The sequence below is a fragment of the Gouania willdenowi genome, chromosome 19, assembly GCF_900634775.1.
Source record: "Gouania willdenowi chromosome 19, fGouWil2.1, whole genome shotgun sequence".
Lineage (NCBI taxonomy): Eukaryota > Metazoa > Chordata > Actinopteri > Blenniiformes > Gobiesocidae > Gouania > Gouania willdenowi.
Genome location: NC_041062.1, coordinates 3267945 through 3370228, shown reverse-complemented (window position 1 = coordinate 3370228; position 102284 = coordinate 3267945). Strand labels below are relative to the sequence as shown.

The window sequence follows — 102284 nt, the reverse complement described above, 5'->3', positions numbered from 1 at the left end:
ACTAATTATTTAAATAGCATGTTAGGGGAAGCCAGATAAAGAAAAACATGTACATAACAGCAAATAATTCATATTGGGGACATTATGTTGAGTTTATATGAGACAAACTCCCATTTAATGGAATTATGCATTTGAAAAAGGTTAAAGAAGATGGCTCATATTATTCCTAAAAAGGGAAAAGTTGGATAGCAATGCATTTTAAAAAAAAATATTTGACAATATATAAACTAGGGGTGGGAATCCTTAGGGATATAACAATTTATTTATGATTAGGGACAGCGATTTGATTATGAATCGATGCATAAATGAATTGCTGTAATTAAAATTTACTTTTTTTTTTAAACCAGTAAAGTGCCAAAGTAGCAGCATCCTCGCTTATAAAACAAAACAATAAAAGCTGTTCTAAATTATAGATTATATAGCGTTTATTATATATACCTGTAAACTAACTAAGCAGCTTCAGTACTACAGTGCTTTTAAAACAACAGTTAATCTATTAAAATATCCTACAGTATTTCTTGTAACACCATTTAAATAGATGATAATTAGAAATGTGTGAACTGATTATCGATTGCTTTGTCTGAATTATTTCTCCCACCTCTATTATAAACACTACACGATACACTGAGTTCACGATACGATATGATGACGATAATGGGCTCGCAATAATAATACAATGTGATAATTATTTTTAAAAAAAAAAAAAAAACAATAAAAAACTTGCAGTTGTAAAGATAACCATGCTTTTATTTGACTATGGACACAGCAAAAACAACAACAATGAAAAGTAAAATAATAATAATTAATCTAAGTTATAATTATGAGATACTACGTCATAATTATTATATATTATTTTAGAATCTCATAATTATGACAAATATTTTTTCTTACTATTTTAGGAGAAAGTGCTCAAAAGGAGTAGGCAGAAGATCAAGGATATTATAGCTGCCTATACCAGTCCTTCACAAAATAACATTTTAAACTTCACATTTGGTTTTCAATTATGTACAAATATATACATTGCATATACATACATATTTTTATCGTTTAAATATCGCAACAATTTTTAGGGTTAGGTTCAGTTTAGGTCACGTGACTGATACTAAACCTAATCGTAAACCTAACCCCTAACCCTAAAAATTGTTGCAATATTGGGTTATAACCTAAACCTAAGCCTAACCCTCAGACACTACGTACTACGTACTTGTACTTCGGTAACCCTAAACCAAACTGTACCAGTAGCACCGGTGTCACGTACTGAGTTTGTAATCGTACTGAGATTATAACCCTAACCCTAACCTAATCCAATAAACAAATAAAACACGTCCGTTCACTTTGAAAACAAAAATAAATAAAAATGAATTATTATTATTTATTTATTTTTTAGCAATAATTAATTTTCCGGTAGTGTGCTTGCGCGCATATACAATCTCAGTATGATGCGCACTCAATACATGACACCGGGGGGTAACGGTGGCAACCGTATAAATAGACACTTTCTTTTTCAAATGTAAGGAGTAGAAAGTACGAATATTTGTTTTTTTTTTTTTTAAAAAGGAGTAAAAGTAAAAAGTCACCAAAAACATGAATATTCAAGTAAAGTACAGATACCAGAAGAAAAAAAAGTACGGTACTTCGTTACTTGTCACATTTGGATATTGGCCCAAAAAAAAAAACAATATCGTGCACCGCTAGTGTAAACCTGTCGAGTTGTAATCCCAACGGTTGTGAGATGTCCTGCGGTCCATGAAGGCAGCATCGGTTCATCTCTACGAGGCGAGCATCAGTAACATTGAGGCCGACCGTCAGCGCACAGCAGCGCCGCTGAAGTTTCTCTGCTCCCGCTCCTGTTATCACCTGCTCCATTGACCAACCAACCATAGGTATGTGGCCGCACTTTAATTAAAGTGTTTATTATGCGTCTGGGAAGTCACAGACAGAAATATGTCCGCTGTAGCCTTATATCGAGCTGTTTGCGTGTCGGCAGCCACATAATGGGCAGGGCAGCTCGGCTACAGAGGCTAGCAGCAGCGGCTACAATCAAACTCCTCCATAGCTGTTTAAATCGTTAGCTAAATTTGTTGCTAGCAACCAAGTTTTGGTGGTTTACGTTAATTATATCAACGCCGATAACATTAAATTACAATGTTCAACAAAGAAAAAAACATAAAATATGTTTAATTGTTCCTATGTTACTCATGTAAAATCAATAACTAGCTTATTTTATGAGCAGCGTATTTTTGTTGGGAACATTTTCCTTGTTGTGTTGACAGGGTTCTACATGTTTTACTTGTTCTTCGTCATGTTATGGAGTTTACACATTAGCTGCTTCCTGTCACAGGTTTTTCCTTCTTCTTCCTCTTACTGTTTAAACAGAAACAAGCTTATTATCACGTCCATATAAAACCCAAAATACAAAATATTAACGGGAAAAAGTGAAAAAGCTGAGTGCATCTATGTTAGTGCTGCTAAATTCTGTGTGAGATTTATGCAGGTTCAGACTTGCAGACACTTTAGTTCCTAAACTAAAGGGAAATCCACAGCTTCCAAAAGAACAAAACATTGCTTTAAAATAGTTTAAGACACTCAATCATACTGAACATTTGACACTATAAATTGTGTATTTAGTCTACAGTAGGGTTGCTTTATCAGCCCATTTTTCAATTTTGATCCTGATTATTAAAGTCTCGAAGATTAGTCAGCTGCTCAATTATTCTTTTAATGACACTTCGAGTGTCAATAAAATATCCAATTTATGACTCGCCTGGTTTTTATTTACAATTGTAAAAATGCACATAATCGATCTTTGGAATTTTTAGAATCTAATAATAAAGGTGACATTTATTCGATTAAAGATTTTCTCTACTTCCTCTATTAAGCGGTTGTTGAACTCCTTTTAAATAAGGCCTAGCTAAGGATACGTTAAACGTATTCATAGACTGCCACTATATGCATACGTAGCGCCCCTTATTGGCCAGTGATAGGTGCACCACGTGACTTAACGTTCGTCAGTTTTATTTTCCGCTATCCCTTTTATTTTAGCCCTAACCAGGAAATACCCTAAAATGTTTATTTTTTGCGTATATGTATTTTTAAAGGTGGAATTTGCTGTGTTAAATATGTTAAAGTGAAAAAATGTATGTCAAAAGTGGGATTTGAACCCACGGCAGCGTAAGAAAGAATCCTTGAGTCGCCTTAGACCACTTGGCTATCCTTACAGGGTGAAAACACACTCATGTAGAAAAGGTCCGTAAAACGCACCCATATTCCCGGGGGCTATGGCTACGTTTAACGTATCTATAGACACTTTCTTTAAGTAAAGATTTGCAAGATCTGCTGTAATTGAAGCTGCACCCACAACAAATTAGAGGAGGACATGCGTTTAAACTGTGAGTCATATTTTTAATTATGTGGAAAAACCATATTTGGAGTCAAATAAAAAAAGGAGATAATTGAAAACTTAGTTGTAATGTTCAATGAGGTGTTTTTTTAAATTATTTGATTCAATATAATTTAATGTTTTGTTCTTGCATTGAAACAAACTAGATATTGCCATTGTACATATTCATGTTTTTATGTACTGGTTTATCCTGTTCAGTCACAGGGTGCTTCAGGGCTTGCTGACGTTGTCCATTGCTGATAGCATCAACAATGGGCATGTGAGCATTGGAAACGCACAATGAATGTTGCCTTTTTTCTGGTTGAATGATCACTCAGTCTCTGGGAAGTGAACACTAACAATATTCAGGCGTTGATTTGGCTTAAATTCAAGCCAAATCAACACCATTAATAGAATTATAATGTGTTGGACTATTTTTCGCCGACGATTCTACAATTTCATTTAGCGGGAACTTTTAGGGTTAAGGGACTTGTTCAGCATCCAGCAATGATGGACCTGGTTGGATTCGAACCAGTGACCTTCAGAGTACCGTTATGTCATCATTGACTTTACTTTGAGTTCATATCATGTGTATATAAGTCTTGTCTTTAATCATTCACCTTTTTATGTGCCTTTTTAACTCGCTGCTGCTTCTACTGTAGATTATTAATCTGTGTGCATTGCAGAACAAGCAAATAATGGCAGTTCTTTTGAAAATAGGTCAGCAATGATTTATGAAAGTGTCTACTCATATGGTTGCCGTACAGACATCCCCCGGTGTTATTGGTATGTTTGCCGAAGTACACGTACTGTACGTAGCATCTTAGGGTTAGGTTTAGGTTATAACCCTATATTGCAACAATTTTTAGGGTTAGGTTTACGGTTAGGTTTAGTCTTAGCCATGTGACCTAAACTGACCAATGACTGACCTATCACGTGACCTAAACTAGCCAGTGAGGGGCGCTGCGTACAGATAGAATGTCGGTATATTGATACGGCAACCGTACAGACAGCCATTGCCACGATTTATTGTCATATGAGGCTGATGTTTCTATGTATTTAAGTAAGGACCACATACACATAAAGGTGATTTATATAGGTCATTTTAATAATAAAAATAATGATAATGCATCAATTTTATATAGATTTATAATTAAAAAGAAAAGTAAAAGAAAGGTTAAGGACAAGCAAGTTTGAACAGATGGGTTTTGAGGAGTGTTTTGTAATTTTATAATTAACAACAAAAATACAGATCATTGAGTTTAATGGAGAAAATACGATTATTGCAAGTGGCCTTTAACATGGTGATTATGCAGGGAAGTCACACCTTTTGATTTTAGGAATTTGGGAAGATCTTTTTCATTCAGACTTGTGTTATTTGGGATTTAGATGTTCAAAAAAGCAATTTCCTTCAATAACTGTGTGATACACTCTCAAATCCTTTGAAAGTGGCTAAATATGCATAAAATATGATTTTGAGATTTTTTTTATTTTTAATTAACATAATAAAATTGACTGTAGTGGACTCAAACATCAGGTTCTTAGTCGACCTGGGAACAACAAGGTAAGGTAATGGTGTTTCATAACAGTCACAGTGGCAGATGTCGCCTCCACAGGGTGCTCAGTGTGTCAGTGTGTAGCCCTCAGGGCTTTATCCCATTCCAAAGGAAAATCAATTCCCTTTGGAAATAAAATGAGTAACAAGTAACTACTATAAATCTAAATACCTAATCAAACCAGCAAACTCTTCGTTCTGTCTGTAGAAATTCCATCACTTGTTTTGAAGACTTTGCTTTTAATGGAGTCTGTTAATTAATTAGAGTTCTGGGTGTTTTTTTTTTTTCATTTTTTCCCTCTCATTTTTGTGACTCATGATCTGTACATTTGCTGTTTTGTTGGCAAAAGCAAATAGGTTGATTTATCTAGCAACTGTTTATTTCGGTCCTAATAAAGCAGAGTGAAAAGAACATGTTCGTTACTTCAAAATGAAAGGGTTGGTTGCTGTAATAAAACAGTTTTCAATAATGTTTAATTCCCAGGGAAATAAAAGCTATGTATCATCATCGTAAAATCATGTGTTTCACTTTGGTAGTTGGTGATAATGAGATGCCTTTGGCTTCTTGTTGTATTTTAATGTAATTTAACCCCATTTGCAACTTCACCATATGACCTTTTCTTTATTGTTCTCTGTCATGCATTGTCTGCATTAACAGCACAAGTTTTTGAAAGTTCTCCACAGATCATCTGCATTTTCTAGTTTAAAAGCCCTTCACCACGTTTACATAAGCAAAGCTCCTTTGCAAATATAATAGAGGTTTGTTTGTCTTTTGTGTGGGCTGTTTGCAAACGTTAGCAACACCCTTTTAAATGCTGCAATATTTGTGCATCATTTCTATTTCTTCTTGAAGTCAGTTATTGTGTAATGTTGTATCTCATGTACCTGCAGCAGGGCTTTAATGCTGAACATTTATTGACTTCTTTGTTTCCTGGACTCTTCAAACTATTGGCCTCACAGAATACTTTCTATTTCTTATCCCTGCATCACAGGTCGTCTGGTTGTGTAAAGGAATCATGGCAGAAGCCCACCAGGCGGTGGCCTTCCAGTTCACGGTCACTCCAGAGGGCATTGATCTGCGGCTGTCCCACCAGGCCCTCAGTGAGATCTACCTCTCTGGTGTGCGATCCTGGAAGAAGCGTCTAACACGACTTAAGGTACTTTTTTTGGAGAATGCATGGAGAACCATAAGGATGCATCAGTTATATCGCCACTAGGGACCAGAATATTTAAAGTATTAGAAGCTATCATGAACCTACGATGTTTAAGACGCTACAATCTCTGGCATCGATGGTCTTGTCCACAGCAATAGACAACTTTATCCACGGATCTTCTGTAGCACTGATGAGATGTTGTTAAAACACTGAGCAGGTTAAACTGATCATGTTTTCACTGAGCGTGGCAGCGCTTCACGAGAAACAGATGTAGTTTCAAATGCACAATAAAGTTAAGCGGGCACTGATAAGTTCTCTGTATTTAGGAGTCAGTGATGAGTTGTGTAGTTTTTTTGGCAGTTTAGAAGGTGGTTTGGGTGGATTAGACCAGGGCTGCGTCCGAATAGTCCCCCCTATTTCCTTTCCTATCCACTTTTCCTTAACCCCCGGAAGTGTTTAAGAGGTGGCCATGATAAAGAGCATTCCAATTTTCTTTGAGCTGGGGAAAGGAGTCTCAATGCTTCCTTTATAACCTCCTTTAGCCTCGGAAACACTGATGCATCCTTTACGGAAGGAGACCACATAATGCCAACCCACAATTCCTTGCGGCGACAACATTTAAATGGACATGCACATCCGAGCGCTTACGGAAACTCACGATGACCGACAAGGGGCGGAGATCATGTAAGTTACCAATGCAACAACTTTAAATAATCTAAAACCCACATGTTATTATATGTAAGACATATTATCAGATTATAACTGACATTGAGATTATATCAGTGGAAAGTCTTATAAATGTGCTTTCAGGAAATTTGGAAATTTGTAGTTTTTTCATCACGGCAGACGTCATTCGGATTATTACGTCACCTAGTTGAAGTGTGTCTGATTATCAAAACAAACTTGATCTCCTTTTCTTAACTCCTTTCCTAACAACTTTACTTAACCCCGTGACATCATCCACTGAGTTATGGAGGAGATAGGAGGGAATATTTGGATGCAGCTCTTGTTTGAAGCAGCCTGGATGGGAGGGGGGTGAGAGGTGCATCTAATGAGCGATCCCCGGAAACATTTTCCCATAAAAATACGTTCTGTGCCACGTTCAGCAGTGGATTTCGTTTTCATTGGTCCACTCCGCGATTCCGTTAACGTTGATTTTATAGGGCCCTACATAAACATTGAAAACAGACGGGATTTACTTCCTGAAACGGAACTGGTCTTTATTTTCTCTCTTAAATTTAATTAAACATCAGGCTCAAATGGTAATATTATAGGAATATACCCTTGCATGCATGTGTTGGGAAAATATCACACAATTCTCCCTATAAAGCTGTGGGTGAATGCGTAGCAAAAAGACAGGCTTATGTGTCTGAAAGTGTTATTTCCTTAAATATAGGAATTGTTTACCAATGAGATTTACAGTTGTCCATAATCGTCACAATGTGTTGTTCTCCTCCCACATTAACAGAACAGTGTGATAACCGGGGTTTATCCCGCAAGTCCTTCCTCTTGGCTGTTCGTGGTCATCGCAATCCTGGCAACCATGTACACTCGCTCCGACCCTTCCATGGGACTGATAGCTAAGATACAGGAGCATCTGCCAGTCAGGTAACACATGTTATAATGCTAATATTTATTATTCTTTCAAATCCTGAACAGTTGTTTTGATGCAGTCAACTGCTGTTTTTAATCATTCATGTTAAACTCCTTGGTTTTGAAACATTTAAATGTCGGTTGTATAAGAAATATGCGACAATAATATCACTTTTATGTTGAAAATATGAACTTTTAATACCATTTACCATATTGAGGTCTTTCAGCGATGGCAAACTGTTTTAATTATATTTGAATATTGCTTTTTAATTGCTAATGCTTGTTTATGTGGATTTGTTTTTTTTTTTTTCCTTTACGAATTCTATTTTTTGATAGCGCTTTGAGATGGCTTTTGTTGTAATTAGCGCTATATAAATAAAGTTGAATTGAACTGAATTACACAAACACATAAATGTTAGGTAGAAATCTCAAGCTTTTATTTGTCTAATAAATTTAATCATCTAAGACTTTAGATAACAGGGCATGGATTTTAAAATCATGTATTTACTGTAGCTATTAGCATGTAGCAGTATTTAGTGTGTCCATGCTAGCTGTCCATGCTAGCTGCTACATTGAGGTGGTAGTGAAGACTGCAAAGCTCCAGTGATGAGGCAAAGCCTTTCTCGCACAATTTGCACACAACTACGCTTTAGTTTTCCATCCTGTGTTTTTTTTTTAAAAGCCAAAATTATCGCAAACAAAGCTGAGCAGCTGTGTCTTGTATTGTAGTCTGTGCATCAGTATTATGGGTATACCAGGAACTCTTGAAATAAGAAAGGTTCAACGCTGTTTGGAGTTATTTTTTAGCATGTTATTTTTTAAAGTGACAGCCCTAGTTTTTTTTATTCCTCACTTTTTTTAGTTGTTGTCATTTCACTGTCTTTTTCTTTCTATTCCCCTCTGCAGTGAGTCGATGAGCACACAGTGTCAGGCAGTGGTGTCGGCCGTGCTCTTCAGTACGATGCTGTGGCTCCTGCTCATTTTCACCATGCGCCTGTGCCTCAAACAGCTGCTGTCCTATCACCGCTGGATGTTTGAGCAGCACGCAAAGATGTCCACCACCACCAAAATCTGGGTGGTCAGTGTTTATCCTAAGTTTATAAACACTCCTTTAAGTCATCCTAGCATTTAACACTAACACAGTGATTGCAGTTGGGCTTGTAGGTGGTTTTTCAGCCTTTGTGTTGCAGATTTTTGAGATTTCAAAAGAAAAAGACATTTTGCTTGCAGATTTTTTTTGTGTGTGTGATTTTGGCCTTGTCTATTATATTAGGCACTGGTGCGTATCTTCTCTGGCAGAAAGCCTCTGCTCTACAGCTACCAGGGGTCTCTGCCAAACCTCCCTGTGCCCACCATTAAGGACACAGTGAAAAGGGTGAGATGACAGATTCAGCAGAGATAATGAGAAAATGCTGACCAGTGTAAATAGATGGAACCAATTTCAAATCTGGTTTATCTGTTTTGTGGCAAGATTATCTGATAGCTTTAATTTAATATAATTTCTAAACATAGATATATTTAATATAGAAGAAAAAGTTGAAAGGAAAGATGATTGAATCCAGTGCGATATGTACGTCAGGGTTGGGGTCAAATATAATTGTAAACACATAATTGTTCATTACAATTAGACATAATTATAAAACATCTGTTGCTGTTGTAATCTTAGTTAAATATGTAATTGAGTTCAGAAAATTAACTCTGTAATTGTAATTCGCATGGAAATTCTATAAAAACTGTAATTTGCACTTTATTTAACACAAAACCCGGGGAACCATATTACAGTTCTATGGCTCACACATACATAAAGTTAACAATTATTAAAATATGTTTCATATCAGTCAAGTTTTCTGACTACTTGTTAGTTATCGGGGATTGCTATACCATTAAAAATAAATGAAATCGAGGGGTATACTGACGACCACACCAAAAATATTAATACCAATATTTCCATTGATTAGTAAGCCTAACAAGGTAACCAAGAGATAAAAAAAACAAAAATGCATTTTTTAGTGTACTTTACAGCTGTTTTAAGACATGGATCAAAACCCATCTGTTATCATAACAGATGCTTACAGAAAGCTAACACAAGAGCAAGGTTATATTTTATTATAGGTTATATTTATTATTTATTATTATTTTATAGTAATTGAGAACATTATTATATTTGAGTTTTAGGGGGAAAATAATAGTTGCAAATTTAATTGTAGTTGGAAAAAATGCCAGCCACCAGAATTGTAATTCAGTTGTAATTGAACATGGATAATTGAAAATTGTAATTGAGCCCAATCTTGAGTACATTATTATATTAAATCATCTCTTTTGTGCAGTACCTGGAATCCGTTCGTCCATTAATGGACGACACAGGCTACGAACGCATGACCAAGCTGGCCGCAGAGTTTGAGAGCAGCGTCGGTAATCGCTTGCAGTGGTACCTCAAGCTCAAATCTCTCTGGGCCGCAAACTATGTAAGTCAGCGTCCTCACTGAATGTCCAAAGCAAGGAAACCTGAAGAGAAATCTGTAATTCCATTAAAAATGCATGTCTTTGTGAGGCTCTGGTGCTTTTAAATAATGTATCTTTTTTAAATTGGCAGGAACAAGAACTGCCGTCTGTGCTATTAACAATCTCACCAGGCTTTTATGTGCGTTTCAGGTCAGCGATTGGTGGGAGGAGTATGTTTACCTGAGAGGCCGGGGCCCAATCATGGTCAACAGTAATTATTATGGCATGGTGAGAAAATAAGTCATTAATAATCATAATTATTTATTTAATGCTTAGAATTACAGTTTGTTCCAAAACGTGCATGAGTAAAAGCCGAACTCCAAGTTTTTGTCTGGTTTTATAATGATTGTATGTTATCTGTATTTTTTATAGCAAGATTAATATTTTTTAACTGCGTAAAGGTACACATTTTTACATATTCACCACATTACAGCCAGTCAATGCTTTTTATTTGATTTATTTATTTTTTAACATGTAAAAACAAAAACAATATAAACAAGTCAAAAACACAAAGTAAGAGGATTTTGTAGGAAGAAATTTGACTTATTTAATGCTACCCCCTCTTATAACCAGTATAAGCAATTTATCTGTAAACTACTTACTGAATATATACACATATCATATTTATGTACCTACACACCTATACATACATCTATTTCTATATACTTAAACAATGTACTGTACATACAGTAATATTATATACTACCCATTAGATCAAGACAATTTAATACCACTCCTAACTAAGCCTGGGCAACATATCGAGATTTCTATAATTAATATAATGATATATTTTTATTTCATAGCTTATTTTGTATTAAAATACTCATTTTAGGAGTCATTGCTTTTTCAAATTCTCCAATCGCACTGAAAAGAACAGTTGCTAATGCAGACCTTCCCTTAACCAAGCCAAGCTACAGAACTCACTCACACGTCCCTGGACAGCAGTTAAAACTCACTCTTAAAACAAAATTTACAATAAAAAAATGTTGCATTCTAAAATGGAACAAAAACATTCATAAAACTTCATAATTCACCTTCCTAAAAATCTACAAGTCAGTTTCATTCAGTTGTTCAATACATATTTTAAATATAAATTGAAAATAAAATGCAAGAGAACACCTGACAATCAGGGCTGATGATTGCAGATCTGATTAATCAAAAGCCATTTTCTACTTAGCTGGGTTTTAAATGAATTATATCAGCAAATTTAACCCAGAATTGTATTTAGATTTCAATCGTATATTGCCATTTTGAAAAAAAAAAAAAACGAGTTTTGGTCCATATTACTTGTTTTGCTTGCTCTGGCATCCACTCTCTTCTATGTTTGTGCTCTGATTGATCTGATTGTATCTCTTTCTTTTTTCTTGAGGATTTTCTATACGTGACTCCGACGCCCATCCAGTCAGCGAGGGCCGGTAACAGCATCCACGCCTTCTTTCTCTACCGCCGCAAACTCAATAGAGAGGAGATCAAACCTGTAAGTCCATCTCTTTGTGTCAGCAGCGGCTGATCCGCATCAGAAGTGTCTGCTTTAGTGACAAAAACAGACGTTTCTTATCATTTTCTCAGTATTGATTGATAAACAGTGTTTATGTAGACATTAGGATGGTTCAGCAAAGTGGAATACATTCATTTATTCATCTTGTCTCTGTTTATAGCAGCAGGCATATAAATGTGTGTCATGTTTGTGTAAAGACATTTCGGTAACACTTTACTTGAAGTTTTATACATAAATGCTGATATTGCGCTGTCATTATTATGACATGACACCTGTCATTAGCATCAATAGACAACTGGTGGCTCGGGGGCCTCATTCGTTGAATGTACAAAATGACTGAAAAATACAAAAAACAAGGGCAAGAATACATTAAATAATGCAAAGAATTACAAGGAAAAGACTACAGAAAAACACAGAAAAATCCAAAAACACACAAATATACACAGAATGACAGAAAAACACACAAAATTACTATAAAAACTCTTGTTCTTTCCTGTATTAATGCTTAGATCTCTCATTATTCTAAATGTTGACATGAATGTTTATCATGTGGCCCTCCGATCAAGCGAACACATTTGTTTTTGCCCCGCTGTGATGAAACTTGCCTACCTCTACCCTAACTTCTAATCCCACTAGATCCCTTCACCTAACCTAAAAAATGCCAACATAGCTCCAAAAGTGTCATAATTTAGCGAACGTCACTTAATGACATCCTTCATGACACCTTATTAATGCTAATGACAGCTTAATATCAGCCTTATGTGTGAAACTTCAAGCAAAGTGTGACAGACATTTCCTTTGTGTTCTCATGCCATGATCATCTGCCCTTTGACCTCATTTCTTCCTCTCCTTTCCTTTGCTTGCTTGTCTTTTCTTCATTCTTTCAAATTCTCCACTTTGTTTTTACTCTACATCTCCTCCACTGGTGTCCTCTGTTTTGTTTTGTGTTTCTTCTCCCCATGCTTTGGCTTCTCTGTTTCCCAGAGTCGTATACCCGGCACTGTCATTCCTCTGTGTGCAGCTCAGTGTGAGAGGATATTCAACACCACACGCACTCCTGGAGAGGAGACGGGTAAAGCTCAAATGTGAATGTTTCTGAACATTAGGAGTTAAATTAAGATGTTACAACTGGGTAACACGCTTGAGGCATGCTCGGATGGAGAATAGCAGGGGAAATCAGGGGAACGTATGCGTGCTTCCAGCAGGGGGTCTGAATCATTGTGTCACCATGTGTTTGTTTCAACGCTCAGACTGTCGACTTTCTTCTGTCTCCTCGTTGCCGTCTGGTCTTGTTTCAGATCTGGATATGGTCCTGGAATGGTCGTGTCTTACACTAATTAACCCTGTTTTCTTCTTCCCACTCATCCTTTGTCACATCTTTACTTTGTCCTTCTGCTTTCACGTTCCCACTTTTCTACATCATCTGGGTTTTTCCCCCCTTTTCTTTCTGCTCTTTTCTTTGTTGTCATTTTCCTGCTCAGTGGTTGTTGAGGTCTGCGGTTCCTTGCTGCTCCTATCAGTTTGAGCGGATGTTTGACACTTGTCGAATCCCTGGGACACTAACAGGTATTATTTGTACTCTGGCTTGATTGTAGTTTAGAATTATTAACAAATTGTTGTTCTGATTTTTCCATTTACGTCGGATGCATGATTTTGTTTTAAAGCATGAAAAATCCTGATCAAGTCATTGGAGTCAGATTAAACTACAAAGATCTTTTTCCCTAGCAGCCTAATCTTTAACTATTATGTAGTTGGATGCCATAGGCAGGATTTCCACTCCCTGTTCCTATTTTCCATTTTTATATCACAAATATCTGGCAACTCCAGACAATGATTAGACAGATCATTTTAATCAGTAATTTATTTTATTTTATAATTACTAGATGTTTTAAGCGACCCCATTTAATGTCCAGGCAACCCCAAGGTTGAAAACCCCTGTTCTAAGAGCAGGTTAAAAGTAATGAAACATTTCAGGCTACCAGTTGTTTACTTCTGTGCTGTTGTTTGCAACAAATGTTGGGTTAGTTGCTTGTAACTGGTCCATCAGGTTATAGTTAATATTATGTAATGAAATCTTACACACAGTCTCTCATCATTATGCCTGACTCAGCTGTAGTTTAGATTTTATTCCTTGCTACTTTCTCAGCTCTTTATTACTTTTTAAAGAGTAACTAAACCCCAAACCCACTTTTTTCTGCTGAATACATATATATTTGGGTATTAAGTAGTGCTGTTTATTAATCCTAGTCCCACTCTTCACATTTTAGTAAAAGTATTTTAATATTACGTATTTAATTGTAAAATATCCGTTATATTGGCCTGTAAGTGTTGAACACCGGCAATTATAACTGAATTTTGCTATTGGCCGAAACTGATTCTTTAAGATTCCTCTGAAATCTGAGAGGAGGGAGAGGGTTTCCTCCAATCACAGCCCTCAGTGAGCATTGATTGACAGCTTCATTAAGGAAGTCCACTGCGTTCCGTGTGCGGTGATGTTTTTGACTGTGGTTCTGTAAAGAGCAGATTCTGCTCTAATCTGAAGGTTCATCAAGCTATGTGTGTATTTACAGACACATCATACTATGAGTGTATTCCCGTCTGTCTTGCGTGGACGTTGTCCGTCTTATTGCTATGTGTGCGAGAGCAGGGTTATTTGCCCCTGAGTGGTGTCTATAAGGCTGTGTGTGAGCTTTAGGTCGTGATTGTGTGTGCCTGTAGTTGTAGTGACACATTTTAGCCTATGAACTCGCTATGTCTGTGTGTCTACAGATGCATCATTGTATGTATTACCGTCTGTCTCTACACACAACGGTGTGGGCTGATAGAGTGGGCGTGTCTTACTGCTACAGCAGTAACGCCTATAATCAAGGCATTTTTTTTTTATTTCCCTCTTAGTGGCAGGTCAGCAGAAAACATGGGTTTAGTTACTCTTTATCCTTTGCTTAATTTTCTGCACTTTTGTTCTTTTCTTGCATCTTTTAACGTGTGTAGATACTGTGCAGCATTGGCAAGACAGCGACTACATCGTGGTGTACCACAGAGGTCGATACTTCCGTCTCAAGGTGTACCAGGCTGCCAGACTCCTGTCTCCACGAGAGATTGAGTTCCAGATTCAGAGGATACTTGATGACCCGTCGCCCCCTTCTAAAGGAGAAGCCAATCTTGGAGCCCTGACAGCCGGAGACAGGTCGGTGTGAATTTAAGCAGAAAAATCAAACTGAAGCACATTGAGTATTTCATTTATCTGTTTTTCCCCAGAATTCCCTGGGCTAAAGCACGAACAAAGTATTTCAGCAGTGGGGTTAATAAACGCTCCCTGGACTGCATTGAAAAAGCCGCCTTCTTTGTGAGCCTGGATGATGATGAGCAGGGCATGATGGGAGATGACCCAGCAGCTAGTCTGGACCGCTATGCCAAGTCACTGTTGCATGGGAAATGTTATGACAGGTAATGCTCAGTTTTTGACTGAATCCATCTCAATATTAGATATATTTTCTCTGATTGCATCAAAAACTGCACACACAGGTGGTTTGACAAATCCTTCACAGTCATTTACTACAAGAATGGCAAGAATGGCATAAACGCAGAGCACTCATGGGCTGATGCACCGGTGTTGGCACATTTATGGGAGGTAAGGAGCTTAGAATCAATGTTGACTGATGTCTTACATTCAGAAGTAAAGCTAATAAATCAATTTCCAGTACACACTGGCCACCGACAGCTTCCAGCTTGGCTATAATGCAGAGGGTCACTGCAAAGGCAACGTGGACTCATCCCTGCCACGACCACAGAAACTCAACTGGGAAATCCCTCCAGAGGTCAGTTAACCAACATTTCTCGACTCCATATATTTTATTGTTTAGCAACATAGGAAGTTGTCATGAGCTGCAGGTTTTCATCATCAGAGAAATGAAGAATAAAGTGGGGAAAAAACGTATTTTCTATTTAGGTGAGTTGTAGCTTGTTGTATTTGGCAGTTGAAAATTGCCAAATACAACAGTACATTGTTCTCGTTGGAGTTTGCTCAAGGTCATATTTAAGGTCAAAATCAGTCTTCTGTTTTTCCTGCATTATATAACTTGTCAACAAATCCAGGTTATCATTTTTGCCAATTTCAATTGCCAAATACGTATTTGCAAGGCCTTGCCTAGTTTTGATTTGATCTTTATTCATCTCGAACTTTGAAATAAAATAAACAACAAAATTAGAACCCATCAGGGTTAAACATATTATATATATAAGATCAGTGGTTCATTAATAATCAACCAAATGCACATACACACATATGTCAACTATTGCTGGGCAATATATTAATATATCGAGATTTATATTTTGGCTATATCTAAAATTATCACCTATTTTCTATAGCTTATTTTGGGGGAATATAGGGAATCGCTTCTTTTGCTACTTCTCAGAACAACAATGAAAAGCCCAGTTAGATGCTAAGTGTGTCCTAACGCAGATCTTCCCCTGCTTTATACAACACATGTGCTGTATGTAACTTAATTATATCAACACATTTGAGCAATTTGGAATGTATAAATAAAGGGTTGGTATGGTCTCACCTAAATAGAAAAGATGGTTTTTAAAGATGGAAGAAGAGAGAGGAAGACCAGAAAGATTCTCATATAAAGACTGAATAAGTGCACATAATGGAGCTTTTGATCTTGTAAGATTCTCAATTAACAAAGAAACTAAGTGCAGTGAAGCTTTTCTGCAGACAACCTTGTACCCACCACGTCTCAACATGTGTTGGTGATAAAAGTGAAAAACAAGAGCCTAGTCTACTGTGTCTTTGTGCATGTAACATCAAATGCTTTCTCTATTCTAAAGATTATTCATAAAAGGCCAGGTTTAATCCATTTCCATCTCCTTTCCTAGTGTGAGGTGCAGATCTCCCAGTCTCTGGCAGTGGCCCAGGCCATCGCTGACGACATCGACTTCCATGTGTTCTCTTTCCGAGATTTTGGCAAAGGGAAGGTGAAGAAATGCAGAGTGAGTCCAGATGCCTTCATTCAGATGGCGCTTCAGATGGCGTACTTCAGGGTGAGCTGCTCACATACGTGGATGGTACAGGAAGTGTCTGAGCAAGTTAATGGTTGACCTTTGGTCAGTGAGTTTCAAATGGTGTTAAAGAAACTTGATACACATTAGCTAACGGACCTTTTTCTGTTTGTCACAGAGCCGTAAGACTTTCTGCCTCACGTATGAAGCCTCCATGACTCGCCTGTTCAGGGAGGGCCGGACGGAGACGGTCCGCTCCTGCTCCAATGAGAGCAGCGCCTTCGTCAGAGCGCTGGAAGGTGGAGAGGTGAGAACATGGAGCAGCACTTACTTAATTACACAGATGGACAACCACCATCACAGCGTTTGCAGTTGCAATCTGAGCATCAGTTTTGTGTGTTTTTGTGGTTGTTCTGTTGGTGTTTTTGTTGTTCATCATTTTTTTGTTTGGTTAGGGTTTTGTTGTATTGGTTTTGGAGACATTTTGTATATATTATATATTATTATGTATATTTTTTTCTGTATTTGGAATAATTTTGTGTATTTTTGCATTTGTTTTGTATATGTTTGGCTTTATTTTGTGTGTTTTTGGAGTCATTTTGTAGATTTTTTTTTGGATTAATTTTGTTTATATTGTCATTTTATGTGTTTTTTGATTCATTTTGGTATTTTTTGTTGTTGCATTTTATGTGTTTTTGGAAATGTTGTGTGTGTTTCCTTCATATCCGGTCTATTAGATAATTGTTCTTAAAACATACATTCACTGCTTTTTTTGTGTAATTGTCCAATTTCTTTCCCACAGGCAGCTGACGTGTGCAGGCGATTGTTCCACTCAGCATCAGAGAAACATCAGCTACTGTATCGCTGTGCAATGACCGGAGCCGGCATCGACAGACACTTGTTTTGTCTCTACGTGGTGTCAAAGTACCTTGGACTAGAGTCTCCTTTCCTGAAAGAGGTGTGTGTGTTTGTTTCTGCATTTTTTTTCCTGTGGAACTGTTTTTGTCACTCGGTTCAACACAAATCAATGGTGCGACCACAGTTAACGTGTGTGTGTGTTTCAGGTGTTGTCTGAGCCTTGGCGCCTCTCCACAAGTCAGACTCCAATCCAGCAGGTGGAGCTGTTTGACATGGTCAACTATCCTGAGTACATCTCCTGTGGAGGAGGCTTTGGCCCAGTCAGTGTTCCCACTTTCTTTTAAAAAGAATCAAACTTACTGAACAGTTTCCATTTCTTTTCTTTTTTTTTTAATTTAACGTGTGATTTACGTGTGAACGTGTGTGTGACCTGTATTGATCCTTCGCCTTGTGTCTCAGGTGGCTGATGACGGCTACGGAGTGTCCTACAGCATCGTGGGTGAGAACATGATCAACTTTCACATCTCCTGCAAACACTCGTGTCCAGAAACGGTGAGTGAAGGGAAAACATGCTCTCAATTCTTCTAGATAACTTTTCTTTTTCTTTCACATCATCACAATCTTCATCCTTTTAACTTCACTTTCTGGCTGTTTTGTATAATTTTCCTTCTATTGTCATGGGAAATGATAGTAAAACATCACAAATTAACGTGTTTGAAATGCCATCACAGTGTTATTAAATGTGACCTAATCTTCCTGAGGTTTTCCTTTGAAATGAAAACGAATGGGATACTTACTTTAATTTACACAAGATTTACGTACCTCGGTACAAAAGGCAAGGCAAATATATTTGTATAGTGCAATTCAATGTGCTTTACATGATGAAAAAGTGCAACAGAAAACATTCAACAGGTTAAAAATCAATAAAAACATTAAAATCAGCAAAAAGGAGAGCTTTTAACTTGGATTTAAAAATGTTCACATTGGACATTTTGAATATTTGCTGTTTTGTTTATATTTGGAATCATTTTATGTATAATTATTATATATTATTTTTGGAGTCATTTTGTAGATTTGTTTGTTCATTTTGTGTAAATTTTGATTTTGTTTATGTCATTTTGTGTGTTCTGTAATTTTTTTCTGACATTTTACGTGTTTTTGGAATCATTTTGTGTGTTTACTTCATATCTAGTTTATTATGAGATAATTGTTCTTAAATCATATGATAACCGACTGTTGCGTCTGTTCTATGACAAAAGTCATGGTACAGTAATGAAAAATGATTAGAAAAAATTTATATCTTTATTGCTTATATTCAAATGTAGCACCACAGTAGGTCACTCTTTTTCCCCCACATTGTTTGAATGAAAAAAATAAATGCATATTTAGATATGTCAAATTAAAAAAAAAAAAAAATTCCTCCTTTTCTTTTTCATTTATTTTTTTACATTTTTGAATGAAAAATAGAAGTATAAACTCTGCTTTTAAACAGTTTTTAAGCAAATAACATAAAGTGCAGTAAACAAAAGTAAAAGGAGACAATCTGAGTTTGAAAAACAGCATTAATGAATATTTTAAATGGTCTGGCTCGCAAAAAAAGCTCACATTCTAGGAGGCGTGTATCATGTCCATGGTAGGAGGAGAGAGGATTGTCAGGAGGAGGAGTTTCCGGCAGGTGACGTCACACACCGGGCGAAATCTAACTAGCCCATTTGGAGCTGACTTTTTACGAAATGTGAAATAACAAGAGAGGAAACAGAACTTTTTCAACTCTGTCCCTCTGAATGAGGCTAAAGGAATGTATATCACTGTAGCAGAACCATTCTAAAGTGATTTTTCTCATCATACCTCCCCTTTAACACTAATATTCCCAGAGAGATGTTTATGTGAGTCTTGTGTGTTTGTCTTCTTTCTCAGGACGCTCATAAGTTCGGAGCTGAAATCAGAAAAGCCATGAATGATCTGATCCAGCTGCTGAGCCCCAATCAGCATGAGTCCAGCAAACCAGAGCCCAGTTCAACAGAGGCTAAAAAAGACCAGTAGTAGACACTCGACAAGAAGAAATGATTGGAGAAAAAGAGGGAAGATGTTACGGTTTAATTATGAGGATTACGGACCTGATAATTATATTTGTGTATGTTTGTATTAGCAGCGTGAAGATGAAACATGGAGTTGGCGGATCAAGCCGTGGGTTTAGTTTAGTTAATGACGATATATATATATACACACTCCAGAGCCGTGATATGAAAACGCGCTGTTTATTTTTAATAAAGACCACTCTTTACACCGATGTGAAGAAGCATAGAAAATCGTAAGAAAAAAAGGGACTTTTTATATACCACCACCAACTTTTATTTGTTGAATTTATTGGAAAAGGTAAAATGTGTTTCGAGTTGTTCTGTGGAGTGCTGAGGTGTTTATTTCTATTTTTTTAATGGTCCAATCAATGCATAAGTGCCGTAACAGTGCCCCCCCCACCACACCAGGACATTATTTACAATCTTAGAGGAAGTCTGTGACTTTTATAAGTGTTCATGTATGCGTCTGCTTTTTACATACATGATGATTGTAAGGTCGTGCTTTTTATACATGCAGGTGATTAATCGATTCCTTCACAATGGATCAGTGTGAACGGGTGTTTTATCACACCACTCCACTCTGTACTCCTTTATCTCTGTATTTTTGTGTTTTCTCTTCAACACCAATATTTTTTAAACGAGTGCCATCGATACAAGTTGTAATTTATGAACTGGGTCATTGTTCCGAGCAGCTTGGAAGTGGGATGCCGGTAATTTATGTTCCAATATGTTAAATTTCTTACACTTGAAATATGTTCAGTTTTGTTCATTTATTGCTCTTGTGAACCTTTTTAAGCAATATTATTATTATTATTATTATTATTATTATTATTATTATTAATAAAAACAGTCTTGAAAGAAAATGTCTTTATTCCATATTTTATGCCAGTGTTTTTCAACCTTGGGGTCGTCTGAAATTTAAATGGGATCATCTGAAATGTCGAGTAATTGATAAAAAATAAAAACAGTTACTGACTAAAAATGCACACATTTTCAAATTAAAACACAATCTAAACTACAATATTTGCAATTCCTAAAGAAAATGCTTGTGAGGATGGGACACATGTCGCACTGCATTAGCTTAGCATAGCGTTAACCTAGTCTTAGCATTGACACTAACCTAGCAATATCATTAATCTAGCATTAACACCAACTTGGCATTCTCCTAGCATTAGCATTAACCTAGCTACTATAGGATTAACCTAGCAGTACCATTAGCTTAGCGTTAATATTGGTTTAGCACTAAAATTAACCAAGCATTAGTATTCACCTATAAATAGCCTATAAATAGCATTAACATTAGCCTAGCATTAGTATTAATCTAGCATTAGCATTAACACTAACTTAGTTTTAGCATTTGTCTAGCATTAGCTCTAACTTAGAATTAGCATTCACCTAGCTATAACATTAACCTAGCATTAACATTAATTTAGCTTTAGCATTCGTATAGCATTAGCAGTCACCTAGCTATAACATTACCTTGGCATTAGCATTAACCTAGCAATAGCATTAACTTATTAGCCTAGCATTAACATTAATTTAGCATTAAGACAAATTTAGTTTTAGCATTCATCTAGCATTAGCATTCACCTAGCTATAGCATTACCCTAGCAATAGCATTACCTTAGTATTAACCTAGCATTAACTTTAATCTAGCATTAGCATTAACATTAATTTAGGTTTAGCATTTGTCTAGCATTAGCGCTAACCTAGCATTAGCATTAACCTAGCAATAACATTACCTTAGCATTAGCCTAACATTAACATTAGCCAAACATTAATCTAGCATTAGCATTAACCTAGCATTAGCCTAACATTAACCTAGCATTAGCATTAACCTAGCTATAGCATTACCCTAGCATTAGTCTTAACCTAGCAATAACATTACCTTAGCATTAGCCTAGCATTAACTTTCATCTAGCATTTACACCAACTTGGGTTTAGCATTTGTCTAGCATTATCATTCACCTAGCTTTAGCATTATCCTAACATTAGCCAAACAAATCGGACTAACAGTGTAGGAGGAGTTAACACAGAAAGAAGAAAAAAGGATAACAATAGTCAGAATGCATCGTCATTATTTAACTATATTTTCAGTTTCTCAAATATAAATGTAGTTCAATATCAGGCAGTATAAAGTAAAAAAGGAATTAAATAAATAAAATACATTATAAAAAATATATGAATCTTGTGACTTGGAAAAAAAGAGCAAAAAAATTAAATATAGAAAAAAAAGTCTTTGGGGTCGCCAGAAATCTGTGATATCAAAAAGGGGTCACGATCCAAAAAAGGATGGAAACCACTGTCTTATGCTGACAGGTCCAGATGTTACAGCACAACATCTGCAGTCTTTGTGTCATAAAGAAAAACCCTCAGTGATGGTCCACATTCAGACTAAAACTCTGCCGTTTCCCTCTGTTATTCTTTCTGATCTCTCACCACCTGTCATTCTGCGTCCCATTCCACCCATGAGGTCACCAACAAAGCCTTCATCCATCATCCTGCTCGCCACACTCCACTTCACGCCTCTAAAAGCTGCCAATAATCCACACCAAGGCCCTTTTGTTTACTCTGAGCTAATATTGTGTGAATAGTTACGCCATTTCTAAGACCATTATTCCTTGAAAAATACAAGCCCCACATTCATGGTAACATGGCAGAGAGACGGCTCACTCACTAACTTACACATGATCTCAGTTCTGACAGTTGGAATGCTGGGGTTGGACTTTATTAATCCTCCTCAAATATTACTAATACATTTTACCATTGGGGTCAATCTGACCCCTGGGATATTTGCTTCCAGATAGAAAATGATTTTCAGAAAATTGTTGACTAAGTGTTTGTGTCAAGCACTTTGTTTATTTGTTGAATACATAAATTATTCATTGATAATAAAACCTTAAACTGTTCTCTAGCGCCACCAGCAGGACAAAATTTTAAATTGGAATGTATTTATGTTAAATAGTTTTCATCCAAATTTACTGATAGTATGAACCCCATTGGTTGTGGTGGTAATGTGACCGTTTTACACAGCTTAAACAGCCTGGGGTCAAATTGACCCCTGAGGAACACCAATGCATGCAATATGTGTTCAGCACATTAAAAAAATATCAGGGTTCCCGCGGATCCTTGAAAAGTCTTAAGTGTCATTAAAATGTCTTAAATCAATGTTTCAAAAGTCTTTATTTTTAACACACAAGTATGAGTTTAATGTTGTAATTAGTCTCACATTTCAAAATAAAAGGTAACATTCGCTTTTAAAAAGAATGTATAAACAACAAAAATGTACAATGAAAATTGCCTGTCCAACAAAGATTTTTCTTCATGGCTTTTCTTAATGGTTTTTATATTTTGTATTTTTGTTGTTGTTTCATAGATTTCTGGCTATTTTTGTAGTCATCTGGTGATTTAGAGTTATGTGTGTATTTTACTGTCATTTTGTGTATTTTTGTGTGTTTATTGTGTTGCACGTCTGCACTAGACACAAAAAAATTGCCCTAACTATATGTAATTGATGCGCAGTCGACCTTTTTTTGAAGCCAAAATGTCAAGGTCATGGTCAAGGTCGCGTTAAGTGTCAAAAAACAAAATGTTCTGTATCTCTACGCATATTTATCGTACAAGTTCAATGCTTACATTTATGAAAAGCTCATCTCAAGTGGAGTATTTTAATTAACTGGACCAAAGCTGTACGACCTACCAGTAAAAAGATGGGTAGGGGTCAAAGTTCATGATGTCATGATGCCATAGCTTGGCCACTGATACCACTGAATAACATTTCCTTTCAATGTGTGACCTTGACCTTCACTCAAGGTCATATTTAAGGTCAAGGTCAGTCTTCTGTTCTTTCTGCATTATTACTTTCAATTTAATTAGTAAAAAGAACAAACTTGTCAACAAATCCAGATACAGGTTTTCATTTTTGCCATTTTTTTCAATTTCAATTGCCAAATACGTATTTGTCTTGCGATCACAGGTCTTGCCTAGTTTTTTGTTTGTTAATTTTTTTGCGTTTAAACTAAATCTTCTTGGATTTAATGCTCGACTCTGGGAGGACTCGATCATTGTTTTAGGAATGGCACATCTGACATGTGACACACACACACACACACACACACACACACCCATATATAAGACGGTAACCCTCTGACCATCTTCATTATCACAGCGTTTCTGTCCAACCTGCTGTAAAGGTAAGAGCTCTTATTCTAATAAACTTCTGAACACATTTAATCACAACTTATTTAATATCACATAAAATAAAATACTACCTCTAATGTCAATTGTGCAATTGCCACTAAATAGAATTATGGACTATACTTGTATTATGTCATTTTCATGCATATTTATACACATTTTTAATTGTTATGTTAATATAGTTTGTTGTTTTTTACTTTAGCATTTTGATTATTGTTCATATCATTTTTTTCATGTTTTTTGTTTCACCTTCACTATAATTTCTTCCCGTTGGCAGGCACTGTAACAAAGTAATCAGATTCTTGATTCTGATTAGAGCAATGATCATACAACAAGTCGAAAAGCCTTTATTGTCATATTCATTTTGCAAAACATGTTGATAACGACTCCTTTTGGCAGCAGGAAATAAAAAAATAAAAAAAACAGTGTGAGAAGCAACAAATAAAAAGACACAATGAATATAAAATAAGAGTCACCTTTTAAAATAAACGGTACAAATAAACACTGATTTATGTGTAAATCATAAATATATGAAAAGTTCTAGAAGATTGATTGAATATTTATGGGAATGTTGATATTACAGCCGGTAAAATAATTATATAATGGGGATGTTGGGAACTTTCAACTTGATGCATGCAAATAAAAGATGATTTACTGGATTTATGATCAAAAGAATAAATAAAAACAAGGCAAAAAATGTTTAATTTAACTTCAAATAATCCTTAATTTTCTCTAATTTGTTGCTGATTTTGAGGTGATGCAAGTTAGGTGTAAAAGCCAATCAGAAGTCGACTCAGGAGGAATTATGTTACACAACTGTATGAGTGTAAGAACAAGTGATAAAGTTAATAACACTAATTTTAGACTGAGTTAATAATTAAAACAAAAACAAAAAAAATATTTGGTATATTTGGTGAACTAAAAGAAAATTTTACATCTTTAAAAACTGTTTTTTTTTTTTTTCCTTTACACATATAAAAGTTATTTAACAGAGCATCAGCCATCACTGAGTTATTGAGTGCTGGTTTAGAGGTTAAATACGATATAAATCTGGTTCTCTACCCTTGGATTGTGTGTCCGTCTGTCCTGCTGTGACTCCAGTTTGTTCAGCAGTGAAGTGACATCCCCCTAATTCCTCCTAAACCCTTCATCTGTCTCTGTTCATCCCCTGATTATTCAGATCCATGTGCTCATACTCTGAGATCTTCTCTGAAAACCCACCGTGACGATGATAATAACTCACTCAGTCTGTTCAGTTGAACCCAATCTTTGTTGATAACTCGTCAATATCTGCTCAGTTTAAAGATCTAACAGTCATAGCTGAAGCCTTTATAAAACACGTGTTAAACTCAAGGCCCGGGGGCCAAATCCAGCCCTTCAGAGCATCTGATTCGGCCCACTGGAGAAAGTGAAAATAATAGACAACAATCATTGTGTAAATAACCAAATAATTAGTTGTAAATTGTTGTTGAAATAATGATTTCACAAAATCTCCCCAAATTGAATAAAAATTGGTCAAAAAATAAATTAAATAAAGGATATTTAAGTATCTGTCACTTATTGCCTTTATCCGACGACAACATTTTGCTCAGAAAATTATTTTAAAAACAATTATAGAGCAAAAAGATGGAATAAGTGATAACACGTATTTTAAAGAATCACATTTTTGTAAATAAGAGGAAAGAAATGTTATTTAGTGCAGTGGGTCACAACCTTCTTTTGGATCGTGACCCCGTTTTAATATCAAGAATTTCTGGCGACTTTTTATTTTTTCGAGAATTACTGCTAGTTTTTGATCATGTTTGAACTCGGTTTTTTTTCTTCTGCATTTTAGTTTAAAGTGAAAATATAGAAATATAGTTGTTTAACATTGTGTTTTAACTTTAACTTAAAAATCCATCAATCCATCCATTTTCTTCGGCTTATCCATTGCCCGGTCGTTTGGGTAGCATCCTTAGCAGGAAGGCCCAGACTTCATCCAGCTTTTCCGGGGGATCCCGAGGCGTTCCCAGGCCAGCCGAGAAACATAGTCTCTCCAGCGTGTCCTGGGTCTTCCTCGGGGTCTCCTTCCGGAGGGACGTACACTGAACGTCTCACAAGGAAGGCGTCCAGGGGGGCATCCCAATTAGTTGCCCGAGCCCCCTCATCTGGCTCTCCTCAATGCGGAGGAGCAGCAGCTCTACTCCGAGCCCCTCCCGGATGACTGAGCTTCTCACCCTCTTTTTAAAAAAGAATAATTAAAAAAATCCATTTTAATTTTTCCCAAATTTTTGACAACCCCACATAGGGTCCCGACCCCAAGGTTAAAAATCACTGATTTAGTGTAATTTATTTCGATAGTTTTTATACTTTATTTGTTAATTTTCCACTCATTTTCTTTCAAGTACCCCCTGTACTCCCATCGCTTACCCCTAGGGGTACACGTACCCCCATTTGAGAAACACTGGTTTATAATATATTGTTGATGTCTTCTCTATTTTATGTCTAATTCATAACTGGAAATGCAAACTTTAATGTTGAATTGTTTGTTTAAAAGCTGTGGCCCACTATTTGTCCCATGTTTTATAATATTTAAAACATTCTTCACTATCGACACTCTTTAGCTTTACCAACATCGTGCACAGAACCATCTCTAATTGAGGACTTGGCTGGCGTTAATAGCAGCGTAGACGACCAGATACTATAATCTCTCCATCACACATCGTCTCCTGTAAATCAAATTAAACAAGACGGACTGGACAGCTGCTTCCACAGGAAGCTTTCATACTCTATTGTTCCTCCAGCCAAAACCATATTCCTTCAAACAAAACCATATTTCACACTGAACGTTGTCACTTGGACAATAAATCCCTTTTAAAGACTTAATAAAAACACCCAAACAGGCAAAAACACTGCTAATATGGTTGTCTATCATAAAAGTCGATCAATTATTTGACAGTAATTCCCTATCATGAGTTGTAAATATGATGATAATGATGAAGGTTTGGGTATTAATTAAATACATTATTTAGGAGGGTCACACAACACACAAAAAATACATTTATTTACACCTTAACTGGTGTAATCAATGTTAGTAACTTGTGATAAAGCAGGTAGATCAATGAATAAATGAGTGAAAGAATGGATAATGCTGGTGGAGGTTAGCTATATACGTAGCCACAGTGACATGGCTGCTAATTTTATTCCAAAAATTTGTGTCATCAAGGAAAAATATATATCACTCAAGACCTAATTAATAAATCTGTGGACCTATTTTAGTTTTTTTAATCTATTCCTTATAGAAGTACAAGTACAGTATAAAGATAACTTTGTATATATTTTGGTTTGTGCGTGTAGCTATTTTAGGCTGGTGTACACATTAAGGCTGTTAAATAAAGCATTGTTTTCTTGTTCTTTTTTACCACAGAGCCAACATGTCTTTTTCAGAAGAGCACGGGTAAGAAAGTTCTGTCCTATTAATAAATATAGTCAAAAGTCTATTCCATGAGTCTGAAAAACTAATTTGGTTCTTTTTTTTTTATTCTAGAGGCCATTTGGATGGTAGGCACAGTTGAACTGGTGTGTCCAAAGTGTCCATTTAAAGACTTCCAATGAATGCTTTGGACCTTCTCGTAGAAAAACTCATCCAGAAAAGCCATTTGTTTCTCAGAATAATATGAAACTTTAAGTGAAATAGGCAAAAATCTCGTTCTTTAGCTTAATTTAGTTTTTAAACTCCCTTTTTCCTGTTTGTAGCAAAACAATGTATTTAGACAAAAATGTAGGCGAGGAAGAAGAACGTTTTTCTTTGTGTTGCAGCTTTTATACCTTTATACCAAGGGTCATGAATAGAATTAAAACCATCAGACTGTTGCCTCTACAGCAGGGGTGTCAAACTCATTTTAGTTCCGGGGCCAAATACGGAGCAGTTTTATGCAGGAAAACGAGTAATTTCTACTTTATTGTGTAATAGTTTACACTTCTACATATACATAAAATACAAAATATGTAAAAAAAAAAAACCCGACAATATCCAAGCAGAAAGTGACAGATATCAGTGCCAACAGAAAATTTTCTACATTTTTTGACCAATTTCTATTAATTTTGTAAGAATTTTGAGCACCTGCAAATATTGTTGAGTTTTATTTAAACAATGATTCATGTTTTCTCTGTCATCTTTACTTTCTCCTGCGGGCCAAAATGTATGCTCCAAAGGGCTGGATTTGGCCCCCGAGCCATAATTTTGACACATGTGACCTACAGGCATATGAAGCTTTTGCTTAAACTCCAAATGGGTCAAGAACATAAACCAAATGAATTTGGATTTGTTCCTTCTTTGGTGTTTTTAGTGTTTTTGTGAATTACTTTATATGTTTATATCTTTACTTATTTCCTGTATTCATCATTCTCTCTGCAGAAGAAGATGAGGAGCATGGAGAAGGAGGTGAGAATGATGAATACTGTATATGATTATAAAACAGGGGCATGTGATCCAACTGGAGTAGTTTTTTTTTTTAAAAAAAGCCAAATTTGCATGAAACAACATCTTTTCTTAACTATTTTGCTTTTTTTGCATTTATTTTTGTTGTTGTTTGACGGCCACATTGAAGAAGAACGACCCAAATACAAGTAAGAAGATGCATAAATAAGTTAACATTTTAACATTTGATTAAAACAAATGATGCATCTCTGTGTATTCACAGGCCACCAGTTACACAACTCGCTCCTCCAAAAATCCCAGAGGGGGAGAGGGTGGACTTTGATGTAAGCTCATCAGAAATCACACAGCAGAACCATAATTAATTAGATACAAAAAAAAAACCCACATTGTTTCTTTATCTGTGTGAATGCGCTGCTTCTTGTTAGGACATCCACAGGAAGCGGATGGAGAAGGATCTTCTGGAGCTGCAGACTCTCATCGATGTGCATTTTGAGCAGAGGAAGAAAGAAGAAGAGGAGCTGATTGGACTCAAAGCTCGAATTGTGAGGACTTTCCTGTTAGCGTTGCCTCCTTTGTTACACTTTCAGACCGATGGGGATGGAAGAAAATGAAAGTGTGTGTGTTACAGGAGAGCCGGAGAGCAGAGAGAGCTGAGCAGCAGCGTGTGAGGGCTGAGAAAGAACGGGACAGACAAACACGGATTGCAGTAATCAATCACTTTATTGAAATATGTCTAAAAAAACCACAGTGGTTCTCAACCTTTTCACCAAAATAAAGGTGCCAGAGAACATTGAAGAACAGTCATGTGGAGACAGGACCATCTATAAGGGGGAAGAAAGGGGAGAGATTTTTGGGGTACATCCATAAAGTCAGTAAAATGATGGTCCATTGTTCTATAAATCTGTGATAACCACATTTATTTATTCATCTGAATAATATCCACTGTTATCCAGGAAGTTTAGTATTATTATAATCATCTTAAAGATGAAAATCGTTGTTTTGATCAGAAATAAAATGGGTTCAAAGTGACCAAAAATGGTGAAATAGTATTCTAAAAACCACAAAAATGGACAGAAAAATAATGTAATTTAAAAAGTAGAAATTATTGATTTAAACTGGCAAATAATGGGCATGACAAATCATGAATGTGGTTAAATTGGCAAAAAATAACATGAAATATGATAAAAAAAGTTTAAAAATGACAATAATGGGGCAACATTAGGGTTTACAATTGCTGTATATGTCTTGAAAGTGGAAAAAATGTGCAGAAACGCCATTGAAATTTGATGGAGAAGTGGCAGAAATGGGAGTAATGTAGCAGAAATGCATTAAAAGGAACAAAAATATGGCAAGAAAAAGTGATAAATATAGGTTAAAATATGGCAGGTTTGGTGTAGTAGCAGAAAAAGGGTTAAAATAACCAAAAATGGGCTCAAATTGTTAAAAAAAAAAATCCTAGTTTCTTAAAGGCATCTGGCGACTCCCTCCCAGTGTCTTGCGACCACAAGAGAAAGTGTTTTTATCAAGTATAGATTTCAAAATAAAAGGATTTTGTTTTGGTGGGTTGGTGTAAAAAGGAGGAGAGACAGAGGAAAGAGGACGAAGAGGCGAAGAAGAGGGCAGAAGACGAGGCCAAGAAGAAGAAGGTGCTCTCCAACATGGGGGCGCACTTTGGAGGGTTTCTTGCAAAGGTCAGAGTCATGCAGATAAAGGAAGTGCGTGGGCAGCATTTCCTGCTCCACCTTTAATAACAAGTGTTTGACGCAGGTGGAGCAGCGGCGAGGCAAAAGGCAGACTGCGAGAGAAATCAAGAAGAAAACCCTCGCTGAGAGACGTAAACCACTGGTGATTGAGGACCTGAAAGAGGACAGTCTGAGGTGGGTCGTTACTGGTGATTATTATCATATATTATCAGCTGGGTAAGTATGGTGGTAGATTTACGTCTTTATTATTCAATCCAAAACTTTTCAATAAAAAAAAAAACATTTTCAATAGAATTTTTTTTTAATTTAAATCAAAAATAAATCAGAATCAGAATCAATTGAAATGTTCAGAACAAATGTTCAAATGCAATTATTTGGGTCAAAAATATTTTTTTTTGCATTTTAACACTTTTTTTAATTGAAAATATTTATTTTTGATTGGAGTAAACTTTTAAGTGGAAGTTTTATACATAAGACTGACATTAGCATGAATAAGGGGTCATGAAGGCTATCATTTGGTGTTGTTTGCAAAATTATGACACCTTTGGAGCTATGTTGGCATTTTTTGGGTATTTTTTGGTTAGGTGGAGGGATCTAGTGGGGTTAAGGGTTAGAGGTTAGGGTAAGGAACGACACTTAATGACAGCCTTCGTGACACCTTATTTATGCTAATGACGGGTGTTCATGTCATGATAATGACAGAGTAATGTCAGCCTTTATGTAGAAAACTTCAAGTGTTACCAACTTTTTTTTTGGATTGAATAATAAATAATAAAAACACAAATCTACCTCCATGTGTTAATGCTATTGTGCTTTAGAGAACAAGCAAAGGAGATGTGGGAGTGGATCTACCAGCTGGAGTCGGAGAAGTTTGACCTGAGTGAGAAGATGCGGAGGCAGAAGTACGAGGTGAGCGCTTTTACGGTGCACTTTTAAGAAAAACAGAACACTTGCAGCTACTTGTGACAAAAAAACCCCCTGTTTTTCTTTCTCAGATCAACGTTCTCTTGAACCGAATTCAACACGCGCAGAAATTGTGAGTGAGTTTCTTTTATTTTTATTTTATCATTTTTAGAGCCACATGTTCCCACGCACCAGTCAGGGTTAGCGCTTCTCAGCTCCTTCTCACTCTTTCAGTCTTTTTAGTTTGGTGTAAAAGTTTCTGACCAACTTTTAATTGTAATCTGCTTCAATTCTTCTTTTGCCCCATTGAAGCAAAAAAGTTCACGGGAAGGGGATGGTCGGCGGACGCTGGAAGTGAAACACAAAACGCACAAACGACGACTGCTTTCTGGACAAAAATGTGGCAAATTTGCACAGTTTCGTTGTCGAGCTAAAATAATTAGATCCACTTAAACGAGCTTTTGTCTCTATTTTGCATGTGTGGATGACGAAACTTGACCTTTTCTACGAGTGTTGCTTGTGAAGCAGTAATAAAGAAGTGAAAGAATAAAAGGATGGAAAACACATTTGCATACTAATGAAATGTTTGGACAGTGATGTATTGTTTAGAATCAACAGCCCTAATGAAATGTATCTACTTTCCTTTCGTTTGTTGCGTAAAAACAACGTGGGCGTCGCCCCCTGTCCCCTCGTTCCAAGGTTCAAATCCGGCCTCGAGAGCCATGCTCGTCACTTTGTGTGAAAAACCTTCCTCTTGCTCTTTGTTCAAATCCAGAATGTACCTGTGACACACAAACACCACTCAGTTAAACATATTAATATCCTCAAAATATTATTAACACATTTTAGCCTTGGGTCAAGGAATATTTGCCTCGAGAAAATGATTTTTTAGAAAATTGTTGATCAACTCTTTGTGTCAGACACTTTGTTTATTTGTTGAATACAAAAATAACCCCTTGATAATGAAACCATAACCTGTTCTCTAGCGCCACCATCAGTTTGTGTATCTTGTGTATCATCCAAATCTTTCCGTTCATAAACACATGTATTTACTTGTTTTTATCTCTTTTTTTGAAACATATTTGGGGTTATTCACTATAAAGTGTTCTGTGTCAGACACATTCACTTTCACTGTGAAAGAGCTGTTCCAAAACCTCACTGACTGTAAACCTTTTCCTAGAAGACATTTTAGAGAGAAAGAGAGAGAGAGAGAGAGAGAGAGAGAGTCCAGGTTGCAATACACACAGGATTAAGGTCACACATGGGTCACACACAGATTTGCACAGCTAAAACTGCTTTGGGTCAAAATGACACCATAGGATCACCAATACGTGCAATATGCGTTCAGCAACATTGAAAAAATATCATCATGATAATTTTATGACTAATCAATTGTACCCATCAAATTAGGAAAAGCCATGAAATATGAAGCAAAAAAAAAAAGAAAGTCAACTATTATTTTTTGAATGGGGTCAAATTGACCCCAAGGATAGTAGGAGGGTTAAAAAACAATTAACAGTCAATAGGTCAACGATAGCGCTATCAATCAACCTAAACCAAAACACCTCTGCAGTTCTGCAGCATAGGGTGGTTACTGTACTCTTCGTGGTTGCACAGTTACCATGGCAACAAGTCCCTTTACTCTAATTAAAAAAAAAAAAAAAACTCACTTGGCCAACTCCACGACGAGCACGGCGTCTGGTGCTGCAATCTGTCTCAGCGTTGGCTCCAACCGGTGTGCACAGCTTTAAAGCAGACACAGACACAAACCGTTGTCAGTGGTCCAGATCACTGGATCCTATCTAAGAGGAAAGAGAATGAAACGTCTCACCTGGCTGAGAAATAAATGGTGTTAAAGCTGCGGGAGTATTTCTGTTTTTCATGCAATTTCTGCAGCGAGTCCAAAGGAAGAAAAATCACAGAAATCCCTCTGAGATCCATCAAGTCTGGGGAAGATTGACCAAAAATGCAATAATTAATGTCACTGCCATGTCACTGCGTTCTCATTCTAGCATTAGCTAAAAAACAGCAATTCTCAACTGGTGGGTCAGGACCCAAAAGTGGGCCGCAGACAGTTGGTCAAAAATAAATACACACTTAATGTCTCTCATGTTGGACTTGTCTTTTATTTTGAAACAAGCTTTTATTTTGACAGGCATGCTGTGAAATGCATGTTGCACAGGAAAATATATAGATTTATGTTTTAAAAAAAGATTATATACGAAGGGTTGGGGGTTCGAATCCCACTCCATCCAAGTCATTGTGGCTGTGTTCTTGGGCAAGGCACTTTACAAGTATGAATGTGGTGTGTGAGTGAGGGACTGATGGTGGTGTACTATGGCAGCCTCACTTCTGTCGGTCTGCTCCAGGGCAGCTGTGGCTACAATGGTAGCTTACCACCACTGTGTGTGGAGTGAAAGAATAATGCACAAAAATGTGAAGCACTTTGAGTGTCTATTAAAAGCGCCCAATGAAATCCAATGCATTATTATTATTATTATAAAACCTATTCCGTGTCCTTGACTTCTGCGTAGTCAAGGACACATAAAAGCGATGAGCAGACTCCTCTGAAGAAGACTGTCAGTTAACAGTTGAGATCAATGTAAATATCCTGAAAAAAGGTTGTCTGAATAATTGAAACTTTAACATATTATTCAAAAAGAAGATCCAAATGAACTTGGTGGAATTACAGTTCTAATAATAACCAATAATGTAAATAAAATCCAAGGTGTTTACCTTTAATGGGGACAGATTTGGTGTCTACCAGTGTTGTCTCTGAGTCTGTGTGTGGTAGAGTAGTGGTGGGGCAGCCCCGTCTACTGGACAATGACTGGAACAATCTCTGCACGTTTGCAAAAGAGACATCCTGGGCTGTCTGTGTGGTAGAAGAGGTAGGGGAAAGATCATTAACATCATCCCATTTGTCCAATCAGAGGTTATTGATCTATACCTTAGTGTGTATCCCATTCTGCGTCTTCAGCAGACCCTTGTCGTCACTTTCGATGCCAAACGAGAGGTAGGGACTGGAAACAATGTCTCCCCAGTAACCCCTCACAGACACTTTGTTTCCTCTCTGCACAAATGCACAAAATCAACTTCTTCCCATTATTGTAATGTACATCTACACTGATAGATCTGTTATTTACCTGAATGAACTCTCTGGAGGAGAGCAAGCTTGGGTTTGTTGTTTGGTACACACCCTCTCTCATTTCAAAGGCTAAACCACGCTCCCTCCATTGATGGTACTGTTGTTTTTCAATAAGACGACCCTGCAGGTGTTTAATATATATACATTAATTAATCCTATATTGACACTATTGCTAAAATTAGTAACACCATCACTATCGCCGGGTGATTTTTACCCAATGTTATACCCAATAAAAAGTAATTACAATCAAAATATGTTAAAATATGACAATACATGAGAAATTAGAGTTGTGTTCTTTTATTTTCAACTATGCCATGCCTAACAAACTGAAAAGAAAAAAACTGGAGTAGGGGACACATCCACACCTTCTAAAACAGGGGTGCCAAACTCATTTTAGTTCAGGGGCCAAATACGGAGCAGTTTGATCTCAAGAAGGCCACAAATTTTATGCTGGAAAACGAGTAATTTCTACAATATTGTGCCTTGGTTTGCACGTTTAAGCATACATAAAATACAAAATATGTAAGAAACCAACCATATCCAAGCAATAAGTGATAGATATCAGTCCAAACAGGGTCTTCACTTGAAATTTCCTTGATTTGTTAACCAATTTTGTAAAAATTAAGTAATTTTTTGAGAATTTTTAGGGTTTTTTCTACAGTTTATCATTAAAAATGACTGCAATCATGCGATATAAGCACCTAGAAAACTGTGAGCCCCGTGCAAATATTGTTGAGTTTTATTCACACAATGATTCATGTTTCCTCTGTCATTTTTACTTTATTCTGCGGGCCGATGTGGATGCTCCAAAGGGCCTGATTTGGCCCCCGGACCTTGAGTTTGATATTTGTGTTCTAAAATGTTGAAGATATCTCGGAACTCAAGAAAATCTGATAAACACAACTTCATGAATAATGTACCGTAAATACGTTTGCTCAGGTGAAAATTACCCGCCGATAGTGTTCTAGGGTGAAGAAGATCCACAGAATGTTTACATACGCCTTTCTCGTGCATCTTCATGGTAAGATCCCAGTCAAAGCAGCCGTGTTTAGAGTCATAGCGCATTCCCAAATGCTGCCTGAGACGATAATCCCAGGCTTTGGACATGGAGATCGGAGATAGAGAGGATGGAGTTAAGTTTCGAGTCCACAGCTTGAATATCCGGTCCAGTTCATCACGTTCTCTGAACTGTAGAAATGCATAATAACTGACATTAGAGAGGCTGGTGAGCCGAGATATATATAGAAAATGATATATCTATTATTGTTTTTACTTGTTTTTATTAATACAATCACTCAATACAAATCACATCATACAAGTATTTAATATTATGAAAAAAGTAGAGTGAAATAGTGTCCTTTACAATGTTTCCATATTTGTTAGATATATATTTCAATATCTTATTTTTGTATTAAAATACTCGTTTTAGGAGTCGCTGCTTTTGCTACTCATGAAAAGCACAGTTAAGTGGATTGCTGATTGTGTCCTAACCTAGACTTTTGCTACACTACAGAACTCACTCACATGTGCTGTCCCTTATGGGAGAAAAAGTCAAAAGTGGGAAATATTGTGCAGATGTTTGTTAATAATAAATGTACCTGTGTGGCATTTTTTCATCAGCAAATTTAACCCAGATTTGTCATTCTGGTTAGACTTTATTGAGTTCAAATTGCCATTTTAAGAAAAAAAATTTGAGATATGAGCTTTAGCCCATATCGCCCAGCCCTGTTAGAGCATATATGTATTATATCACATTGAATAAAGTTCTTTTTGAGCGTTTTTGGGTTTTTTTGCACCTTGAGGAGAGTTGTGTTCAGACATGCATGCGATGCTTCTTCAAGTGATTCAGTAACGGACAGAGAGAGTTGGGATGCAGCAAGTCGGATGGTCTCTCCAGTCTTACTGCGGATTTCACTGTTCCCAAAAACCTCCAGGAAAACTTCTGTCTTCTCTTAAAAAACAAACAGACTAAAGTCACTTTAGGAACTTTTCAGTGTTAGACAATATATTCAATTTATTTAAAAAAAAATAAAAGAAACCCAACCCACCATTGAGTCCCATGTTCTTCTGAGGAATCAGAGCGAGGTAGAGAAGCAGCAGCTGTCTGGCCACCACCTCCATACTGTTCTCTATCACCCATATCTAAAAAATAAATAAAAGGATGCTTAGCTCACAGGAGGGTGATGTGAGGCATCAGCTCTCACTGGTTGTTTCTGGAAGGTTGAACAGACTCACATAGACTGATTGTTTCTCCTGAAGTCCAGCAATGGTCTTTAAAATATGTCTTGGATCTCCACTGCCAACAATCAAAATATTCGCATCTCCTTCATACTTTACGGGTCCTAAATTTAAAGACAAATAATTCACAGGTCACAATATACAATGAGTGTGATGGTTAGGGGTGTGAAAAAAGAAAAAAAAAACATTTTAAATTAATTTTTTTCATTTCAAAAATCAATTTCAAAAAGAATTACATTTATTTATTTATTTTTTCTTCTTATATTTAATCAATATTTTTGTGTATTTGTACAATATTTTAGTGGTGGTTACAATGCTTTCAATGTGTTGCTATGGTTACTTGATGCACTTGATTTTATGATGGCAGTGTGTAATGTCTGCAATATTTATGTATGCACAAACATTTTATTATCATATAATCTGCTCAGATCAGTGTTTAAACTACAATAGGAGAAATTATTTTTGTCTCATTTTTGTGCATTATCAGTAATTCAGGGTGATTTATCCTTAATGTTCTCACTTACAGTTGTTACAATGCCGTCATTATGTTGTCATGGTTACTTTGAGACTTCTACACAGTAGTTTCAGTGAAAAGAAACTTGTTGCACTTTATTTCATGATGGCAGTGTGCAACACTGCATTTTCTTTTTTTCAGTGAAAATGTGCAAAAACACAAATAATAAATAATAAATAGGATGTTTTGAAGCAAATAGTTTTGACTCAATTTGTTGAATGATCAACATCCTCTGATGAACATATACAGCAACTTGATTTTTCACCGCTACGTCTAATTTTGGTATTAACTGGGTAGAATATCGCGAAATATCACGATAATATCGTATCGTGACCCAAGTATCGTGATACTTCCTTGCCAATACTCACCTCTAGTGCTGGTTGTTACATTTTAAAAGTGTTTTATAGAAGATTTTTTTTACTGCGAGCTTGACAAATGTGATTTGGATGGATCACTGAGAATGTTCAGATTAAAATCTATCTCTATCAGTTTTTTTGTGCTGGTAGTGATAGTTTTGTTGTTGCTTTGCTTTTTTGAAGTTGAGGCAATAAAATTAAGCGGGTGAAATCAAGCGTTCACACATTTTACTATAAAAAAAATAAAATAAAAGAAATAATAATAAATCTGACACAAAAAAAGGCTCAGACGCCCGTACCACAAATATTAAAACCTATGTTATCATTGATTAGGAAGTCTAACAAGGTAATAAATAGATATGAAATAAAATAGATGATACATATATTTGTTATTAATGTATTTTACAGCTGAGGAAGCTTCGCTTTTAGTAGGTTATTTATTTCAGGCTCAGTAATTGTGATTAATTGTAATTGAACTTTATTAAGTGAGACCATAATTGTAAATTAATTTCTGAAGATAAAAAAAAAATTAAAAAAAAAACTATTAATTGAATTGTAATTGGAAAAATGCTGGTCACTGTAATAGTAATTGAATTGTGATTTAACATGGATAATGGAAAACGTAATTGTAACTGAAAATGTAATTGATCTTAACCCTGTTGTCCATTCTCACCTGTGCTGAGGAGGTCACGTGCCGGACTGAAGCCCCACCAGGTGACGCAGCCCGCGCCCTCTGACGCACGTCCGGCGCTCATTGTTGACAGACGAATAAAAAGTGATAATATACCACACACAGCTGGAAGGCTAATAGTACAAAGATACATCAACACTTGGTGCGTGAATGCAGCACTATTATAACTCAACAGGCCGAGTCGGATGATAACAATACACGAGTTACACAAGCTTATTGTTTACTATCAAATGTAAAGGTTATGTCTAAAACTCCTACATAAGTGGGAAAAATACAAAACAACATGTCTCAAGAGTTTGTATAAAACTCACCGACTGCTGAGTGAAGTTGACGTGTTCACCCTGCTGCTGAAAGTTTGCTGTTGCTAAGCAACACCCAGACAGTGTCGTTGCAGGATTTTGCGCCATCTGTCTGTGAAAATGTAGAACTACAGTTTTCCATCGCACAATCCCCTCTTTTTCATTTTATTTTGTACATTGTTGGTTCAAACACAAAGATCTACAAATTCCTGGAACTGAATTAGGTATTTTAATTTCAGATCAATTATTTTAATTAACTATGACATTTCAAAGGGTTCTGGTCGTTTTAAGCAACATTATAGAAGGTGCTGCAATAACTTCACAGCTGTGCAGATCATACACAAAATATGGAAATTAGACTTAGTAAATTATATAGTTATTTATTTAGTAAAGAAGATTTTTCATCAACATAACGGATAGAAAGAAAGTGTCTAAATATTTCAAGTTTGACGTTACTGGAAATGTTAATGTATTTACGAATATTATTCCATCTTTGTAGGAAGATCTCGTTTTTCAATGCTTGAAATATTTACAAAATTTTTCGACAGGTTAATGAGTCATATGATGATTTCTTAACGTTTTTTTTTTTTTTTTTTTTCATTATTATTTCTTTTCAGTTTTTGTTAGGGTAGTTTGAATGGATTGGTTACATCGGATTACACGCATGCGCAAATGCGATTTATGATTACAAAAACAAAACAAAAAAACTGCTAAAGCAAAACTCGTTTTTTCCCCCTTTAATCCGTTTACATTTGTTATGTGGCTGTAATAAATAAGTTTTCTTATTAGTATTCTAAATATAATGACCAGCGTGGAAAAATACGTATTTGAAAAAATCCGTAGAGCGGAAGTAAACGTTCCTGATTTTTAATCGTGCCCCTGAACGCACCGCTCGCATGCCAGTCTGTGGATGTTTGTTCACGTGCGGCATTCACGTCCATGAGTTGTTGCCGGAGGTACTTCGGAGCTTTCGTTCTCCCGTGAGTCTCCCCGCCTGCGGAATGGCAGCGGCAGCGGAAGAGCCGGAGGAGGACTACGGTCCCGGTCCCGGGGCGCTCACAGGTGACGGAGACCAGGCGGAGGCCGAGGACTTCACCTGCGCAGCCCACTGCTCGGAGCTCTCCAGGCGGCAGAACGAGCAGAGGAAGGCGGGGCAGTTCTGCGACGTGACCCTGGAGTTCAGCTTCGGGACGAGGGTCCGGACATGGGGTGCTCACCGCTGCGTGCTGTCCGCGGCTTCCCCCTACTTCGAGCTGCTGCTGGGCGGACAGTTCTCAGAGTCCGAGGCAGGTCGGGTGGAGCTGAAGGAGTGGAGCAGCGCTACGGGACCAGACCCAGAAACCGTGGAGGAACTGGTCCAGTTCATGTACACCGGTGCAGTCAGGGTGACCACGGCCAACGTGCACGACGTGTTGGAGCTATCAGACAGGTAAACAAACACCACGGTTCTCATTCACCTGACCCCATAGGAAGCTCCTGAGACATGGTGATCTACCACAATAATGAATCCATATGTATGCACGTGACGTCCTCCCCCAGGATCCAATGCAAACCAATGGGAACCATTGGAATATGCTATTTGAAGGGCACATGTACCGATAAACAACATAGTTTTAAACATAAAGCTTGATAGTGGTGTGATAAGAACAATCAGAGAGAAAAGTGAAGGAAGACTTTGTAGTGGATCAGTAGTTGGATGTTGGAAAACTAAAGGTAAGACCCTAGTGCAGTGCTTCCCCCTTTTTCTTATTTCTGAATCCAAGTACCCCCTTTGTCCGACCGATTTTGCTTAGAAAACTATTTAAAAACAACTATAGAGCATAATGATGGAATGAATGAGTGATTAAAAGCACTTTTTTTTAAAAATCTAATTTTGTAAATAAGTGGAAATAAACAGTATTTAGTGCAGTGGTTCCCAACCTGTTTTTGGATCATAACCGCATTTTGACAGACATTTTTTCTATAATTTGTTTTTGAACATGTTTGAGCTCATATGTGTATATATTAGTTTAACTAGATTTATATTTCACAAAGTGAAAGTATAGAATTACAGTTTTTTAAGATTGTGTTGTTTTTGATTGAAAAAAATAATAATAATAATTCCCCAAATTTAAAAAATCTATTAGTTTTTCAGAAATTTCAGACGACCCCATATGGGGTCCTGACCCCAAGACTTATTTTGTTCATTTTCCCATTCTCTCTCTTTCGCGTACCCCCTGTCGTGCCATTGCGTACAGTCATTTGAGAAACACTGCTCTAGTGGAACACCTGTTCTCATTTAATGAACCTGTTTGAGACCAGGACATAGTTTAAACCTCTATATAGTTGTCTATTTTATTATTATAGAAATACATGTTTATTTGTATCTATATCAAAACCACAATTTAAAAAATAGTTTTTAATAAGTAGATATTTGTACAGTACTTGTTGTTCTGCCCACTTGAGATCAAATTAGGTTGTGTGAGTTCTCCGATTAAAATGAATGTGACACTTCTCCTCAAAAATAGAAAAAGTAGGGATGCGTATTTGTGTGTTGTTGCACAACAAAGTGACTGATTATTAATTAAACAATTTCCATTGGTATAGAATGAGCAAACGAACAGGAATAATAGCCCACCTTTTAGCTAGGGGTGGGACAAATAACCGATGCATCATTTAGACTAAGTGATTGATAACAGCAATTAATCAATGGTCTAAAATCAAATCGAATCGTGAGTTGCCTAATGATTCTCACCCCTACTTTTAACCAGTATTTGTTATTGAGCTAGATTTGTTGCTCATGGTTATGTAACTGTGTTTTACAATGAGGAGTTAATCAAGAATATACTATGATTACCGTATATTTCAGAGGCCCTGGATGTCAGCCTGACAATATATAAGGACATCAAGCATCATTGTACTAACGGAAAATACAATTTTTAAACTTGTTTTACTGAATTAACCAGAAGCCGTCGTTCCTCTTTGAAAACTAGCGATGAGCGATATTATCGGCCGGTATTTGCCATAAAATGTAAAATTCGTTGACTTTGGTATTGATATTTTTGTTACCGTTATTGAGACATGTCAAAAAGAAACCAATGTGACACTTTTTTTAAAAAAATACTATAGTAAACAAGTATTCCCGTTTAGCACAGATGATGTTTCTTTGTGGAATGCATCTCGTTGGACATCACATTAAAAGTAGCCTCAACCTGTTATTTCCATGGAGATATATACATCATATGATCTAAAATTAGGTTGGGGTAGGGGTTATAAATCGGAAATTTAGTATTGGACAATATCTATTTGTTAGATATTGGCAAAAGGCAAATCTGAACATCCCAATCAACAACATTTGACAGGAAATAAAAATACTCAATCTCGTTCCGCTACTGTATTCTTGTTAAAATGAATTGGATTCTTATGATTTAGATGATGGGCGTAATAATTCAACTTTGCGGTACAGGCAGCTTATGACTGTGCAGTTGTTGAAACAGAACAGTTGGGACTTGTTAGTTGGACATTACCATGTTGCTTCAGTAACCTGTATGGCATGTTTCATGGATTTGAAGTAATGCATCATAAAGTGGCACTTGTAAGAAATGTGGTCATTTTCAAACCAAGAAACACGTACTCCTCAGTAAAAGGCTACTCAAGCTGCTTTCTAGAGAACTGGAGACTATTACCACCTTCTCTTTGCAGAAGGCAGGAGGATACACACCCTACACAGGTACACCAATCAAAAATCATCTACAATTTTTTTTAATCCTGAATGATTTGTTTTTTAAGTGAAATTCAAGTTAGTCATATTCTCATTTAATAATTCAAAGACTTTCCACGCGATGATACATATTCTGTCTTCAAAGCCCTGGCAAATCATGTATTGTGTGTGATGAGGAAGAGACTGTGACGTGTGTGTGTGTGTGTGTGTATGGTGAATACACACACTGAGCGGTACTATTGTTGTAGGTGCTGAGGGTGTGCAGAATGTGCCTGATCTGCAATTCTCAAGTTGCAAAACCTGTAAGGGTGTGACACCCTGATGTCACTATTATTGTAGTCCATGTCTGAACATCAGAGCTAAGTATTAGGCAGAGGTTTATTCAGAACAAAGGGTTGTATCTTAGCTGAAACAAGTAAGATAGGTTTGGGTTTTGTTGTGTAATCAAAAAAAGGTGTTGGTTTTTTGGCAAATTTACACAAATCATGGACGCGACTCGCAGAGTCTTCCATTTATTGCATATCCTGATAAGGTCAACTACAGGTTGACTAATGGTTTTAACCCTAACCCAATCTGGGTCATCCTTTAGATAAAGGTCAGACCTTTGACCTAGAATACAATGAGAAATACAGCTCTACATTTTAGCTCTACATTTTAACAACTGTGTTGCTACTGTAGCAGGCTATTAAATGTGATTTGTTTGGCTTTGTCTTTTGAAGCCGACTTTTCTGTCCAACTCAAGTTTTAATTTTTGAGGACAAGTCAAGATCTACTAATGACTTGTTTAGAAGTGCACGTTGTCAGGCTCAAAGTGGCAATACATTTAAGTTTAAATTCACAAAAACAAGGATGGCAGACAAGCAAGGATTCGAGGCAGAACATTGCCCAAAGCATCCCACTGGTGATTTCTTGAATCCTAATCTCGGTAGGAACATCTAATCCATGAGCTACTTCAAAGTTACTGAATAATCTGAAGGACTACGAGTTTGATACACACAAAAATACAATTTCCCGGTTTCACTTTAATTAGAGGGAAGGATAGTGATGAAAGACTTTGCATCTACTTAAAAAGTTAGGAAATACGTAAGTTTCAACAAATAACACTTTATTTCTCTTTAATTTATGCCATTGTTTCATTTTCCAATTCCCAACAGTGAGAATCATCATGTTCCTATTTTTCAAGGCACTAACTTCTCTTTTACTAACCGAAGCATGTTCTTACAATTTCACAATTATGTAAGACCGAATAAAACGTGATTCATTAATTAATTTTTTAAGAAGAAAAAAAATCTAAATCCAAACACCAAATCTGTAGCATCTTTAATGAAATCCTATTTACGATACTTGAACACTCAATGTTTCAGTGAAAATAAACATTTAAGGATAGTTAATTTGATACAAAAAACATATCAAGTGCAGCAGTATTTAACTCTACTAAGACTCTGACTACTACATTTGTCATCTGAATTTATCTTTGTGAGCTTGAAGCCTGGTAAATCATGTTTTTTTTCTGATCTAATCACTGCTGGTGAGTTGAGAAAAACTGACGATATCTAATGAAGTTTGATGTTTTTCCTCTGCCAGGTTCCTGCTGGGTACACTGAAGAGCTTCTGTGGAGATTTCCTGATGAGGAAGTTAAACTTGTCCACCTGTGTAGCCATCCACAGCCTATCACACATGTACACTCTAGACCAGCTGGCTCAGGAAGCGGCAAAGATGATCCGGAGGAACTTCCATAAAGTCATATTTACTGAGGAGTTCTGCACACTGCCGTTTCACCTGGTTCGAGACTGGCTGTGTGACTCCGACATCACAGTGAACTCTGAGGAGGAGCTGTTCGAGGCCATCGTGAAATGGGTCTACCACAACAGAGAACAGCGGGAGAAATACTTTGAGGATCTGTTCAAGCTTTTAAGGCTGCTGCAGATAACGCCCTCCTACCTGACCCGGGTGGTGCGAAAGGAGAATTTGGTGGAAAACAGTGCAGCATGTCAGCAGCTGGTGTCTGAAATTCTGGAGATCCACGCTGTTCGCTTCGAGAGCCTCAAGTCCACCGATTCCGAGCTTTGTTCGTTTCAAGTTGAGCCGCGTAATGGCCAGAATATGGACGTGGTCCTGGTGGTGGGCGGTGTTTCAGAAGGAGGAGATTATCTGAGCGAGTGTGTGGGCTACTTTGTTGCCGAGGACCGTTGGGTTTACCTGCCGCACGTTCACAACCACCTCGACGGACACGCCATTGCAGTCACTGAGGGTTACGCTTATGTGGCTGGATCCATGGAGCCCAGTTTTGCCAAGATGGTGGAGCGCTATAACACCAACCTGAACGTCTGGGAACCAGTCAGCAGCTTGAGTACTCGAAAGCACTCCTTCGGTCTCACAAGTGTGAAGGACGTACTATACGGCATCGGTGGTCATGGCAACTTCAGTCCAGGCTTTAAGGACGTCTCCGTCTATAACCCTGAGCAGGACGAGTGGCTCAACCTAGAGCCGTCACCAAAGATCCTACGAGATGTAAAAACGGTTTGCGTGGAGGATCGGTACGTGTATGTGATGGCCAGAACCCCAGTGGATCAAGATAACGACGATGGATTAAGCGCAGTGATCACTCGATATGACACAGAGAGCAGGAAGTGGCAAGAAGTGGAGTCGTTACCAATCCTCGACAATTATAGTCGCTTTCAAATGGCCGTTGCACCTACCAACTTTTACCACACGGCTTCCTGTTGCCCCAAGAACTATAAGGAAACTCTCGATGCCGCTGAGCAGAAAATAAGCGGGACCATCTCAGACGACATTCTTGACAGTCTCCCGTCAGAGGTCCTCAGCGTTGAGGGTGCTGCTATCTGCTACTTGGGCGAGGACATCTTCATCATCGGAGGCTGGAGGAACAGCACCAACGTGGACAAGCAGTACCGGAAAGAGGCGTACTGCTACAGCGCAGAGAGGAAGCGTTGGATGCTGTTGCCACCATTGCCTCAGCCTCGTTGCCGTGCAGCAGCTTGCCACGTACGGATCCCTTACCACTACTTGCAAGGCTGCCAGCGATACCCAATGCCACAGAACCTGGCCCACCAGCGAGACCGAGCACAACAGATGCAGCAACTGCATCGTCGCAACCTTCGCACTTTACGGAGACATCTGCAGTGCCAGATTGAATGCTGACACGTGCAAGACAACTGCTGTGGTCTTAAATCTTACCTTTAGCACCTCAGTTTTTAATGGATTGTATAGATTTTTCTCTTATTTTGCTGTCAGCTAAAGAAAGATATGGCATTTAAAATAATTTATTTTCAGAAAATTATTTAAATAGAAGAGAATCATTAGAACTTCAGTGGTACCAAATTGTATTATTGGTTGAATTTAACTAGTCAAATTTAAAGCATCCTGTGGGTATTTCATTGCAACTAATTACAAAAAGAAATTATAATGCAGTATGTACAGTAAATTAGTCATGAGTCATTCTCAATGTAAAAGATCACAAATAGTGATTGCCCAAAAACACTAATGTATCTTCATAAACTGAGCTGGAACTAGTATATGCATATATAATAGCAGCCAGCATTTTAACTTATTTTTGACCAAATCTGTGTGACCGTATTTGGTTTGCTGATGCCTTACTTTAATGCTGCTTTTAAATGAGTAATCGTAACTTGATTTTTATTTCCTTTGGTTCACTTTTTTAATAGTGTCCTGTTTCATGAAAGACATAATGTCAATTATATGTTAGCTTAGAGGTACTGAAGTTAATTTAAAGGACCAATCAAACTTCTTTAACACCTCCACTTGCATCCATTATTTTTACCTATTTTCTTGGTTGCATTCGACTTAATAATTATTTTTTCTTCTTGCATGCTGTGCACTAGAATTAGAACCTTTACAAACATGCACCACATAAATAGATACCCATACCTACATTTTTTTCCCAAATTTAAAATGTTGTTTTTGTTGTTTACTACCCATACTATTACATTAAACGGTTGTTCACGTTTGCCATCCTGTGCCCAAAATGCACAACGAAATTGTCTAATTTCCTAAGAAGTTTTGAGGTAATCTGTGCCTGTTGTTGGTCTTACTGAGTGTAAATTCACCCCAAAATTATCCAGTTGCACTTAATATACTGTTAAATATAACTATGCTCTTAGATTTAAATAGTTCTTCATATATTGTGAATAAGAAGCTCATTTCAGGATAGAATGGTAGACTAGTACAGATTTACATTATTCCCAGAAGAAGAAAAAGTAGGATTTCAGAGATACAGAAATTAAAAATCAAGAAATGTCGAGGTTATTTTTGCTTGTATAAGTTGAACCTTTCGTTGATCACAAAGACCAATTGAATGTTTACTTTAATGTGTACAGATTATTTCATGAACATGATGGGTGACTTGAACAGTGACCATCAGATCCTCTCAAATAATAAGCTTTGTCAATTCAATTTACAACTTGTTTGTTGACAAAGGGTTATTTTAAAGAGAAGGAAGAAGTAGCACACAATCTTAGATGACATGAAGACACTTTAAATCCAAATTCTTCTCAAATTGAAGCAAGAATAAAATAAGCTGTTTTCACCTGATCATACTGTGATTATTATTAGGTTACAAACTTTGATTATTTGAAAATGCTAATATTTAAGAGAAACTCCAGAAGTGGTTTGTTCTGCATTTGCACTTTCAGTACATTTATTAATATTCATTAATTAATTAAGATAAATTGTATATATATATACATATATTTCTATAAATATGTTTTCTGGATGAATAATCATTTGAATTATGTACTTTTTTTCCAATGCCAAACCTTAACTCGGTTTTGTGTATTATCTACAAAACTGTTGTAAAGATTTCCTTCTAACTTAATGTCATGAGAAATCTTCCAACTATTGTATGTATATGTATGGACTACTTTCCTGTACTGTACTAATTATTACTCAAAGATGGAGATTTGTTTCGTCTTTGGCCTGACTGTGCTCAACACTATAGTTGATTTTAATTTAAATGTTTTAAATGGGGCCTTTTTTTTATTGTGTTTTTCTGTAGTCCATTGACCAAACTGTTGACATTACTGTTGTCCTGCTTGTGTTGATGCATTTTTTCATTCATAATCATTGATCACTTGTTCATCTCTGAATGTTTGTTGACTTGAAACATTTGCAATGCATTGTGCAATGTTTATTGTTGTATGTTCACTGCTTGCACATATTCTGTCTATACATTAAAGCCTGATAAACAGAGTTTTTGGTGTAGTTTTTTTTTTATAAATAATTGGGGGGGTGGGGGGATGAATTATAGAATTTATTTTCATAATTAAGTTACATTTATACTATATATTCAGATATTCAAGCTAAGTGCATTATTTTCCCCTTGTATTTTCTTACGTGAATATGTTGAGTTCTCTTGGAGCATTGTTGTAGTTGGTGTTCAGGCTCAAAAATTAAGAAAATTACATCTTTCTGGTTTTATAACTATCTTGTCAGTGCTCAATAACACAATTACATGCATTAGTGGGAAACTTCCAGACTAAAATCACATTTTTTCCCACAATAATTTTTCTAAATGACAGTATATGAATTGTTAGTCAAATGTTTTGCGTATTAAATCAGAGTTTGAACCTCTCGTTTGCCGTAGTTGACTTTGACGTCAGCATAACATCAATCCTAACATGACAGCTCGTTTAAAGGGAAATGCTAGATTGAGATTTTATGTGTAATAATATTGAGTTAGTTTCTGCTGGATGTAAAGATTACAATCTAAGGTAAGAGTTGCGGACAATGTGATTTGAATACAAGCCCTAACGTTCCCCAAATAACGTGAGTGGAGCTTGCTACCTGAGTTAGCATTAGCTGCTAACCTATGCTCCTCAACGGAGCTGTGATAGAAGTGTGTTAGGCATTAGTCCAAGCGTGGTTGACTTCCTTGTACTCTAAAAACCTAAATTATCCCATACTAACTACTTGACACGTTAAATTGAGGATTACGGACACTGAATTAGTTTCAGTGGGTTTGTCGTCACTAGCCGTCTGCTATCCACTGATGTTAGCCTCTGAATTGATAGTTGAGGGCAAAGTTAAGGGGAATTTAAGCATCACCAAAATTATTATTTTACCATTTCAGGACAATTATCAAGACTACCAACATACAGACTTGTAAAACATTATAGTATTTAATACATTAGTAAGTTGTTGCGCTTAAGCATTAACTAAAATATAATGCAGAATGTGGCTCTTGTTTTGACAGCTTCTGTCGTACAGATAATTGTGACTTTAATATCATTAGTAGCACCACCAGGCATAAGGTGAATGATATGCGTGTGTATTTTTCTTCAAAAAATGTCCCTACTAGTATTAACTAATTAAATACACGTGTCAAAATCGACCGGTTCAGCCTTTTTTTTGGTAGCATTATGTTTGACAATCCTCTAAATATGTGACTTGATAATATCTGACCTTAAAATTCATTTTAACAAAAGTTCTGCTTCAATAATTGTAGTAATAATTATTGCAAGACTGGTATTCTATGCTGAGTTTTCTTCTTAACGCTTGTAGCGGTGAATTTGTCGAATAAGAGGCTAACTTCAGCTAACTTAACCTAGCATCAGGCTAAGCTAACAGCTATGCAGCTTCATCATCTACACGGGGTTGTCGTTGTAGTAAGCGTTGTGTTTGGTGTTAATGTCAGCTTGTTAGATGTTGACAGTTATTGTTAGCGTATTTTTTTGTGTTTTTTGGTGCAACAGTGAAAGCACAGAGACGTGTGTTTAAACAGCTGGCTCTCGGTGCTCGTGACCCCCGGCCCTGGTGCCCGTTATATGAATAATTAATCCGCCGGTTCAGTCAGCCAAGCAGCACCCATGGGTAGCCCAGCCCTGACTCTGAGTCTGTCCTCTCTCATGCATCGTGTCTCTGGTCCAGCTGTGCGCCTGCCGGGACGGACGCGGCTTTCTGGAACCTGTCGCTGATCCAGCCGGAGAGACGGGGAACAGGATTGGGAAGCAGGCCGAGGCGGGCCCCGCGGAGCCGGTGGAGAAGATGGCCGGAAGCCCGGAGAAGAGCTCCACCGCCCAGGAGCTGAAGGAGCAGGGTAACCGGCTGTTCCTCTGCCGCAAGTACCAGGAGGCTGCCACCTGCTACAGCAAAGCCATAGTGAGTCACTGCCTCCGTGTAGTAGATCACTGACCTGCACAGTGGACGTGTCAAAGTCCTTCTATTCGGGGGATTACCCATGGCTCCATTTTAGTTACCAAGTGGGCCAGAAAAAAAAAATCTCATCACAACCAGAATGTAGCAGATATATTTACAGTGAACCTCGGTGCAATACATTCAGTAATCAATGCTTATCCTGTGAATGTTACTCTTTGCAAGATATTCTGCAGGTGTGATTATGATTTATGTCTGCATTTTCTGTTTCCAAAGAACCGCAATCCATCTGTGGCAGTTTACTACACCAACAGGGCTCTGTGCCACGTAAAGCTCCAGCAGCATGACAAGGCTCTGGCCGACTGTAAGCACGCTCTAGAGCTGGACAGCCAGTCGGTGAAAGCCCACTTCTTCTTGGGTCAGTGTCACCTGGAGCTGGAAAACTACGATGAGGCCATTGGCAACCTGCAGAAAGGTCAGAGAACGTTTTGATGAAAGGATGTGGGAGTAGCAGAAGTAAGACATTGGGCTTTTTAAATATATGCTTAATGAAGGTGTTTTTTTTCCCCAAACTAAAATTTTTTTTTATAGTAACTGCAGAATTGGGCATTTGGGACAGTTATCTAGCTATTCATTCATCCTTTCATTCAACTTTTATTTAACTTGGAGAGTCTAATTGAGATCAAGAATCTATTCGGTGGATTTGAACCAGCAACCCTCAGGCTACAGGCCTTCTTTCTTATTTATTAAGCATCTTCCTACAACTTGTTTTGTTTCACCTAATTTTCCTGGCTCTTTAAATATTTAGTTCAGTTATTTATGTTAAAAATCTCTCCCATCCAATAAAACATTTTCCAGTAAGCGAACAATTCCTATCTTTAGGAATCTCTGAAAGCAAGAAATGCGTACAGTATGTTATATAAAGTCTATAAAACATTCTAGGTGGAATGCCGAAAACTTTGTATGCATCTATGCATTTAAAACAAACTGTCTAATGTACAGATTACATTGATTATGCATAAATTGTGCATAAGCATCAAAATTCAAAAAATGCTTAATGAAATTATGAGAGGTAATAGTGCTTGTGTCAGTGTAGACATTTTCAAGTAACAGAACAATTCTACAGGGTCCTCATTTATAAACAATGTTTGGGACTGATAAAAAAAACAACCTGGCGAGATAATGTGCGCACCTCCACGGCAGCGCTGACCCTGCCTTACGCACAAAATCACGAGAAACGGGAAACTCCGCCCCCAACAGGAGAAGGATGAAATTAAAGACAGCTCTGTGAAATTAATATTTTTGTATGAAATAATAGAACATTGCACATTTCACAACACACATCATAAATGAAGGCTATATTTGCAAAAAGGAAGGAGGAAAAAGTCATACTAATGCCCGAGGGAGTGAGTGAGTGATGTGCGCGTTCCTACAAATACAGTTTTACATTAATAATAATAATTGTAATTAAAATCACATGATCAATTGGCTGCAACAGCTGTAGCTGTTATAAAAAGGAACGCACTCACAATGCATAAAGACACACAGTGGCTTGTCTGGCACTGTTGGAGGACGAGGTGCACGGGAGACTGTACAGAGACCAGCGAGATCTATAGGCAGGATCTCCCCGTGAGGATGCGGTGCTGTGGGAGGGAGGACGAGGCTGCGGTGGGAAGAAGGATGATGTGGTGCAGAGTCCCCGGCCTCACTCACCAGTAAACACCCGGGGACTGATGAAAAATATGGTTTTAGTTGATATTAAATATTGTAATTTATGTAACGGAAACAGGCATGGGACAAGCGTGCAGGATTTATTTTGCTCTGCAGTGGGATCTATTTCCAATGTAGTGAAGTGCTGTTACTTTAAACAAAATTTCCTTAAGTAAAAGTAAAATTACAGATTTTAGAAAGTACTCAAAAAAGTAGAAGCACACAAAAAGCTACTTAATTACAGTAACGAGAGTAATGTAATTCATTACTTTCCACCCCTGCATATATATATATATATATATATATATATATATATACATAGTAATACATCAGTTAAAAATGTTAAACATTATGCTTTCTTGAATGTAAGCGTGCAAACCCACTTTTTCTGTTGCAGAGTGAAAGTAGAAATGGTTCTGCTCGAGTCAGCATGGTCATTTCACTAACGGCCTTTGTATTATATACATTTGTAAAATTTGAGCACATAGAGACCCTCTGAGACTTGAGTCAAAGCATCTATTTGCATAAATATTTTACATCAGAATTGCTTACGGGTGGATTTTAGCTGAAGATGTCAGAGAAAAATAAATTGGATGAATGCTGAATCAAAATAGAAGGGAAATATTTTGCTGACGATGGTTTAAACTGGGCAGATTCCGCTGTGCACGGTAGGCAGAAATTGTGCAGAATCTGGAGATAAACCGCTACAGAGCTCCAAACTTTGTGTGGTAGTCATAATAGTTCAGTAGCATTGTATAGAGAGTTTTTTGGAACGGTTTTCTATGGCTAAATAACATTTTTATGACCAAGTACATTGGAAATATTCAAATCCCTACAAATGATTGGAAGAAAAGTTTAGCTTGTTGCCCGTTTCCTACCTTAAATGTTAGCTAAAACTAAATTTTTATAATTTGTACGGGAAAAAAATAAAATAATGAAAAACACCTGCATTATTTAGCCAATCAGCAAAATTTATTGCACCCACAAAAGTTTTAGGAAATCTAAATCAATATCACAATAACTAAGGAAATCCGTTGAGTCAGACCAATAGGGGATTTAAACTCTGAAAAAAATAGTGTTTTTTTCCTTCTCATGTTTTATAAAAGTTGGCTGGTTTTGCTTTTGTTGCAGCTTATAACCTGGCAAAGGAGCAGAGGCTGAATTTTGGTGACGACATCCCCAGCGCTCTGCGCATCGCTAAGAAGAAACGCTGGAACAACATCGAAGAGAAGCGCATCAACCAGGAGAACGAGTTGCATGCTTACTTAAGCAAACTCATCCTGGCGGAGAAGGAAAGGTGAGACAGAAGAGACAAACACACTCATCTGCATGCTAATGTTTATTAGCTAAACACATGGTATGTGTATCAGTATCAATCTGATAACTTTGCTTCATTGTAGAGAGCTTGAAGAATACAAAGAAAAGCAGGATGACAATCAAAATGGAGGCGATGCTGCAAAAATGGCATCCAAACATGTAGGTTTTAGTCTGTTTTTATCATCTTAACGATCCGTGACACTTCAATACTATACAAGACTTTTTTACTAACATGGAAATATGACTTCTCTAAGGACAAGTATCTGATGGACATGGACGAACTGTTCTCCCAAGTGGACGAAAAAAGAAAAGTGAGTTTTGAAATATGTCGTTATTTTTTGGCAGTGGCTATCCGTATGGTTGCCATATCAATATACTGACATTCTATCTGTCCGCAGCGCCCGTATTTGGCCAGTTTAGGTCACGTGATTGGTCAGTCATTGGTCAGTTTACCGTACAAATAGACACTTTCTTATTTTTTTGTATATTTTAGATAGTTTGAGAAGGAATCCCTGATCGAGGATCAATCTGAGCAGCACTCACAGATCACTTTCACAGCAGTGTGTGTCAGAAACCTCGTTGCAATTGTTGTTAAAACACTCGCACATTTTCAGACTTGTGGGCAGACATTTTTCAGAGGTGTGTTTGTACTCTGGTTCGCTCACTCACTGAAATATTGTCACGTAAATCTGTCCTCACGCGCTTGAAAACAGATGAAAAAAAATGAAATTCACGTTCTGAAACGGATAAAATAACTTGACTTGTTTCTTTTCTCTGTCTTTATTTAAAATCAGACTCCAACATGACACAGAAATCCCTCACATCCATGTTTTGGGACAGTATCACATATTTACATGCTCATTTTCACCAAAAACAGAAAGATATACAGTATCTAATGCCGCAAATAATCCAGTTCAAAATCTCTCGCTACATGTTAAGGTGATGCTATCGTATCATCTATGTGCTCTATCTGAAGTGTGTTTTTAATGTGTTGTGATGAACAAGCGCTTCAGGTATTTATGACCCCATTAAAATCTGAAAAGACTCGGGAACAAAAACAGGTTTTGCTGTTGGTGTATTAGTTGAACTGGTGATCATTTTACCTGGTGACACACAGTCACGCTGTGCAAAACATGAGGGCGAATTAATAATTAAAGGTTGATTTGACGATGAATGATTGATTCATTTTTTAAACAAGCGTGTCCTGAGTGACTCGTGCTCTTTGCTTCGTTTGGTTCCAATAGAAGCGAGAGATTCCAGATTACCTGTGTGGGAAAATCAGTTTTGAGCTGATGAGGGAACCATGCATCACTCCCAGTGGAATCACATATGATCGCAAGGACATTGAAGAGCATCTCCAGGTAAAGTGTTGTTCGCTGCATTTTAATCATCCACTTTAATTATTCAACCTGTGTGAGTGAAATAGATCTCTGGATACTGGACAGTGCAGGTGTGGTTTCATAGATTCCTAATGTTTCTTTTAAGGGAATCATACATTTATTATGGACTTAAACAAACATTTAATGGCAAATGTATTCATACTCCCGTATTTTACCCATATTTTAATGCAATAATATTTCTCTGCCTCTTCAAACTGAACACTGTCACTAGCCTCTTGAGAACTGCCACTTGAAGTGGCCTGGGTGGCAGTTCTCGCGAGATTAGTGGCAACAGCAGGAACAAACTCAGAAACAACTAAGAAGCGAGATGGATGAATGTAAGAAGACATTTCTGAGAAAAAATCAAATAAGAAACGACGCAAGTCACCATGAAAAATCAGCCAATCACAAGCCCCACAAATACATACTTTTTACGTTTTAGGAGTCGCTGCTTTTACTTCTCAGAACAGCATGCAAAGCTCAGTTAGAAGATCAATGAGTTCATTCTAACCCAGACCTTCCCCATAACGAGCCACACTACAGAACTCACTCACACATGCTGTCCCTTACAGGTGAAAAAGCCAAAAGTGGCACATGTTGTGCAGCTGTTTGTTAATAAATGAGCCTGTGTGACATTTTGCATCAGCAAATTTAACCCAGAATTCTCTTTCTGGCCAGACTTAATTTGAAATAAAATTATCAAGATTTAAATTGTATGTCTCCATTTTGAGAAAATATACTGAGATAAGAGTTATGGTCCATATCGCCCAGCCCCAGTAGGAATGTTCACAGCATTTCAATGTCAACAAAGGTCGGCCTACCACATTCTAATCACCTAATTGTGTTTAGTAAGTGGTTGACAAGTGTCTATTTTAGATTTCCTGTACACTTGTCTTAAAATATAAGGGAAACTGGAGCTTGGTTGGGTGGTGGGATGGCTCGTAGTGGGCGCCAGAAAAATTCCCATATTTTCAAGTCCGAAACTTGACAGGTATGGCTAAGAACAGATTGATGTAGTTAGATCGTAGGAATATAAATTCATTAATTGATCTAATGGATGAATTGTTTCAATCTTAATAGTTTCTCACACTAATATTTGACTTGATCTCTCTGCAGCGAGTTGGTCATTTTGACCCGGTCACCAGGAGCCCCCTGACACAGGATCAGCTGATCCCCAACTTGGCCATGAAGGAGGTTATTGATGCTTTTATCCAGGAGAATGGCTGGGTGGAGGACTACTAAGGTGACACCGCATCTCCTTCTAATCCTGATACACGACTTAAAGCCTGGATAGAACAGGACTGTAGAAAACTGATCACTCCTCCCTTGGAAGTAATAAAAAAAAAAAAAACTCTTCACAAGCAGGAAAAGCCACTTTATGGACGACCAACAACGGGAGCCGTGTATCCGGGTTTTTCCTGCTCTTCTTCACAGTTTATCATCACTGTCGGACGTTCTGAGGCTTTGTATTCAAGGCCTGCTGCTCCCTTTACGATCCCCCAACGATCTGATCATTTCACCTTTTCTCCATCTGCTTAATCTCGTTCTCAGGTTTCACATTCACCCTCTTGTCTTTTTCTGAGTGCCACAGTTCTCGTGAGGCGTCATCATTGCACATCAGTGTTTCACTTAAACCTCAAACAAAAAAAAGAGAAAAAAATACTTAATTCATAGCCTTTTATTCAACATTTATTCCAGTATTTGTGCTGTTATTTAAAGGATTCCTATTCTCATAAAAAACGTCTTCATTGAAAAGGAGAAAAACACTTCTCTTTTCCACCATTTGGTGGCGCTGCATACTTACAAATTCAGTTTGAGGTGTTTGCTCCTTTCCTTCCTTTGCATCTCAATCAAATTCTAGTACTGACAAATCAGATTAAGTGAATGTACGCATTAAGTATTCTTTGGTTTTCCTCGAGTAATTCAACACAATGACGACAATGAGAGGATTTTTTTTTTTAAGAAAAGGAAAAGCCTCGTTTGGACTGAAACAAGCAATGAACGCCTGCTACAAACACGTTTTTCACTTTGCTGGATACAAAATGTTGGAGTGGTAAAATATGTGCTGTTTGGCTTCTTTCTGCTTTCGAGAAGTTTTCTGCGCTGTCAAAAAGTCGAGCGTCAAACACTCAGACGAGCTCAGATCATTTGCCTGAAATGAGCGCGGACGCTCGCATCAAGCATGAAAAACAACTATTTTGTCTTCGTCACACTTTGGACACACCCTACTCTCACCATACCACCGTCACAAAGAGAAACGGTTAGAGTGGGTCATCAATCATTATCAGCAGTTCGTTTACAAGTCTTTAAACTGAATGTCTGTGCTGAGTGCGGCCTGCCTAATGGGGGGGCGGGGGGAGTCTGCTGAGCAGTGTAAATAACGTGCTGGTGTATCAGATTTTATTCCTTTGACAAAATAGAGTTCTGTTTTGCCTTTTGGGAAATCCTAAAGCTTATGACGTTGTATTAAATGTAGATATGTTGATAACGGGAACGCCTGATGTAGTTTTCATTCATCTTCAATTAAACTGTTGACTTTGAGTGTGTGTTTTAGTGTTTCTGACATGGCGGTGTATTCCAGCTGTAATTAATATATTTTAAAGTTTTTTTTAACATGTAAAATCTTCTGTTTGAGCCCATTTTACTGCCTCATTCAATTTTTTTTTTTGTTGAGGTTGAAGCATCTTTAACCGTATCTGACACACTGAAAACATATCTTATGCGAAGGAAATATTAGGGAACTCGTTTTATCATTTCACATTTCACAGAAACTTCAATTATTTTTTATGTTAAACAAAATGTAAGGGTGCCCCAATCTAATGTTAATTTTAGAAATATGTTCTGTAAGCATAAAAAAAAAGAGTATCTCATATCTCATTATAACAGCCTGCATCTAAAATCTCAGATAGAAGCACTTCACGACATAAATAGTTTTGAATGGATTTTTAAGGTTATTTTTTTAAGGTTTTTTTGTATTTAATTTTGTTTTTCCTTTTCAATTGTAGAATATGTTTAGGTTAAATTTGTGACTATTTAGCATTTTAAAATGTGTGTTTTTTTTCTTCAAGTTTTACTTTTAATCTTTTATAATTTATTTGATTCAATTGTAGAATATTCTTATGTTTAAGGTTAAAATGTATGTAACACATTGGTTAATAATAAATGGGTATTTTTTCCTATTCTAACATTCCACACTACAAAATAAGTACTAAAAGTAGGTATGATCCTGCTAATACTGCATCATATATTGGAAGTGAAAGCGTTGTATCGGGACACCCCTGGTAAAAGTGTGATGGTTTATAATGACATGTTCACTCAGCCACACACAAACCAGGCCTATTGTCTAAAGCTCAGTCAAACGGATGATGTCATGCCCCGTGCTAGGAGGGAAGCAGATCGACCACGGGACAGCCAGCATCAACACATCAAAATGGTAAATGATGCAGTTTTATCCTTTATTTTCTATTTATCAATACTGATCATTCTGTGATTGATGAATTGGCTTTATTGATGTTCAAAAGCACCAATGTCAGCGTTTTATTGTGTTTGCAGAGTGTGAGCACTGTGAGGTTTGCTGCAGTCCTGCTTTGTGTCATAACTGGCTTCAATGTTTGCCTGGCAACACAAGGTATGAAAAATCAATTTATTTTTGTGTTAAAAACAACTGCTTTGGAGTTCTATAGCTACTCCAGCAACAGCGTAAGTTTAACACAAGACTCTTTCTAGCTGAAATAGATTTTAAACCTTCCAGATGATCAGTGTTGATATTAGTCCAGCTGACGTCATTAATTATGAAAAATAATGGCCGAGCATCCATAATAGTGTGCAAACAAAATGAGTTAATGATATTAATGATTTTAACAAACATTAGGTGCAGTCCATAACGCATTTTTCAGTGGTTTCTGTGTTTGTCTGATGCATTAAATCCCAGCCAAATATCAACAGAAATCAGCTTATTTTACTTAGCATAGCATCAGCATTTCTTTTGTAGTGTTACGTGAATTTATCTTAACAGTTAATAGCTGGACTTTTCATTAAATTCCTCCCAAACCAAAGCAGTGGACCACTTCAAAGCAAAATAAAAAATACAAATACAAATAAGATCAGGTGCAAAATTAAGCTTTAAATAATAGTTATACCAAGAAAAAAAAAAGAAATTAACCCTAGAATTGAAAATGTACCAAAGGGTTAACTGAATAAATCCACTATTACAGAGTGCTTTCATGAAATGCAACTCATTGGAAACAATTACAGCTCTTGTCAATCCACCATATAGTCTTCCGTTTTTTTGCGTATCCTGATATGGTCAACTACCTGGTTTTAACCCTAACCCAATCTGGGTCATCCTTTAGATAAAGGTCAGACCTTTGACCTGGAATACAAGCTCTACATTTTAGCTCTACATTTTAACAACTGTGTTGCTACTGTAGCAGGCACATGCATTAGTTTGATATGAATTATATTATTGTCATGACACAAGAAAATTAGTTCAGAACTGCTGCTATCAACAATTCACTAACCTGACAAGAAATGGGCCGAACAAATTCAGATGTTGTCCAGATGTTTGCCTCGTAGATCCTGGTTTAGCTTCGCTAACCACAAACACCTCCTTTCCTCTGATAACTTTTGATATTGTTCTCCCTGATTTGTTCTAACTTATGGCAGTCTATACAACTCCAAATGTTGTTCACGCTCTGACCGATTGGTACAGCCAAAAACACGACAATAATTCACCATTTCATTTCGTTCAACGTTCGAGATCTGCTTTGTTAACCTGCTGAGTACCTCCAATATGGCCACTTTTGGTTTGATGACGCGCCGTGAAAACCCTATATGGAATGGTTCCTTTCACTAAATTGAGATATCATGTTTGTGTTGTTGACTCCAGTAGGTCTCAGCGGCAAAGTCCTGATTTTTCCTTATGAGACGGACTTCAGCTTCGTGGCTTTGATCCCTCAGAAGGAGATGGGGCTGAGGGCCTTCACCCTCTGCATGCGTGTGGCCACCGAGCTGCCCGAGGAGAGACAAATCATCCTCTTCGCCTACCGCACCACCGACTACGATGAACTCAACGTTTGGCGTGAGATTGATGGAAGAGTTTCCTTTTACCTGAGCGGAGATGGGGCCTTCTACCACCTGCCCCCCCTCACCACGTTCCGCACAAGCCTCTGCCTCACCTGGGAGTCTCGAAGCGGACTCGCCGCATTCTGGGTGGATGGGAAACGTAGCACGTACCAGGTGTACAAACGCGGCCATGCCATCCGTCCAAAGGGCACCATCATCCTGGGGCAGGACCCAGACAAACACCTGGGGGGGCTGGAGGCCGTGCAGAGCTTCGTTGGCGAGGTGACCGATCTCAACATGTGGGACTTTGTTCTGTCCAGGAGCATGATCCAGGCCTGGTACTACGGACACAAAGTCCCCAAGGGAAACATCTTCGACTGGGCATCCATCGAGTACGAGCTGAACGGGAACGTGATGGTGGTGGACGACGACTGACTGGATGAGGGGTTGGATGAGAGGTTGGATGCAGAGGATCATGTTACAGAGGTGAACCGTAGACTTTTGCTGATGGGGCATCTTCTTCTTTGCGCTTTGATCCTTTAACTCAGAGTTTTTCAACCTTGGGTTCGTGACTTTGTGGGGTCGCCTGGAATCAAAATTGGGTCTCTTGAAATCTGTAGAAATTGGTAAAAAAAATAATAAAAATCTGTGTTGGGGTCAATTACATTTTCCAGTTACAATTACATTTTCAATTATGATCAATTACAATTAAATTATGATTACTGTAACTGGCATTTTTTCTCAATTAAATTACAATTGTCTTTTATCCTCAAAGTCAATCTCAATTACGTTCCCAATTACTAAAGTTCAATTACAATTAATCACAGTTACTGAGCCTGAGATAAATAACCTAATAAAAGTTAAGACCCGAAAAAGGTTGGGAACCACTGCTTTAATTCAATGTGTTAAACATACGGCCTGCAGGCCCAAAACCGGCCTGTAAGTTGATCCTATCTGGGACTCAAGTTAATAGAAAAATGTCAGAAAACACAAGTCTAACTACTTGATTGCTTTTTCTTAGATGTGCACTTACAGTCTTCCTGTTTTTTAGTAGAAGTAAGAGACAAAACAGCAGCTGGCAGCAAAAACATGACTTTCCTACAGATGTGGAAATGTTTTTCAATAATAAAAATAATTTCTAGATCTGGACAAGTTGTTTAAAGCAATAAAATACTATATTTTTCAGTTCCAGATACCTGTGATTAAATGTTTGTGCCTTTATAGTTACACTGTGTTAATGACGTTGTAATGCACAAGGATATTTAATTTCACAATGTTAAACTTAATATTTATTAATTGTGTGAATTTTCTGGATATGAATTCACTAATTTGTACTTAAGCAAAGGGATTGTTAGGATTGGTAGGTTATTATGTCATGGCTATAACCGGTCCTACTGTTTGTCGCCCTAGAACTAAAATAAGTTTAGACACCGCTGCTTTAACTGCCTGATGCATCAGTTCTCCATCAGGTGGCGCTCTGCACTAGTTACCATCATATATGCACTACATAGTTTACATTATTAGACTTATCTACTCTGATTCACATCATACACTCAATCCATTCACAGGATTTATCTCAACAAAACACTAAAAAATGAACCAATTATTACACAGAAGTCAAGGAAACATCAAAGCCATCAGGTAGATGACATTCGAAACATGTCGGGAGATCAAAGGAAATTTTGTGAAGAACAGTTGTCTGAATGAAATAAATCAACCTGAGGTTTGTGCTACTATTTAATGCCTGTGGTTTTTCATTATTGCAAAAATAATAATAGCTATGTATTAAATAGAAATACCAGAGTAAAGTCTCAAGCAGTAACGGTCTCAAGCAACAACTCAGGCTAAATCTTTTGATTCTTTGAAAATGAAAAAGCAAAAAAAATGGCAAAAAAAGACTGATAAAGAAAATATTAATAGCTTTTAAAAAAGAAGTGCTCTGATCTGCAGCTACAGACAAATGGCAATTATCATGTTTAAAATCCATGGTCGCACTATTGCCTTTGGTTAGAGGACTCACTCATGAATTTTCCATGTTTTTAACTGATGTAAGAGTGCTTCTGGGTCTGAAATAAAATAAATTTAAAAAAAAAACCTTGCCATGTGCATAACTAATTATGTTTGCAAATTTCTCATCTTTTAACTCGTCCAGCTTTGTCCTTGGGGGCTTTTTTTTTTTTTTTTTTTAAATCATCTTTTAAAGAAATCTGAATGTGTGTCTAGTTTCAAATTGAAATTGAGTTGTTTTAAGTTTATTTTTTTGTGTGTGTATCTTTTAAACTAATTATTGATCATAAAACGACTCCTTTAGTTAAATGAAAAAAAACAAGGTGGACAAATCAGTAGAAAAAAAAAACCTAGAACATGAGAATTTTTTCATAAATAATTTTGTTTTTTTATTTTATTTCTGATGTAATGTTACTGGTGGGAAAAACTAATAACCAATAAATGATTATAAGACACAGAGGCAAGTTACATTGGCCTAATTTAAAGGATTTTCAATATTTGTGAGTGGCGAAATAACCCAAAGTTGGGGTCCAAAAAACAAAATGAAGAAGTTGCATAAGGAATATTTTTTGGGATTTTGAGAGACTGGGAGATTAAGGAACAATTGCTAAAAAAAAAAAAATCAAATTTTTTTCTTTTTAGACCAAAGTGTGAAATTACTTGGAATTACTTGTAATTCAACTAATAATTAGGGATTCAAAGGAATGCATGTTCGAAGAAACCAATGACTCAGTTGCTGATATCGTATTCCAGGGGTTCTCAAATGGATGTATGTGTACCTCTAGGGGTACGCGATGGCACTGCAGGGGGTACTTGAGAGAGTGAGTGGAAAATTAACAGTGTGATCCAGAGATCACCGGAAATGATAAAAACTACAGAAATAGGAGGTACTAAATCAGTGTTTTTCAACCTTGGGGTCGGGACTCCGTGTTAGGTCACCTGAAATTTCAGAAAAATTTAAATAGATTTTTTCAATGTTTTAATTATTCTGTTAAAGCACACAATCTTCAATAACTGTATTTCTATATTTTCACTTTGTGAAATATAAATCTAGTTCAACTAGAATGTAGTAAAACATGTATCTGAGCTCAAATATGATCAAAAACTAATTCTAGAACGGGGTCTTGATATCAAAATAGGGTCACGATCTAAAAAAAAAAGGTTGGGAACCATTGCACCAAATACTGTTTCTTTCCACCCTCCACTATGCTCTATAATTGTTTTTAAATAGTAAATATTTCTAAATCTAAGTCAGACAAAAGAGGGTACTTGGATTCAGAAATCAAAAGAAAGGGGGTCCGTTTGAGAACCACTGTCATATTTTCTAACAGAAGAAAGTCATCAACATCCCCCGCCAGATTAGTTGTCATTATAACTCGCAACCTTTTCCTAAATGTCCTAAATCTAAGAACTTAGATGTATACATAAAATATGATCACATTATTAAACGATTTGTAAGAAAAGCTGTCCCCTTTAAAAAAAAAAAAAAAAAAACCGCACAAGGGCAATAATTCTGGAAAAAATATTTAAACACTTCTCATTTTCGAACTCCATCAAGGTATTGATACCCTGAAGCCACACACCGAATTTGGTTATTTTATCTTAAACGGTTTCTAAGAAAAGCTGTCCCCTTTAACTCGGACGGAGCTCAAACCTACAGTATATCCCCCTTCCACACTTTGTGGCGGGGGATCATAATGTAGTTTTCTCTGGTGTTCTTTGACAGACGTGTGTTAGACTGACACAGCAGTCACATGTAGCTGCTTCACTAACAAAGGCCTCTCAGAATAAGCTCAAGGTCAGATCTTCTCCATCCAAGTGTAACAGTGAGTCTCAGTGCGTTCATCCACCCATCCTGCTCCAACATCTCTGACCTCCTTGCAGAGGGGATGGAGAAGTTTCCAGTGCACAGGCTTCCTTCAGGGAGGGAAAGTGCTATTTTGTGTGTGTGTGTGTGTGTGTGTGTGTGTTCCCACCAAATCAGCCGTCGGCTCTCTCGCAGCAGCTAAATAAGGGGAAGGCAGGGCCAATGAGTTCTGACTGCGGGTCAGCAGCCAAATGTTCCACCTTCTTGGATGTTGCACTGCATCAATCGCGGTGCCCACTCACTGTGTGTTAACACCTTTGTGGACCATCTGCCCAGGCCTTGCTCCTATGCACGCGCACACACACACACACACACACACACTCACTCAAGACTTTTATTTCTCCATATCTGCCCAAAAGGAATGCTAACCCTCCAAACACAGTCCTAAAAATCTTGAACAATAACTAAATAATGCCGATATATATCTACTGCACAATATACTCCTCTATTGCAGTGGTTCCTAAACTTTTCACAGCCCTGTACCCCTTCAGACATTTAACCTGAAGCCATGTACCCCGTACTGCTACACACTTAAAAAACATAATAATGTAATCCAGAGTTTTTCAACATTGGGGTAATGACCCCTTGTGGGGTCGTCTGGAATTCAAATGGGGTCCCCTGAGATGTCTAATAATTTATAATAATACTGATTAAAACATTAAAACACAAAACAATCTTAAACAACTATATTCTATACTTTCAATTTCTCAAAGAAAATGAAAGAATTAGAAAGGGAAAAAAAAAGTCTCTGGAGACGCCAAACGTGTGATATTAAAAAAAATATGGGGTCATGACCCAAAAAAGTTGGGAACCACTGATGTAATGTAGCCCTACAGTGAAATTTGTCTCAGAATTTTGCCTATCCTGTTGAGGAATAATATATATATAATAATAATAATAATAATAAAGAATAATAATCTGTTACCATGGGTAGTATTACAACAGCTCATGTGTGATTTATGCCAATGCATGGAGGCTCCTGACTGCTGGTGGATTTATATTGTAGTTTCCAATTTTGATTTTTTTGTCCATGTACCCCCTATAATTTGCGTACTCTCCTCACTTTGGGAACCTAGGCTTTATTGTTATATGTATATATATACATATATATATACAGTATATACACATTGTTATATCCCAAATTTAATGTGTGAGGTCTTGGTCCCACTTTGTTGCTTAACTATCATGAAGCAGGCTAATCTACTCACAGCAACGCTGCTACTTTGCAGCAGCATGTTTACATAACCCGGAGATACTAGTTTACTGCATCGTAATGCTGCGTTCATAGCAGCAGCACGCTGGTTTAATGCGACAAAGATGCAGAAAATAGATACTATGGTATGCAGAGGTGAAACGTTGCTTATTTAACCCAGATTGACTCCCCGGAGCGACCGGAATTTTCAATTAGTCTGTTTACAAACTGTGTTACTACAGCCAATATGACTCTTTCAAACCAAATTGCTGCAAACGTGTATCATGTTAATTTATCTCCTGCTGCTCTAGAAGCAGGGTCCCCACAGTCATGAAATTCCTAAAAAAAAAGTTATGGAATTTAAAAAATCGCTTTTCCAGTCTTGAAAAGTCATGGAATATTTTAACTGTTTTGGAAAAGTTTTGGAAATATAGCTTGTTTTAATTCAACGTTTAAAATATGTTAAACCCCAAAGATGTCAAACATTATCTCGAAGTAAAAGTGCTGCACACCGGCAGCATAATTGTGCGGGAATCACAAGATCTCAAAAATTGTGCGTATGTAAGATCACTTCAGCTGGCGTTTACACGATTAAAAACCAAGAAATGCAAACACGACAAAAGATCTTAGCGTTTCAGAACAAAGTCATGAAAATTTGGTAAAATATTTTGGAAAAAAGTGTGGGACCCCTGTAGAAGGACAAAACCTCTACTATCATATATGATCTTTGATGGAGTTTGCAACTAAAATTCACTACAGGTACAGTTTAAAATCATATTGCCATTATTGTTGGTTTTTGCATCCCCTGGTGGAATTTTGACATACAAATTTACAAACCAGAACATGTGACAACTAGTACACGGCAATATGGACCAAAACTCATATCTTGATATTTTTTCTTAAATGGTGATATACGATGAATAGTTTTAATTTGAATAAAGTCTTACGAGAAAGACATTTCATTTGCTGATGAAAAATGCCACAGCTACACAATATGTGTCGCTTTTGTCTTTTTCTACTATAAGGGACAGAACGTGTGAGTGAGTTCTGTAGTGTGGCTTGTTTAGGGCAATGTCGTAGTTAAGAAGCACTCAGTAATTCTAACTGCGCTTTTCATGCTTTTCTAGAGAAGTAGCAAAAGGAGCCCCCTGTAAACGAGCATTTTGATACAAAATAAGCTATAAAAAATACATACAGTATATTGATATAGGCAATATTGTATTTCAGAAAAATCAATATATCTTGAATCTCGAAAGGAGAAGTACCATTGATTTTGATATATATATATATATATATATATATATATATATATATATATATATATATATATATATATATATATATATATATTTTATAGTTCATCTTAAAATATAATGATGATATATCTTTTATTTGTCCCACAAAGGAGAAATTTGCATTTTAGTTTCATCCCGTCCCGGAAACATGAAAAAAACAATCACATATAACATGGGCGGACAGGAGCGGGAGAACTGTGGGTCGCCACAAGGGCGGCGCCCCGTATCCTTAAATGGAAAAACAGGAGGAAAGGAGAGGGGAAAAAAGGCAGATCCTAAATGATGTTCCCTTCCCTCCCTAATGAATAGCAATTTTCCATTCATTTTATGGATTTTTAAGGAAGAAATAGTATATTTGGATGTATATCGTTATCAGGTTATAAATCTACCTATATCATGATATAACATTTTCTCCATATCGCACAGCACTATAACTAAATATGTTAAATATTCCTATCATCTTCACACATGTTATTAGTTCTACCCATATGGGAGCCTACAACTCTTATCCCTGCTTCAAAGGAGGCCATGAGAGGCTTAACATAAGGACAAAATCAGTGGCCTCTTCAGAATGAATAATTATTCCCTCTGTCCTCGTCTTGCATGCATCATATTATCCGGCCGAGCAAACGGTTGCAGGGCTGCTCGTTCCTGCTCCACAGCAAACAACACTGTGAACCCATGAGATCTGCATATTGGCCCGTGGTGGTGTGAGCCGCCCTGAGACCATGGCGGTGCCACTGACTGCACGTCCATGCGTGCGGAGCTGGTGAGAATGATTTTCACGCGAGAGGAGATGGACGGCGAGAGGGAGCCCGGCGAGGGCAGACAGAAGGAGGGCCGTTCTGGATTCCTTCGAGCAACTCCAAATAGATTTCCAGGCAAAACATATTTGCATATGCGTAACAGTGCTACAAGCTATCTGAGTGAGACGTGGCATGTGTGCATTGAACAGATGGGTAATTTCTATTTTTTTTTTTGGAGCTTTCTTGCAGAAATTTCAGCCCATTAAATTAAGATCTTGGGCATAATTCAGTCTGCTTTTATTCATTTATCTTACAAAGAGCGATCAGGGTTAAACAACTGCTATTCATCAGTTTACGCTCACGATAGATGAAGAAAAACATTGCAAGAAAATGTACATAAGAGATGCATTTAACAATAAATGTTGTTTTTCTCAGTCAATGTGCTCTAAAAGACTGAGAATTGGGGTATGCTGAAATATTTCTTCTTTCAGTTACGTTACACATCATATTTCACAACTTCTCATACATTTAATTTCCTCTCGTAGTCTGCTGTTTCTTCTTTCTGTCTGTCTCTTCCTGCAGGTTTCTCTTCAGAGGACGCTCCCTGATCTTTGGTTTCCAGTCTGACCAGTTTGTGATGATGTTACAAAAGGTGGGACGACATTACCTATAAATGGCAAGATGTCGCGATATTAAAACGTCACAAGGTACAGTATATCATCGATTGTAAAAGCCAGTGGTTCTCAAACTTGCTTTGCATAAATACCCCCCTTTCTCTTATTTCTGAATCCAAGTACCCCCTAATATTTATCAGAATACTACAAAAAACATCTATAGAGTACAATTATGGAATTAATGAGTGATAAAACACATTTTAAAGGATCTAACTTTGTAAATAAGTGGAAAGAAACAGTATTTACTGATTTATAAATAGATTTGTATCATGTCCTGTCATCTCCCACCTGGTGTGTGGCCAAGACTGACCTTACAATGATCCGTTATCATAAGAGATGCTAACAGAAAGCTAGCACAAAAGGAAGGTTCACTTTTATTAGATTATTTATTTCAGGCTCAGTAATTGTCATTTAATGAAATTGAACTATTGTAATTAAGAAGATAATTCTAGGCCTAATTGACTTCCCTAGAATAAAAATAATTGTACTTTAATTGTAATTGGGGAAAAATGCTGGTCACTGTAATCATAATTGAACATGGATAATTGAAAACGTAATTGTAACTAAAAAATGTAATTGACCCCAACCCTGGTAGTAGTATTAACATGACAGAAACATAAAAGTTACAAGATATGATATTCTTTTTTTTTTTTTTTTTTAAATTAAATTCAGTCAAATTACAGTGAATAAAATGCACTCCCTCTCTTTCAGGTCTTAGTTTGCTCACTCGTCCGACCCCTCTGGGCTGTATGAAAAATTCACCAAGCCTTCCCATTAGAGTCAGTCTGAATCAGGCAGAAGGCGTTACAATGACCACACGTGGACATTTTTTATCAGTCGACGTTTAGCAGCAACACTAATGTTTATAAAACACACAAATCACTGCAGATGCATTGGGTTTTTTTGGCGACGGTGAGGAAATGCCTCGAAGCAGAAAGTATAGACGTGTTTTTTTGTGAGTTTTTCACACTGATGGTGAGAGACCACCTGACCTTTAATGGTGTGAATGTGGCTTACTGGTGCTGTGGGTTTTGGTCCAGTCTGGTACCTTCGGGCAGATGGGCCAACGACACTCTGAGCATGTGTGTCAGAAGCAGTAAAGATTAGGAAAACAACAACATACTGTATAGAAAAGTAATATTAACAAGACAAAAGACTGCAGTACTACATTGTTCAAAAGTATCATTCATTTCATTTAAAAACACTCAGTTTTAACCTGAACATTTTAGTGTTTGAAATGGTTGTGAATGTAATTAATGGATAATGAAGTACTTCTATTTTATATATATATATTAATCTAAAGCACATGTGTCAAACTCATGGCCGGGGGGCCATATCTGGCCCTTTGGAGCATTGAATTTGGCCTACAGGAGAAAGCAAAAAAACGACAGAGAAAACATGAATTATTGTGTAAACTAAACTCAATATTTGCAGGTGCTGTTATTTAAAAAAAAAAAAAAAAACTCAAAATTCTTACAAAATCCTTCAGTTTTCCTCAAATTATTACATAATATTTCCCTTGAAATAGAAATCTGTCACAAAATGGAAATTTAAAGTGAAGGTCCTGATATCTATCACTTATTGTTTGAATAGGGTCAGTTTCTCACATATTTTATATTTTATGTATACTTAAAAGTGCAAACTGGAGCACAATAATGTTGAAATTATTAATTTTCCTCATGAGATCAAGCTGCTCTGTGTTTGGCCCCTGAACTAAAATAAGTTTGACATCCCTGATCTAAAGTGATATGTCTGTATTTTGTAAGCAAGGGATTTTAAGATCTCATTTTTAGTTCTGATATTTGGGAAAAAAATCTTTGTAGTTTTTTTGTACAATTTTTTAAATTATTTAGATCGTAATAATAATGTATTTTATTCAACGTTGCATTTCTAGCATTTAAGGTCAACACACATGCTGGAATTCTTAAAAAAAAAAAAGGAAATTTTCACAGTAGTTTCTTTCATTTCAGGCTCTGCTCTGTTTTGATTTATTTTTTTATTTAAAGTACGATGCTCTGTGGTTAAATGGGTAAATGCACTGTGGCTTTTAGTGGTGAACATCCTTCTGTGGCCTCTGGCTGACGTCTCCTGTGAACATATGCGCCGTGCCACAGTGCTCTGTGGTCTGCTAATTAAATATTACAGCCCTCTAAATGGGTGGAGATTAGCCTCTGTGGGAATGTTAGGACTTCATTTACCCCCCGGCCAGATGTGTGTGTGTGTGTGTGTGTGAATGAAAAGAGGTTGCTATTGTGCCTGACTGTAAGTGGATCACTTTAAAAAAAAAGAAATAAAAATAGGAGGTCTTGCTATCTAGCACAGTGTTTTGGTATCATTTGGTCAGTTTTATTATAATTTCTTGGTTATATTTGATTTGTCTTGGTAATTAATGAACTCTAACTGAACATTATACAAATGATGAACAACGAGCGTTGATGTTTTTTGGTTTCATCTACTATTTTTTCTTGCCGAGGCTTCCTTATGTCCATTAGCTTACGTCCGACATAGAAAACTGGAGGCCCCGGGACCACATGTGGCCCTTGGTCTAATTTTGTGCGGCCCCCAAAACAAATCCCCAAAAATTGTATTTCAAGAAGTTGGAAGGAATATAGAGTTATAACATAATACAAAAAACAACTCCCATAGCACACAAATCGAGATCAAAATGCACAAAAACACCTTCCACTTACCCATAACTCCAACATTTGATCTATTTTTGATGAGCATTAAAGATGTATTTAGCAAGAATTTGCACGTTTACATTATCATTAATAGTCAAACATTTTGATGCACTGTAGGCTCAGTTTTTGATAAATCAAAATTTTGTGTCAATTGGAGATTGGTTTGATAAGAAGTAATGGACTTCAGAATTTATAATTGGTTTGTACTTATCAAAGTTTTTTTCAGTTTTGTGGCTACATTTTGCAAAATGTTTTAAATCTGTAGCACATATTGTTGATCTGTTGTGAATTTTTAAATTGTAAACATTTAGAGTCTTCCTGTAGCACCACCTTTAGTACAACTGTCCTATTTTTGCTGCTGAGGTCATCTGGGATTGGACTAAACCTCAGTGCTAAATTTGGTGATTGTTCACTCATGGGAAGTAGAATTTCCTTGGAAGTAAAAGAAAACAGGATAAAAATAATTTTCTGAACTTAATTAAGCCTCGTTTCTCTAGATCTTGTGATCACGTTTCAGTAAAGTTTGGCTAAGATACAATTCCTATGATTGTAAATGTCCACGGTGTCTTTACCTGATCTCACAGGATGAAGGATTTGATTTGAAGTTTCTTCTGCGGCTGAGTGTAGATGTTTTATTTCACACATATATGGCATGAAAGGAAATGTTTTCTGTGCTCTGTTATGCCATCTCCACATCTCACACTGAATTATTGATCAGTTGGTTTTGTAGCTCGCCGCGTTCAAAAATGCTTTTAAGGATTTGAGTGTTTCGAGGTCTTTGCATGAAAACTCTTTATTATTTATAAACATGCGTTAGCTTTAAGGAGGAAACCGTGAATCTGTCTCACCAGTGTGTGTGTGTGTGTGTGTGTGTATGCGCGCTCAGTCGCTCACCTTTGTCAGGCACGCTCTGTAACAGTCTGGTAAACATGTTTCTTCATCTGCAGATGTATGACTGCAAGGCCTCCATTCTCCTAATTTTCCTCATAATGGACAAACACATTCATCAAACACACACTCCCATATGTGTGCACGAATCACAATAATCCACAATAACTGCTCAAAATCAACACACACACACACACACACACACACACACACACACACACACACACACACACACACACACACACACAGAGTTTCATGCATGCACAAACACAAAAAGACACACATACACGAGCAGCAGCACCCTGTGCCACCGGGCACGGACTAGCCTGAAAGATTGAAAGCAATTAAAACTATCATCTGCAGTGGCTCAGGGCAGGCCTGTGGCTGCGAGGGGGAGCTGCCACTGTGCATCAGCCTCTGAGTCTCAGCAACGCACGGCGACGTGCGTCCAGCCCTCTGTCTCCTTCTCAAGCTCACAACCATAGAGGGTTTTCGCAGCACTTCATCAAACCAGAAGTGGCCATATTGGAGGTACTGAGCAGGTAAACAAAGCAGATCCCGAACATAAAACTAAAGGAAATGGTGAATTATTGCTGTGTTTTTAGCTGTACCAATTGGTCAAACCGTGAAAAACATTTGGAGTTTTATAGACTGACACAAGTTAGAACAAGTCAGGCAGAACAATGTGAAAAGGTATCAGAGAAAAGGAGGCGCTAGTGGTTAGCGAAGCTAAACCAGGATCTACGAGGCAAACATCTGGACAACATCTGAATTTGTTCAGCCCATTTCTTGTCAGGTAACTGAATTGTTGATAGCAGCAGTTCTGAACTCATTTACTAGTGTGATGATGATAATATAATTCATATCAAGCTACTGCATGTGACGTTATTGACTTAATATAATCACATTTAATAGCCTGTTACAGTAGCAACACAGTTGCTAAAATGTAGAGCTGTATTTCTCATTCTATTCCAGGTAAAAGGTCTGACCTTTATCTAAATGATGACCCAGATTGGGTTAGGGTTAAAACCAGGTAGTTGACCATATCAGGATACGCAATAGACGGAAGACTGATATTCAAAATAATACTGTGTAACAGCTGATCAGCTGTTACACATGGGAAGTTAAATAGAACCTTTTTTTTGTCAACGCTCCCATGATGACGTGTGTGTGTGTGTGTGTGTGTGTGTGTGTGTGTGTGTGTGTGTGTGTGTGTGTGTGTGTGTGTGTGTGTGTGTGTGTGTGTGTGTGTGTGTGTGCGTGTGTGTGCGTGTGTGTGCGTGTGTGTGCGTGTGCGTGCGTGTGCGTGCGTGTGCGTGCGTGTGCGTGCGTGTGCGTGCGTGTGCGTGCGTGTGCGTGTGTGCGTGTGTGCGTGTGTGCGTGTGTGCGTGCGTGCGTGCGTGCGGGCGTTAAAAGACAAAGAAACCATACACCTGTAACACTTTACTTAAAGTTTTATCCATAAGGTTGACATTGCTCTGTCAATAGCATGACTAAGGTGTTTTGAAGGATGTTATTAAGTGTCGTTCGCTAAATTATGACACCTTTGGAGCTATGTTGACATTTTTTTGGGTTAGGTGGAGGGGTCTATGGGGTTAGGTATGGATTAGGGTAACGAACAACACTTAATAACCGCCTTCATGACACCTTATTCATGCTAATGACAGGTTTCATGTCATAATAATGACATGTCAATCTTTATGTATAAAACTTCAAGTAAAGCATAACCGAATTATCTTCTATCATCTCTAAAACACCATAGACTTCATAATGCACAATTGAAACTCCAATTGCTTCCTGGGTTTTGACCTTTGTGGCGTTTTTTTGTAAAATTAAGCTCCAATAGTGGAAACAAATACATTTTTCATGCTGACTTACTTTGTTCCTTCCCCCTGTGGGAGACGCTAAAATTACAGTTACATATCATACAGAATGCGTATCTGTGCCCCATCCTGCTTCTCTTTAGGAAAGTAAATTTTTGCCGGAATGTCTTCTTCACATCCATCCATCTCCCTTCTTAGTGGTTTCTGGGTTTGTCGACTCGGCACAAATCTCACAAGAACTGCCACCCAGGCCACTTCAGGTGGCAGTGCTTGCGAAGCTAGTGACAGCTTTCAGTTTGGAGAGGCAGAAGAATGTTTTTATTTATTCATCTTTTCATTATTATTACGTTATAATACAGGATATTTACGTGAGAATGCTAATATGGGAGGATGACGGGAAAGAGGGATAAAATACAATAGTTTCTCGGCCCAAACGGGAGTCTTGACAGATTTGGATGCACATGCACCTGCTCTCAGGTCTCATTAGGTCCATCTCATTACGTGGAAGTTCTGTAACTCCGAGCTGTTTCAGACCAAACTTGGAGCAGTTTACCTGTGCTCAGATCTTTGAGAAACGGTGACTGTCGGTTCCTGTCTGGACCGGCCCTTAACAAGTCTCCTCAGGACAACCACACTAAGCATGATCAACTACGGGGACTCTTTCTCTCCCTTTTTCCTTCTTTCTCTCCGTTCCTCTTCCTCCGATCAGCTCTCAACCTGTCACTCTCACTTAGTGTCGACATTAGCACCGGTGCTTTCCTCATCCTGGTTAACTTCAGCCCTCCCTGCCACCAACTCCCCTCGGTGCGTTTGAATACATATCTCCGATATTCAGCCCCGTCTTAATTTGACAGGCCCCTGTTTTGTCAGTCTGACAGGCCTATAGCAAGACACTAATAGGCCACAGAGACCACCAGCAAAGGCACCAGCCAGAGAGAGCCCTGCGGTGCCAGTCCCCATAACCCTCCACGTCTCTCTAGGCCATGTAGGCAGGAGGGGAGGGGGGCGGTGTGGACACTGCAGACTGGACCAGGCCTCTGCACTGACTAGATCCCCCCCCCCCAACACACACACACACACACACACACACACACACACACACACACACACACACACACACACACACACACACACACACACACACACACACACAGGCTAAAAAGAGCAGCCACTGGGGTTTCCAGGGATCTAATGACTGCTCCTGATGGGCTGAGTAAACTCTGTTCTATTTGTTTGGTGATATGTTAGTGTGTGTGTGCAGTGTGCACGTGTTTCTGTGTGTGGTGATTTCTAGTACTGGGGTTGTAACAGATACTTCACTACTGATACAAGTGTGGAAAGGACTGAAGAAAGCGACGTAGCAGCTTTGGTGAGTGTTTAAAACAGCTGATAGACTCCGCAGCTGCTGCTGCTGTGATAAACACACACCGTGAAGAAGCTTTTGTCGCTCTCACAATCACAATAACCGCTTAAATAGCCGTGTGTTTTACTGTAATATGCAGTTATTTGGCTGAAAACAAGAACAAGAGTGTGTGCATAGCAAAAGAAAATTGCTATGGTAATAAACCTGTTGTGTGGAGTCTGTGTCTATAGACACGCCCACTCATGCATATGCATGAAGGCCTCAAAACAGCCTGTTTTTAGAAGCGTCATTAAACTGACATTTCAGAGGCTAAAACTCTGGAAAACAGGCGAGTTTGGGAAAATAAACCTCTATGTTGTTGGGGTTCTTAGAACAAATAGAGACGAGTGAAAAATAGCATCATGCTGGACCTTTAAGGCCAAAGGGAAAAAATGTAGAAATCTTCAGGATCTTTTCTGTCTTTGGATCAGTTTCTCCTGTTACAGAGACACTGATCCAGATGCTGTGAGGTCCAGGAGCAGAGCCAGCGACAGCGACAGGGGGTGCATGGGGGGGGAGGCTCCCGAGGTCTTTCGTTTAGTGAATTATTAAGGTTTACTAATACTTCATAAATCCCCTCTTTGTCCTGTCCATTACCGGCCTGTCACATCCTCTCGCCACTGCAAGACTGACTCACTTGCTTCATCTAAATGACAGAAGTTAAACTGTGTTCCAGAGGAGATGTGGGGGGGAGGTGGAGGGGGTGATCTAGCACTCTGCAAAGAGGCCTCAGGGCTGGATGGGTGTGTGTCACTTCAGATTGTGTGTGCGTGTGTGTGTTTGTGTGTGTGTCTTTGAGTGTGTATCTTTCAAATACAAAGTATGAACATGTGATGGACGCAATCCGTTGACGATTGAGCGTCCTGATTAGGAATCAATGCTCTTCTCCATCATTCCTTTGATCCAGTTCTTCTTAATAGCTCTACTCAGATCTTTACCACCAGCTAGCTCCCAGTCCCCCCCCCCCCCCCACTTTCTGAAACAGCAAACCTTGCCTCAGTGCGTGCCTGGCGGACTCTCTCCGTGGTCTCGACAGCCGAGCTGGTCGTTGCCCAGGGCGCTGAGGAGCTGTCGCCTCTTGTTAGTGTCGCTGTTTCAACCCAGAGTCCCGCCTGCCTGCTCCTTGATTAGAGAGTGAGGTGGATAGAGTGACTTTGTGTGTGTGTGTGTGTGTGTGTTTGGTGCATCCCACCCCCTCATGCCCACAGAGCTGCTTTTAAAGATCAGTGATTTGGTCAATTGGCCTGGCAAGTCCAATCCGATAGAAGGTCAGTGATGACTCAATGGACCAGTCAGTGAGGCAGGATGTCATGTTGCTACCAGTGTGTCCGTGTGTGTGTTTGCAGGGGTAGTAGTCATGTCCTCGCACAAAATCAATGAAAACAAAAAAATCTAAGACGTGATCACATCGTTGCACATTCCACTGCTGCGTTTTCTGTCTACGTATGTACCTAAATTAGCAGTAGTATTCATTTTAAAACCAGCAAACACAGGAGCCCAGTGTGGAATCAGGAGTAATCAGGATCATGAAAAACCAACAAAAAACAAAACACAAAAGCTTTTCTACCAGTGTTAATTTTATCAGCAAATTTTGAAATAGTTTTACTTTTAGTCTTTTAAATAAAATAAAATAAAACATAACTATTTATGCAGCGCAAATGACAACAATAGACATATTGAGGCGCTGAATGAAATTCAAGACTATTTTAGTTATAGTGTAGATTTAGTCAACTATAAATGACATTAAGAATTTAGTCAAATATATCTGTAACAGATCTAAAAACGTAATATCATTTAGTTGACTAAAATATACAGGATAACAGTTTGTGTGTTTTAAAAAAGATTAATTTACTATTGATCAATCTGATATGTGATTGTATTAACGTTTTGACAGATTTGATGTAATCAATATGTGAGACCAGATGATCAACATGAGTTCTATTTAGATTTTTATTAAATGACTAAAAATATCGATATATTTTAATATACAGGTAGTTTTTTCTTTTTTAAATAAGTCATAGTCTCATGATTGTGACTTAAAAACTATGATTTTATCTTCTTTGACTTTTATGAACCGTTTCATGCAGTTGCTGAAATTTACGTCATGAAAATAAAACTTAAAATATGGTTCCATCCTGCAGGCCCAGTTGGAAACAGTTTACATCTCCTCTCTGTTCTTTTATTTGGTTGGAAATAAAAAAGTTTTTAAATTGAAAACAGATACTAAAAATAAAGGCAAATGCATTCATTCCTGAGTGATAAATTTTCTGACTGTTATGGTCATAGTTTCGCGTCAACTTTGACCCAGACATCAGAGTTTACAGAGATATATGGAAAATAAGTTACTTATGTGTAATGTGTGAGATTGTAATTGGTCAGCTGACCATGGGAAACGCTTTGGACGAAGGTCAGTGAGTGTTTGACCCTGAGGGGCCCTAAACTCTGTGTTTCCCCGCCTGTACGCCCGGCCCTGGGCACAGCTGTCCACCTCTGGATGATTTCTCTGCCCACAGGGAGGACGGTCCGGCCCTCTGCATCATGTCCATCTGTTTAGGGTCGACTCGTATTTTCCATCTCCTGAAAAACCAGAGATCAAAAATGCAATGTTTTAGTTATAGTGGACCTTTATATTTATTAAAAATCAGGTTGATAGATATTAGATTTGATTAGTTTTATTTTAAAGTTTGGAAAGAGTTTGACGTGGACGTGAGATAGACCATTTATTTATAGGTCAAGCTTACATTTGGTCAAATGTCACAGAATGGTTCTTTAATGAGACGGATCTAATAGTGAGTACGATGACGTAGTGAGGATGCAGGAGGCACTATTGTATTCATTAAACTTTATTATTATTATTATTATTATTATTATTATTATTGTGGGAATGCAAAGCATTTTTCAGTTTTCGTCCAACCCTTTTTTGCCCTGCTACTACTCTGCCAATTCTTAACCTATCTACACCATTCAAATGTCAAAATACTTCACTGCTTAGTGACAATCCTGCTACTGTATGTAATTTGTGAGATGCTAATATGGGGCCATTAAGACACACAGATTGAAACACGCACACACAGATCAAGGTACAGACACACAGATTACATTACGTGCACACAAATCATTTTGTTACAATAATGGCCCCATTTGCTAACATCTATACTTTTAATGGAATATTAGGTTTTATGCTTTTACTGTAAACTGCTATATCTCTGTCAATTTTTAACTCAGAGAAACAATTTTAGCACCAAAATGTTGTCCACTGTCTAATTTTTAGAGGATGCACTCTGACAAAATACATTTATGTGAATTTCGCAAATATTCTAGTTGTGTTTCTATTTAGCTCCACGTGAACAGATTTTCACTTTCACTAAAAAAGATGAAAAATGAAAATATTTGCCGAGATTTTCATTTTCCTTGTATTAATTTTGAACATTTTTCTCTTTCTTTCTTTAAATTCTATTATCTCTTTTGAATAACCTTTGTTTCTTTTTTTGTTTCTTTCACCTTGTCCTTAGTTTCCATATTTTCTCATCAAATCATTTCAGTTTTGCCTTCTCTTATTGCTTTTCTCCTCTGTTTACTGTACTTTTGCATTTCTCTGCAGATTTCTCATCATTCCAAAACCCATTTTAGTTGTTGCAACTTACAGGTATGACTCATGGGTAGGAATCAAGTCAAAAAAGAAGATTTAATTCCTACTTTGGCCTCCCAACAGTTGGTGGAAGCAAGTATCAGATCCACATGTTACGTCTAAAACAAACAAAATGAACGTTTGTAATCAGAGTTGATGACATTTAAACGTGTGAGGAGGAAGTCTAAAGGCACTGATGAGAATACCATGAGTTGAAAGTCAGTGAAAGGGAAACAAGCCCTGCACCCTCTAGCTATGGCTTCCCGACTTGTTTATTTGCTAACTGGGTGGGGGTTGGGTGGGGGTGATGGAGGGGAAAGAGGGTGAACATATGGTTTGCTAAAACATGGACTTGTAGTTGGGAGGCCAAGGCACCCTAAGGGATGGAGCTGATGGGGATTTGGTTCCTGTCTCCCTCAATTCCTCCCGCTTGGGCAGCCAGAGCCGAACAGCCGTCCTGGAGTAATAATCCTCTGCTGTAGAGCACACCTCAGCTCTCAGCTCCAGTCTAAACTGAGAATGGTGGGGTGGGATACAACTGGGACCAACACCTTATTCTAGTCCCCAGAGAGTCGAGATGCTCCGAGGACCGTTTGGAAGGGAGCAAAATGGAAGTAAGCCATTGTGATGTTGCGAGTTCCAAACTCAGACATATTTTTACCTGTTTCAATGGCAATAATTCAGATTCCTAGTACCTCCTATCTCCTTTCCTATCCACTTTTCCTGAACCCTTGAAAGTGTTTAAGTGGCGGCCATGATAAGGAGCGTTCCAATTCTCTAAAAGCTAAGGAAAGGAGGCTCAGTGCTTCCTTTTTTACCTCCTTTAGCTGAGGAAACCCTGATGAGGTCCTTTACCAAAGGAGACCACATAATGCTGACCCACAATTCCTTGCAGGGACAACATTTAAAGGGACCAGCTCATCATAGCGTTCACAGAAACTGAAAAGGGACTCCGATTATGTAAATTACTAATGCAATAATATGCCTCGAACAACTGTAAATAATCTAAAACCCATATCTTATGATATGCAGCCATATTATTAGATTATAACTTTGTTGTTAAAAAAAAAAAAGGGATTAGAGACATTTTTAGCCACATTATGTTTTATTCAACATCATTCACCGAGGAATCTTTTGTGCGGTTGTACGTTTGTATGCCTACAAAGTTATGTAGGCCTATATCTTGCATAAATGTAACAATTTCATAAAATCCTACTTTTTTTGGATTAATGTTGATTTGTGAGTTATTAGTGAAAACAACTATCCTCAATGGGAAGTTGTTTTAGTTTTACTTTTGTTCCTTGTAGCCTGGTAGCCTCTTTTCCTTTGATTTACATTCAAGCCTTGTGATTTTTGAGGTTATATCAGTGGAAAGTGTTATAAATGTGCTTTTGGTTGTCGGAAAATGTGTATTTTTTTCACCACGGCAAACGTCACTAACGTCACCTAGTGGAAGTGCGTCTGATTGTCAAAACAACGTGATGGCCTTTCCCTAACTCCTTTCGGAAGTCTCCTAAGTATTTTCTTAACCCTGTGACGTCATTGTTGCGGTTAAGGAAAAGTGCATAGGAAAGGAGATAGGAGGAACTATTTGGACACAGCCTCACCGTGAGGATCCAGAAGGTCAGGAGCTCCATCTTTGGGAGTTGAGTGTTGAGTGAGCGACCAGCTACTATAGCTATCTTCTACAGATCACTGCACTGATACAGGCAGTTACACACACCCTCAAGGTCTGTGCGTTTGTGAACACACACACACACTTCCTCGCTGGGATGGAGGCGCTAATATACACACATGGTCTCACACACCCTGCATTGATAAACAAACATATGCACACACGCACACACACACTCCCTGTGGGTCAGTGACTTAATATTCACATACTTGCACACAGTCATACACACAGGGTGGGTGGTTGATAGCACATCCCCTGAAGGTCAGCGTGGTGATGGACAGGCGTCCTGATGCGCTCTGACAGAGTCGGCTGCTTCCTTTCATTTCCACTTGCTTTTTCCCCATCAGGTGACACCCACAGGTGCCTCGCAGGGCGACCCCTTTATCCTTAGGGGGCGTTTGGGGGCAGTTGAGTAAAAAAAGCAGGCTCAGGCACCAGCTGCTTCCTGTCAGTGACCGCACATGAGTGTGAACTCCACCTCTCACAGATACATCAACAGTGAATATTCAGCATCAGACACATCCCTTTCCAAATGGATACCTCTGACAACAATCCTAAGTGACTTCAGATTTATTGCAAAGTTTCACTCCAGCCATCCGGCACTGGGGCTCAATGAAGGGCACGGATCACTGCAGAGGAAAAGACAAGAGTCATGTCTGAACCTTGACATCTGCACTTTTCAGATTTAAAACCCAGCTCTCATTGAAAGCTCCATTTTTTTACCTTGGAAATCAGCCAGGATTCATCCAACCCTCTTCTGTATATATGCTCATCTGAGTATGAAGCTAAAAATGTCTCATTGTGAGCTCCCAACGTTGTTCGTTGACGTACTGTGAGCGTACTTCACCTGAGGAAATGACACTTATCAGTCTTTCTGTCAAGGTTTTTGGTTGATGTTTGCCAAACTAATGACCTTACGTCTGATTATCTCCTTGAATGTGTTTATACCAGGGCTGTCTATACACTGGAGCAAGAGAGGGTAACCAACTACATTAAGGCACGAAAAATGAGAGTCCGACAAAGTCCAAGAGTCAGAGATAAGGTATATATATATATATATATATATACATATTAGCTTTTTCTCACATTAAGGCTACCGTAGGGGCCTAAAAATTATTTGATGCCTAAGAAATGAAACGAAAGTTAGGCAGCAAAAAACGGGGCTAAAGTAAGACATAAACGGATCCTAAACCCACAGAAGACAGAAAACACGATATGTCTTCTTCACTACCGATATATTGATCTGATATGATATCAGCATGAATCGTACATATTTTTATTATTTATTTTGTCGTTTGGAATGTTAGAAAAGGCTCGATTAAGTGACGTTACTCAAACGGTGAACAATGATCAGTAGTCATGCACCAAAAATTCGGCCACCAAAAGTGCATTCTCGGCCGAAACACTTTCATCACAGAAACAGGATGTTGTGATGGCGCGAGCAAAGAGACGGACCATGGAGTGAAACTGATGAAAAGTACACTGTCAAGTGCGATTTGTGTTCATGCTGCACCACGCGTCGACGCCGATCCCTACGCAGCCTGACACGTGCCTCCAAAAAAAGGAGCATAAATTTGAGTCTATTCAGATCCTCTGCATTTCATTGTGACTGTACCTGATGCACGTTAAAGATAACTGGTTGTGGGAATAAAGCAGTGCGCTTAAGAAATTATCCGCAATGGATGCGAGGAAACCGCTTGGAGACGCGCACAGGTATAGTAATTATTTCAGTGTTTTCGGTTTCGGCCTTTGTCTCCTCGTTTTCGGTTTGGGCTAAGAATTTTCATTTCGGTGCATCGTAATAGGCTCTGACTCGACTCGTGTATCTGCTGTACAACAATGGAACAGTTTGGTAAGAACTCCATTAGCTTGTTAAAAGGTAAAACTGAGCTCAAACCTGATGAGGGTTGAACTCACTGAAGGCGTGAGGTTGTTTAGTGACTACGGTTGGTGGTTCTACGAGAAGGTTTTTCCTCCTTTGAAAAGAAGGGAAAAGGAGGGGACGGGTGTGGTGAATAATTGATAGTGGCTGAGAGCGATATGAGTTTAGTTAATGTGCCCAGCAGCGGCGGCTAAGAGAGGAGCTGTTAGCTATTCTACCTCAGGCCTAAAACTCAGGAGCTGGAGTCTGCATGGTTCCTGGGTTAGTCATTCGTTTCATTTGTACTTTTCTTTCAGAACTCAGTCCATCTTTTTGAATGGTGGGTGGAAATATTCTCTCATTCTGTATATGTGTGTGTCTACGTGTGTAGTGGAAGGCATGTGCACAGCTGGATCTGGCTGGTGGCGGTGTTGTAGCTGCCCTGGGCTTCCTTTCTCAGAGTGGTAATAGAGTGCTCCTGTCAGCCTCCCCAGATGCTGCTCCATAAGGACCCTCAGCTCACCGGGAGAGTTTCTTCGTCCAAACTTACACTCTCTGCTTCTTCCATAGCTTCTACTTTTCTCTGAGGAGGTGAAACGATGCGGATTACAGTCAGGCTTGAAGAAGCGCTCAAAACTTTTAGGGAAAGCTGCAAAAAAACTGGCTTCTTCAACACTTTTCACATTAGCAGAAATAAGATAAACTTCAACATATTGGTTTGTCAATTTGGACAAAGCTGCACCAGATTCTCTGCATTTTACATCTAAACAAAAGATTATTTTGGACAAAAAAAATACATAAAAATGAAATTAAAACATCAACATTTTTTGTAAATGTTTAGCAAACTGGGGGTTAGACAAATACTCATTTGGTAAATGTAGACAAATCCATTTTTTTTGCTATTCACACATCAGAAATTAATTCACTTCTTTGTTCAAACACTGAGAAAAAAGTAATTTGCGACCATTTCCACAATCCTGAAGTAAATTCCAAGCTTTTCAGTACAACTGGAGTGTGATGCACATGGTAAAAATATCATTATACTTCTTTATTATTATGTCTTCTTTTGGAATAATATGTTAAGGTTTCATTTATTCTAACAACTTTTTTTCTAGGGAAATTTATGTACTTCGATCTCCAGGAAATTATTTTGATCAGGTAAAGTACATTTTGTGAGAAAAAACTTTTCTGAATAAATGAATCCTTAACATACAAACAAATACAGCAAAAAAAAAAAAAAAACCCTATTAAATCCAAAGTGTATCTGTTTGTGATACCACAATAACACAAGCATTTGTTATTGAATGCCTGACACTAGAAAAAAAAAAAAAAAAAAAAATTACTGATGGCATAGTGCAGCAGCATCGCGTTGTAATCGATTGTCTGCTCCATCGCTGCAGATTTTACTGAACTCAGATTCAACCTTTTATGAGGCGAGAATGACTGTAATTTTAATTATTTACTATATGTGACTTAATTGTGAGCCTATGCTACATTATGTAGAATCTAAAACTGCTGCCAACTGTCCTCTTCTCTGTGTGATGGACCGGTGCTCAGTCCATGGTGTTCCCCGCCTGCATGCATTAAAAACAAATTTTGAGCCATATTGATCTCTCTCCTGGAAATGCCATGTCAAACACTAAACAAACTCCCACTTAGCAGGAGGAACTGACACCTTCTCCCAAGTGAAAGATGACTTCATGCTATAAAAAACAAAACAAAATAAACCCTGACATCCGTTCCCATATTCCCTGAGCTTTAGGATGAGGAGGATCTTTTTCTCCAGTTGCACTCCTGTCGTTCCTCCTGATTTACCAGACATCCTCTTTCCCAGCTGTCACATTTGGTACAGATGGTTAAGCTCCATGGAACGGCCTGTCAGTCTCCATTTGGCCCCTTTTGTGTGACAGCGGGCCTGATGGCTCGTGAAGGACCCCCAACTTTCCACAGCACACACGGACACTGACATTTCTCAAAGGGGCTCATAAGCATGCACTGGCCAACCAGTCAGGAGAGAGAAGGGAAGAACCTAGAGTTGACCCAAAGCAAGCCACAGGCTAAGAGAGGAGGAGGAGGAGGAGGAGGAGGAGGAGGAGGAATGAAAAATGGAGAGAAAGTGGAGACTGAGAGCTTTGGGATAAATTTGGAAGTATGAGACGCAGCCACTGCTGCTGAAAGAGAAAAAAGGTAAAAGTTGGGGTTCAGTAAGAGACTTCCAGCTGGTGGGTCGGACTCCACAGCTCCCATCATTACTTCTGTATCAGTGCACTCCTCTCTGACTGTCTGCAGGTTGATTCAGGTGAAACACGGCTTTAGTACCGTGTTTCTCAAATAAGGGTATCCGATGGCACTACAGGGGGTACTTAAGAGTGAGTAATAAATAAAAAAATCTGTTTACATATGTATTTATAGTTTTTAATATTTATATTTTAATATATTTTTTTATATTTTTAATGTATGCATAAGCATTTTGCACTCTCATGGCCGTCGTTGCACCTTATTATTCAGTTTACCTTACAACCTCTTTGCGTAGTGTTGCTCCTTGTTTTCTGCGTGTGTATACTATTATTATTATTATTGTTATTAGTGTTGTTTTTTATTATGCCTTTCTAATTACCCCATGGAGATTAATACAGTTTTTGTCTGGTTCTGATTCTGAGAGAGGAAAATTAACAAATCAAAGCATGAAAAATATGGGTATTTTAAAATGTGTATGAAAATAATGATTATGAAAATGATCTTGATTAGAATATGAACTGAAAATACAAGCGTGAGTCCTGGTTCAGGTGGGAAAAGACCAAAAATCATTAAAAAAAACTGTAGAAATGAATCTATTCAGGAAGCATTAAATACTGTTTCTTTCCACTTATTTACAAAGTTAGATTCTTTAAAATGTGTCTCATTCATTCCATCATTATGCTGTATAGTTGTTTTTTTTAAATAATATTCTGAGCAAAATAGTGCAGCTGGACAAAGGATTCATATATAAGAGAAAGGGGGAACTTGAGCCAAACAAGATTGAAGACAAGTCTCTCATACTTACATAACATTTATTATCTGTCTCTGCAAATGTGATGAACTCATGGCGACTTGTGCAGGATGTAAAGGCAAGTCACTGTGCTTTTCATTATTAAGGTTTGGTTATGGGTTTTTGGGTCCATGTTGTAGTGCTTGTTTCCAAAAAGTAGCATTAAATAACTTCACATTAGGGAAAAAGTACATGTATATTTTCTGGTCTGACCAATGCTTTTTTTTTTTTTTTTTTTTTTTTTTTAACTCCTTTTCCCCTAAATAAAGGAAAGTGAGTGTTAAATCCATACCTGATGAACCCAGAACCCAGAACCCTAACCTTTGCCAGGGATGTTCAAGTATAGTTAAACTGCAGGCAGCACACTTGACAATCCAGAGGGGCTGTATAGGGAGGGGGGCTGCTGCTGCAGTATTGTAGTGCCTTAGGGCAATGCTCCCAGTCAATATATATCTCCACGCGCTCTCCTGCGCCTCCCATTTGAGCGGGACGCACTGCCCTGCTGCAGAGGAGTGACAGACAGCCACACCGGGGATGCTCTGTAGGTAGGAATCAACTCATTTGCTCTCAGCTTGGCATGCATGCACACTAATGAAGGAAAAATGGGTGAAAATCTGAAAAAGAAGAGCCTGTCAGTCACATTGTACTTTTGTAAAAATGCTCCGTGGGTCAAGAAGAAGCTGCTTTTAATAACTAATAGTATTCATGATTGAAATGACATTGTGCTTTCTTTGTTTTTAAAATCTAATAATTGCATGGTTTTAAATTTTTAAACTATTATTTGGGAGAATTATACAAACATGCATTTGTGATAAAATGTTTTATTGTATATGAGAAGCAACTTTTTATAGCTTATTTTTATGGCGACATTTTAAAATATTGGAAAATAACAAAATCGGACACTGATGAATAGTTTTAACGACACTGAATTTTTGAAAGGCATGTTTTTAATATTTTTACTATTTGTGCAAAAAACAGTTCTGCACACATGAATCAATGCAGCTAAAATACAGTTTATATATTTTATAAAAAGCCATGAGACTAAGTTCCATAGGACAACAAGAAGCTAATATTTGTTTTATTTTTCTCTTCAGACAATTCTACACCTCAGAGAAAAACGTACAAATTCGTCTGATGATGCACATCTAAGGTAAAGGATTAAACCTTGTATTAAAAATGCTAAATATGTTTGATATTGATTGTATTTTCCTTGGTGCTGCACAGCGAGCGGCTCCTGTTGGCTGCCGGCACATGTGGTTGCTCTACTCATGTTCACTTGTCAAAGCTTTTATTGTAGCCAGCCTCCTTAATTGCAACAATAGATGTTGAAGCGATCAAGCTTGTTTGATCCTCATCCCTAAAAGCTTAAAACAAAACCGCAGGGTTTGGATATGGGACAGCAGCGGGAGAGGGGGGGTGGGTAAAAGTGCAGCCAAATCAGTGGAGAGGGGAACGGATAGAGTTGAAAATCCACAGTAAAAATGATTTTTATTGATTGGTCGAAGCAGCAGCTGTTAGACTCCATTATGAGCTCAAAGCCCAGGTCAGAGCCCTGAGGCAGACAAGTGAGCCAATCAAAGGGCCAATCAGGGACCAGTTCTGAGGGTCCAGTCAGGAGAGCAGTGGGGAAACAACCTGCCAGCCTCAGTTAGACTCACTCTGTCTTTCTTCATGTGGTTTTATAGACGAGGTTGTCCTCTGTCGCTCAATATAAGCACCCATCCATCACCTGTCTCTGCTTCACCGGCCTTCACCACAAAACCAAACTCTGGGACGGAGAAAGATGAGCTGCAGAAGTTTGGACTCTGAACTTCCTCAGACTTGAATCTGGAAACAACCCAAGGAAATAGCAAAGAAAAAAATCCCTAAAGCAGAGTGTTTCAAATCAAATGAAGCTTCTTTTCTCTGCAGGCTTCAGCCAGCAGCTTCGCTACCACTATTCAAAGATTGTTTCAAAGTTTTTGTTGTTATAGAGAATTAATTTATATTTTTGTGGTTATCTTTTGACAGTAGATTGAAAGAGATATTGTTAAGAAGTTTAACTGAAAATTAATCAGTTGCTTTTAAAAGAATAAAAAGAAGAATTGAAGAATTTTGTCTAATTTAAGTCAATAATCATACACAAAGATATCTATTTCTAATTTGATTATCAAATTAGAATAGAAAAGAATAGAATCATTTTGTCATTGCACAAGTACAATGAAATTACACATGCCCTCCAAACAACATTCAGCTATATTTCAAAGATTCAAGCTAAATAGACACAATCATCATAAAAACAACATAAGGTACGCTAAAAGTCTGTCAGGATAAAAAGCTAATCAGGATAAAAGTGCATGGGTATAAAATATTAAAAAACAGATTTTTTTAACATTTTTCATTTTATTGTAGTGATGCTGGTGTGTGTTTGTTATTTAGAGAGTATATGGATAATAAATAGGAAAAACAAAGTCAAACTTTTACTAAAAAAACATGTAAAACCAGTGTCTCCGTGCACAGTGGAGCAGTTAAACTTATGCACCGTGTTCTGACCCAGATCCCAGTCCTGCACTAATGACGCCCTTTAGGCATGGAGCCAGGCACTCATTAGGAATCAGGCCTCAAACCCCCAACTTCGCTTCCTTCGCTCGCTACCAGTTATACCCGGCTAGCCTCTGCCTGGCTGTGCCGCGCCTGTGGCCGCCCTCCGAGGGGTCACTTAAGCCCAAGCAAGTGTCGAGGACCCTTTTGCACAGGTGCAGTTTCCTGTAAGGGGTCCATTTGTCCCCCGCCTCCCACCACCCAGCCTAAGCCTTGGGCCCTGCTAGCGCCTGGTGCTGCACTGGAACTAATGAGGAGTGGCAGGTACAGCGCACAGAGCAGCATGGGCCTCCCTGCAGTTAGGTTAGTGGCAGCCCTCCCGCTTAGGCAGACAACAAATATGCTCTCATAACACACACGTGTGTGCATAATGATATCTACCACCCTTCAGTGCACATGCAACCTGACTCATTTACGGTTAATTCTCAGACAGAAATCCAAAAAGCTTCACATTGGTGATAAATATGTGATAAAGTCCTTAATGACTGCATTGTGTGTTTTGCAGGTACGGCTTCAGTCTCTAAAGAAATATGCTCTGATACAAAGCACAGAAAAGTTTAAACTCTAGCTTGAACTCCCCTCAGCTAAATATTCAATATTCCAAGACTCAATCATGTCCAAAGATGATGCTTGTAAAGTGACATCTGCCACCAAACACAAGGAGCGCAAGCCAAAGAAGCCACATTACATTCCCCGGCCATGGGGAAAACCCTATAACTACAAATGCTTCCAGTGCCCGTTCACCTGCATGGAGAAATCCCACCTGTACAACCACATGAAGTACAGCCTGTGCAAAAACTCCCTGTCCTTGCTGATAGAGTCAGATTGGCCGTATAAGAAGGGAAACATCCTCCACCCTGAACAGCTACGACCCTTTCAACAGGCGCACGGCCTGTACGCCAATGGGAAAGGGGAGCTAGAGCAGGTATCAAGCGCTGAAGACAGGCAGGGTCAACAAAAAGCAGAAAAGGAGGAAGAAGGAAGGGAAAGCCAAGGGGCCGACGATGAAGAAGAGGGAACGCGAGGAGAAGGAGTGGAAATATCTGGGATGATGAAAGAACACTCAAACACCAACAGTAGACGAGACGGGACGGAGTTTGCTTTCAAGAAATCCAAACAAGAGTCAGATCTTCTAATGGCTGACATGCTCTCACTCGAGGATCAGCTTTTACAAGCCCGTTCTGTGGAGGTGGAGGCCCAGCTGAGACACTACAAGCTGTCAAAGACATGTTTGACGGCTCCTGGGCTTCTGTCAGAGCAGTGGCGCCTGCTGGCCTCCAGCCACACAAAGGCCAAAGCAGAGAGTTCTCAGCCTCGTCAGAGCGGTTCCATCCCCTGTTACCCTCCTCCACCCAACCTGGTAGATTACCAGGATCCCACTGGACTCAGCTTGTCCGTGCTCGGGGTCGGATACCCCATCAGTCCCAGCCTCTTCTCCTACATGAACTCAGCTATTGCAACGTCCGCCTCTGGAATCCCCGCACAGACCCAGGCACAGATTGCACAGCTTCCTTTCCTTGCATCGGCAGCTCAGCTGATGCATCCAGCCCCCAGCACACCCACAGAGCGGACTCTCATCCCGCCCCGCTTCTACTACCCCTTCCTCTGTGAACACGCGTTCGGACTGGCCTCTGGTCAAAACGAGGCAAGTAGAACTTCAAAGGTTTCCACAAACGATGTGGAGTCAAGTTCGCCGTCAGGCTACCAACCCAAAGTCAATCTGTGGAAAGTGCCTGCTTTGAGGCCTGGACCTCCGACTTCTCCAACTGGCTGGAAGTTCACTCAGAGAGACTCGGCTGAAAGTCAGGGCTGCAGGACGGGGGATAAATCACAGATTGTGGCCAAGGACGGCAAAGTAAACTGGGGGCTGAAGAGAACAGGAGCTGTTTTGAGAAATGATGAAGAACCTGCGGAGAAGAAGCCGAGCGCGGGCTTTAGTATTGACCTGCTGAAAAACATCCAATCAGCATCCACTATTAGTTTGGCAGCTGACAGACTTCTACAGAGCAGGTAAGAAATGCATTTATCATTTCACAAAAGAACATCACAGCAGGATTTAATGTAATCTTCAGGTTCTGCTTTGAAGATCAAAGCTTTGCAAAATCCAAACTAAAAAAAGTGATCACTTCCTCTTTCTCTCAGTTTACAGGATGCTCAACTTCAGTCCCATCCCAGTGAACCTTGGAGAATTGACCCCATGACCAGTCTCACCAAAGAAACGTCCTCAACCAGTGGAAGACCAACCAGCCGAAGCTCAACGACACCCAGGACGATGTCCGAGGGGGTGTCCGAGTCTGTTGCGGCCCTCCTGGGTGACCTCTCCAAGGCGCTGCAGGAGTACCAGGAGGCGGAGTGTAGAATCTCCCACCTGGAGAAGGAGGACCTTCCTGCCCAGCTACACCTCTGGGAACACCTGGGCAAAATCCGAAGCGAGCTCTCGCACATTCACCAGGCACTCGAGCAGACGAGGCGTCAGAGCGAAGGACCTCTTGACCTGTCGTTTAAAAGGGACACAACGGACTCAGCAGGGGACCACGGCAAGAGGGACGACTGTAGTCCTAAAGATAACATGACCGAGACAGAAGACGAGGACGAGGACGTGGAGGAGAAAAAGGAGGAAGCTGATGATGAGAGAGAGAGGAAGGTGATGAAGGCTTCGCTGGAGAGTCGGAAACACTCACTGGACATGCTGATAAAGATGAGTCAGGGGACAACAGGACACCCACAGGTTCTCTCTGCTGGTGGTCCAGGCCTGAGGCCCGGTCCGTCCGAGGCCTTATGGCAGAGCAGAACCACAAAGTGCGAGGCCGACTCCAGTGTCCTGCTCTGCCCCGACGGACGATCGGTCGTTTTCACAGAAATCCCCTCCTCCGCCAAAACCCCAAAGAGACCCTCGTCCATACAACGGCTGGAGGCTGCGTGTCCTCCGAGCCCTTTAACAGCAACGGACAATTAAAGCTCCATCGTAAATGCCACACTTTTTATTTTATCGGGCTGATAAAAAGATGTACACCTTCACTTTAAAACAAAATACATAAATAAAAAAAAAAACACTGCACCTTAGAAGACAAAGAGAGAATGAATGAATGGTTGGAGCGATTGTTTCTTTAAATGGATGAACAATCAATGCATTTAAACTCGCACTGAGAGACAATCCTATGGTAGGATCTGTGAATCTACTGTTAATAAACATGTACTTGATGTGAAATGTTTTTTAAAAAAACAATGTTTTTTATATTCAAGTAGTTGTCGGGGATGTATTAATGTATCTGCTGAGGTTGAAATGTATTATACACATTGTATTTATTGAGTAAACTGAGAGAAAAATCAAAGTGTTTGGTTTTATTTTTATTTTTTTTTTCATCTGAATAATGTGAGATACAAACACGTGAGAACTAAAAAACAAATAATCTTAAAGATGGGAGGGCCTGTTTCAGTCAGGATTAATCACAGATTGTGATCTACTATTTGCTGCACAGTGAACAACAATATATTCCATAAATAAAAGAGGAAACGACTCAAAGCGACAGTTCCTTTTTTAATAATCCTCTGCGTTAAAGGTGAAGACCTTAAACCAAATCACCATCAGGGTTACCTGTGAGTGCTGCGCTCCATTTGCAAAGGTCAGGAGCTCCATGTTGGATAAAGTTGACTCGTCTGCCCCGAGGACCCTTTCACCACCATCACACTCAAGACGACACAGCAAAGGTCAGCTGACAGAACCAGCAGAACCAGAGCAGATCATCACAGTGACCACCCAGAATCCATTTAATCTAGAAGAAACAATGGGAGAAATAATCATTTCAACAGCGCTTTTGCAGGGTTTTAAAACTCAAACTGGTTGGAAATAAATTACACTATAGTTAAGTAAAGTTATTATTATTATTATTATTGAACTCATGGTAAAGGACAGTTTAAAGTAAAAAATATTTAGTTTTTTCCAAATTCAATTTTATGATATAGAAAATTATAGTTTCTATTCAAATAAGACTTGCTATTTCTTGCCATTTGAATTTTGTGTTTGACATTGTGTTTTTAGGAATATTTATTCATATTAATATTTATTATAAGTTTTATTGACCAAAACACACACAAACAATGAATTTAGCTGTTTTGTTAACACTTTTTCAACTTTCTAGAGCTGGTAATGAAAAACAAAATTTTGAAGATGACAGAAATTCTGCACCATCGTAGTTAAATAATCTACACCCAACAGTGCCCTCAAGTGGACAAAATATGTAATAAGCGCTAAATTAGATTCCAAAACTTTGTGTCTCATAATTGTGGGAATGCAAATTCAAAATTGTTTGTTGTAGGAATGCTTCAAAAAGTGCGAAATAATTTCAAATGCCAAAAAATGGAGGAAAGGCTTTAGTAAGGCCAAAAAAGAGCAAAACAGAGGTAAGGCTATAGTAAGGCATAAAAAAGGGTGAACATTTTTCAGACGCCAAAAAATGGAGATATGGCTAAAGTAAGGCATGAAAAAAAATTGAGACAAAAAAATGGAGGTAAGGTTACAATAAAGCATATAAAAGGGCAACAAACTTTCAGACGAAAAAAAAATGGAAATAAGGCTGTAGTAAGAAATAAAAAAGGACCTAAAATTTTCAAATGCCAAAAAATGGAGGTAAGGCTATAAAAAGGCATGAAAAAGTGCGATAAGTTTAGACGCCAAAAAATTTGAAGTAAGGCATTAAAAAGGGCGAAAAACTTTTATATGAAAAAAAAAATGGAGGTAAGGCTATAGTAAGGCATGAAAAAGGGCGAAAAAATTCAAATGGCAAAAAATGGAGATGAGGTTAAAGTAAGGCATAAAAAAGGGAAGAAAAAAAATTATACGAAGTCAAATGGAGATAAGGCTATAGTAAAGCATAAAAAAAGGATTAAAATTTTGAAACGCCAAAAAATTAAAGTAAAGTTATAGTAAGGCATAAAAAGGCCAAAACTTTTTAGACGAAAAAAATGGAGGTACAGCTATAGTAAGGTATAAAAAAGGGAGAAAAGATTTTGGACGCCAAAAAATTGAGGTAAGTCTAAAATAAGGCATTAAGAAGGGCAAAAATGTTTTAGACAAAAAAAAAATGGCGGTAAGGCTAAAGTAAGGCATAAAAAAGGATTAAAATTTTGAGGCGACAAAAAATAGAGGTAATAGTAAGGCATAAAAAGGGCTAAAAAATTTCAGATGCCAAAAAATGGAAGTAAATTTATAGTAAAGCATGAAAAAGGATGAACATTTTTTAGACAAAAAAAATGTAGGTAAGGCTATAGTAAGCAATAAAAAGGGGCTAAAAATTTTCAGAATCCAAAAAATGGAAGTAAGGGATAGTAAGGCATAAAAAAGGGTGAAAAACTTTAAGACGCCAAAAAATGGAGGTAAGATTATAGTAAGGCATAAATAAGGGCGAACATTTTTTAGATGTAAAAAAATGAAGGTAAAGCTATAGTAAAACATAAATGAGGGCGAAAACCTTTTAGACGATAAAAATGGAGGTAAGTTATGCCTTACTATAGCCTTACCTCTGAATGTTGGGTGTTGTTCACATTTTTCTAATTTTTCATGCCGAACTGAATTTTCAGCCCAGTATAAGTGTGCTCATCATATTTGAACTAGTTTTTAGGGTCCTATAATAAGCTTATCTCAGAAAATTTTTATGCCTTACTATAGCCTTGAATGTTGGGTGTTTTTCACATTTTTTTCAACTTTCATGCCGAACTGCATTTTCAGCCCAGTATAAGTGTGCTTATCTTATTTGAACTAGTTTTTAGATTCCTATGATAGCCTTATCTGAAAAAAAAAAAAAATCCAAAATTTTTCTATTTTCATGCCTTACTATAGCCTTAACACCGAAAATGAGGTGTTTTCACATTTTTCATGCCAAGCTGCATTTTTAGCCCAGTTTAAGTGTGCTGATCATATTTGAACTAGTTTTTAGGGTCCTATCATAGCCTTATCTCAGTAAAAAAAATCTAATTTTTTTCCATTTTTATGCCTTACTATGGCATTACCTCTGAAATTTGGGTGTTTTTCACATGTGTCTCAACGTTCATGCCGAACTGCACTTTCAGGCCAGTATAAGTGTGCTCATCATATTTGAACGTGATTTTAGGGTCCTCTGATAAACTTATCTCAGAATAAAAAAAAAACAAAATTTTTTTCCATTTTTATGCCTGACCTCCGAAAATGAGGTGTTTTCACATTTTTCATGACTAAAAGCATTTTCAGCCCAGTATAAGTGTGCTCATCATATTTGAACTAGTTTTTAGGGTCCTGTGATAACTTTATCTCAGAAAAAACAATCTGAATTTTTTCCATTTTTATGCCTTACTATAGCCTTACCTCCGAAAATGTGGTGTTTTCACATTTTTCTCATTTTTCATGCCGAACTGCAATTTCAGCCCAGTATAAGTGTGCTTATCATATTTGAACTAGTTTTTAGGGTCCTATGATATGTTTATCTCAGAAAAAAAAAATCTGAATTTTTTCCATTTTTATGCCTTACTATAGCCTTACCTCCGAAATTTGGGTTTCACATTTTTGACATTTTTCATGCCAAACTGCATTTTCAACCCAGTATAAGTGTGCTCATCATATTTGAACTAGTTTTTAGGGTCCTATGATAACTTTATCTCAGAAAAAAAAAATTTAAATTTTTTCCATTTTTATGCCTTACTTTAGCCTTACCTCCGAAATTTGGGTGTTTTCACATTTTTGACATTTTTCATGCCAAACTGCACTTTCAGCCCAGTATAAGTGTGCTCATCATATTTGAACTAGTTTTTAGGGTCCTATGATAACTTTATCTCAGAAAAAAAAAATCTGAATTTTTTCCATTTTTATGCCTTACAATAGCCTTACCTCCGACATTTGGGTGTTTTCACATTTTTGACATTTTTCATGCCAAACTGCACTTTCAGCCCAGTATAAGTGTGCTCATCATATTTGAACTAGTTTTTAGGGTCCTATGATAACTTTATCTCAGAAAAAAAAATCTGAATTTTTTCCATTTTTATGCCTTACTATAGCCTTACCTCCGAAAATGAGGTGTTTTCACATTTTTGACATTTTTCATGCTAAACTGCACTTTCAGCCCAGTATAAGTGTGCTTATAATATTTGAACTAGTTTTTAGGGTCCTATGATAACTTTATCTCAGAAAAAAAAAAATCAAAATTTTTTTCGATTTTTATGCCTTAATATAGCCTTACCTCCGAAATTTGGGTGTTTTCACATTTTTGACATTTTTCATGCCAAACTGCATTTTCAGCCCAGTATAAGTGTGCTCATCATATTTGAACTAGTTTTTAGGGTCCTATGATAACTTTATCTCAGAAAAAAAAATCTGAATTTTTTCCATTTATATGCCTTACCATAGCCTTACCTCCGAAAATGAGGTGTTTTCACATTTTTCTCATTTTTCATGCCGAACTGCATTTTCAGCCCAGTATAAGTGTGCTTATCATATTTGAACTAGTTTTTAGGGTCCTATGATAACTTTATCTCAGAAAAAAAAAAATCTGAATTTTTTCCATTTTTATGCCTTACCTCCGAAATTTGGGTGTTTTCACATTTTTGACATTTTTCATGCCGAACTGCATTTTCAGCCCAGTATAAGTGTGCTCATCATATTTGAACTAGTTTTTAGGGTCCTATGATAACTTTATCTCAGAAAAAAAAATCGAAATTTTTTCCATTTTTATGCCTTACCTCCGAAATTTGGGTGTTTTCACATTTTTGACATTTTTCATGCCAAAGTGCACTTTCAGCACAGTATAAGTGTGCTCATCATATTTGAACTAGTTTTTAGGGTCCTATGATAACTTTATCTCAGAAAAAAAAAAATCTGAATTTTTTCCATTTTTATGCCTTACTATAGCCTTCTCCGAAATTTGGGTGTTTTCACATTTTTGACATTTTTCATGCCGAACTGCATTTTCAGCCCAGTATAAGTGTGCTCATCATATTTGAACTAGTTTTTAGGGTCCTATGATAACTTTATCTCAGAAAAAAAAATCGAAATTTTTTCCATTTTTATGCCTTACCTCCGAAATTTGGGTGTTTTCACATTTTTGACATTTTTCATGCCAAACTGCACTTTCAGCCCAGTATAAGTGTGCTCATCATATTTGAACTAGTTTTTAGGGTCCTATGATAACTTTATCTCAGAAAAAAAAAAATCTGAATTTTTTCCATTTTTATGCCTTACTATAGCCTTACCTCCGAAATTTGGGTGTTTTCACATTTTTGACATTTTTCATGCCAAACTGCATTTTCAGCCCAGTATAAGTGTGCTCATCATATTTGAACTAGTTTTTAGGGTCCTATGATAACTTTATCTCAGAAAAAAAAATCTGAATTTTTTCCATTTATATGCCTTACCATAGCCTTACCTCCGAAAATGAGGTGTTTTCACATTTTTCTCATTTTTCATGCCGAACTGAATTTTCAGCCCAGTATAAGTGTGCTTATCATATTTGAACTAGTTTTTAGGGTCCTATGATATGTTTATCTCAGAAAAAAAAAATCTGAATTTTTTCCATTTTTATGCCTTACTATAGCCTTACCTCCGAAAATGTGGTGTTTTCACATTTTTCTCATTTTTCATGCCGAACTGCAATTTCAGCCCAGTATAAGTGTGCTTATCATATTTGAACTAGTTTTTAGGGTCCTATGATAACTTTATCTCAGAAAAAAAAAATCTGAATTTTTTCCATTTTTATGCCTTACTATAGCCTTACCTCCGAAATTTGGGTTTCACATTTTTGACATTTTTCATGCCAAACTGCATTTTCAGCTCAGTATAAGTGTGCTCATCATATTTGAACTAGTTTTTAGGGTCCTATGATAACTTTATCTCAGAAAAATTTTTTTTTAATTTTTTCCATTTTTATGCCTTACTTTAGCCTTACCTCCGAAAATGAGGTGTTTTCACATTTTTCTCATTTTTCATGCCGAACTGCATTTTCAGCCCAGTATAAGTGTGCTTATCATATTTGAACTAGTTTTAGGGTCCTATGATAACTTTATCTCAGGAAAAAAAAATCTGAATTTTTTCCATTTTTATGCCTTACAATAGCCTTACCTCCGAAATTTGGGTGTTTTCACATTTTTGACATTTTTCATGCCAAACTGCACTTTCAGCCCAGTATAAGTGTGCTCATCATATTTGAACTAGTTTTTAGGGTCCTATGATAACTTTATCTCAGAAAAAAAAAATCTGAATTTTTTCAATTTTTATGCCTTACTATAGCCTTACCTCCGACATTTGGGTGTTTTCACATTTTTGACATTTTTCATGCCAAACTGCACTTTCAGCCCAGTATAAGTGTGCTCATCATATTTGAACTAGTTTTTAGGGTCCTATGATAACTTTATCTCAGAAAAAAAAAAATCTGAATTTTTTCCATTTTTATGCCTTACTATAGCCTTACCTCCGAAATTTGGGTGTTTTCACATTTTTGACATTTTTCGTGCCAAACTGCATTTTCAGCCCAGTATAAGTGTGCTCATCATATTTGAACTAGTTTTTGGGTCCTATGATAACTTTATCTCAGAAAAAAAAAATCTGAATTTTTTCCATTTTTATGCCTTACTATAGCCTTACCTCCGAAAATGAGGTGTTTTTACATTTTTCTCATTTTTCATGCCGAACTGCATTTTCAGCCCAGTATAATTGTGTTTATCATATTTGAACTAGTTTTTAGGGTCCTATGATAACTTTATCTCAGAAAAAAAAATCGAATTTTTTTCCATTTTTATGCCTTACTATAGCCTTACCTCCGAAAATGAGGTGTTTTCACATTTTTCTCATTTTTCATGCCAAACTGCACTTTCAGCCCAGTATAAGTGTGCTTATAATATTTGAACTAGTTTTTAGGGTCCTATGATAACTTTATCTCAGAAAAAAAAAAATCAAAATTTTTTTCGATTTTTATGCCTTAATATAGCCTTACCTCCGAAATTTGGGTGTTTTCACATTTTTGACATTTTTCATGCCAAACTGCATTTTCAGCCCAGTATAAGTGTGCTCATCATATTTGAACTAGTTTTTAGGGTCCTATGATAACTTTATCTCAGAAAAAAAAATCTGAATTTTTTCCATTTATATGCCTTACCATAGCCTTACCTCCGAAAATGAGGTGTTTTCACATTTTTCTCATTTTTCATGCCGAACTGCATTTTCAGCCCAGTATAAGTGTGCTTATCATATTTGAACTAGTTTTTAGGGTCCTATGATAACTTTATCTCAGAAAAAAAAAAATCTGAATTTTTTCCATTTTTATGCCTTACCTCCGAAATTTGGGTGTTTTCACATTTTTGACATTTTTCATGCCGAACTGCATTTTCAGCCCAGTATAAGTGTGCTCATCATATTTGAACTAGTTTTTAGGGTCCTATGATAACTTTATCTCAGAAAAAAAAATCGAAATTTTTTCCATTTTTATGCCTTACCTCCGAAATTTGGGTGTTTTCACATTTTTGACATTTTTCATGCCAAACTGCATTTTCAGCCCAGTATAAGTGTGCTCATCATATTTGAACTAGTTTTTAGGGTCCTATGATAACTTTATCTCAGAAAAAAAAATCTGAATTTTTTCCATTTATATGCCTTACCATAGCCTTACCTCCGAAAATGAGGTGTTTTCACATTTTTCTCATTTTTCATGCCGAACTGAATTTTCAGCCCAGTATAAGTGTGCTTATCATATTTGAACTAGTTTTTAGGGTCCTATGATATGTTTATCTCAGAAAAAAAAAATCTGAATTTTTTCCATTTTTATGCCTTACTATAGCCTTACCTCCGAAAATGTGGTGTTTTCACATTTTTCTCATTTTTCATGCCGAACTGCAATTTCAGCCCAGTATAAGTGTGCTTATCATATTTGAACTAGTTTTTAGGGTCCTATGATAACTTTATCTCAGAAAAAAAAAATCTGAATTTTTTCCATTTTTATGCCTTACTATAGCCTTACCTCCGAAATTTGGGTTTCACATTTTTGACATTTTTCATGCCAAACTGCATTTTCAGCCCAGTATAAGTGTGCTCATCATATTTGAACTAGTTTTTAGGGTCCTATGATAACTTTATCTCAGAAAAATTTTTTTTAAATTTTTTCCATTTTTATGCCTTACTTTAGCCTTACCTCCGAAAATGAGGTGTTTTCACATTTTTCTCATTTTTCATGCCGAACTGCATTTTCAGCCCAGTATAAGTGTGCTTATCATATTTGAACTAGTTTTAGGGTCCTATGATAACTTTATCTCAGGAAAAAAAAATCTGAATTTTTTCCATTTTTATGCCTTACAATAGCCTTACCTCCGAAATTTGGGTGTTTTCACATTTTTGACATTTTTCATGCCAAACTGCACTTTCAGCCCAGTATAAGTGTGCTCATCATATTTGAACTAGTTTTTAGGGTCCTATGATAACTTTATCTCAGAAAAAAAAAATCTGAATTTTTTCAATTTTTATGCCTTACTATAGCCTTACCTCCGACATTTGGGTGTTTTCACATTTTTGACATTTTTCATGCCAAACTGCACTTTCAGCCCAGTATAAGTGTGCTCATCATATTTGAACTAGTTTTTAGGGTCCTATGATAACTTTATCTCAGAAAAAAAAAAATCTGAATTTTTTCCATTTTTATGCCTTACTATAGCCTTACCTCCGAAATTTGGGTGTTTTCACATTTTTGACATTTTTCGTGCCAAACTGCATTTTCAGCCCAGTATAAGTGTGCTCATCATATTTGAACTAGTTTTTGGGTCCTATGATAACTTTATCTCAGAAAAAAAAAATCTGAATTTTTTCCATTTTTATGCCTTACTATAGCCTTACCTCCGAAAATGAGGTGTTTTTACATTTTTCTCATTTTTCATGCCGAACTGCATTTTCAGCCCAGTATAATTGTGTTTATCATATTTGAACTAGTTTTTAGGGTCCTATGATAACTTTATCTCAGAAAAAAAAATCGAATTTTTTTCCATTTTTATGCCTTACTATAGCCTTACCTCCGAAAATGAGGTGTTTTCACATTTTTCTCATTTTTCATGCCAAACTGCACTTTCAGCCCAGTATAAGTGTGCTTATAATATTTGAACTAGTTTTTAGGGTCCTATGATAACTTTATCTCAGAAAAAAAAATCTGAATTTTTTCCATTTATATGCCTTACCATAGCCTTACCTCCGAAAATGAGGTGTTTTCACATTTTTCTCATTTTTCATGCCGAACTGCATTTTCAGCCCAGTATAAGTGTGCTTATCATATTTGAACTAGTTTTTAGGGTCCTATGATAACTTTATCTCAGAAAAAAAAAAATCTGAATTTTTTCCATTTTTATGCCTTACCTCCGAAATTTGGGTGTTTTCACATTTTTGACATTTTTCATGCCGAACTGCATTTTCAGCCCAGTATAAGTGTGCTCATCATATTTGAACTAGTTTTTAGGGTCCTATGATAACTTTATCTCAGAAAAAAAAATCGAAATTTTTTCCATTTTTATGCCTTACCTCCGAAATTTGGGTGTTTTCACATTTTTGACATTTTTCATGCCAAAGTGCACTTTCAGCACAGTATAAGTGTGCTCATCATATTTGAACTAGTTTTTAGGGTCCTATGATAACTTTATCTCAGAAAAAAACAAATCTGAATTTTTTCCATTTTTATGCCTTACTATAGCCTTACCTCCGAAATTTGGGTGTTTTCACATTTTTGACATTTTTCATGCCAAACTGCACTTTCAGCCCAGTATAAGTGTGCTTATAATATTTGAACTAGTTTTTAGGGTCCTATGATAACTTTATCTCAGAAAAAAAAAAATCAAAATTTTTTTCGATTTTTATGCCTTAATATAGCCTTACCTCCGAAATTTGGGTGTTTTCACATTTTTGACATTTTTCATGCCAAACTGCATTTTCAGCCCAGTATAAGTGTGCTCATCATATTTGAACTAGTTTTTAGGGTCCTATGATAACTTTATCTCAGAAAAAAAAATCTGAATTTTTTCCATTTATATGCCTTACCATAGCCTTACCTCCGAAAATGAGGTGTTTTCACATTTTTCTCATTTTTCATGCCGAACTGAATTTTCAGCCCAGTATAAGTGTGCTTATCATATTTGAACTAGTTTTTAGGGTCCTATGATATGTTTATCTCAGAAAAAAAAAATCTGAATTTTTTCCATTTTTATGCCTTACTATAGCCTTACCTCCGAAAATGTGGTGTTTTCACATTTTTCTCATTTTTCATGCCGAACTGCAATTTCAGCCCAGTATAAGTGTGCTTATCATATTTGAACTAGTTTTTAGGGTCCTATGATAACTTTATCTCAGAAAAAAAAAATCTGAATTTTTTCCATTTTTATGCCTTACTATAGCCTTACCTCCGAAATTTGGGTTTCACATTTTTGACATTTTTCATGCCAAACTGCATTTTCAGCCCAGTATGAGTGTGCTCATCATATTTGAACTAGTTTTTAGGGTCCTATGATAACTTTATCTCAGAAAAAAATTTTTTAAATTTTTTCCATTTTTATGCCTTACTTTAGCCTTACCTCCGAAAATGAGGTGTTTTCACATTTTTCTCATTTTTCATGCCGAACTGCATTTTCAGCCCAGTATAAGTGTGCTTATCATATTTGAACTAGTTTTTAGGGTCCTATGATAACTTTATCTCAGGAAAAAAAAATCTGAATTTTTTCCATTTTTATGCCTTACAATAGCCTTACCTCCGAAATTTGGGTGTTTTCACATTTTTGACAATTTTCATGCCAAACTGCACTTTCAGCCCAGTATAAGTGTGCTCATCATATTTGAACTAGTTTTTAGGGTCCTATGATAACTTTATCTCAGAAAAAAAAAATCTGAATTTTTTCAATTTTTATGCCTTACTATAGCCTTACCTCCGACATTTGCGTGTTTTCACATTTTTGACATTTTTCATGCCAAACTGCACTTTCAGCCCAGTATAAGTGTGCTCATCATATTTGAACTAGTTTTTAGGGTCCTATGATAACTTTATCTCAGAAAAAAAAAAATCTGAATTTTTTCCATTTTTATAGCCTTACCTCCGAAATTTGGGTGTTTTCACATTTTTGACATTTTTCGTGCCAAACTGCATTTTCAGCCCAGTATAAGTGTGCTCATCATATTTGAACTAGTTTTTGGGTCCTATGATAACTTTATCTCAGAAAAAAAAAATCTGAATTTTTTCCATTTTTATGCCTTACTATAGCCTTACCTCCGAAAATGAGGTGTTTTTACATTTTTCTCATTTTTCATGCCGAACTGCATTTTCAGCCCAGTATAATTGTGTTTATCATATTTGAACTAGTTTTTAGGGTCCTATGATAACTTTATCTCAGAAAAAAAAATCGAATTTTTTTCCATTTTTATGCCTTACTATAGCCTTACCTCCGAAAATGAGGTGTTTTCACATTTTTCTCATTTTTCATGCCAAACTGCACTTTCAGCCCAGTATAAGTGTGCTTATAATATTTGAACTAGTTTTTAGGGTCCTATGATAACTTTATCTCAGAAAAAAAAAAATCTGAATTTTTTCCATTTTTATGCCTTACCTCCGAAATTTGGGTGTTTTCACATTTTTGACATTTTTCATGCCGAACTGCATTTTCAGCCCAGTATAAGTGTGCTCATCATATTTGAACTAGTTTTTAGGGTCCTATGATAACTTTATCTCAGAAAAAAAAATCGAAATTTTTTCCATTTTTATGCCTTACCTCCGAAATTTGGGTGTTTTCACATTTTTGACATTTTTCATGCCAAAGTGCACTTTCAGCACAGTATAAGTGTGCTCATCATATTTGAACTAGTTTTTAGGGTCCTATGATAACTTTATCTCAGAAAAAAAAAAATCTGAATTTTTTCCATTTTTATGCCTTACTATAGCCTTCTCCGAAATTTGGGTGTTTTCACATTTTTGACATTTTTCATGCCGAACTGCATTTTCAGCCCAGTATAAGTGTGCTCATCATATTTGAACTAGTTTTTAGGGTCCTATGATAACTTTATCTCAGAAAAAAAAATCGAAATTTTTTCCATTTTTATAACTTACCTCCGAAATTTGGGTGTTTTCACATTTTTGACATTTTTCATGCCAAACTGCATTTTCAGCCCAGTATAAGTGTGCTCATCATATTTGAACTAGTTTTTAGGGTCCTATGATAACTTTATCTCAGAAAAAAAAATCTGAATTTTTTCCATTTATATGCCTTACCTTAGCCTTACCTCCGAAAATGAGGTGTTTTCACATTTTTCTCATTTTTCATGCCGAACTGCATTTTCAGCCCAGTATAAGTGTGCTTATCATATTTGAACTAGTTTTTAGGGTCCTATGATAACTTTATCTCAGAAAAAAAAATTCTGAATTTTTTCCATTTTTATGCCTTACCTCCGAAATTTGGGTGTTTTCACATTTTTGACATTTTTCATGCCGAACTGCATTTTCAGCCCAGTATAAGTGTGCTCATCATATTTGAACTAGTTTTTAGGGTCCTATGATAACTTTATCTCAGAAAAAAAAATCGAAATTTTTTCCATTTTTATGCCTTACCTCCGAAATTTGGGTGTTTTCACATTTTTGACATTTTTCATGCCAAACTGCACTTTCAGCCCAGTATAAGTGTGCTCATCATATTTGAACTAGTTTTTAGGGTCCTATGATAACTTTATCTCAGAAAAAAAAAAATCTGAATTTTTTCCATTTTTATGCCTTACTATAGCCTTCTCCGAAATTTGGGTGTTTTCACATTTTTGACATTTTTCATGCCGAACTGCATTTTCAGCCCAGTATAAGTGTGCTCATCATATTTGAACTAGTTTTTAGGGTCCTATGATAACTTTATCTCAGAAAAAAAAATCGAAATTTTTTCCATTTTTATGCCTTACCTCCGAAATTTGGGCGTTTTCACATTTTTGACATTTTTCATGCCAAACTGCACTTTCAGCCCAGTATAAGTGTGCTCATCATATTTGAACTAGTTTTTAGGGTCCTATGATAACTTTATCTCAGAAAAAAAAGAAATCTGAATTTTTTCCATTTTTATGCCTTACCATAGCCTTACCTCCGAAAATGAGGTGTTTTCACATTTTTCTCATTTTTCATGCCGAACTGCATTTTCAGCCCAGTATAAGTGTGCTTATCATATTTGAACTAGTTTTTAGGGTCATATGATAACTTTATCTCAGAAAAAAAAAATCTGAATTTTTTCCATTTTTATGCCTTACCTCCGAAATTTGGGTGTTTTCACATTTTTGACATTTTTCATGCCGAACTGCATTTTCAGCCCAGTATAAGTGTGCTCATCATATTTGAACTAGTTTTTAGGGTCCTATGATAACTTTATCTCAGAAAAAAAAATCGAAATTTTTTCCATTTTTATGCCTTACCTCCGAAATTTGGGTGTTTTCACATTTTTGACATTTTTCATGCCAAACTGCACTTTCAGCCCAGTATAAGTGTGCTTATCATATTTGAACTAGTTTTTAGGGTCCTATGATAACTTTATCTCAGAAAAAAAAATCGAAAT

General features: G+C 37.4%; 7 protein-coding genes across 10 annotated transcripts; 6 read left to right on the top strand and 1 right to left on the bottom strand.

The window, feature by feature from the left end:
* The first annotated feature begins 1751 nt into the window (after window positions 1-1751).
* LOC114481179 (carnitine O-palmitoyltransferase 1, liver isoform) lies at window positions 1752-20484 on the top strand. 2 transcript variants are annotated; one of them, XM_028475721.1, is made up of 19 exons: window positions 1752-1883; window positions 5927-6091; window positions 7557-7696; window positions 8588-8759; window positions 8955-9056; window positions 10009-10146; window positions 10334-10411; window positions 11553-11660; window positions 13163-13247; window positions 14673-14868; window positions 14940-15128; window positions 15207-15312; window positions 15383-15499; window positions 16563-16727; window positions 16864-16992; window positions 17488-17643; window positions 17750-17863; window positions 18003-18095; window positions 19461-20484. In XM_028475721.1, the coding sequence occupies exons 2-19, from the start codon at window positions 5951-5953 to the stop codon at window positions 19584-19586; spliced, it is 2355 nt and encodes a 784-aa protein (XP_028331522.1). In that variant the 5' UTR covers window positions 1752-1883; window positions 5927-5950; the 3' UTR covers window positions 19587-20484. The 2 variants fall into 2 exon arrangements, with proteins under 2 accessions (XP_028331522.1, XP_028331521.1); XM_028475720.1 differs by lacking the exon at window positions 13163-13247 and adding an exon at window positions 12666-12753.
* Window positions 20485-23775: 3291 nt separating this feature from the next.
* LOC114481182 (troponin T, slow skeletal muscle-like) lies at window positions 23776-31508 on the top strand. Its single transcript, XM_028475725.1, has 13 exons — window positions 23776-23814; window positions 27225-27254; window positions 27345-27358; window positions 28215-28241; window positions 28408-28426; window positions 28501-28561; window positions 28664-28780; window positions 28867-28944; window positions 29816-29929; window positions 30006-30115; window positions 30760-30850; window positions 30937-30977; window positions 31157-31508. The coding sequence occupies exons 2-13, from the start codon at window positions 27232-27234 to the stop codon at window positions 31200-31202; spliced, it is 741 nt and encodes a 246-aa protein (XP_028331526.1). The 5' UTR covers window positions 23776-23814; window positions 27225-27231; the 3' UTR covers window positions 31203-31508.
* On the bottom strand, window positions 30407-39002 carry dnaaf3l (dynein axonemal assembly factor 3 like). 2 transcript variants are annotated; one of them, XM_028475724.1, is made up of 12 exons: window positions 38103-39002; window positions 37774-37904; window positions 36228-36334; window positions 36041-36134; window positions 35789-35943; window positions 34992-35180; window positions 33991-34113; window positions 33795-33917; window positions 33581-33719; window positions 32676-32790; window positions 32515-32589; window positions 30407-31626 (listed from the first exon to the last, which is right to left on the bottom strand). In XM_028475724.1, exons 2-12 carry the CDS (start codon window positions 37853-37855, stop codon window positions 31479-31481), a joined length of 1350 nt encoding a protein of 449 aa, XP_028331525.1. In that variant the 5' UTR covers window positions 37856-37904; window positions 38103-39002; the 3' UTR covers window positions 30407-31478. The 2 variants fall into 2 exon arrangements, with proteins under 2 accessions (XP_028331525.1, XP_028331524.1); XM_028475723.1 differs by lacking the exon at window positions 38103-39002 and having other exon boundaries at window positions 37774-38092.
* Window positions 38954-46819, top strand: LOC114481180 (kelch-like protein 11). The gene is made up of 2 exons (XM_028475722.1): window positions 38954-39519; window positions 43375-46819. The coding sequence occupies exons 1-2, from the start codon at window positions 38987-38989 to the stop codon at window positions 44951-44953; spliced, it is 2112 nt and encodes a 703-aa protein (XP_028331523.1). The 5' UTR covers window positions 38954-38986; the 3' UTR covers window positions 44954-46819.
* Window positions 46820-47409: 590 nt separating this feature from the next.
* stub1 (STIP1 homology and U-Box containing protein 1) lies at window positions 47410-55869 on the top strand. The gene is made up of 8 exons (XM_028476615.1): window positions 47410-47541; window positions 48698-48928; window positions 49199-49397; window positions 51764-51929; window positions 52033-52108; window positions 52204-52260; window positions 53194-53310; window positions 54445-55869. The coding sequence occupies exons 2-8, from the start codon at window positions 48815-48817 to the stop codon at window positions 54568-54570; spliced, it is 855 nt and encodes a 284-aa protein (XP_028332416.1). The 5' UTR covers window positions 47410-47541; window positions 48698-48814; the 3' UTR covers window positions 54571-55869.
* A 717-nt stretch (window positions 55870-56586) lies between these two features.
* On the top strand, window positions 56587-59053 carry LOC114481641 (pentraxin fusion protein-like). 2 transcript variants are annotated; one of them, XM_028476617.1, is made up of 3 exons: window positions 56587-56761; window positions 56881-56956; window positions 58220-59053. In XM_028476617.1, exons 1-3 carry the CDS (start codon window positions 56621-56623, stop codon window positions 58825-58827), a joined length of 825 nt encoding a protein of 274 aa, XP_028332418.1. In that variant the 5' UTR covers window positions 56587-56620; the 3' UTR covers window positions 58828-59053. The 2 variants fall into 2 exon arrangements, with proteins under 2 accessions (XP_028332418.1, XP_028332417.1); XM_028476616.1 differs by having other exon boundaries at window positions 58217-59053.
* A 24594-nt stretch (window positions 59054-83647) lies between these two features.
* Window positions 83648-88786, top strand: prr35 (proline rich 35). Its single transcript, XM_028476709.1, has 4 exons — window positions 83648-83704; window positions 84254-84309; window positions 86245-87749; window positions 87882-88786. The coding sequence occupies exons 3-4, from the start codon at window positions 86353-86355 to the stop codon at window positions 88693-88695; spliced, it is 2211 nt and encodes a 736-aa protein (XP_028332510.1). The 5' UTR covers window positions 83648-83704; window positions 84254-84309; window positions 86245-86352; the 3' UTR covers window positions 88696-88786.
* Window positions 88787-102284: the final 13498 nt, after the last annotated feature.

Bases quoted from the DNA above. Each gene is read 5' to 3' on its own strand.
- LOC114481180 (XM_028475722.1), top strand. From the start codon at position 38,987: ATGCCAGTCTGTGGATGTTTGTTCACGTGCGGCATTCACGTCCATGAG. The intron at 39,520-43,374 runs GTAAACAAACAC...TTCCTCTGCCAG, and splicing joins GTGTTGGAGCTATCAGACAG to GTTCCTGCTGGGTACACTGA.
- stub1 (XM_028476615.1), top strand. From the start codon at position 48,815: ATGGCCGGAAGCCCGGAGAAGAGCTCCACCGCCCAGGAGCTGAAGGAG. The intron at 48,929-49,198 runs GTGAGTCACTGC...CTGTTTCCAAAG, and splicing joins CCTGCTACAGCAAAGCCATA to AACCGCAATCCATCTGTGGC. The intron at 52,261-53,193 runs GTGAGTTTTGAA...TGGTTCCAATAG, and splicing joins AAGTGGACGAAAAAAGAAAA to AAGCGAGAGATTCCAGATTA.
- dnaaf3l (XM_028475723.1), bottom strand. From the start codon at position 37,924: ATGTATCTTTGTACTATTAGCCTTCCAGCTGTGTGTGGTATATTATCA. The intron at 34,114-34,991 runs GTATGTAAACAT...AAACACCTGCAG, and splicing joins TGAAGATGCACGAGAAAGGC to GGTCGTCTTATTGAAAAACA. The intron at 31,627-32,514 runs GTGAGTTTTTTT...TGTGTGTCACAG, and splicing joins CTCGTCGTGGAGTTGGCCAA to GTACATTCTGGATTTGAACA.
- prr35 (XM_028476709.1), top strand. From the start codon at position 86,353: ATGTCCAAAGATGATGCTTGTAAAGTGACATCTGCCACCAAACACAAG. The intron at 87,750-87,881 runs GTAAGAAATGCA...TCTTTCTCTCAG, and splicing joins GACAGACTTCTACAGAGCAG to TTTACAGGATGCTCAACTTC.
- LOC114481179 (XM_028475720.1), top strand. From the start codon at position 5,951: ATGGCAGAAGCCCACCAGGCGGTGGCCTTCCAGTTCACGGTCACTCCA. The intron at 10,412-11,552 runs GTGAGAAAATAA...TTTTTTCTTGAG, and splicing joins ACAGTAATTATTATGGCATG to GATTTTCTATACGTGACTCC. The intron at 16,728-16,863 runs GTGAGCTGCTCA...TGTTTGTCACAG, and splicing joins TTCAGATGGCGTACTTCAGG to AGCCGTAAGACTTTCTGCCT.
- LOC114481182 (XM_028475725.1), top strand. From the start codon at position 27,232: ATGTCTTTTTCAGAAGAGCACGG. The intron at 28,781-28,866 runs GTGAGGACTTTC...TGTGTGTTACAG, and splicing joins TTGGACTCAAAGCTCGAATT to GAGAGCCGGAGAGCAGAGAG. The intron at 29,930-30,005 runs GTCAGAGTCATG...TGTTTGACGCAG, and splicing joins TTGGAGGGTTTCTTGCAAAG to GTGGAGCAGCGGCGAGGCAA.
- LOC114481641 (XM_028476616.1), top strand. From the start codon at position 56,621: ATGGTTTATAATGACATGTTCACTCAGCCACACACAAACCAGGCCTAT. The intron at 56,762-56,880 runs GTAAATGATGCA...TTGTGTTTGCAG, and splicing joins AGCATCAACACATCAAAATG to AGTGTGAGCACTGTGAGGTT. The intron at 56,957-58,216 runs GTATGAAAAATC...TGTTGACTCCAG, and splicing joins TGTTTGCCTGGCAACACAAG to TAGGTCTCAGCGGCAAAGTC.